The following is a 144179-nucleotide window of genomic DNA, read 5'->3' as shown; positions in this document are numbered from 1 at the left end:
CCAGCCTCCACCACGGCACCCTGTGATCTCGTCTCCCAGCGTTCACACCCTGTGTAGTCCCCTCGCACACTGTGTTAGGTTTGGTCTGTTTGACTAACAGAACGTAGTAGAAATGATGGCATGCCACTTCTGAGATTAAATCAGAATGCAATGTATATTTAAGGTAGATATTATGTTTATTGGTAGCTTCAGAATATTTGGATTATTTCCTATAATAACTGCCATTTTCCTGTTATTAACTTATTTAAAATTGATTTCCCTTGCAATTTTTCCACATAAACTACATGATAAAATTTTGAACTGGGTAGGAGAAATCATCAACCTCAAAAATCTCTCCAAAAGAGCCTTTCCTTTTGATATTTAACCAAAGTGGAGTTGTTATTTTACCAATGTGAGACAACTAAAATGGGACTTCTTGCCTGTTGCATGTAAACATGAAGTTGGTAATTTTTTCTTTCCATTTTATTCACTGCTGTATGCCCAGTGACTTGAATATTGCGGCAACTCAATAAATGAATGGACAGTTAAAAAAAAAAAAAAAAAAAGAAAGGACTTTGGCATCTGTCTTTTTCTCTCAGTCTCCCTCCTCTCTCCATTCTCTCTCCTCTCCCTCTATCTCTCTCTCTCTTCACTCACTCTGAGGCAGTGCCATACTGTGAAACATTCAAATGGTCTATGGAGAAAGCAGCTCCCTAGGTGAGGAACTGAGTTAGCCAGCTAAGAGCCAGGAGGCACTAAGCCCTGCCAACAACCATGTTCATGAGTCTGAAGGAGCTCTTCTAGCCTCAAAGAACTGCAACCCCAGTCAGCAGATTCTTTGCACTGTCATGGGAGAGCCTGAACCAGAACCACTCAGTTAAGCTTCTTTCAGATTGCTGCCCACAGAAGCTATGAGATAACACTTTTTGGGTTTCAAGCTACTAAATTTGGGATAATTTATTATGCAGCAATAGAAATACAAAGAATGAGAAAGTTAAAAATATCGTGGATTTTGGAGTTCCTGGTGGCTTAGCAGTTAAGGATCTGGCATTGTCACTGCTGTGGCTCAGGTTCAATCCCTGGCCCAGGAACTTCTACATGCCATGGGAGTGGCCAAAAAAAAAAATCATAAATTTATACTGACTAATGATCATTAGTAACTGCTAAAATCATATGTGCAAGACTAAGGGGGAACTTTTTAATAGATGGATCTCTCAGTGAAATTGATAATGCATTTGAGAAATTCTTCAAGGATGAAAACAAGAGATAGCGTGGAAGAATCAAATTGGGGCATAATCCACAACCTGCACCTATACAATCTACCTACAGTATTTTATATTGAATATAGCTCTGATTCAGGAAGCTATGGAGGTTTCAGGAGTATGGATTACTTTGTGTGAGGATTATAAAGAGGAAGGAAAATAAATGTATATTATTTTATATTTTGCATATGTTTTTAATATATTATCTTTTAACTAGGTATGACAGTGGCAGAGGAAGATGTTAGCTTAAAGGATCAAGTCTACTAAGGATAAAGTTACCGTATGACCCAGCAATCCCACTCATGAGTGCATACCTAGACAAAACTACAATTCAAAAATATGCATGTACCCCAAGGTTCATAGAAGCACTATTCAAAATAGCCAAGACATGGCAACAACCTAAATGCCCATCAACAGATGAAAGGATAAGATATACATACATGTGGTGTATACATATACATATATACACCTGTGCACACAGTGAAATACTACTCAGCCATAAAAAAGAATGCAGTAATGCCACATGCAGCAACATGGATGCAACTAGACATTATCATACTAAGTAAAGTCAGAAAGAAAAAGACAAATACAATATGATATCACTTATATGTGGAATCTAAAATATGACACAAATGAACCGATCTACAAAACAGAAACAGACTCACAGAAAAGAACAGACTTGTGGTTGCCACGGGGAAGATGGTTGGGGGAGGGATGGAGTGGAAGGTTGGGGTTAGCAGATGTAAGCTATTATACATGGAGGGGATAAACAATAAGGTCCTACTATATAGAGCAGAGAACTGTATTTAATGTCCTATGATGAATCAATGGAAAATAATACTTTTTAAAAGAGCATCTATATCTATATCTATCTGAATCACTTTGCTGTACAGCAGAAATGAACACAACATTGTAAAGCAACTATACTTCAAGTTAAAAATTAAAAAAATAAATAAAATGTTAAGTTTAAATCAGGGCTTAATTTTTTTAAAACAAGAATCTTCTCTTGCGGTGGGGGCCGGAAGTGTAGATAAGTGAGAGACGAGGGAAATGGCGCCCCATTCCTGGGCAGAGGATCTTACAGCAGAGATTGGGGGCCTGCCCAGCACCACCCATGTGTGAGAGCCCTCACTGAGTGGACAGACCTTGGAGCAGGCTGCCCTGAGATGGAGCAGCCTTGGAAACTCTCTCCACCTCATAATTTTGTGAGCAGTGTCCCGCTGTCCCCTACCTTCCCACAAGAGCAAAGCTAGAACTGTCCCTAAAGCTCTGATCATCCATGAGGGGAGGGAGGTGGGGCTTTCTTCCTTCACCAACAGAATGGAGACTGAGAAGCAGCAAATGTCATTCCCCCCACCCTGCTGTTGCCCTGATTCTCCAGGAGAGAGGAAGGAACAATAAACAGCCATTCGAAAATCCAAACCTCAGAGTTCCCATTGTGGCTCAACCCTAATGAACCCAACTAGTATCCATGAGGACACAGGTTCAATCCCTGGCCTTGCTCAGCACATTAAGGATCCAGCGTTGCTGTGGCTGTGGCGTAGGCTGGCAGCTGTAGCTGTGATTCAGCCCTAGCCTGGGAACTTCCATATGCCTCGGATGCGGCCCTAAAAAGCAAAAAGTAATAATAATAAAAAAGAAAACCAAACCTCAACTTTCTTCTCCATTATTTTGAGCAAGTCTTCAGAGGGAAATTTCTGCTCTGAGAGGTGAAAAAACATATTTTGGGTTTTGAATTCTAAACCCAAAGCACCAGACGTGATGTTCCTCTGGATATTTGTTGGTATGAAGGACTCTAGATAACTCTGCTTCTCCTTTCAAGTGTACTGAATTAGAAACCTGGTCGCTTCTCCAAGACCTGCTGTTCAGCTCCTATGGCTTTTTAAATTTCCTCCTTAAACATGGGCAGGAGCTGCCAGGCAGGCCTAAGTTTCCGTCTTTAACAAGGAAATGAGACATGCATTGAATCAGCAACTTTGGCTGCTCTGTGGCCACACTTTTGCTGAGAGGTGCATCCAAAACACACATGGACCCACCTCCAAAATCTCGGAGAAGAAGACCGCTTTACTGAACGTTTTTCCAAAAGGGCCCGTGGGGGAAATCATGCCACCCACCTCGGCAATTGCTCCTGGTCCCTCCTCTTAGGAACAGGGCAAGTCGTCGTCTTCATGAAACTCCATCCAGGACTGCACTTTGAGAATCACTTCTAAAGTCCATAGTTGGGCCTCTGTGCCCTGCTCTGGCCCCTCCCCCCTCATCTCCCCTCCTCTTCCAGGCTTTCTCAGCCTGAGCAGCCTGACCTGCTCTATTTCTACCCCTTTCCTCTCCACCCCAGCTGTCCTAACTGGTCCCGGCAAGATAGTTCCTGCTCTTGAATGTCACCAGTCAAAATATGCGAGGGGGCCCACTGTCCCCACCGACAGGACGCCCATTTGAATCCCTGAGGTCCTTGGAGTTTGCATTTGTTTCCTATCGCTGCTGTGGAAACTCACCACAGACTTCGTGGCTTTGAACAGCACTGATTCACATATGGCTGTCTAGTCAGAAGTTGAAAACAGGTCTCAATGGGTTGAAATTACGGTGTCAGCTAGGTTGTGCCCTTTCTGGAAGCTCTAGAGGAGAATCTGGTTGTTGTCTTTTTCAGCTTCTGGAGGCTGCCACATTCCTAGGTTCGTGGCCCCCTGCCATCTTCAAAGCCGCAATCACATCACTCAAACTTCTGATTTCATCACCATATTTCATCTGATTCTGGCTCTTCTTCTTTTTCTTTTTCTTTTAAATTGAATTATAGTTGATGTACCATGTTGTATTAGTTTCAGGTGTACAGTAAAGTGATTCAGCGTTGTGTTAGATTCAGATGTACAATACAGTAAAAGTATATATATATATATGTAAAGAATATATATGTGAATATGTATTCTTTTTCAGATTCTTTTCCCTTATAGGTTATTGCAAATTTTTTTTTTGGTCTTTTTGTCTTTTTAGGGCCACACCCGAAGCATATGGAAGTTCCCAGGTTAGGGGTCGAATCCGAGCTACAGCTGCCAGCCTACTCCACAGCCACAGCAAGGCCAGATCCGAGCCAAGTTTGCAACCTGCACAGAGCTCATGGCAACCCACTGAGCGAGGTCAGGGATCGAACCTGCACCCCATGGATACCAGTTGGATTCGTTTCTGCTGTGCCACAATGGGAACCCCCATATTTTTAGTTTTTTAAGGAAACTTCATACTGATGTCCATAGTAGTTATACCAATTTACCTTCCAGAAACAGTGTAGGAGGGGTCCCTTTTTTCCACACCCTCTCCAGCATTTATTATTTCTGCAATTTTTGATGATGACTATTCTGACTGGTATGACGTGATACCTCATTGTAGTTTTTGCGTGCCTTTCTTTAAAAATTAGCCATTTTGAACATCTTTTCATATGCCTTTTGGCCTTCTGTATGTCTTCTTTGGAGAAACGTCTATTTAGGGCTTCTGCTCTTTTTTGATTTTTTTAAAAATATTGAGCTATATGGGCTGTTTGTCTATTTTGGAGATTAATCCCTTGGCAATTGCATTGTTTGCAACTACTTTCTCCCATTCTCTTTCTGCCTCCCTCCTCCACATGTAAGGACACTTGATTACATTACCAGCAACATTAATGCCATTTGCCAAGTGAATTCCCCTTTGCTATGTAACAACACGGTCATAGTTTCTCTGGACACTTTGGGGGAGCATTCTTCAGAGGGGGACACTGCTACAGAGTTCAGAGGCTGATATGGCTGGTGATAGGTAGTGGGGAACAGTTTCCTCCTCCTTTAGTCAAAGGCCTCAACTTGATTCCAATGAGTGGCTAAGGGCTGATCCCCATAGGATAAGTTAAAGCCTTCCTCCAAGTTGAGCCTCATGCAACCCTTCTCAGTTTCAGCTCCACCCTGGTCCTTGTCTTTACCCCCTTGTTAGGTGAGCAAGGATGGATGGTGAGTGATTCAGAAGGAACACAGATGAACAGACACTTTATCCTCAATTCCCCAGAGACATGTGCTCTCCATGGTTTCTTCCATCCTCTCCTGGCAACCCCTTACCTCACAGCACTGAACTGTCCAGATTTGGGTGGACAGCTTGGCAGTTGAATGTCTCTCCCATCTCCAGGTGAATGCCAAAATCACGCTGAATCCTTCTCATTGACCCAAGGAGGAGGGAAACATCATCTCCCTGGGGCTCTGATTTGTAGATGGGGAAATGCAGCATGGTCACTTGTTTTGATTTAGTGGTGACCATCACTCCAAAGCCCATGATTACGTGTTATAAGATAGTCTCCTAAGATGGTTGTCATTAATTCTCCATCTCCCTGATGTACATCAAGATCCAGAGTCTAATTCCCCTGCCTGGGCCGGCCTTAGTGACTTGCTGGACCAAAAGAATGTGGCGGAAGTGGTATGTTGGGCCTTTTGAGGCTAAGTCACAAGGCTTTTGCACAATCCTCCTGGGTGTTCATTCTTGGAATCCAGCTATAATTATGTGAGAGCCCTAGTCACATGGAGAGGCCAAATGTAGGCTCTCTGGTTACTAGGACCTGCTGAGCTCCCAGCTGATAGCAGTATCAGCTACTAACTTCATGAGTGAGCAGTCTTGAACAACACAGCAAGCCTTGCTGACTCCAGCCCCAGTTGCTATCTGAGTGCAACAGCATGCAGGGCCCTAAGGGAGAACCATTCCACTGAGCCCAGCCAACTCCCTGAACTGTGAGCAAGAAAAATAATTTGTTATTTTAATCTACTAAGTTTTGAGGTAGGACCGTTACAAAAGCAATAGACCTACAGGGTATACCCTTGGGGAACCCAGAAAAAGTGTGGGGAAACTACCAAAATGTGCCAGATAGAAGTAGAGGAGATATCAAATTAATAGGGACCAAGTGCTATGAAACTTTGGGGAAGGGAAATATCACTCCTGGGTAGCTGGTGCAGAAGGGCTTCTCCAGAGAAAATGAGAATTAATCTGAGACTTGAAGCCTGGGTAGGAGAGTAGGGTAGAGAGAGAACATATCTGAAAGAAGTAACCTGGACAAAAATGTCAAACTAAGGGAATAAAAAAATGTGAATAGAGTTTCTGAAAACAGGGAGTTCCCATTGTGGCTCAGCAGGTTATGAACCCAGCTAGAATCCATGAGGATTCGGGTTTGATCCCTGGCCTTGCTCAGTGGGTTATGGATCTGGCATTGCCGTGAGCTGTGGTGTAGGTCTCAGACACAGCTTGGATCCTGCGTTGCTGTGGCTGTGGTGTAGGCCATTGGCTGCAGCTCCAATTCGACCCCTAGCCTGGGGACCTCCATATGCTGCAGGTGTGGCCTTAAAAAGAAAAAAAAATCCTCCCAAAAAGACTTTGCTGAAAACACTCATCTTTTAAGATTCAGTTCAAGGCAGCCTCCTCCTCTTTCTTCCACTTTCCTATCTCCTCCCCAATCTGAACTGATGTTTCCATTTTTATCATAGCACCAGGAATACTTTGGGCTACTCGTTATTTTTAAACGTTTCTGTTATGGTTAGAGAAAAGGTACGTGTCTGTAAAAAAAGAGTTCCCAAAATATGGTGGCTGAAATTATGTAGATGTTTATTTTTCTCTGCTATGTAATAGTTATAAGACCTGCTCCTCATGATCTTTCAGGGACCCAGGTCTTTCTGAGTCATTGTTCTGCTGTCCCCTCAGGCAATGTCATTGACGGCACGCCAGAAACTTGGTCACCACCAGATCCAGGCTCCAGCCAGTCCGGAAGAGGGAAGACAGAGGAGATGAACCTGATGTCTGGGACTTGGAAAGGCACACATCATTTCCCTCATATGCCTTTGTCAAGGACTGGGTCATATGGCCTCAGCTAAGCCCAAGGGAGCTGGGGAAATGTAGCCCAGCTGGGCAGCCATGCAGAGCGGGGATTCTACTACCAGTGGAGAAGGCGTTTTGGGGTGGGCACTGGCAATCATGCACAAGTGCTCATCTTCTCTTGAGGCCGGGGGCTCCTGGAGGATAGGAGTTGTATTTTCTTTCTTTCTTTATTTTTTTTTTTTTCAGTTGGAGTATAGTTGCTTTACAATGTTGTGTTAATTTCAGGTGTATAGCAAAGCGATTTAGTTATATATACACATATTCTTTTTCAGATCCCTTTCCCATTTAGGTTATTACAGAATATTGAGTAGAGTTCTCAGTGCTATACAGTAGGTCCCTGTTGGTATGTATAGTAGTTAATCTCAAAATCCTAGTTAACCCCCCCACCCCATGTTTCCCCTTTGGTAACCATAAGTTTGTTTTCTATGACTGTGGTTCTATTTCAGTTTTGTATGTGAGTTCATTTGCATCATTTTTAAATTAGATTCCACATGTTAGTGGTATCATTTGAGCTTTGTCTTTATCTGTCTGACTTACTTCACTTAGTAAGAGCAAGAGATCTCTGGGTCCAGGAACCCCATTTTCTTCCTCTCTGGTCCCCAGCCTGCTGCCTGACCCAGAGCAGTGTTCAGCCCATGCCTGTGAGTGAATGAAGCTGTTGCAGTGACCTAGGCTGGATGTGATAAAGGTGAGAGCCGCTACAGGGGCCTGAGAGAGAGAGAGAGAAGACAGGTGTGGAAGCACTTAATAGGGCAATGCCCAGGGCTGGATGAATCTTGCCAGAACAGAGAGCTTTTAATGTTATGATCTTTCATGATTTAAGTTGACAGCTCTTTGGCACAAGTTGAAAGAATGTGAACGAAATACCTCACTTAACAGAAATTTACTGAACGCGTTCCAAAGTTAAGAAATTCCTCAATTGTTTCAAAATCTCTTTAGGACAAAACATGCCTTAAGCTTGAAGACTTTCAGAGTTCTTGTTCTACGGTTGCCTCTGCTACTCTTAGCAGGTTAGAGCACCAAGCCTCACGTTGTGGCTTTCCCCTGGCAGCCCTTCCACACCACTGACCGTACCTCCTGTCCCAACAACACCTCTCTGGAGTGCTGGTAGGATCCCAGAAGTGGATGCTCATTCACTGATGTCCAGACACCAGCTGCTTTCTAGAAACCAGGCTCTGGCTATAAACACAGTTTGGACGCATCATTTGTCAATGTCAGCTCAGGTTTTGGAATCTGCATAGACTGAGTCTGAATTCAGGCTCTACCATTTACTACTGACTCTGGTCACGTTAAAGCACGTTTGAATCCCAGCTCCCTTACCTGTAAAATGGGCATCATAATGGGGCTACGTCCCTGGGTGTATGAGGATTAAATGAGGGTCTGCGGGTAAAGCATTTGGCCCTTAGTATGTACTCAGTACAGCTCTTAAACTGTTAGGACAACTAGGTTTTCAGGCCTATGTGGCCTTTCGAGTCAAAAGATATTAATTGTGTAATGAAAATAATAGCTGGTTATGACCATTCGCAAAACTCAAGTGTGTAAAATAGAACCTTGTAATTTCTTGGGCTGGCCTTGTTTTCTGATCGTGTGGTTCTGAAGGACCAGCTGACCCCGGGGCACGCAGTCCTAGCTCTTGCAGGATGATTATCCAATCAGAGCTCAGAGCATCCTCCTCTCTTCCTCTGCACTGCTGCCTGGTCCAGCGTCATCCGAGAACTTCACCCATCAGCACAGTCACCATGTGGAGGCAGAAATGGATCCCTTTTTTGGTTTCCCAGGTTTCTGGGTCCCAGGCTGTTTTCAGCTCCTGATGTCCTATGGTCCATGGTGCTCTCTCAGAGATGTTAAGCAGCTCTTGTCAATGGCACATCCTGCCCAATCCCACAAAGCCCAGCCTCATCCTTCCCTTACTGCTAAGGATCAGGCCTGTCCCTCTACCTCCTGGGACAGGCCAAGCTCATCCAAGCCCCTATGGGTAGCTGTCCCTTCCCAAGCAAGCCAGCTTTCAATTTCCTTCAGCTAAACTGTGGCTCATTGCCAGCCCACAGAAACCCCCAAGCCACTCTTGGGCTTGCAAAACTTGGGGACCCACTCATGTCTCAATGCACTGTCACCCCTCTTGTTTCTCCTGATCAGAAGGTGAAAGACCCATCTAAGCAACTGCAGCCCTGACACTGAGCCCACAGCCTTCCCTTCCTAGAGGTGCCCCTGCCCTCCAGGGCAATGCTCCTCCCCCTGGCCTTCTTCCCACAGCAGAACTCGCACTGAGGGGAGGACTGTTCACTGCTCATCATCCTTGCTCTTCCTCTGTACTTCTGTCTCCTGTCTCTGTTTTGCTTCAGCACAAAGCTCTTTTTATGGAGGTGGAAGAAATATGCACACACACACATACACACTGCAGTGTGGAAACCAGTTCTCCAAGTTTCTGCAAACTTTCCAGACTGTTTTGCCTCCTGTCCACCAGAGAACAGAACTTCTTTGAAATGATGAGCAAGGCGCCTGCCTTTCTTGTTGCTAGCAGGCTTTTTGTGGTGGTTGAGGGGAGTGAACCTGCTATTTGCTGCCTCAGCTATTAGTCTGCTGCAAATTAAGACTTCATGTTTTATCCTGTCTCGTGAGTTACATGGGTTTTTATTAAGTTGATGTAGTTGGAATGAGGTCTACCAGGCCGCTCAATTCATGGGGTGAGCAGAATCCCTTCATCATGCTCCAACTGACCCTTCTATATTCCATTCCAATCCTTTAAATTTAATTTTTATCAAAGTTATACATCCATATAATTTTATTATTTTTTTAATTCCTTTTTTTTGTTGTTGTTGTTGTTGGTTTTTGCTTTTGGGGGCTGCACCTGCAGCATATGGTAGTTCCCAGGCTAGGGGTCTAATTAGAGCTTCAGCTGCTGGCCTACACCACAGCCACAGAAATGCTGGATCCTTTAACCCACTGAGCAAGGCCAGGGATTGAACCCGAGTCCTCATGGATGCTAGTTGGGTTTCTTGCTGCTGAGTCACAGTGGGAACTCCTCCTTTTTTCTTTTTACAGCTGCACCTGTGGCATGTGGAAGTTCCGGACTAGGGGTTGAATCAGAGCTGCAGCTGCTGGCCTACTATGCCACAGCCATAGAAATATGGGATCTGAGCTGCACCTGTGAACTAGGTTGCAGCTTGTGGAAACACTGGATCCTTAACCCACTAAGCAAGGCCAGGGATCAAATCCGAATCCTCATGGATACCATGTTGGGTTCTTAATCTGCTGAACTACAAGTGGGAACTTCAATCCAAATAATTTTAAAAGTTAAATAATTCTCTAAGACATTATAAAAACATCAGTCTTCTGATCCCCTCTTCTGCCTTCTATGCCTATTCTCACTTTACTCTTTTAACTCATTTTTTTTTTTTCTTTTTTGGCTGCCCTGCAGCATATGGAGCTCTCTGGCCAGGGATCAGATCCAAGCCACGTTTGTGACTTACACCATAGCTGTGGCAACACCGAATCCTTTTATCCCACTGTGCAGGGCTGGAGATCGAACCTCTGTCTTAGTACTGCAGGGACAATGAGATTCCATTCTGCCACAGCGGGAACTCCTCTTTTAACTCATTTAAAAAAATATTTTCCTCTATATTGCTAAAGAATACAATTATATTGCTACTTCTTCACTTTTCAGCGTTATATACTGATTTCCAAGTATGTCCAAAAAGGAGATAAAAGATTTACCTTTTAAAAAAGATTCCCACACATATTTACTTCCAGTCCTTCCATCAATATTTCTTTTTTTTTTTTTTTGCTTTTTAGGGCCACACCCAAGGCATATGGAAGTTCCCAGGCTAGAGGTCTAATCAGAGCTACAGCTGCCAGCTTACGCCAGAGCCACAGCAACGCCAGATCCGACCCGCATCTGTGACCTACACCACAGCTCTTGGAAACACCAGATCCTTAACCCACGGAGTGAGGCCAGGGATCGAACCTGTGTCCTCATGGATACTAGTCAGATTCGTTTCCACTGCACCACGATGGGAACTCCCCCATTGATATTTCTGATTTACACTGTTTTGACAATATAAATACTGGTGAGACCTACAGTGTCTTATAACTGAACAACTTTTTGTTTTCCTTAGATTTACTAATTGCCCTTTTCCTCCTTTGCTTAGTTTTCTATGGACTGATCTCTAAGAAAAGATCCTCTTCTTGGAGACTTTGCTCCCAGAGCCGTCTGTCTCACCCTCCCTTGCCCCCTTGGTTGACACATACTTTGGGCATGCATCTGTTCTTGGCTTCCCCGGCAGGGCTTGGCAGGCATGTCACAACTTCCTCTGGATTGCATGGCCACTCTGCTGGCTCTCCTTACTCTCTGGTCACGCCTCCTTTTCTGTAATCTCTTCTTTTCCTGTCCCGTATGAGGATGTGCCAGAGTTCATCTCACCTCTCTTTTCCCCTCACTCTACATAAGCTTCCCTGATTCATCCCGTACTAATCACCCCAGCCTCTCCTGCCGTCACAGATGGCTGTCTCTCGCTCAGTTTCTATGCGGAGCTCAGACCTACATTTCCATCTGCTGGTGGGACATTTCTGCCAGGATGTTCTGCAGGAACTCCAAACTCAGCGCGTCCTGGATCAAAATCACTATTTCAGGACCTAAACATGTTCAAAGTGCATGGCGTTATCTGTGAAACTTTGGGAAAGTCGCTGCATTCTCCTCTGGAAAATTGGATAATAATGCATTCCGTATAGGAGTAAATGGTCTCATATATCTTGATGTGTGTCAAGCACTCGTCAGAATGTCTCAACTGCTGTATGTGCTCCATAAACGGTCCCTATCATTAGCAGTGGAAGAATGAGGAGAGGATGCTGAGAAGGGATATCATTAGTACCACTGGTAGCCTCTATCCATCATAGTGGTACCACCATCTCCTGTTCCCAGTACAAACACTTGGGATTCATCCTTGGCTGCTGCTTCCTCCCAGCAACCTTACTCTGTCATCAAGACTACTGATCATATCCCAAAAATATCTCTCATAGCAAGTCCACCATTCTCCCTGCCATGCCCTGTTCAGCCTAATCTCCCCTACTCTGTTGGGAAGGCCCTGCTGCCTGGTTCCCCAGCCTCTGATCTTGTAGTCCATCGTCTAAATCTTCACCAAAATGATCCATCCAACTGACTGGTTTGTCACATCTCTCCTAGGCAGATTTCAGTAATCATTATAAATGTAGCAGAAAGGGTGGAAAGCTGATATTTAAAAATCATAACCGACTGCAGCTGCATCTTCCCCCCAGGCGTGCATTCCTCCTGCGCACAAGGCTCTTTGTTTGACAAAACACCTGGGTGGAGGCAGAAGGTGAAGAGTTGAGAAGAGAAAACAGAGAGATAGTTAAACTCCAATGCTGGGGAAATCAGCCAGGATGGGGGAGTTAAAAGGCATCTCGAATGGGAAGAGAGTTGAAGAAACCTTGGAGGGGAGATACCATCTCAGCAGCTCCGGGGGTGGCTGAGAGAGGTGGGCCCAGGTGGGATTAGGACTGTTAATGTACCAGATCAGAGTTCAGAAGGTCTCGAGTTTTGGGACAGTCTGTGCTGGTTCAGAACCCATCCCATTCTGCCCTCAACCCCACCCATCTTTAGTAAAATTGACTACGTAAACACTGCCCCCCATGATTCTACAAATGGAAGAGAATAAAAGGCCTTAGTTCAGTCTGGATTTGCTCAGAATAGGAAACTGAGAGCAAGGGTGGAGGGTGAAATTGGAGCCTGTGAATCCTAGGAACACAGGGTATTTTCTTTCTTTTCTTTGTTTTAAGGTTGTACCTGTGGCATATGGAAGTTCCAGTGCTGGGGTAGAATTGGAGCCACAGCTGCCAGCCTATGCCACAGCCACAGCAACGTGCAATCCAAGCCTCATCTGTGATCTACAGCATAGCCTGCAGCAATGCCAGATCCTTAACCCACTGAGCGAGGCCAGGGATCGAGCCTGCATCTCCATGGACACTAGTCAGGCTTGTTTTTTGCTGAGCCACAGTGGGAACTCCCCACAAGGGTATTTTCTGTGGGGGTGTGGAAACCTGAGTGGAAGCAAAGGTGGGGTTTCAAACCAGTTCTATTTAAATCTCCAAGAGTGTCGCAACTCTCCTTGTGTGGAGGCATAAGAGAGCAACGATTTCACAGCTAGGCTTCCTCTGGGCCAGGCAACCAGTTGGGTGATTTACATGCACAGCCTCATGTCCTCCTCTCCTCCCCCTGCTGCAGAATTGGTGTCATTTACAGCCAAGGACCTACAACACCTGGGGTCGCAGAGCGGAGGGGGTCAGAGCCCACATTTGTCCCACTGCCATTCAGTGCTCTCCCCTTAGGCTTGGATAAACATTCAGCTCCTCCCATAGGCCCCAGTTTTCTAACTGTGGTCAAATAAAAAGGCAGATTCAATTTCAGATCTGAAAACAACATCAAATCTACCCGTCTCATTTTGCAAATTGGAAGAGGTTGTTCCGAGGAAGTACAGTGACCCTGTCAAGGGGGCCCTGGGGATTAGGATAGAGTTCCTTTCATTCCAAGCCCAACACTCCTTCCTCTGCACCAGTTTCTCAAACGTGGTCTGCAGAGCTGATGATGTCAGTAGGTGCATCGTGAGGAAGTGTCTGGCAATTAAGTAAGTCTGGAAGTTACTGAGTTAAGTAAAACTTACTGGGACGTCTCACAATCTTTACTGTATTAATGTACATTTGATTCTCCAAAAGCAGGCATTGGTATGCCACGTTTCCCAAACTTGCCAGATAAAGTTTGGCAGAGCAACTGTAAACCTCCTACCAAGCTAATGCATCATGGGACAGAGTTTTGGCTCTCCCGGCAGAAAAGCACTTACTTGGAGGAAATGCACACATTGCATTAAGTGGGAGCTTGGGGTAATGCAAACTGACCGCCCATAAAGATGATACTCTCTGTAGAAAAAAAGAGAACCTCCCCCTGAATCCTGCAGGGTCTCCTGTATTTCCTGATAGAATTGGGTAGAGACAGATGCTGAAGAGAAGGGAACTTCTGAGTAAGGGAAGGAATTCCATGGGCTTTGGAGAAAGGAGAGAATCTAGCAGGAGGAATCTGAGTAAAGTGACTCCAGATATAAGAAACACGCACCAGAGTTCCCATCGTGGCGCAGTGAAAACGAATCTGACTAGCGTCCACGAGGATGCAGTTTTGATCCCTGGCCTCGCTCAGTGGGTCAAGGATCCAGTGTTGCCGTGCGCCATGGTGCAGGTCGCAGATGTGACTCAGACCCTGCATTGCTGTGGCTGTGGTGTAGGCCAGCGGCTACAGCTCCAATTTGACCCCTAGCCTGGGAAATTTCATATGCTCTGGGTGCGGCCCTAAAAAGATGAAAACAAACAAACAGAAAAACACATATCTATCAGGTAAGACTACTCCACAGTATTCAAACTGCAAGGATGACATATACCTTTATTTTTCTCCATCACACCTGACTCTGAGGCCCACTCATAATGGTCAGCAAACAGTCTTATATCATTTTTGATGACTCTTTCCTCTTCCCTCAGTTCATACCAAAAGCCCAGGCTTGTCTGGCCAGAACAGTGGGGAAAGATGACCCTCTGGTCATGGAAGACCCCTAGGAAAGTCACCAGCGTTACTCCTGCAGTGCAGATTTGGGCTTCAGCTTTGACCAGCACTGCCATTGCAGGAAGGACTCTGAAATGTCCCTCCCAGGGCCTTTATCCCAGACAGGGCTCAGTTACAGAGGCCCTTGTGTCAACCAGGGCCACCATTCATGTCCCTAGACATCCACTCTCCTCACAACACCTGAGACACTCTGCCTCCCCAGCCTCAGTGAGGTTTTCTTGGCAACTGGATATCTCCCTCACTCCCTGGAAGCCCTAACCTAGCCCCACCTCCACTCCCAACTCATCCAATTTAGTTTCTTTAATCAAGCTCCTGAGAACACAGATCTGGTAACTCTTCTGGGGCTCAGGAGAGCCAGGCTGCCCTGAGCATTTAAAGATACCATGGGCTAAAATATCCTCTTGCACAGGGAGGGAAAAAAATGTCTTTTCTTACTTTAGCTGATGAATCCATAGCAGGTACTCCTAAGAGCATCATTAAAAGAAGAAGGAGAAGGAAAAGGATGAGAAGAAGAATGGTTTCAAGAGTGCATTGTGTTGCAAATATACTGTTTGTAATGATATGTAGTAAGACGAAAAGGTTAGAGACAGCTTCAGTAAATCAATGAAGCTGAGGAAGGGAAATTCAGTCCAGTGAAATCTTAGTCCTGGTAAGAGGGACAGAGTAAAGAGACAAAGTAGGTGTTTAAATAGCAAATCCCACTAGGGGATTGTAAGTGAAGAAAAAAAAGCATAGGAGACCATTGTAAGTTAGTGATTGCTCAAGATATCAGATTACTTAGCAACAAAACCAAGCAGGATTGCTTAGCAACAAAACCATGCAACAGAAGCATGAGATAATATAAAAAAAATAAATAAAACATTTGTTGAAGAGTTCCCACTGTGGGTTAAGAATTCAATTGCAGTGGCTCTGGTTGCCGGGGAGATGCAAATTCAAGCCTGGCTCGGTGGGTTAAAGGATTCAGCGTTGCTGCAGCTGTGGCGTAGGTTGCAGCTGTGGCTCAGAATCAATCCCTAGCTCAAGAACTTCCATATGCTGCCGGCACAGCCATAAAATACACAAACAAACAAAAAAGAAATGGTAAAATGAGACCCACATCCTGCCCAGTGAGGTCAGTAAGCTAGTGATTCCTAGGACATGCTCCTCTGCATACACTAAAAACAAAAATATAGAGGAAAGGTGATATTATACTGAAACCTGAGATGATTGACTGTATTCTAGTATACGTTGCCACCTTTTTGCTCATTTCCATTAAGCCAAGACAGTCACACTTTGAACACCTAGGGACAAGAAAACTCCCCCACCCAATGTGGAGAAGGAACTGATGATAGAAGCGTGACATCTCCTCAAGAATGAGGAAAAAATTGTTCTCCCCCTCCCCGTGTTATCTTTGATTATAAAACTGTAGCCCAGGAATTCCCGTCGTGGTGCAGTGGAAACGAATCTGACTAGGAACCATGAGGTTGCGGGTTTGATCCCTAGCCTCGCTCAGTGGGTTCAGGATCCGGTGTTGCCATGAGCTGTGGTGTAGATCCCGAGTGCTGTGGCTCTGGTGTAGTACGGCAGTTGTAGCTCTGATTGGACCCCTATCCTGGGAACCTCCATATGCCGCGGGTGCAGCCCTAAAAAGCAAAATAATAATAATAATTAAAAAATAAAATAAAACTGTAGCCCACTAAGTTCTCAGGGTGGCACCCTCTTGCCTGCCCGCTCGTAAATCTTACAAGCATCCTGTGCTAATGCACTCTTTCGTTACCTGTCACTCTGCCTCTCACTGAATTCTTTCTGCACCCAGACAGAAGAACCTATGCTCTACTAAGTCCTGAAAAGCTTTCTGCGATTTCACTGGTGGAGTTTCCCTCTATGTGGGGCTGGCAGAACCACAGGGCGATTCTGACACTTGAGTAAAAACACCCTACCATCTCTGGGTGCCTGAGAACTCTGTGTAAGTAAGCACAGGCGTCAGCATGTTTCGAGCAAGTAGCTTGATCTCAATAACAATGAGTAACCCTGGAGATCCATGGGCAGCGAGGAGAACAAGAACAGGAACACTGGCTGCAACAGTTAATTTTAGATGCTAAGTTGGCTCAGTGATCGTGCCCCGCTGTTTGGTCCAACACCAGTCTAAATGCTACTGTGCGGGTATTGTTTGGATACGATTAACATTTGACTCAGCAGACTTTTAATACAGCAGATGACCTTCCATCATGTAGGTGGGCCTCAATCTGATCATTTGAAGGCCTTAAGACTCAGGTTCCCTGAAGAAGGAATTCAGCCTCCAGTCTGCAACATAGAAATTCTGCCTCCGTTTATAGCCTGCAAATTTCAGGCTCAAGGCTGTAACATCAATTCTTCCCTGAATTTCCAGCCTGCAGGCCTGCCCTACAAAGTTCAGTCTTGCCAGCTCCCACAATCACAGGACCAATTCCTTAAAATTAGCCTCTCTCTTTTTCTCTCTCATAGTCATAATACACTGGCTTATGCTATTTTGAATATGAGACTATAACACTGAAGGTTAATAATTAGAGATGAGAATGGAAACAGGTAAAGCAGGAGACAGATGGATCCCAGACTGAGCAAATGTACTCTGTTCCTGGCAGACAGATAACTTCAGGATAAAAGCTGCATCCTGCTTGAATAAAGGATAGAGACCATCTATTTCCCATTCTTGAGGTCAATGAGACCTCCAGAATGACACGCTTACAGAAAGGTTCCTCAGTGGGCAGAGAAAAGATGGGGACCAGCCCATAACACATTCTGTCAACTTCCCAGAGACCTTGCGCTAAAATCCATCCTGGCTAAAAGATATTTGCGCACACAGGGGAGAGCCCTGAATCAGGCCAAAGCCAGACAAAGCAAGATGATTGGCCAGAGGAAGCCCGGATACAAGTAAGTGATTTAAAGGATCTCCAAAGCATATGTCACTTTCTTCCTCTCTCTTCCTCTTTCTCTCTATTTGTCTCTGTCTTTCTCTCTCCCTCTCCATGCACCACCCCCACCACCCCCACCCCTCGCCTGCCTGTGCCTGTATTTTCTGCACACTTATCTTCTCTCTTTTCTCTCTTAATAAATGCTATCCTCACTATACTGTCTCTTTGCAGAATTCTCTCTCCAAAGGGATAAGTTCTAGGGGCCTACATCAAGTGGTTAGGGTTCAGGGTTCTCACCCCACAGCCACCTGAGAACACAGGTAGCAAACTAGGTGCACATATCTGCTGTCCTTACCCCTCACTGAGATCTTATAAAGTCATGAAGCAAGAGGAAGAGCAGAAGGAGAAGGAGAAGATGGGGGCGGGGAGGAGCATCCATAAGAGCGCTGGAAAAATAAGAGTCTAATCATTGAACCACATTGGTTTTTTTGTGGGGTTTTTTTGAGAATTATAAAAAAGTTGTTGAGGGAAAGGAGAATCTGTTCACCCTGTTCAAAATTCTAAAAATACCAAAGAATGTACATTAAGTTTTTCTCCCATGTTGCTCCTGTTCTTCTGCCCCAAGCAATTGTTATCAACGTGTGGTGGTGGTGGTGGTGGATGAGTGTGTGTGTGTGTGTGTGTGTGTGTGTGTGTGTAACCTCCCAAATCTATATTATGCAAGTACAAGCATGTATTTTATATTCCATTCCCCCCATTTTTTTGTGCAGATGGTAGCATGTTCTGCATATTGCTCCTACTTTTTCTTGTATACATATATAAATTGCCTTCTCATATTCCCTTACATGCACATAACAATGCAGACCCACCATAGCTTATTGGACTGCTGCTTTATTAATGAGCACATTTCCCAATCATTTGCTATCATGAAATAATGCAGTGAATAACTCTGTCCACGTATCATTGCCTGAATGTGCAGATATATCTTTAGGACAAAGTACTGGAAGTAAAACTGCAGGTCAAAGATTATGTGCATTTGTAAACTTGATAGACAACTGTCAAAATGTCTGCCTTGGAGACGTGAATAATTTTCATTCCTATCATTTTTTTTTTGGTCTTTATAGGACCGCATCCGCAGCACATGGAGGTTCCCAGGCTAGGGGTCCAATCGGAGCTGTAGCCGCCGGCCTACACCAGAGCCACAGTAACACAGGATCCGAGCTGCGTCTTCGACCTATACCACAGCTCACAGCAATGCCAGATCCTTGACGCACTGAGTGAGGCCAGGGTGGAATCTGCATCCTCATGGATACTTGAGTCGGGTTCATTAACCACTGTGCCACAACAGGAACTCCCGTTTCCATTACTTATGACAAGAGAGCCTGTTTCCCCACAATGTGGCCCAGGGCATGTTATCACACTGTTATCACACTGGTCAACCTAATAGGTTAAAATACTGTATCTCAGTGTAGCTTTACCTTGCATTTTTCTTATTTGTGACTGAGCTTTGATTTACTCTTGTGGCGCAGTGGAAATGATTCCTACTAGTATCCATGAAGATACGGGTTAGCTCCCTGGCCTCACTGAGCGGGTCAGGGATCCAGTGTTACCGTGAGCTGTGGTGTAGTTCGCAGATTGGGCTCGGATCCTGCGTTGCTGTGGCTGTGGCTAGGCCGGCGGCTGCAGCTCCAATTAGACCCCTAGCCTGGGAACATCCTTATGCCATGGGTGCGGCCCTAGGAAAAAAAAAAAGAAATGTATGACTGAGCTTAAGCATTTTAGTATATTTCCAAACTATTGGTGTTTTTCTGTGAGTTGTCCTTTTCTTTACCTGTTTTTGTTGTTGAATTTGCTTGCTGTTTATATCAACTGGCAATATAGCACAATTCTTTGGGATGAGAATTGTAGATTTTTCCTGTTTCTTTTTTTCTTTTGTTCACAGTAGTTTTGCCAGGCAGAACTATTGTTTTATTTTGAATAGATCTGAAAAATTGAGAAATCCCCTGAAAGACAGAAAGCAGATGGTATCAAATGAAGAGAAAGAAGATCAGAGAAAACCACAGTGAAAACCTAAAAAAGTCCTGCTTTGGGGAGTTCCCATCATGGCACTGTGGAAATGAATCCAACTAGGAACCATGAGGTTGCAGATTCAATTCCTGGCCTTGCTCAGTGGGTTAAGGATCTGGTGTTGCCATGAGCTGTGGTGTAGGTCACAGACACGGCTTGGATCTGGCGTGGCTGTGGCTCTGGCGTAGGCTGGCAGCTGTAGCTCTGATTAGCCCGCTAGCTTGGGAACCTCCATATGCCATGGGTGTAGCCCTAAAAAGACAAAAGACAGAAAAAAAAAAAAGTCCTGCTTTGGGAGGTAGGAGTGATTCTTCAATGGATCAAAGCTCAGAGTCAACAGACCCAAGGGATGGGAGGGTCCAGGGTCAACCATCAGGATAGTTCATCTGAAGCAACAGGGCTGGTGGAATCCTCTCTCAGCTCCTCTGGTGCTGAGCAGGGGTTGGCAGTGGTGGTGTCCCCAGGATAAATCAGTGCTTGGGCACTGGGGCCGCCAAGGCAGATGGGTGTCCATGCAGCAAGTAATCCCCAGAACAGACATGGAGACCTCATAGCAAATGATGTGCTGGCAGAAGTCCCCCACTACTCAGCAGGGGCACACTCTCTCCCCAGAACCTGCATTTCAAAGACCAACAGGGTTCACAGGTCCAAGGAGGAGAAGGCAGTTAAGAATCAGGAGATATCTGAGGAAAACTGATACCGTAAAATAGAGCAGTAAACTCAATGGGAAAAAAAGACTGATGTCTGGGGGAAAAGTGAGAGCCCAGAGAAGAGTCTAAATGCATAAGAGCAATTGCTTCAGAACGGCTAAGCCTGTGGGCTCCAGAATCAAACTACCTGAAATCAATGCCTACCTCTACCACTTTCTAGATGTGTGGAAAGCATTGGGAAAGGCACTGAATTTATGCCTCTATTTCCTATAAAATGGGGATTTAAATAATACTAATATTATAGGATTATTGTGAAAATTAAATGAGATAATCTGTGTAAAAACCCTCACTTGGTAAGGTAGCCAAACATAAGTGTTCAATACATGTTAGATATTATTTTATGATTATTATGAAAAAACACATAACTTACTGTGCCAGAAAAGCAACCACTTGAGAATTTGTAAACTTAAACCAACTTTATGGCAATTTTTTCAATGAAAAAGATGAATTAGTAGGCCTTCCCTAGTGGCTCAGTGGGTTGAAGGATCCAGGGTTGTCACTGCTGTGGCTCTGGTTACAGCTGTGGTGCAGTTCAGTCCCTGCCCTGGAAACATCCACAGACTTCAGGCAAGGCCAAAAAAAAAGGAATTAGTGACTGACATTCTGGCTACTGTACCCAAGAGGTAAACGGATGGTGTGTCAGGGGCCTAGGCTTTAACTGTCCTCTCTTCTTCTTTTCCCCTTCATGGAGACAGAGCTCCGACTGGTACCCCTGGGAGAGGAGAAGCTGTTTCTGGGGCTAAGCTTTTAGCAAGCAGGGCCAAGTGTTTGCTTATCTATGGAAGGATTGAAAAAATAAGCTTATACACCAAAGGTAATGGGAACCAAGTTTCTTCCTGTCAGAGAAGGGAGTTACAAAAAGAGGATGTGGAAGAAATGGTGTGAGAATGAAATCACTGGTATTGATGCAAAGTCATGATTTTACAGATCCCTGCATGTAGGCATGCATGTACAGGCACAGGCACATACACACACACACTCGTTTCCTTGTGTCTCTTCAGAGGGCCGAGAACCAATAATAGCCCAGGAGCAATAAGCATACCTAGCTCCCAAATCTTGGTTTCTGAATACCATTCTCCACTAAAAGGAACTGAGGTGCCTAAGAAAAATGAGGTGATTCCAGGGCTGGGACAGAAAAGTACAAGAAGAGATAAAGAGTATTTTGTTGTTTCATAAAGAAGAAAATGCTCAACCAATGCTACAGACATACCAAAGGACATAGGAACCGGCTGCAGGGGCTCCCACTAACCAAGTCTCAAATATCCTCAAGTATATTTTGAGTCTGAAAATGTGTAATGATAGTAATAGATTGTAATCCATTGACTAAAACAAGAATTCATGAATCCATACTGATCTAAATAAATTTTTTAAATAAATAGGAGAAAAGGGAAAGTTTTCCCTTATGGCTGAATGCCAACTAAATATAGAAGGAATAATAGGTACAAAGTTGTTGATTGGTGATCAAACTAGTGGATAAAATTCTGATGAAGAACCAGAGCTTTATATAACCTGAAAGTATCTCCCTCCCCAATTTTTAATTAATTACAAAGGCAAAAATAGTAACTTTACAAAAATGAAATGTATCAGACAACACATTAACTAAGCGATCAAAGTTAATATACACATATTATATAATATACACATATATATTTACTTATTTTTAATATTTATTTTCTATTTGTTCTGCTTCTCTGGAGATCCCTGGCTAATATTATTGGTTACAAAAATTAAGAATGGAATACTCAATAAACCAACATCATGTGCCTTCTCGTATGATGCACTGAGAAGAATATACTATTTTAGCGATATTCCTGCCAAAAATGTGTAACCTGAATCTAATCATGAGGAAATATCAGACAACACTAATGAGGACCATTCTATAAAATATAAGAACCTCAGGCAAAAGAAAAGTTGAGGAAATTTCAGATTAAGGAGACCAAAATGACATGACAAATGAGTGCAATGTGTGATTCTGGTTTGAATCCTGGACCAGGAAAAGAGAGTTATAAAGACTTTGTTAGACAATTGACAAAATTTGAATATGAACGATAGATTAGAAAATACTATCGTATCAATGTTAAGTTTCTGCGTTTTGAAAATTGTACTATGGTTATAAAAGACAATGTCCATTTTGGGAAATGCATAATGAGGTCTCATGATGTTTCCAATCTATTCTCAAACGGTTTATGAAAAAATTCATATCTATCTACCCATCTGGGAATGATAATGGAAATGGAGCTGAGAATTTCCTGGAGTTTTTTTTTTTTAAAGACATCAGATCCAAGAATCTCAGATTTCAAGCAAGGTAAATGGAAGATAATCACATTTATAGATATCCTAGTGAAACTGTGGGACATCACTAAAAAAGATTTCTTTCTATAAAAAAGGGCAGATAGGGGTTTCGGTCGTGGCTCAGTGGGTTAAGAACCCAACATAGGGTCTGTGAGAATGCAGATTTGATTCCTGGCCTGACTCAGTGCATAAAAGATCTTAGGTTGCAGATGTGGCTCAGAGCTGGTATTTCTGTGACCATGGTGTAGGCTGGTAGCTGCAGCTCCAGTTCAACCCCTAGCCTGGGAACTTGTATATGTGGCAGGTATGCAGGTATGGCCATAAAAAGAAAAAGAAAAAAAGGAAAGACAGATAATCTGTCAAAGTCAGAGTTACAACTGACTTTTCAAAAGCAATAATGGAAACCAGAAGACAAGTAAGGAAGAGTATGTTCAGAATATAGGAGATCACTTAGGATCCCTTGGTTTACCAGGTCCTGTGATTAGGGTCAATGGAAAACTATCACTACCCAATCCAGGCAGGATTAGCAATGGCCAGACTCTACTAGATAAAGAACCTTGACCAGCGACATGCTTGATGAAGGCAAAAGGGGTACAAAATAGGTAGTAGAAGAAGGAATTTATAAACACTAATTATAATCATGTGACCAGCTACGGAAATGAGAACTATAATTATCATGAATTTTGTTTTGTTTATTTTTTTCATAGGAGAACCACTTGCCCCAAGTACTTATTTTATTATGAAAAACAATTATTTTGTTATGAGCACTTTTGTGGGTATATACTCATATATTACATAAATATCTTTGTCTTCTTTCACTCTTAATTTATTTATCATGCAACTTAAGCCATACTGACTTTTTAATCAGTGTTATGAATTTCACATCACAGTATTTAAGTTGTAGGATATCAGGAGAAGAATAAACATCACTCAAGGATTTTTACCTCCACTTCTAGGGAAGAAAATAGTGTTTTCAGTTGTACACAAGATACTTGTATCATATTGGCAGCGATATAATCTTGTTATTGTTTTTTTGGTTTGTTTTGTTTTTTTCATTTTTGGCCACCCCGAGTCACATGGAGTTCCTGGGCCAGGGATCAGATCTGAACCACAGTCACAACCTAAGTTGCTGAGGAGACTGAATCTTTAACCCAATGTGCCAGGGATCGAACCTGCGTCCCAGGGCTCCCAAGATGCCACTGATCCGGTTGTGCCACAGCGGGAACTCCCTCATTGTTGTTTTTATTTAGAGATTAAATATAGTTTAAGGAGATGCATATGGGTGCCAGGTTTATAAGAGCTGGGCTTGCGATGGCCAATTTTTTGTGTGAACTTGGCTGGGATAAGGGATGCTCATGTAGCTGGCAACATATATTTCTGGATATGTCTGTGAAGGATTAACATTTGAATCAGTAGATTGAATAAAGAAGTCATCTTCAGCAACGAGGGTGGGTCATCACACAATCCAGCGATGGCTTGAAAAAAACAAAAATATGGAGGAAGTACGAATGCCCCTTTTGCTGGAGTTGAGATATCTATCTCCTCCTTCCTTTCTGACTTCAGCACTGTTGGTTCTCAGGCCTTAGACTGGGATTTAAGGTACACTATTCTCTACACTCCTCCCTTACCCTTTCCTGGCCTTTGGATTTAGGCTGGATAACACTGCAGGCTTTCCTGGTTCTCCAGATTGCAGACAGCAGATCCTGGGACTTCTCAGCCTCCATAATCATGTGAGCCAATTTCCATAATAAATCTCCTCTTATCCCTCCTCTTTCACTTTCTCTCCCTCTCTCTCTCTCTATACAGATGTACATATATTCACTTACTTATTTATAGTTTTGTCCTATTGGCTCTGTCTCTGGAGAACCCTACTAATAAAATTGGTTACAATGACTAAGAGTAGAATATTTGACAAATACGATAAATAGTGTTTGGAGCAAATGGCTCTCCATGTCAAAAAAATAAAATTGTGTCATATGCCATACATAAACATAAATTCCAGATGGATTTAGGAACTAATTTTTTTAAGGTATGAAAACATTAGAAAAATAAAAAGAATACTATTATTATTACTATTATTATTTTCTTTTTTGGCCACCCTGCAGCATATGGAGTTCTCAGGCCCATCAGATCCTGGTTGCAGTTGAGACCTACACCACAGCTGTGGCAACACTGGATCCTTAACCAGTGGGCTAGGGATCAACCTGGGTCCTAGCACTGCAGAGACACTGCTGATCCCATTGTGCCACAGTGGGAACTCCACAAAAATTATTAATTTTGGAGTTTTTCTTAAGCAAGACACAAAATGCAGGAGACATAATGGAATAGATTGTTAGAGCTATCAAATAAAAATCCAAAATTTAAATTAAATAAGGACCAATGGAGACCTACTAGGTAGCACAGGAAACTGCACCCAATATTCTGTGATAATCTATATGGGAAAAGAATCTGAAAAAATAATGGATGTGTGTATGTGTATAAATGAATCATTTTGTTGTATAGTAGAAATTATTACACATTGTAAATCAACTGTACTTAAATAAAATTTTAAAAAATGAAAAAAATTAAGGACATCATAAGCAAAGTTAAATGATAAGGTTACAGTACAAAAAACAAACCACCTGCTGGAAAAAAGGCAAAAACTGTAAACTGAATGCACAATAAACACCTATGAGAAGATGCTTAACCTCACTGGTAATGAGGGAAATGCAAATTAAATGAATTCTTTTCCTTTCCTTGGACTGTCAAAAGCAAAATGAAAAACACTGATATATTACTTTGTCTCTTTGATTTATGCCACTGGTAGAAGTGTACACTGTTAAAAGTCTTTTGGAGGGCAATTTAGTGGAATCCAGCATCTCTGCTTCTGAGAATCTACCCTTCTGAAACATCTATATACGGGCACAGAGATGCATGTACCAGGATGTGTGGTCCATCACCAGACCTGTGAAATCCAGCATGGTCCATCCTAGCCAAAATGCCTCTGTATGTTCTGTCATGCAAGAGCCTCAAGAGCTCAAATCCTTTTGATCAGAGAAAACAAAAATCGTGTCAACAATTACCCATTTCTGTAAAACTGAAAGAAAACCACACACACAAATAGTTGCATGTCTAAATACATTTTTTATGTAGGTAAATGTCTTGAGAAAGGGCTAAAAGAACACGCACCGAACTGGACGGTGATGGAGAGAGAAAATGTCTTGTATCAATGAGGATGCTCATATTTTCCACCGAGTACTTCGGTGCTGCTTGACTCATTCACAAAGCAAGTGGAGGGAGAAGATTTAAACGGTAAACTGCTCCATAGTGCAGAGCAGTGTTCCCAAATGCTGCTTGCAAAGGATGGGGCTCTTTTCACAACTTAGAGCCGCCCCTTTCTACATGCTGCCCCCAGCTGAGTGAGCACAGTCCGGGTTGGGGAGCTGTTCCCAGGGCTCTGTGAACCCTGTGTCTATCCATGTGCACACAAGAAAGCTGGGCTCTGAAGGGGCATCAGACTACACATGACCCAGAGGCCTCACCCCTTCCCTGCCAACCTTGGCTGGCCCAGCGCTTACACCCACCCATCCTGCTGCCTCTCAGGCCCAAGGCTGGCCATTTTTAGGAGCAGTGAAAGGAGTCCTGATGATGGTATTTTCTGGGCCTTCTGAAATCTGTCTCCCATAAAAGAATAAGGTCAACCACTGCGATAAGCAAAACCAAGAGCGGGGATAGTGGGTGGAGTAGGATGATGACTCTGGCCTTTAGCTCCTCCAGGCAAAGAAACCTCAGGAGGCTGGGGGTCAGGGCTTCCCAGCAGTTTCACACTGAGGCTTACTGGGACATTTCAAAAGCTGCCACTCACACCTTGATGGGTGAGGGAGAGGGGACTCCTTCTTCAGAGATGGCTTGGGGGTTGTGTGAGAGCAAGTACGTTGCAGAGACTGGGAACTGGTTCCTCGTCTGGGGAGTTAGAGTATTGGCAAGACACAGTTTCAGTCTTATTTAGAAATTAACATTTTTATTTTTCAGAAGTTAACATTTGAGTGTAGATGTGAAGAGATGGAAGTTCAAGACACAAGGATGTCAGAAGGAAGAGCATTCCAGGTACAGGGAACAGTGGTGCAAAGGTGCTGAGGCAGGATTATGTCGGATGTATTGGAAGTAGAGCAAGGAAGTCACCGTAGCTGCAGCTAAGTAGGGGGAGGGTAGAAGGAAAAAACAAGATCAGACGGGAAGGGAGGAAGGCAAAGAGTGAGAACTGCCTTGACATCTTGTAAGGATTTTGTCTTTTATTGTAGATGAATTAGTGAGCCATTGGCAGGCTAAGAGCCAGGAAGTGACATGATCAGGTTAAGGTTTAATGGGATGGCTCTGGCAGCTGTGTTTGAGAACAGACTAAAGAAATAAGAGGAAAGCAGAGAAGCAGTGAGGCGGCAACTGAAGTGGTCCACAAGAGAGATGGCAGAGCTGAGATTTTCTTGAAAGAGTGGCCAGCAACACCTCGAGGGCCTGTGATACCTTTGGGGGAACAGGGACTTTTTAAAACAAATGGGACTTTGACATGGCTCATGTCCCTTAGAACAAGAGGGAGTTCCCATCATGACTTAGTGGTTAACGAACCCGACTAGGACCCGTGATGATGCAGGTTTGATCCCTGGCCTCTCTCAGCGGGTTAAGGATCTGGTGTTGCCATGAACTGTGGTGTAGGTCGCAGATGCGGCTTGGATCTGGAGTTTTGGTGTCTGTGGTGCAGGGTGGTGGCTACAACCCCTAACCTGGGAACTTCCATATGCATATGCTGCCAGTGCAGCCCTTAAAAGCAAAAGAAAAAAAAAAGAAAGAAAGAAAGAACAAATGATGTACATGCCACTTGCTGTGTGTTGCTACCCTCTGAAGTTGTTACCTCTGTTAGTATGGGGTGGGGCCTAGGAATTTGCATTTCCACATGTTCCCAGGTGGTATTACTACTGATCTGGGAATCATACCTGGAAAGCCATTCACTTTTTCTTCATGGCACTGATGAAAATGTGTAACTAATGTTTATCATACCTCCTCAAGGAAGCTCCTTACTCACCTGTGTGTCCCAGTGCCAAGCATGACACCTGGCATTAATGTTTTGAGCTTGGCTCTGGGCCAGCCAAGGTGCTAATCTAAATGAAGTTCTTGACAATCCCGGCTTTGAAGGGTTTGCAGGTAGCTGATGATGAAACTTTCCAGGAAGTGGTCATTAGAGGGAAGGGATTAATTATAGAAATAATAATGGATGTGACACCCACCCCCTCCAGTGTTTGCCAAGGTATTTTACTGACATCTTCTTCAATTAAGTCCTGTAAAAGCCCTGTGATTTGACATCATCACCTCTATTTTATGAATGAGGAAACCAGAGGCTCTGAGGGTTTCTGTAATTTTCAAGGTCACACCACTAACTAGTACCAGAACCCAGCCAGGCCTGACTGCCAGACAGCCCTATGCTCTGTTTACATCACTGACTACCTCCAGAAGTCACTGATAAGAGGAGATTGCCTTGAAGACAGGAGCTTCCTTACTTGGGACTGTGAGTCATTTTCACAAATGTGGGGAACCATTCTTTAAAAAAAAGGCAAAAACACCTCCTGTCTGAATTGAGAGCCTGTTCACACAGCACATTCCCGGCCCCAAGCCCTTCTTGCCAGAGCCCCTGTTCCCTAATAGGTAGCAGTGGCTGCCCCAAAGAAAGTATTTTTGCTGATTCTAAAAGTATTTGTGTGGTTCTGTCGATCTCTGGTGGAACACTTTTCTTCAGCCCTCACCCTCTTCCTGCCTCCTTCTGTAGGGTGATGGGTACAGTATTCTGTGCTGGGGAGCTGAGGCTTGACAAATCAAGGCAGGTTTAACTCTAAATGGAATCCATCCCTCTCACTAGAAGAGGAGAAAAGCAAATGTCAGGACTTCCAGCCTCGTCAGCCCCTCTCTTCTCTTCCTCTTCAGAGAGGATAAAAATAGCCCGAGTGCTGCACTGAAGGTGGGCCTGCCAGGTCCGCAGCAGCTCTTCCCAGAGGTGGGGGCCTAGGGAGAGGCATAGGGACAGGGCAGAGACCTCTCCCCAGGTGCTAGGGACCAGGACGGGCAGAGACGCCTGAAAATCTTATGGAGAGAGGGGATGTGGAGCAGGTTTGACCAGAGACTGGGTGGTTCACTTAAATACACCGCCAGGCGCACCAGCTCGCTGGCTGCCTTTAAGAAAGACAAGGTATATCCGTGATTCTTAACCACTTTGAAGAACAGGGACTCCCTAGAACAAATGATGAGATGTACATATCACTTCTCTGTGTGTGCTCAAGCCCACACACAGAACGCAGTGAGAAACACACGTGTACCAGACTTGAGCACGCACAGAGAGAGAGACACATGTTTTGGCACACAATTTCACGGCGTGGCGGGGCGCGCGCGGGGGTGGGGGGGGGGCGGTACTGTTAAAGCCCAGCATGGACCTCGGGTTAACAATCCCAAATGCAAGTTGATTATAGAGTCACAGAATGACTTTTAAAAATAATATGTAACGTGTAAGAATAAGGTTATTAAAATCTGCTGAGCAAGATCTTCTTGGAAAATAAATGTATATAGTATATATCCATGAAAACAGATACAGAAATGTTAATGTTGACCTCCGTTGGTAGGCTAGAAGGTGATTTCTAATTTTCTCCATTTTCTCGCCAAACAAAAAGCATGTTTCTTTCTGGCAATTGCAGTTGGGCCTGCCTGCTTGGACCCTCTATCCCGCCGCTGGGGGTGTGTGGGTGTTACAGACAACAGACAGGCAAAGATGAGGATAGTGACAACACGGGGCGGGGAAGAGCTCCACTAGAGGGTGAAGAGGGAAGCCTTCGCCCGCGCAGCAACAGAAACACCGAAGAGGTCCCTGCTCTATCCTGCCTGGCCCGCATCGAGCGGGCGGTGCGTGCGTGCGCGCTCTCTGGAGCGGCGGCGGCGCGCGCGCCTCCGCGGCCCGCCCCCAGGAGCAGACGATGCGGCCGAGGAGGAGGAGGCGGCGGCGGCGCGCTCCGGCGGTCTGAAGCGGCGGCCGGCTGCAACGGGCCGGCGGCGCGATGAACTGGGTGCCCGCCCCCGGCTCGGGGCTGTGAGGGGCTCGGGGCCGGGGGTGGGGGGCGGAGGCAGCGCGGCGGGCGGCCCACGCTCCTCCTCAGCGGCGGCGGCGGCGGCGGCTATGGCCATGCGCGGGGCCGCGCGGCTGGGGCCGCCGGGCCGGGGCCGCCTCCGGGGGGCGGGCGGCCTAAGGGCTCCGTTGCCGCCGCTGCTGCTCCTGCTAGCGCTGCTGCCGCTGCTGCCCGCGCCAGGCGCCGCCGCCGCCCCGGCCCCGCGGCCCCCTGCGCTGCCGCCCGCGGCCGCGGGGCCCAGCGTGAGCCTTTACCTGAGCGAGGACGAGGTGCGCCGGCTCATCGGTGAGTGGGGCCGCCTGCGCTGGGGCGGGCACGTCGGGCCGGGCCCCGTTGCTTCCGGCCGCCGGCGGCCCAGTCCGCGCGTCGTGGACCGCGGGCAGGTCCAGTCCCAGCGCCCCGGGTTGCCTCCGGTCTCGGCCTTTGCCTGCCTTGTTGGCCGGGAGGTGTGGTCCCTGCCCGGCCCCCTCCCCGGGCCAGCCTTCCGGTCTCCCTCCCACGCGGCGAAAAGACCCGGGGATCCCTCGGCCGCCGGAGATCCACCCATTTCCATCCTCCTTAACAGCCTCTTCAGCCTGTCGCCTTTTCTCGAGGCAGACTCTTCTTCCCTACCGCTCCAAGTTTCTTTGACCCTTCCTATGCATGTTACTCTAGCGCCCTAGATTTTGGGTTACCTCGAAATCCACGTTTTATTTAGGTTAAACCTGCAAACTCTGGGATGTTGTTTTGATGCCCCAGTAGAAGTTACACAGCTGTGCTCATATTTTTCGGTTGTCATAGGTTTTTTTTTTTGAAAATAAGAGAGAGATTGGTTATAAGGGCAGTACATGTTTCTGCCAGTCTCCAAATCTTGGGATTGATAGGCTTATTTTAGAGAGAATGAATAGAGAATGAATCTCCAGGTAGCAGATCTTTTAGTTTCTTCAGTATCTTTTTGACTTCTGTCTTGAATGTGTTGGAGTTTGGACTGATCCTGTATTTCTGGGCCACTCTCCTACTTTGAATATCATGTAAGAGAAGGAGAACTTCATTTTGGATCAGTTGGTGGTTCTGTTCTAGCTCATTAGCTTTGTCATTTGGGGAATTAATTTGAAAAATCATGGTGTTCTCCTGACTTTGTGGATTCTGGAAATGACCCCTCTAGAGAAAGGTCTGATAGAAATGGCCCCAAATGGAAAGACGTTGGTAATTGCAGATAGCTAGACATTCCCCACACCGATAATTTTTTTAAAACATCGTTGTTTCATTTCAGATTTGTGGTGCATCTGAGTGTTTGATGGAAAAATATTTCTTTTAAGCATCCATTATCATTTTCTTTTATTTTTTTAGGTTGTAAAACTTGAGGTCTGTTGAGGTCGACTCAGTGTGGAAATGGAATTGCTTTTAGCAGAGTGTTTAGACATTGTTACATTGCATATATGGGTTTGTAGTCTTTAACCAAAAAAGAATGTTGGTTTTTTAAAAAAATTTCCTGCAATTCTAAATCCTCTTTTTAGTCTAGCTGAATGAGCTGGATTTAGTTTAGCTGAATTAAAACTGCCAATTGAATTAGTACTTGAAACAAGACTAAGCTAGGAAAAATAACGATTGCTTATAAATTGACTCATGTCACATTAATTTAAGAAATACTAATGTATTATGCATGGTTTTGTAAATGTTTTTTGGTTAAAAATGTGTATGTAATTTGTGACATTGTTTACATTTAAGAAACCCATGTAAGAAACCAATTAGGATGGGAGAAGGGACAACCAAATACTGACAGTGATTGAGTGCCTGCCTTATACTTGCCCCTGCATGTTTTATACATGTAATTTACTCTAATTTTTTTTGTGAGCCAGTGAGATGGATATCATTATTCTCATTTTAGAGATGAGGAAAGGGAGACTTTAAGTAGCTTGCTCCAGGTCACACATTTATAGTCTTTTTAAAGAAAATCAAAAAGTAATACTGATATAGGCCACAGATTTCATTGAAATGAAGGTATTGTTTTTATGGAAGTTGGATTATGGCATGGTGGAAAATAAGTCATTGCTAATTAATACTTGAAATGATGTACTTGTTACCCAGTCGATGAGCATCCAGTTTATGCCCAGAAATGAGTTGCTGGGAAGAGAGGAGGAAGGATTTCCTCACTGAACAACCTTGGTCCAGCTCTGGGACAGGAGGGACCTCCTGCAGAATTTTTTCTAATGCAGATAGAATTGACCTGCTACAGGGTGTCTCTTGATGCTCCATTCTGCCAAATCAAGGTCTTCTCCTTCCATCCCTTTCCATCTCCCTCATCTAATTTTAAAGTATTCCTTGGCCCCCGCCCCAAGCTGGGATGGAGCAGGTGGGTGGGGCTGAGATGTATACCAGACATACTGAGTTCTCAGAATGTAGTTTCCCATAGGATGTTTAAAACGACTTCGAGATCCTGTGTACCATGTTTTTACATAGTTATGGGTTAAATGCCTATGAAAGCTGACGTGGGAAACTAACCATCACTTTACTATGTCTAAGACAATGAATTTGGAATTCCAAGTATGGAACTTATAAATGAAGTTGGTAGTGACAACTTTATAAATTGAACTAATTGTTCCTGACACAAGAATGTTATTGTTTTAAACCAATTCATACATGCACGTAGTTTAAAAAATATCAAATAGTGCTAAAAGACGTAAATAAAAAATGATAGTCTTTCTACCTTTGACATTTTTATCTTCCAGGCCCTACTTTTCAGTGGAATCTGCTATCCCAAGCTAATTATTTTTTTCCTGTTTTTTACTTTTCATATTTTGAAATCAACATGGAATAAGCATTTGACTTCCTAGTAATCATGATTGAGTAGTTGCCTTCTTCTCATGCCCAAACCCCCCAATATAGTTAGGTCATTTTTGGTAAAGCCAGAAGTCCACATTTACATTACTGTGTATGTATTTATATTGTATATTTTTATTATACATACTGCATGTATATATACATATGCATACACACATATATAAACTCCCTTCTGAGTTAAATAGTGACCCATGGTTATTTTTTTTCCCAATACGTTTTTGTTTTTCCTGGAACAAATAAGTGACTTTTAAACTTTTTATTAGTCTATTATGTATCTGTGGCTGCATTCTCGCATATACTTCAAGAAATATGTTAATTGCCTTTTAGTATCTTTTTCCAGGTAATACGTAAAATTATCTCAGTTTCACTTGGTTTTCTCTTAAAGATTCCCTGCTTTGGAGCCTTCTGTTCTTCCAGTCTGGACAGTAGGATTGTTTATCCTGCAGATTCTGTACCCTTCTCTCTGTCTCTGAGCTGTTTCCTGGATCTCCTGTCTTCCTTTTCCTTGGTTGGCTTCGTTTTGCTAAAGTATATCCTCAGTAGCTTCCTGAGAAGGGTTTCAGGGAAGGTAAGTAATTTGAGGCCTTGCATGTCTGAAGGTGTCTATCCTATCCTCATGCTTTATAGGTGATTTGGCTGAATTCAGACTATTAGACTGAAAAAAAAGTATAGATTTTCAATTTTGATGGCATTGTTGCACAGTTTTACGCAGTGGCTTTGAGGGTTTTTGATGAAAAATCCAAAGCCATTCTGATTCCTTTTGTTTTCCTTTTTTTGACCACATCTGTGGCATATGGCAGTTCCCAGGCTAGGGGCTGAATCATAGCTGAGGCTGAGGCCTATACCACAGGCACAGCAGCATGGCAGTTGTGACTGACGCTGCAGCTTGTGGCAACACAGGATCCTTAACCCACGGAGAGAGGCCAGGGATCGAACCTGCATCCTCATGGAGTCTAAGTTGGATCCTTAACCTGCTGAGCCACAAGGGGAACTCCTCTGATGCCATTTTGTCTTTGTTTTTTAAGTTCAGGGTCTTTGTCTTTTTAAAATTCTGTAATTTTATCAGCTTTTGTCTGGGTTTTTCCATCTGTCTGTTATCCCTCTTATCTTAGTGAGCCCTTTCAGTATGGAGACTCATATCCTTCAGATTCCAAAAATGTATGTTACTTCTCATAATTTCCTACCCATCGCTTTTTGTTTTTTGTTTCTGAAATTTCTACTAGTTTGGTTATTGAATCTCCTGGCATTGATCTTTGGAAGTTCTTATGTTACCTCATATTTATATCTTTGTATTTATATCTTTGTATTTGGGGATGGGAAAAAGGGGGGAAATTTCTCAATTTTGCCTTCTAGACTCTTTCATTTTTAAAATTTTAATGACGATTTTAAATTTTATAACTCTTTTTGTTCTCTATTTCCATTTCCTTTTTTGCTTTCATTTAATTCTGATTTTATGGATGTATTATCTTATCTCTGAAGTATTTGTTTATTGTTTTTAATTTTTTCTATATGTTTAGTATTTCAAAAATATTTCTTCTGCTTCCTCCAAAGTCCCTGTTCATTTCAAGGTTCTTTTTATGTTTGTTTAGATGGCAAATATCTATTGATCCTTGGCTGTCTGTAATTAAGAGCCAGATGCTGAAAAGTTGATTAGGGGAGCATGAACATGTATGTGCACGCAGGTGGTCTAGTGGCCTCCCTTGGAATGCAGGTGAACTTCTCATTGGGAACCCCCACCTCCCCAACTCCACACCCCTGGCAGCACCTTCACATCTTGTCTGGAATTGGTCAGTGTCTGCAGTGAAGACATCTCCAGTCTGCTGCCTCTGGTGTGCTTGGTGATACACCAGCTGCCTGGGTTGGGGTTATGTATTTGGGGAGAGATGGAGGGTGCCATTGTTCAGGCTATAGACTTTGACTACTCTTTATAGCTCTCCTGCCTCTGGTTCAGAAAAAACTTTGGGTCTCCTGTTGGATCTAGGGATCCAACTGCTTTGAATATCCTCCATCAAAGACTCTCTCTTTGATAGACCTGAGCTTCAGCCCTGCCTTTGGTGGCCCTTGGTGCATCCATGGCTGAGCCTCTCCAGGGGTCCTGAGAGGCAGTGACCATTCCTTCAGCTGCTTCCCATCTTGAAAAAGTTTGTTGAAATGTATGACCCATTGTTGTCTTCTTTCCCCTCTGTCTTTGTGGTTTAATGTCTTTGTGATTTCATTACTATCATTTTAGAGGAGTCCTGGGAGGAAATGGGGATAAAGGCAAGTGGTCATTCCACAATGTGTAAATGGCAGTTAGTATTGGACCTTGACTATTGAAGATAACAATAGTTTTTTGGCAATGTCAGTATTAGGAAGAGTAGTGGTGGTATGGCTGCAGTAATGGTTGATGCTTTTTAGAGTGCTGCTGATGTGTGGCAGTCTTCTGCCTGTGTCAGATACAAAGGTAATCTCTGTTTGAGGTGTGTACTCTTGCGTTTTATAGAAGAGAGAGCAGACTTGGAGGTGGTGTGTAACCAGTTCGTTCCTTGGTAGCAGGTGTGCAGTCCTGTTGGAAGTGCGTTGGTATAGACTCTAAAGGCTTGCAGCGCTTTTAACCTTGCTCTGTCATCCCTGTGTCCCCAGACCCTGCCGAGGCTGCAGTGTAGGCATCTGTTTCCCCATTTTACTTATGAAGACTCTGATTTGGGGCCTTTAGGGTCAGCGAATAGACTCAGTCTGGAATCCTTGCTGCCTCTTTGTCAGCTCTGGAGGAGCTGTGATTAACCAGAATGCTCAAGGAGTAGACCCTGCAGGCCTGCTGCCGTATGGCGCTCACTTGTAGTCTTGACTGTTATCTGCATCCTTTCCTGTTTTCTACCTAATTGATAACTCTGATAGCTGAGTTCCCTAGAAGTCCAGAGCTGGTGAAAGTGGTCTGTGGCTGGGGCAGTGTTAGGGCTTTGGAAATAAAATGCTGCTGGGTGGGGGAATGCTATAAACTGGTCATGACAGTGGTGTTAGTGAAAGAAAATCTGTAGAAGTCAGGGGGACTTCTGAGAATAGACTCCACCTCCCACCAATTAGAAATTCACTTTCCATAAGTTGCAGCTGAGTTAAATACCCTCTAGAAGAGTGAAGCCTTGTTCACATCTTACTTAAAATCAGTTCACTACTAGTTGAGATCATTGCCCTCCCAAATCAGTCCAGTAAAAGATTTTGAAGCCCAACCAAGTACCATACACTGTGAAAGGAAATGGCAATTCAGAATTACTAAATTCCTTTTCTTGAGGAATTCAGACTTTTATAGGGGAGATTAACAGTTGTATCTACAGCTAAAATGCTGACATAAGAGTTACATTGCTGATAGTTATAAGTTTTGTGGGAGTGATTGCTTTTGACTGTAGAAGTGGGGATGGAGAGGCTTATGGGGTTTAGGGAAGGTGTTCCAGTAAAGGAGACAGTTGAGCCTCATCTTGAAGGATGATCTTGAAAGGCAGAAAAGAGGGGCATTCCATGTGTCACAGAGAAAATAGCATGAACAAAGCCATAGATGTATGGAAGCAGATGTGTGCTAAATCAAGGAGTAGGAATAATGTAATGTGGCCAAGGTGAGAAAATTTGGCAAAGCCAGGGAGTAGAATATAAAGGTGGGAAATATGTTGAAATTGGATTAGGAATTTGAATTCTATTTTATAGGGAATGAGGAACTGTTGAATTTAGGAAAGGAGAGTACACAGATCTAGGTTATAACATTGGCCCCAGTGGAGAGGGTGGTTTTGAAGACTGAAAAGCTAGATCTGGGAAATGGGACAGAGTCAGCCTTGTGCTGATAAGAGGGATCAGCTAGGGCAGTTGCAGGGGTGGGGTGGATTTGTGAGGAATTTGCAGGGAGTTGGGAGAAGACTTAGTGGAGGAGACCTAAGGGCTAAAGAAAAGGGAGGAGCCACAGAGGAATCTAGAGTTTCAGATTTGGGCAGCTGAACTGAGGATTCTTAATTTTTGGGGAATGGTTGAGGGAAAGAAAAATGAGATGAGCCATGTGTTCCTTTCCTCCCAGCACCTCTCTCCGTCATCAGCCTCAGGCCAAGTGTTTTGGTGGTGGTGGGTGGGGGGCAATGAGGGTGTCCTCTCTGCTGGCCTGCTGCATATTCTGCTGCTGCCCAGACTCTGAGGAGGTGGGTGCCAGTGGAGGTGGGTTAGCACTGTGCAGCAAACTCTTAACCCTCAGCGTTTGGGGTGGGGTTGGTGGCATTGCTGCAGCATTAATTTGAATCCATGTGTTCTTCATTGGGAGAGCAAGACTGAGACATTGTGCAATTGTGGGTTTTGAGGGTTTTTTTTTTTCCTTCTTCATGCTACACATGTGGGAGAACTCTCTCCAATTATGGCTAAACCTGTCCCCTATGAGTCATATCCTGAGTTGACTAATCAATTCTGAAGGTGCCGTCTGAAATACTGTTTGGATTTTAAGGGTCACTTTAGAAACAAACATGGGTATTTTTGTGAGCATCCTGAATTGAGAGGTTACGCAGCATTACTTTGGGGGGTTTAATACAGTTATGTCAGTGTTCTGAAAAAACTTGCCAGCTACACATACTAAAACAAAATAAAATAAAAACTTGATGTGAAATAGAGCCATTAGCTACTCTGAAATTGTATCATGCTTAAAAGTATGCTTTTTGTGTGTGTGTTACTGTTGTACATCAAGTATTTTCTTTTTTCTTCCTTTTTTTTTTGAGAGTTAAGTTTTATTTGGGGTGAAATTAGGACTTGAGCCCAGGAGACAGCATCTCAGCCCCAAGAAGCAGCTCTCCATCAAGTATTTTCTAATCACTTGTTAAAAAGTTTTCATTTATGTAGGACCTTTAAAAATGTGATGTGGTGGGAGTTCCTGTCCTGGCTCAATGGTTAACTAATCCGACAAGTATCCATGAGGACACGGGTTTGATCCCTGGCTTTGCTCAGTGGGTTGAGGATTTGGCATTTCCTGAGCATTGGTGTAGGCTGCAGACAGCTTGGATCCCCAGTTGCTGTGGCTGTGGCTGTGGCCAGCAGCTGTAGCTCTGATTCAACCCCTGGCCTGGGAACGTCCATATGCTTGGGTGCGGCCCTAAATAGACAAAAGACCAGAAAAAAAAAATGTGATGTGCCAAAAAAATGTGTGAGTATTGCTGAATTACATTATAGGTACTTACTGAATGAGTCTTTTAACTGTGCCCAGCAAATGACAGTGCTGAGTGGTAGAGTATTTCTGAAAAGTAATTTCATAGATCTCATTCTTGTTCATAAGATAAATATGTTGTGTCTTGTTCATAAATAATAGACATGTTTTTATATAAATGTGTCATCTATTTCACATATTTTCTCTTATCAACTGTTGGAAGTAGATGGCATTGGCATTTTTTTATAGATAAATCTGAGGCTCTGGGAAATTACAGAATTCGTGGGAGGTCGCAGAGATGTCTGGGGCTCTGTGACTCCCAAGTGCATGCTTTCTCTACTGTGCCTCCTCTGAAGGTTAACAGTATACTTAGTCTTTAACCAGAATCATCTGAGGGGCTTAAATAAAATATAGATTGCTAGACCTACTCTGAGCAATTTGCTTAGGAGATCTGAGCTGGGGTCCAGCTGGTGAAGTTTTTGAATGACATGTTTCATGGAGTGTAAGATGTATGGCTTTTTCACATTTGACCATCTCTGAAATGGGGACCATGTTGCAATCAATGGTGAGTCATCAGTTAATTGACAGTTTTTTTCTTTCTTAGTGGCACAGAAAATAATGGTGCAGTTTAGATTAAATGAAATATAGTGTTGTAATAAAGTGATATTGTAAGGGAGACTTAGACATAATATGCCACCTTTCCTTTTTTTGAAGGGAGTACCTGTCACAACTTTCTTTCAGAGTTGTAAAATTCACTGGTGGTATTATTATTATACTTGTGGTAATGGCTGTATAGTAATATCCTTGCAGGGGAGGCAAATGATGGCAGTGAGATATTACCATTAGGTTTAAAAACAGTTAACACCTCATTTTTCAGCTAGGAAGTTGCTGGCAAATGAAATATCAGTAGTTCTCAGCCTTATTTTGTGAACACCTTAAGGCATTTTCCTAGGTAAGGGTGTGTGGATCCCATGTATATTAGGTTTTTTGTACTGTGACAGGAATTGTTAGACTTTGAGGGCATTGCAGGGCCTCCTGATGAAAGCTTATGGGTACAACTGAATCCCATAAAAGCTAGTTCTGGAAAGAAGCGTCTGCTACATTCTGTATTTCATCCTGGGATTCCCTGACCTATATAGTCTTTTTCCTTCCAGTTTTATTGAGATATAATTGACACCAGCACTGTATAAGTTGAAGGTGTACAGCATAATGATTTGACTTACATCATGAAATGATTACCGCAATAAATTTAGTGAACATCATCATCTCATGTAGATACAGTATTAAAGAAATAGGAAGGATTTTTCCTTGTGATGAGAATTCTTAGACTTACTCTCTTAATGTTCTGTATAACATATAGCAGTGTTATTTGCATTTTTCATGTTGTGCATTACATCCTTAGTATTTACTTATCTTATAACTACAAGTTTGTACTTTTTGACTACCTTCATCCAGCTCCCCTGCCCCAAATTTTGTAAATAAAACTCCATACATTAAGGTTTACTTTGTTGAAGTTATATGGGTTTTGCAAATACTTTCACTATAGTATTACATAGAATAGTTTTACAGCCCTAAAACATCCCCTGTGAAGGGGGCATTTATATTTATTAATACTTCCCCTTGTATTTTAAAAAACTGGCTTTTAAAAATGTATTTATTGGAGTTCCTGTCGTGGCTCAGTGGAAGAAATCTGGCTAGTATCCATGAGGACTCAGGTTCCATCCCTGGCCTCACTCAGTGGGTTAAGGAGCTGGCATTTCTCTAAGCTGTGGTGTAGGTCGCAGACGTGGCTTAGATCTGGCATTGCTGTGGCTGTGGTGTAGGCCAGCAGCTGCAGCTACGATTCAGCCCCTAGCGTGGGAACCCTCATGTGCCGCAAGTGTAGCCTTAAAAAGACAAAAAAAAAAAACAAAACCAAAAAAAAAACCCAAAAACTATTATAGAAAATTTCAAACACTCAAAAAGTAGAACATTTGTGTGTCCATCATCCAGCTTCAACAGTTATCAACTCATGGCCCATTTTGTTTGGTTTATACCTCTCCACTCCCCAGTCCACTCCCTCGTCCTCACTCCTCCCATCTTCTGCTTGGATTCTTTTGAAGCAAACTTGGGCAATAAAATTTCATACAAAAATTTTTGGTATGTATTTCTAGAAGATACTCTTTAAAATTTATTATAAACATTATCACGCTTTAGAAATTAACAGTGATTGGTAAATATAAAATATATAGGCATAGAACTTCCTGATTTGTAAATGAATGTTAGTGTAGAGATTCTTGCCTGTCACATGTTTCTTCTTTTGTCCCTACTTCCCACTACACCACTGTTGAGTTTCTGTGGTGCCAAACCCTTCTCACCCTAGAGTCTGCAGTCAGTGGTTGCTCAGCCTTATGTCCTTTCCCCAGATCTTTATATAGCTGGAGCCTTCTAGATGTCTTAAATTGTTACTTCCTCAGAGAGCCTTGCCTTCCTGGGGTTGACCCCCCCAGTGCCATTATTTTCTATCACTGGGTTTTCTTTTAAGTACTTCATACTTTTGTTGAGAGCTAATTCTGTCTGAGTAGAGATCTTTTTTATTTTCTACTCTATATCCCCAGCACCTAAAACAGTTGCCTGGCATATGATAGATATTCAGTTAAAGTTCAGTGAATGAATAAATGATTACACCCCCCCCCCCACTTTTTTGGATTCACTGTCTTGTGCCTTACTGGGATCATCATTCTCTTGATTATTTCCCATTGCCCACTAAGTTATTATCCAAAAATGAATAGAGGTTTACATAAATTAATTTTAATAGCTTATTCCCTTTGAAGTTGCCTAATCTTCCCAAGTCTCTATCCCCTGCCATAAGGTGCCCCCATTTTGACTTCCATAGCTTTCTACCGCTACAAACACCTCCATATCACTATACCCAGCATATTCTATCTTTTACCTTCTGCATTAAGACTACCTCATGGTTTGGACCATAGCAGTCTCAAAGCAGACTGCTGGACCACACTACAGTTGAGGAATGTAAAGTATTCAAGAGAGAGTCAGGCAAAATAATTAAAAGCTGGAAAATAGAATTTCTGATCTTTTCTTCTGAAATGCTAAACTGCTGTTAATCCTAGGCAGTGAATTTTTTCATCTCCTACATAGTAGTTTTCATCCCTAGAAACTTCATTTGGATCTTTTCATATCTTCCATGTCTCTACCTAAATTTTTTGTGAGGTACAATTTTATTTCGGTATTTGCTAATTCTAACATCTTTGCCAGTTATGGCTTAATTTCAGTTGATTTATCTGTCTATTTATTTATTTGTTTTTATTTTTTGCATGCCTGGTAGTTTTTGACTAGATGGCAGGCATGATAATTATATCCTCCTGGATGCTAGATATTTTTGTATTCGTATAAATATTCTTCGGTTTTGTTCTGGGATGCATTTAAGTTACTTGGAAACAGTCTGATCCTTTCAGGTCTTGCTTTTAAAACTTGTTAGATAGGACAGGAGCAGTGCTCAGGGTAGGTCTCCACAATTAAGACACTTCCTGTGTGCTTTCTCCAGTGACCTATGACTCATGAGGTTTTCCAGTCTGGCTGGTGGGAATAAGTGGTAGTCCAAAACCTATGGAGTGCTATGCACTGTTAACTTTTTATTTTTTCTCTGGCCTTGTGTACCTTCCTTGTGCATGCTTTGATCAGCACTCACCTGAAGAAGGCTAGAGGAGCTCTGCAGATCTTGGAAGTTTTCTCTGTGCAGCTCTCTCCTTTCTGGTACTGTGTCCTACATATGCTAGCTTTCTCTGTCTTTCTGAACTCTCATGTATTTTGTCTGCTTTTTGGTTATTTTAGATAAGAAGGTTAATCTGGTCTTATTATTCTGTCTTGTCCAGAAGTGAAAATGGCCAAGGATTTTTTTTTTTTGTCTTTTTGTCATTTCTTGGGCTGCTCCTTCGGCACATGGAGGTTCCCAGGCTAGGGGTCGAATTGGAGCTGTAGCCGCCGGCCTACGCCAGAGCCACAGCAGTGCAGGATCCGAGCCGAGTCCGCAACCTACACCACAGCTCACAGCAACGCCAGATCCTTAACCCACTGAGCAAGGGCAGGGATCAAACCTGTAACCTCATGGTTCCTAGTCAGATTCGTTAACCACTGCGCCATCACGGGAATTCCAAGGATTATCTCTTTTGCTTGTTTACACCTCTTCTAAAGTTAGCTCCTTAGATTGTTTGCTAAAGGAGAGAATTTAGTCCAATTTCAAGAAAAAAGTTTTAAGGTTTGTGTATGTGTGCATGCACCTGTGCGCAAATGAGGGTTTATAGTAGATAACGTGGTATGGGACAGACAGTATTTGATTTGGAATCTGCATATGTGAATTTTAAATCCATCTCCTGCTTTATGAGGATAGGCAAGTAATTAATGTTTGAGTGTTGGTTTCCTCATATATGAGATGCTTTTCAATGTATAACAGGATGTCTACTATCATAGTTGCTATAATGTATATGAAAATGTTACATAATCTTCAAAATAGGACTCTCTGTGTGACTCCCAACAGAATCCTCAAAATAATTTATTTTAGTTACTGATGGGGGATTTGTATGTTTTTGAGTGAAAACCAAAATCAGAGAATGTTCGAAAGAGAGGTCACTTAGCTAGTACCTGGTTGATTGATTGCTCTGGGTAGCAACATTTATCACTTGCTGAACAAGTGTTTATTGAGTGTACACTCAGCCTTATTTTTTAGGGGTTTGGCATGTTTTGGTGAGTAAAACAAATTAAGATACCTGCCCTCAGGGAACTAACTTTTATGGAGAGCCAAGTGACTTGCCTAAGAAAAGAATTCAGGTAGCTGGAACTGGACTCCAGGTTAGCACTTGGAGTTGCTGGCAGGGAGAAGTGATATTTGTGAGTTCTCAATTGTTCCTTGAGCCTCATAACAGCCAGGGGCTCAAATGAGTTACTAATGGCCTCTGCAGCTGACTTGAGAGAGTGTGCATGTTCCTGTTAGGAGTTGGCTGTGAAAAGAGGTGGAATGGTGGTTATGTCAAATCGAGTAAATTAGTCCATCTCTGCTATAGAGCTGTACTTGAAATGCATATTCGAACTGTTAAGATCATTTTCTTCTTTAAATAGAGCGGGGGGCCAATAATAAATTAGTTTCCAGAGTACCATTTTATCCGATACTGGAACATTCTGGTACTCTGGCAGGGTATGTATGCCTCATATTTGATGTCATAGTTCTAGAGATATTTGGGTTGTAGTTTTGTTACTTACTATCCTGAGATAGGAATTGGGAAGCACCTTTAACATCTTTGCAGTTGTGGTACAAATTGTATCTCTGGGGGAGTTTTTATGGGTTTTTTAAAATGACAGCTATATTATTTGGATGTGAAATCTTGTTCCCTGATCCTGTGTTTTAGTGTCAGCTCTCTTTGTAATTTCTTATCCATCTGTTATAGTATTTTCAGATGGGGAAGGTGACAGTATTATTTGAGTCATCTACTTGAAATTAAAAGTGAAGGGGGAAAAGAAGTGAATATATGCTTCTGAGAGGATCAGGAGATTCCCTTCTATGACACTGACCCCCTAGCCACCTCTCAGGGACCAGAGGGTGGGTCCACTGCCTTTCCCTCACAGAGGCCAGTTTTAAGCAGAGAATGAGGAGGCAGCCTGTAGGAAGGAGGTAGAAGGAAGGGGCATATATTCTTTGTCTTCTCTTGTTGATCATGCATGTCTTCTTTCTCTTAAAATCTCACTTTAATTCTTTTTATACGCTGTGTGTGTGTATGTGTACTCAATTCTATCCAGGCACTTAAGGTTATGGGAGAAAAGTAGGAGGAAAATCTGAATGGGCAGAGACTACGTGAAAAATCTTATATAATCTACAAGATTATTGTTTAAACAGCTATGGGGATTGAAGATTTATGTGCTTTTTCTTTTTTTAATTATGAAACAAAGATGCCCCTTTCTTACCATCTAACATTTGTAAATTCCCTGTCTTATGATGTGGTTAAATATTAGGTCTCAGCTAAATTTCTAGGTATTATTTGACTATAGCTAGATCTGTAAGCTTCTGATGGACAAATTGTTTCTTTATTGTATCTATTTCAGTTTGTTAGTTTCCATAAACTAGGGAAATTTGAAATAAGAGTTCCATATTTATTTAATTTCAGCATTGTTTAAAATATGGACTATTTAGTGGTTTCATACATAGTAAGTGATTTTGGCTTTTTTCTTCTGGCTTGTATACCACACCATCCTCAGAACCAAGAAAATTAACTTGACTAAATTTTTAACTTAAGTTTTGGCTGACATTTGGAAACCATGGATGATATCATAGAATAATAGAAATTTGTGGCTGAGGAGAGACTTTTAACTTTGTCTGATTTAACTTTTTTGTTGTATAGTTGAGAAAATTGATACCTAGAGAAGGTGATTAAAAACATCGATTGCCAAAGGTTACTCATCTATTTATTAACAAAAATTCTGCTTTAGTTCTGTTTCTACAATATCACTTTGGTTTTTCTGCCGTAACTGATGTTCTCTTTAAAATATGATTTCCCCGGAGTTCCCATTGTGGCTCAGCAGTAATGAACCCACATAGGATCCATGAAGATAGGGGTTTGATCCCTAGCCCGCTCAGTGGGTTAAGGATCTGGCATTGCAGTGAGCTGCGGTTTGGGTCCATATGCGACTTGGATCTGGAGTTGCTGTGGCTGTGGTGTAGGCCAGCAGCAACAGCTCTGATTCGACCGCCCCCTAGCCTGGTAAGTTCCATATGCCCTGGGTGCCCCCTCCCCCCAAAAAAATAATTTCCCTGAAAATCCTTCTTTGGTATAGTTGACTTTTATCAATAGTCAGCCATTCATGCATCTGACGTTTTTAAGACTCCAGCCTTGCTCGTGATGTGTGCAAGGTAGCGGGGAAGACAGATGTGTGAACAGCTCCCTGGAATATATTTTGTTACGTGCAGTAAAGGTGGCTCTTTTTTAAAGGGAGGTGGTTTGGCCATTGGCACTAATCCACCATTGTTATGCCCTTAGGAAACCAATAGTTAACTTTTAAAATTGTTTGGAAAAAGTTTTGAACTATTAAATTATTTGAACTTGAGCTACACAGGCCAGGTCATGTAGATATAGGTCGTATTAAGTTTGACCTTAATACTGTCTAGGGGAAAATGAATTTTCCTTGATGGATGTTGAGAGTTTTGCAGAAATAACTTTGGAATTTGGGCTGTTTAAAAATAACTTATGAACAAATGTCATATTTTCTAACAAGAGAGCAACATTCCTGTTTTACTGGCATTGGCAGTGAGAAACTTAGATAGTTGTTACAGATGAACAACTAAAATGTTTTTCATCTTGGGTTAGAGTAGAAAAATTCTATGCATTCTAACAACAAAATGCTATATCTTCAATCCATGGCTGTCCACCCTTGTTCCTGTCACCTTCCAGCAGAGCCCCTTTCCACCCTCTATCCACTCTAGATTGCCCACCCTGTTCTCTCTTTACTGGCCCTTTCACTTTTATCTTGTGGAGCTCTAGTTTTGTTTTGAAGTTTCCTCTGACTCTTTCATGGTGCTGCTTTATCTCTTCAGCTTTCATGGTGCTCCCCTTCTGAGTGAAAGTTTCCTTATAATCCTTTCCAGCCACTGGAAGCCAATTTTAGTACACTCCCTCCCCATTTATGGGGCAGGAGCCAGCTTCTCTTTTTTAATTAATTTTTTTTATTAAAAGGATAGTTGATTTGTAATGTACCATTTTTTTCTTTTCTTTTTTAAAAATAATAATTTTTTGAGGTGAAATTCACGTGACATAAAATTAACCGGTGTAAAGTAGACAAATAATTCAGTGACATTTAGTTGCATATACCATGTTGTACAACCGCTAACCCTGTCTAGTTTCAAAACATTTCCATTGCTCCAAAATAATGTTCCTCACCCATTAAGGAGTTTTTTTTTTCTCATCTCCCTGTTCCTCAGCCCCTTGCAACCACCAATTTGTGTTCTGTTACTGTGGATGTATCTATCCTTCCTGGACATTTTATGTGAATGGACTAATAAAACATGGGACCTTTTCCATCTGGCTGCTGCTGCTTTTTTTTAAATGGCCACACCCAAGGCATATGGACATTCCCAGGTCAGGGATTGAATTCCAGCCGTAGCTGCAATGTATGCCACAGCAGTGGCAATGCCAGATCCTTAGCCTGCTCCACCACAGTGGGAACTCCTTGGCCTGCTTCTTATTCTCCTGAAAACTATAGCTTTGTCACCTTCCCTATCATCCTCAGAATTTCCCATGTTATCCTCATGCAGACAATGAGCGTGGGTAGTCCAAGAATTTTCTTCCCATTTCAGCCCCATTGCCAGTGTGGCATGAGGAAATTCTTTCTGATCTTTGATCTCCTTTTTTCAGTTCATAGCGCTCTACCAAATTTTACCTTTTGTCTGGGTATTTTATGGGAAAGTTGAAGGAGGGTAGTAATAATTTAGTCATTAATAATTTATTATTGCTAGTGCTAATCTTGATATAGTAAAGGTATTATCTTTACTAATGTGATTTTTCTTATTGAATTTTGTTGTTTGAGGGCTTTCTCTCTACCTCTCACTGGACTTAATGGATTATTTTAGGCCATAATTGGGTTTTTGTTTAGTGAATTGCTACAGCTGTATGCATATTTCTTTAAACAAGTTTTGAAAACTAATTTTTATTTTTCCCACTTTAACTTTCATAGAAAATTTAAGAAAAGAAAAAGAATAAAAGTATGCAATAAAAAATAAACCCATAATCCACCATTTATAATCAGCCACTGTTCATCTTTTTTGAGAAATGCAACAGACACATTGTGCATATACATGTACATTTTTTTTGAAAGGCAGATTCTCTGTTCTTTTGTTTTAAACCTTTTTAAAAAATTGAAGTATAGTTAATTTACAGTGCGCATTAGTTTTCAGGTATACAGCAAAGTGATTGGGCTTATATATATTGCTTTTCAGATTCTTTTCCATTATAGGTTATTACAAGATAGTAAATGCAGTTCCTTGTGCTATACAGTAGGTCCTTGTTGTTTATGTCATATATAGTTAACATGTATGTGTTAACCCCAAAGTCCTAACTAACACAGTCCCCCGTCACCTTTGGTAACCATGAGTTTGTTTTCTATGTCTGTGAGTCTGTTTCTGTTTTGTAAATAAGTTCATTTGTACCTTTTTTTTTTTTTTTTTAAGATTCCACATAGAAGTGATAAATGGTATTTGTCTTTCTCTTTCTGACTTACTTCACTTAGTATGATAATCTGTGGGCTCATCCATGTTGTGGCAAGTGGCATTATTTTATTCTTTGTTATGGCTAATGTTCCACTGTATGTATATACCACATCTTCTTTATCCATTCTTTTTTTTTTTTTTGTCTTTTTGCCATTTCTAGGGCCGCTCCTGCGGAATTTGGAGGTTCCCAGACTAGGGGTTGAATGCGGAGCTGTAGCTGCCGGCCTACTCCATAGCCACAGCAATGCAGGATCCGAGCCATGTCTGCGACCTACACCACAGCTCACAGCAATGCCGGATCCTTAACCCACTGAGCAAGGCCAGGGATCGAACCCGCAACGTCATGGTTCCTAGTCGGATTTGTTAACCATTGAGCCACTACAGGAACTCCTTCTTTATCCATTCTTATGTCACTGGACATTTAGGTTGTTTCCATGTCTTGGCTATTGTAAGTAGTGCTGCTATGAATATTGGGGGTGCATATACATGTACATTTAACTTTAATTCATTGGACACTTACTGAACACACGGGAACTATTATAACATGCATGGGAACTATTCTAGATGCCAGAAATTGCTAAAAATTTGCTGTTTGTAGTTTGTATCTTGCCTATTCTTTTTTTTTTTTTTTTTGGTCTTTTTTCCTTTTTCTAGGGCTACTCTCATGGCTTATGAAGGCTGCCAGGCTAGGGGTCCAATCTGAGCTGTAGCCACCGGCCTATGCCAGGGCCACAGCAATGCCAGGTCTGAGCCATGTCTGCGACCTACATCACAGCCCACGGCAACGCCGGATCCTTAACCCACTGAGCGAGGCCAGGGATCGAACCTGCAACCTCATGGTTCCTAGTCAGATTCCTTAACCACTGAGCCACAACAGGAACTCCCTGCTGAGCCACAATGGGAACTCCACCTATTCTTATTTAATGTTACTCTCTAAGCAAACTCAATTCATTAAAATTTATTTGTAAGAGTCCTATTCATGGCTTCATAGTCTGTTTCAGTGTTTTTTAGTCATTAAAATCTGTCTTCAAAGGGAAGCTCAATATGTCACCTAGATGAACAGGAAGGGATTGACTGAAAGGATGTAATGACTTGGGGTACCACTTTTCTTCTCCCACTTCTTTTCTTCTCCAAAGGAAAAGAAACTATGAAAACCCGTTATCTGTTATGGATGTATAAGTCACTGCCCTATTATAGCTGGTCATTTATATTGTTAATTCTCTTTAATTTTAAATATTAGGTTGACTAATATCTTTATGCATAAACATTTGTATCTATATTTGGTTTCTTTATGATGAATTTTTAGAAGTGGATTTACTGGGTCAGAATATAAATATAAAGCCTGTATGTTCACAAATTACTTGCTTGCCACACCCTGCCTAACATTCAGTGTTATATTTAAAGAATATAAGCATTTCTGTTGCAACACCAAATATATTCCTTAAAAAATCCTTCAACATTCCCAAGTCACTGAAAATAACAGGACTTACAGGAAAAATACGGTTAAAGACAAACCATTCAAGATTGCTGCAATTTTCAAACCAAGTACTAACAAAAGCATGATTGATAATTTATAAGATAACTTGGACAGCCCAGTCAAACCACTTAGGGTGGCTGAGGCTGCTTCAGAGGAGAGTTAAAGATGTTCAAACTTAATAGGGTGGAAAGTCACTGGCTTGCATGATCTTGAGATAGTGCAGTTGAAAGCAGCTTACTGAGTCTAGGAAACATGCAGAGATTGGTGGTTCTCCTCTGAGGAGGGAGCCCTTGGGTGCAGATACTTGTAGTTTTATTAAAATAGGGCTGAGAGGGTTCCAGCTGGCAGTAGCTGAGCTGTGTGAGGGTCTTTCCTTTTCCACTGAAAGTTAACACTTTTTTTTTTTTTTGCTTTTTAGAGCTGCACCTGTGCCATGTGGAAGTTTCCAGGCCAGGGGTCCAGTTGGAGCTGCAGATGCTGGCCTACGCCACAGCAATGCCAGATCCGAGCCACATGTGCAACCTATACCACAGCTCATGGCAACACTGGATCCTTAACCTACTGAGCAAGGCCAGGGATGGAACCCGAATCCTTGTGGATACTAGTTGCATTCATTTCTGCTGCACCACAACGGAACTCCCTGAAAGTTGAAATTCTTTACCTGCTATTCCAATTCCCCTTGCCTGGGAAAATTCAGCACAGTGTAAAGCAACACAGTTTTTATGTTGTGTTGGTGTTATTTATTAACCACTTATAAGCTAATAGGAACCTGTCTTAAGACAGAACAGACTATATTTATGAAAATTTGAATCTCATTTTAATGGTTTCTTTGAAGAAATTCAAACTTTTTCAAATTAGAAGTAACTACCCTAGTTAATAAAAAATGGCTATTTCAAAACAAATGCTTTCAAAATCTAGCTGTGAAGTAGTAGCTCTGTTTAATGATTATATTTGAGTTTCAATACCTCAGTCTAGGGTAGTGAATTTCAAATTTTCAATTTATTTTGGCCATTAAATGTTTATAGATAGGGATCACAGGGCTCCAAACTCTCAGTCAGCAGCTTATGAATATTACTTTGTTTGTTGAGCATAGAAGTCATGGTTTTATAGTGACTATCATTTGTGGGAATGACTTCATCCAGGATTATGCAGCATTCACTTACAGCACCAGAGAAGACAAGGCGTAGGAGAGTCAAGCTAGTTCAGGATGGGGTGTTTTCAGAGTGGGTTATGTATGCCTTGATGCAGGTTGTGGGAGAAAGTTGAGGGTGTGGTAAGAAAGTAATTGTAGTAGTTAAGATTGAGGTCAGTTTAAGAAGAAAGTAAGGAAATGATTGCTATAATTTTAATTGAATGGAAGAAACAAGAGGATTATAGACACTGGAGATACTATGCCCAGAAGATAGCTGTTGTAACAATAAGGGAGCTGAAGAGCTACTAACTACTGAGATATTGCAGTTCAAGATTTTGGAGGTAGAGCAGTTTTGTGTATGGCCACTGTCCACAGAAATGGGGTGCTTTAGTATGGATGAAGGTTGTTGGAGTTGAGGAATAAAAGAAACATTGAAGGACAGATTGAGAGTAGATTGGTCTCAAGTACATTGGGAGTCTGCCATAATAAGTCATAGGAGAAGGATGTTAGAAATTTTATAAACTGGTTCCAGAATCCTCAGTGAATGAGGTAGCAAAGCTACTGGGAAGGAGCTTTATGTGGAGTTGAATTTACAGAATGCCCAGATGTTCTTGACACTTTGAACTATGTTTGGAAAACTTAAATATTTACACATCATTGTTATTATCCCCAGTAATAACATTATAACTTATTTATTAGGAACAAAATTCTTTATTTTCCTGTGAATGATGTTTGAAGTTTAAATTTGGAAGTTTTTGATTGCTTAAGATTATTTTTTTCTAAAACTTTTTATGTTGGCGCTAGTAACATTCTTTGGTATGCAGGCTTTTCGAGATTAGGAAAGAGAGGTAAAAACTGCAGTTGACTTTTTTTTCTGCCCTCTTTAAAAATGTAGGTAAACCTCACATATAATGAGATATGCAGAGCTTAAATGTACAGTTGGTTGAGTTTTAAAAAATGTGTACCCCTGTGTAACCACCACCCCAATTAGATGCAGAACATTTCCATCACCCCAGGAAATTCCCTTTGCAGTCAGTTCACCAACCTCCCTCCCGACTCCCTTCCTAAGCAACCGCAGTGATCTGATTTCTATCACCACAAATTAGTTTTGCCTGCCCTAGAAGCTTATATAAATAGAATTATATAGAGTCTACTCTGTGTATAGCTTCTTTCATTCATATAGTCTGTGAGATTTATCCCTTTTGTTACGAAGTCTCAACAGTTAATTTTCACTGTTGAATACCATTCCGTTGTATGAATATACCACAATTGGTTATTCATTCATCTGCTGATGGACATTTGTGTTGTTTCCAGTTTGGGCTATTCTGAATAAAAGTGCTATCAACGTTCACATGTGAGTTTTGTTGTTGTTGTTGTAGTACTCTTTTGTGGAATCGTATGTTTTCATTTCTTTGGATAATTACCTGGGAGTGGAGTTACTGGGTCACAGAGTAAGTGTATACTCAACTGCCAGTTTTCGAAAGTAGTTGAACATTTTTACATTCCTGGCAATGTAGGAGAGTTGCAGTTGCTCCAGATCCTTACAGCATCTCATTGTGGTTTTAATATATATTTCATTGATGACTAATGATGTTTAGCACTGTTTCATATGTTTATTTTCCATTTGCATGTCTTTTATTACAGAATATATCTTCACATCTTTTGCCCATTTTATTTGTGTTGTCTTTTTATTTTTGGTTTGTAAGAGATCTTTATATATTCTCGAAAAAAGCGCCTTTAGATAGGTGTGAATATTTTCTCCCAGTAGCGACTTGAATTTTATTTTCTTAATGTCTTTTAAGGAGCAGAAGTTTAAAAATTTTTCTTTTTTGGCTGCACTTGCAGCATGCAGAACTTCAGGCATTGAACCCACATCACAGCAGTGACCCGAGCCACGACAGTGACAACACTGGCTCTTTAACCTTCTGAGCCTACAGGGAACTCCAGAAGTTTTAAATTTAAATGATGACCAATTTATCAGTTTTTTCTCTTTGGGTTCCTGGTTATAGTGTGGCCAGTCCAAGAAGTCTTTGCTTAACCCAGACTGTGAAGATATTAACTTATATTTTCTTCTAGAAGCTTTAAGTGTTTAGCTTTTACTTTTAGGTCTATAATACATTTCAAATCAGTTTTTGTGTGATATGTAAGGAGGGCTCAAGATTTTCCCCTATCTATACCTTTATCCCTTTGGTTTAGCATCACTTTGATTGAACTGACATTGTGCCTTTGTTGAAATTCCTTTGGCCTCACACTTGTGGGTTTATTTTTGGATTCTGCTCTGTTCCGCTGATACATCTACCCTTACACCAGTGCCACACTGTCCTGATTACTCTGGCTCTTTACATTATGTTGTAAATCAGGTAATATGAGTCTTCCAACATTGTCTTTTTATTTTCCAAGGTTGTTTTGGCATTTAAATTTCATTTCATTTATGTATTTATTTTCTTGGTCACGCTGGAGGTATGTGGAATTTCCCCAGCCAGGGATTGAACCTGCACTGCAGCAGTGACCTGAGCTGCTGCAGTGACAATCCAGGATCCTTAACCTGCTGCACCACATTTCATTTTAGAATTAATTTGTTTCTTTGAAAAAGTCTGTAAAGATTTTGGTTAGGATTACTTTAAATCTATAGATCAATTCAAGATCCTTGACATCTTAACAATGTTGAGGTTCATCTAAGAGAATGGTATCTCTCTACTTCCTTAGGTCATTTCTGATTTTTCTTAGCCATGTTATGTAGTTTTCAAGTATAGAGGGCTTACTTATCTTTAGTTAGAATTATTTCTTGGTAGATACTGTTGTTTTTTAATGTTATGGTACTGATTTTTAAATTTTATTTTCCAAGTGTTGCTTAATATAGAGAAACGTAATTGAGGTTTTAATATTGGCCTTGCATTCAGACTTTGCTAGGTCCATGAATTGGTTTTAGTAGTATTTTAGTAGATTTTCTAGTGTTTTCTCTGCATACATAATCCTATCATCTATGAGCTGTAGTTCATCCTCTCTAACCTTTATACTTTTTGTCTTATCTTAAACATTGGCTGTGACCTCCACTGCACTGGCTGTGACCTCCACTGCAAGGTTGAATAGAAGTGTTGGAAATGGACATCCTTGGCTTGTTTCTGATCTTAGAAATAAGAGTTTAAATTCACCATTGAGTATAATGTTAGCTAGTGTTTTTGTAGATGCTCTTTACCAAACTGAGAAAGTTTATTTCTCTTCCTAGTTTGCCCATAGTTTTTTTGTTTGTTTTTTAAATCACTATTAGGCTTTGGATTTCACCAAATGCATTTTCACATCTATTGACACAGTCTGCGTTATTTTTTATTCTTTAAACTGTGTTTAATTATATTGATTTTTAAAGGATTACCTTTAATAAACACTTGGTCATGGTGTATTATCCTTTTTCTGTGTTGCTGGACTCAAGTTTGCTAATGTTTTGTAGAGGATGTTTGTGTCTGTGTTTGTGAGGGAGGTCAGTCTGTAATTTTTTTTTTTTTTACAATATTTTCATCAGATCAGTCTAATTTTTTTTTTTTACAATATTTTCACCTGGTTTTGATATCAGCGTAACTCATGAAATGAGTTAGGAAGTTCTTTCTTTGACTTTTTTCTGAAAGAGTTTATGCAAGGTTAGTGTTAATATCTTTTTAAAATGTTTGATAAAATCTGTCTGGACCTAGAGCTTTAGGGGAAGTTTTTTAATTATTTGGAGGATTTGTTTGTTTGTTTGTTTTGCTTTTTTAGGATGGCACTCAAAGCATATAGAGGTTCCCAGGCTGGGGTCTAATTGCAGCTACAGCTGCTGGCCTATGCCACAACCACAGCCACACAGGATCTGAGCGTCTGCAACCCATACCACAGCTCACAGCAACACCAGATCCTTAACCCACTGAGCGAGGCCAGGGATGGAACCTGCATCCTCTTGGATACTAGTCAGATTCGTTTCTGCTGAGCCACGACGGGAACTCCTAATTATTTGGAGTTTTAATTTCTTCTTGTCAGTTTTGGTAAATTCAAGGATTTTTCTCTTATTTGAATTACTGAACTTAATTGTCTTTAAATTGTTCATAATACTCTTTTTTTTTTAACATCTATAAGATTTGTAGTACCTTTCCCTTTTCATTCCTTAACATTGGTAATTTGTTTTTTCTTTTTCTTTTTTTTTAATCAGTCTTGCAAAGGGTTTAACCATTTTATTTTTACAAATACTCATCTTTCGGCTTTATCCTTTTAGTTAATTTCCTTATTGTGGAATTTGATGACAGAAGGTAGCCTGCATTATTTCAAGTTAGAAACCTTTTTTTTTTTGGTCTTTTTAGGGCTGCACCCAGGGCATATCAAAGTTCCCAGGCTACACCACAATTGGGATTGAATTGGAGCTGCAGCTGCCAGGCTACACCATAGCCGTCTGGGACCTACACCGCAGCTCATGGCAACGCCGGATCCTTAACCCCCTGAGAGAGGCCAGGGATCAAACTTGCATCCTCATAGATGCTGGTTGGGTTCATTACCACTGAACCACTATGGGAACTCCAGAAGCTATTTTTTAAAATGTGTATGGTTTAATTCATGATGAACCTTCCTTGTGTCATGTCCCATAGTCATATTGTTCAAATTGTATGTCTGCACTAAGTTTTTATCTGTTTTGAACTTTACTGTTTTCTTAAGTTTGTTAGTTTCCAACTGTGATTATGGATTTGTTTATATCTTCTTAATTTTTTTCCCTTTTGGTTTTTGCTTTCTGTATTCGAAGCTTGTTTGCTCGTTGTACTACTATTGTTTTAGGAAGGGACCTCTTTCAGGTCCCAAGAATCGGCTCTAGTCTAACACTCAGAAATGAATTGACGAAAAGCAAAAGATGTTATTGGGAAGGGGCACATGGGCAGAGAGCAGCAGGATAAGGGGACCCAAGAGAGCTGCTCTGCCCTGTGGCTCGCAGTCTCAGGTTTTATGGGAATGGGGTTAATTTCTAAGTTCTCTCTGGCTAATTGTCTTGCTCAGCCCATTTTTGGTTTGACTCAGGGTCCTTCCTGGTGGCCTGTGCATCTCTCAGACAAGGTGGATTCCAGTGACAAGGATTCTGGGAGGTTGGTCATCTCTTCCCTCTGACTGGGCCCTCCCAAATTCTTCTGGTTTTCGGAGAGCACCATGTTCTTTATCAAGGCTGCCTGTTGTGAGACAATTCGTACAAGCAGTTATTATTTTGCCTGGCCATGGTGGGTGGTTTCAGTCAATGGTTCCCCAACACTGTATCTTATATTTTTATGAATACAAACTTTTTCTTACTCATAAATTTCATATTAATTAATGAAGTTATTAATATAAAATCTTTTTACCTTGAGTTCTAGTTTGTCTCATGCCAATACTACCATGTTTCCTTTTTTTTTTTTCAATCTTGGCTGCACTCGTGGCATCTGGAAGTTCCCAGGCCTGGGGCCAGGGGTTGAATCCAAGTTGTAGCTGTGTCATAGGTTGATCTGTGCCACAGCTGCAGCAGCTCCAGATCCTTAACCCACTATGTCACAGCAGGAACTCCTATTTTTTTTTTTTTTTAATCTGGCATATATTTAAAAAAATTTTTCTCAGTGTCTCTTGTGAACAGCATCAATCTAGACTAGAGTAAGACTCAGATGTTTTTAAAAACAGGCAAAATTTAAATTGTTTACAATTGTGTTTGCTGATGCTTTCTTCATACCCAGCTTTCTTTCCTTTTTTTTTTTTTGTTTGCATTTTAGGGCCCTACCTAGGACATATGGAAGTTCCCAGGCTAGGGGTCGAATCAGAGCTACAGCTGCCACCCTATGCCACAGCCACAACAACACGGGAGCCGAGCCATGTCTGCAACCTATACCTTAGTTTATAGCAGTGCTGAGCAGGGCCAGGGATTGAAACCACATCCTCATGGATACTAGTTGGGTTTGTTTCTGCTGCTCCAAAGTGGGAACTGCCTGCACCCAGCTTTCTTGTTGCATTTTCCTTCTTACTTTTCTCTCACCTTCTTACCTTCTCCCCCCCCACCCCCTTTCTCCAGCCCCACCAGTCCTTCCTTCCAGATGTTTGCTAGCACATCCTGTCCTTTTGCAGAAGGCTCTAACTTTCTCTCATTGCATTTGATATCCTCTATAGGATAAATACAGCAGTGCTACCCAGCCAGTGCAGCAGCTTTCCCCTATGTAAGTCTTAAATCTCATTTCTGGATTAATGATTGTGTTCAGTTTAGTTCAGAAATGAGAAAACTAATTTTACAGAAGTGCCTGTAGCAGAGTTGTTTCTATATATGTATCTGAGGAGGCGTGAGCTCCCTATTTTGGCCTCTTTGCATGCCATCAGGTGTTTCAGACTCTTGGTATAAGGCTCAGTAAATATGAAATTTACATATCAGTTGGCTTCTCCGTACCTTTTTCCCTCCAATGTGTGGAATATGTGTCATGCGTTATTGGGAGGGACACCTGGACACAACTTTAAATAACTGTAGATCAGCTGAGAGAATTCACCCCTGCTTTTATTTCAGTTTTTTTGGATTATCATGGAGAAAACCTTTGAATCTTTACCTCTCTCAAACGCTTGCTATTATCCTCTTCCTCTCTCTTTGTAAATAATGAGCTGGGCTCAGGCTCACTGCCTTCTTGTGGGCAATAGTACTTAGCCAGCATTTAGTAATATTGTTTTGTTCTCTTTTTAATTGATTTTTTTGGTTACCTCATATTTTTTCACAATAATTACTGATTTTTCACTCGAGATAGTGATTAAATTTTGCCTTTAAAATTTTGAATTAATTTTAAAGAAAATACTTAATACAGGTAGGATGAAGGGGTATCACAAAATTGAGAAACATGATAGGTGTTGGAGGTTGGCCAAGAAAGTGGTATGAGAAGGAGTGAAATTTGAAATCTTTTAAGCATTGTTTCCTAGGCATTGTGGTTCTCTTTTATCTGCAGTACTAACTTGTCTAACAAATGACTACTGAGCATCTGCTTTGTGCAGAGAACTGTCTTGAGAATACAAGAAGTATGGTGTTCTCCACCTTGTTGTCTAGCTAGGGAAGCGGCCATGTGTCTGTGCGGCAGGTGGTGTGACTGGACCCCTTATCAGAGTGGCAGGCACGTTGTGCTGTCAGAAGCCGAGATCATCTCTGACTATATAGTCTTAAAGCCTTGGCTCACGCAAATTGTTTTCATCCAGGTAACTCTCTTCCTAAATCCTCATAGTTTTGCAAGGTGAAGGGGCTTTTGTTTGTAGATGTGTCTCTGAGAAGGTCTGTGTCCAGAAGGAAGGGTGTCCCTTAGTTCTTGGAATACAGTGTGGCTACTAGAGTTCTGGGTCCAGCCTCCCTAAGCTTAGCTGGAGAGCCCCTTACTTGTTCTGAGGCTGGGTTTCTTCATCTTTGCTGGCAATGATGAAACCCAGTGTCCTTTCTGCTTCATAAGGCAGCACATGTGAGATAACGTTTGTGATGTACATTTGTACATCAGTGTTATTTTTACTCTATTATTATTATCAGTGTTTGAAATACTGATGGTTAGTGCTTTTGAGGTTATTTTAAGCATTTAATTTTTTTTTCTTTTTTCTTTCCTAGGTCTTGATGCAGAACTTTATTATGTGAGAAATGACCTTATTAGTCACTACGCCCTATCCTTTAACCTGTTAGTACCCAGCGAAACAAATTTCCTGCACTTCACTTGGCATGCAAAGTCCAAGGTAAGAGAGTGGTTAACCAAAGATGCCAAGACAGGACCACTCAGGCCCAGGGACTGAGATAAGGGCTGTATCTAAGGGGTAGGCTGCCAGTGCGCAAGAGGATCAGTGGGTGGTGGGCTGTACTGGGTCTTTGCAGGTTTATATTTTAAATCTTGAGCCTGTTCCTCTAGACTTTCTCAAATCCTTGAAAGTGAAAGTAGCCATCATTTACGTGACTAGCATATGCTAGAACACAAATCTTTTCAGGCTTTTCAAATAGCTTTAGCTTGAAGAGGGGACAACAGCACCTGCTAATGATGGTTCTGTTTTGATGAAGTGACATAAGTGGGGGCTAGGGGAATTGATAAGATAAGTATTTTAGACATGTTTGAGGTGATGAATATAGTTCTGTTTATGGAGAAATTAAGGAACAGCAGATGCAGACACCCATGTGTGCTGTGGCTAAGCTTTAACTGTAAGGAACCTCTTTCCTGGTTTAGTTCTTGCTGAATTCTTCACATTTCCTCCAAGAGTCTGGGCTCTAATATTAACAAGTTTTCTCTTAAGTGAAAGAGTGAGAGCCCACCTCCCCAAGTCAACCTCACTTTCTTTTATCAGCATTATATATAAGCTTCTGAGTAGGATTTTATTTGGAAAATAAAAAGTTTTTTGCTACTAAAAGCAAATAAGAATACTTATTATAGAGTTTAGAGTTTATTTTATAAATTATTATAAAGTGGTATCTGTCCTGATATTTGTTATGGTGTTTGTTTTTGTTTGTTTTGTTCTTTTTTTTTTTAAGGGCCATACCTGCAACCTATGAAAGTTCTCAGGCTAGGGGCTGAATTGGAGCTGCAGCTGCTGGCCTACGTCACAGCCATGGCAACGCCAGATCTGAGCTGAGTCTGTGACCTACACCACAGCTCACGGCAATGCTGGATTAACCCACTAAGCAGGGCCAGGGATCGAATCTGCGTCCTCAGGGATACTGGTCAGATTTGTTACCACTGAGCCGCAACAGGAACTCTATGTTACAGGTCATTTAAATTTGACCACTTTATTTATTTATTTATTTATTTATGTTTGTCTTTTTTTTTAGGACCACATCTGAGGCATATGGAGGTTCCCAGGCTTGGGATAGAATCGGATCTGTAGCCGCTGGCCTATGCCAACAGCCACAGCAACTCGGGACCCGAGCCATGTCTGCAACCTACACCACAGTTCACAGCAATGCCAGATCCTTTAACCCACTGAGCGAGGCCAGGGATTGAACCTGCATCTGAATCTTCATGGATACTAGTTGGATTTGTTTCTGCTGCACCACAAAGGGAACTCCCTCAACCACTAGTTTTTTGCATCTGTGTTTGGGTTTCACTTTTAGCCTCTTCCTCTCACTGAAAGAGGTCAGCTCTGCCCTGGGTAACTATTTGGTGGAAGTTTTGTGGAAGGAATTTATTTGTGGAGTGGTGATGTTGAATTTTAAGTTCCCTTGCAACTCTGATATCCATTGTTTCTATGAACATCTTTGCGGCAGAGAAGCTTTTTATATTCTCCAGAAAATTGACAATTAGTCCTTTGTTACTTTTCCTGCCTTTAATATTCATGAATATAAAACCAAATACTGCATGTATTTTAAAATAGGAAAAAATCTAATGAAATAGTAGAGATTCATTTCTGGGTACACTACTGACCTGGAATAGAATTTGATTATTTCTGGGCCCACTTGAGAGAAAAGAATGCTGATAATACCATGAGAATGTTTCCTGGGCAAGTGTATGGGTAGGAACTTAGGAATAAAAAGGCATTGTGGGGTGTAGCAGTTAGAATTGAAGAGAATTAAGCATATTCATTCATATACTGTTGTTGTTTTTTTTTTTTTTTTTTAATTTGGAGGGAGTGAATCTCAGGGATCTGACTCATAGTGGGTGCCTAAGGAGTCTTAGGAGCCTGTAACAAGGAGCAGATTGGAGTGGAGGAGAGTGGAGAGAAGAAGGGGCTCAGGTGAATATATATGTTTAAATGAGAAGCAGTGTTGGCCTGGGTACCGGTTGGGTCAGGAGAAGCCTTAGTATATCTCTGTTGTGTTCCATATTCTCCACATTATCTTGTAGAGCATGATTTCTAAACTATTTCTGTGGTGCACATTTGGGCTGCTCTTGCTGGTGTGATAGGCCTTGTAAGGCAGCAATACCCTGACTTGTTGGAGGGTATCACCAGTTGTTTACACGTTGAGGCCAGAAGCCTAGAAGGGATCTCAGACTCCTCCTTCACTTCCAAGTCCAATTGACTCTCTGTCGTAATTACACCTTAAATTCGTATCTCCTGTCTCTCTCAAGACCTAATGCCTCATCCTTAGTTTGGGTTTTCATAATTTCTTTTTTTTTTCTTTTTTCAATTTTTTTTTATTACTCAAATGAATTTATCACATCTGTAGTTGTATAATGATCATCACAGTCCAGTTTCACAGGATTTCCATCCTACAACCCAAGCACATCCCCCCACCCCCCAAACTGTCTCCTCCAGAGACCATAAGTTTTTCAATGTCTGTGAGTCAGCATCTATTCTGCAAAGAAGTTCAGTCTGTCCTTTTTTCAGATTCCACATGTCAGTGAAAGCATTTGGATGTTGGTGTCTCATTGTATGGCTGACTTCACTTAGCATGATAATTTCTAGGTCCATCCATGTTGCTAAAATGCTGGTATTTCATTCATTTTAATGGCTGAGTGATATTCCATTGTGTATATGTACCACATAATTTCTTAAAGAGATAGGGAAATAGTCTGGTTTCCTTGCCTCTGGACTGACCTCTTGTAGCACCCCCCACAAAGCTGCTCTAGGGCTGTCAGTTGCCACTGCAATAAAGTTATGATTTCTTAGGAAGCCTTCGTGATCTTGTCCCAGTCTTTCTTTTCTGCCTGCCCTCCAGATAATTGTTTGGTGCTTTTTTTTTTGTCTGGCAGTTTCTCTAATGTGTTATGCTCTGTGACATTGCTGCTGTTTGGTCTGCCAGAAATGCCCTTTCCTCATTCTTTTTTTTTTTTTTTCCCTTTTTAGTGCTGCCCTTGCAGCATATGGAAGTTCCCAGGCCAGAGGTCTAATTGGAGCTGTGGCAGCCACAGCAATGCCAGACCTGAGCCATGTCTATGACCTGAGCCATGTCTATGACCTACACCACAGTTCATGGCAATGCCAGATCCTTAACCTACTGAGTGAGGCCAGAGATGGAACCCACATTTTCATGGATACTAGTCCAGTTCTTAATTCGCTGAGCCACAAAGGGAACTCCCCTTTCCTCATTCTTTACCTCATTAATTCCTGTGTATCTCATAAAACTCAGACCCGCTGTCACCTCTTTTTTATCTGTATTTTCTGTACTCCCAGTGACTTCTCTTTCCTCCCTTGTAGCTCTCATCATACTCTAAGAATATTTCAATAGTTTAGTGTTTTAGTAATCTTTTCTGTCTCCTTCCAAGATGCTGAGCACATTAAGGGTAGGAACCTCTTTGCGTCTTTCTCTGTGTCCTCTATGCCTGGTATGTCACCTGGTACTTAGTTGCAGGCACTCCTTAACTGGTTACATAAGATACACAGGTAGGAAGCCACAGGGCACAGCTAACACACACGGAACTTCTGAGCAGTTAGAACTTTTCAGAGTTAGAATGTGCTGTTTTAGGCATGGTGGATTTCCTGTATCTCGAATCGTGAAAACATAGGTTAGGTACACTTGACAAACTAGTTGACGAACCAGTTTCACATGTGGGATTTTTCAGACATTGTGCTCTGAATAAAGTTGTAAATTTGGAAAAATGAATAGAATTCATAGTTTGAAAGTATAGCTAAATTTATTTCACAGTTCATCTGTAGCAGGTATAAGAATTCAGAGGAAAATACTAATCATGTTATATCTTAAAATGTTTTACCGTAAGAAAAACTAAGGAATTATGTGTATGTTAATCTAATTTAAGGTTTGGCCTCCATTGCAGCTCCTAATCCCAGTTTTAGGTCTTAATTTCTGGTGATTTTAACACAGTTGATTAATTGAGGTCTGTCTGTTTTAAAAATTAATCTTTTGAGTATTTCATATATGCGTATGGTACAAAATTCAAAAGGCACATGGCTATACAGTGAAAAATAAATAAACCCCCTACACCTTCCCAGTACCATCCTCAAGCAGTCTAGCCACAGTTCCCCTCCACTGACAGCCACTGTTTCCTGATTCTGGTCTCCTCTCCTGAAGATAGTCAGTGCGTGCATAACCATCTGTATGTGTGTGTGCGTATGTATGTGTATATATCTATACATATTTTGAAATGGGGAAGTCCTTCAAGGGGGCAGGAGGGACATGGTGAAGAGTTCTTCACTTGGTTATGTCAGCTTTGGGATGCAGTCAGGAACTTTCAGGAGGGCCATGGCTCCCAGGCGTTAACCTTTGCAGCTCTTGCTTTTTAAGAATTGCCAGAAAATGAGCTATTTTCTCCCCAATTTCCAGGCATCTTGGTATGTCACTTCACATTGAAGATAATTTAAGGTTAGTTTTTAACACATCAAAGCTTTTGATAATAGTGTTGTTCTCCAGTGTTTACGTGACTGTATTTCGTCTTGCTAAACAGATTGTGGTCTTCTCAGGGGCAGGAGCTGTGTCTTATTCTTGACATGTGTGTCACACTGCCTTAGTGAGTGGTTGGTAAATACATTGGGTTAATTGCATTTCCAGATGGGATGAGAACTCTGGTATTGCTTCTCTTTCACAAGGCCACACACTCAAAAAACCAAACCAAAACAAAAGCCAAACAAAAAAAGACTACTGGTGGTTTTAACAATTAATTAGTTTCTTCTATGTTCCAGATCATTCTCCAGTATTGAGAAAAAAACCTACAACTGCATCTGTTAAGTGTCAGTGGATATTTTAGCTTGCTGAAAGGCAAAAATATACCAACATGTAGCAGAATACTCTCCCTACTCACTCCCATCCCCTAGCTGGTCTCTGGTTTCAGGAATTCATCATTGTCGGGAGGGTCTGCAGGGAACTTGTGCAGAGTTTCACAATGGCTCCAGGGGCCAGCCTGCTGTATTCCCTGCCGAGTGGAGTTTCTGTGAGAAAGACAGCACTTTCGGTAATTTCAGAGAAATTAAAAGGCTGTTTGGCTGTAGGCAAGCATGTTCACTTCCTAGCTGTACCATCTTCCAAAAGGAAGTGGCTTTACTCATCAGCTGCCTATTTGCAATTGCCATTTGTTTCCAAGTAAGGGAAGATTACCAAAAATGTTTATTTCTTAGCTTATTCAAATATTTATATTTTCTCTAGGTTCTTTTCTGAAGTATTTTTGGCTCACTCTTTTTTTCTGATAAACAACTGCTGTTCAAATTTCCTTTGTTCCAAGTAGATTATAAATGTTAGCTTTAGAGGAGGTCTGTTTCTTCGAAGGGTCATTGGCAAATGAGATTCCATTAGATCGATACATGTGGAAGTAGAGAAAATTGGACCTTAATAATTGTCAGTTTCTTCTCTAACCCTAGAAACTGCAATTTAAAATTTTATGTTCTAAAGATTCCAGAGGGAGAAGAATGCCTTACATGTTTAGGCACGTCCTCAAAAAGAGAGGAAACAAAGCACAGGCACTAAGCACACATCTTAGTGTTCCAGGGTGCTCTTGTCGAAGGATGGGGCTTCTCAGAAATGGTACTCAGTCCCTTCACCACCTCTCCCCATGCCCCTGGCTCTACCCATCTCCACTCAGAAGCCCATTTCCCTCCCTTTTGCTCTTCTTTCCCCCTTGCTGTCCCCCACCCTCAGCAGTGCATTAGGGCCTTTGACCCCATTTGCTGCTCACTCTCTGCTGCCCCAGGGGTTCTGGTCCCTGGCTAGCTGTGCCTCTGCTTGTAGTAACTAAGACCTAGAATAAAGGAGACAACATGTATGGGGAAGCATAATCTTTGGATTTGAATCTGTTACACTTGAGAACTTTGAGATTATTAGGTGGATATGTCTAATAGGTAATTGCACATATGGAAGAGAATGAAGACACAGGAGAGTGAGAGAGATGCGTTGATGGTACAAGATCCCATCGATGGTGATGTAGTCTAGAACCTAGTGTACTAGGAGAGAAAGTTTTACCATTTGGAGAGGATAATAAATCTGCTCTTGGGATTGGAGTGCAGAGGTTGAGTGCTCTAACAGATCTGCCTGGTGCTGAAGAGAAATTCAGAAAGGGCATTCCTGTGTCCCAGTCAAAAGGCACAAGAGCATTGTCCAAGGGTAGGGGAGTGGGGAGGGCAGCCGGTGGTGGGACTGTAGATCCTGAGAGCTTTGGAGTGAGAAGACCAGGGAGAGAGGCATGAGTGAGGAAGGGATTGCTGAGCCTGGGGCTCATCTTTGTGTAAGAGCATCTTTTGCATTTGGGATGTGATTTCCCTCAGCAGTGCTGGGCAGCAGGAGTAGAGTCAGAGGTGGTCAGGGTCTGGATGGCAATACGACTGTGTCAGTAACATAGTCTTCTTTGGGGACAGGCTAGGCTGGAGAGGATGGAAATAGCTTTACTGGCCATTGCATCCCAACTATAAGCATAAGCCCTTGGCTTCTAAATGTGCTTCTCTGTTGGTTGAATCAGAGTGTTGAAGACAACTGATTTTGTAGGAATTGGAGGTAATGGGATCTTTGATACAGTAGAATTTTTGCATTTGTTTTGGTTATGGAACAATTCTTCAGTACAAGGAATACTGATTACTTAATACTGAAGCCACTAGGAAGATGGCAGGAGGCAAAGTGACCCTCTGCAAAGTCCTGTGTGTCATTGATGATGATGGCAAGACAAATAGCCATACTCATGCCATCATCATAATCAATAGTTATGAGTAGAAATTGTGAACTTCAGAGAGTAGGGGATTTTGCCTGAGGAAGGGATGTGTAGAAAGGATCTAATGATCCTCAAAGAATGCTGATCCTATTTTCTAGGCCTTGAGGTTTAAGAGTTGTAGGAACTGAATGATGGGAAAGCCACGCTGGGGAGAAAGTAAGGAAGACTCTTGTGAATGGGCTGAGAGTGTGGAAGGCTGTTCAGAATAATGGGGTTCCCAAGATGGGGGATAAAACAGAAGGGCTGCAGCATTGTTCTTGGCAGGGCATAGCTAGGCTTGTGCTAGAATCTCTGGGGTCAGGAGTAGGCTGGTGCTTATGGGGAAGTGCAGTAAGGCCTAGGGTGGCTACTCTGGAATGACTGCTGATGCCACTGGGGTCTATATTTATCAGATGGGATCAGTGCCAGACTGACAGGTGTGTTGTATTAACTATCCTATTTGATCTTCATATCCTGGTTGTATTAGCCTCATTTTATAAAAACTAGAATTTAGAAAAATAAGTAAGTTACCTGATGGTTGCACAGTCTCGTTTCCAACCCAATTCGTGCTGACTGTGCTTAATTTCTTGCATAAATTACCTCTTCATGCATTGTCCTGTTTAGAGATAGCCTGAATATAGGGATATTATAGTCAATGCATTCTCTTAAAGTTAGCTGTCAATGAGAATTGCTGGAAAGCCTGCTTCTTCTTGGCCCAAACTTGCTAGGCTGTAGCTCTCTCGCACCCCCTGGTGGCAGTGATGGTATTGTGGCAGCTAAGGTGAGAGCCAGGGTACCACTAACTCACTGATGTGCAGCAGCAAGAACATTCCCTTTGTTGTGAACTTGGCACTTACCAGATACAGCCTTTAATAATTGTTTGTATACCTATCTTAGCTGTAAAGCAATAATTTAATATTTGCGTACCCTTGCAGTGTTCAGGGAATTTTTGAAAAAGTGAAAAGAGGCCCAGAGAGGGAGTTAAATTCAGCCCTTCTTCTTCTTTTTTTTTTTAATTATTTATTTATTTATTTTTTATCTTTTGTCTTTCGAGGGCCACACCTGCAGCATATGGGGGTTCCCAGGCCAGGGGTCAAATCGGAGCTGCATCCACCAGCCTTTACCACAGCCACAGTAACATGGGATCTGAGCCGCGTCTGCACCCACACCACAGTTCACTGCAAGGCCGGATCCTTAAACCCACTGAGTGAGGCCAGGGACCGATCCCAAAACCCCATGGCCACTAGTCGGGTTCGTTAACCACTGAGCCATGACGGGAACTCCTGGATTAAGCCCTTCTTATCCATGGGTTAAAACACCTCCTGACGCAGTCAGTGCCCAGGTGTCCATGCTTGCTTTTGCAATCTGGGAGATCACTCTTTCCCTATTTTCTGTCATCTTTGTCACGTCCCATTTGGTGGTTCTTTTCATTAGCATACAGAAACATTTGAGTATCTCCCATTGACAAAAGAAGAAAGCAAGATTTTGAAATCTACCTCCCCCACCTCCACCCTGCCCCCCACCACTACCTGAGTCCATTCTTTCTAGTTAAGTTTCTTAAAGAATGGTTTCTTGAACCCCTTTCCTACTACTCTTTTGCTAGCCCACTGCCTTTTGGCTTCTGCCAAGCCCAGGCTTCACCAAAAAGCCCTTGTTGAATTGAATGAGAGAGGGGGGCCATTCTTTTTGAAACTCCAGAGCAGGACAAAGAATAACATGAAATATAAGTCCTTGTTGAAAGTCTTGAAGGTGGCAGCTGTTTGGAATTTCAGCCATTGCTTTGCAGTTTGAGCTGTTTCTTTCATGAACATCTCTAGCAACAGGGCTGTATTTCTTGAGTGATGCTGATTGGTTCTTTTAAGCCACCTATGTAGGCCTGGTTATTGATAGAGAATATTGGCATTTCAGGGATGTCTTCCTAGTCATCTCTCTTCCTTTCTGGATTCTGAATCACATGAGAGATAGACCGAGAGGTCAGATGGGCATCCAAACATAAACTTTCAAAACAGTGAAAACTGGACTAGAGAATGTGACTTAGATATTCTATGAGAAATTTGTGCCTTGGAATCTGCTTGTGAAGTGAATGGGTCTGCAACTGACCTCATCCATCAGTCCCATGCAGGCCCTTAGCTTGGCTTTCATCAACTACAGAAGCCGTTGGTTACTAGTCATTGTCTGTAAATTACACATCTCAACTCCTTGATTCTTGTATCTGTCTACCTCTCCGACAAGGGCTGTGGTCCTCAGTAGGACTTCTGAATCCTAGATGGCAGATCGTACAGGAGAGTGGTGGTACTGTTTTGGGCATCACATGGAGGATGATGGATTATTGGATTGAAATTTTACCCAATTGAAAATTCCTTCGAACAGATGAACAAACATGACAAAACAGAAATAGAGTCGAGTACAGAGAACAAAACAGGTGAGGGGCTGGGGAGAAGAAAGAAATAGGTGAGGGAGATAAAGATACAAACTTCCAGTTGTAAAATAAATGAGTCAGAGGTATGAAATTTACCGTGTGGGGAGTACAGTCAATAACTACATAATATCTTTGTGGTGACATATCATAACTAGACTTACTGTGATCATTTTGAAATGAATAGGAACAAACCACTATGTTGTATGACAGAAACTAACATAATGTTGTAGGTCAGTTATACTTCAAAAACCAATGAATGTACAGACGAACCCATAGAAAAAGAGACCAGATTTGTAGTTATCAGAGGAAGGGGTTGAAGGGAATTGGATGAAGGCAGTGAAAAGGTACTACAAACATTATAAGATAAATAAGTGCTAGGGATGGAATGTATGACATGATAATATAATCAACACTGCTGTATGTTATGTATGAGCTTTCTGTTTTTTGGTTTGTTTTTTTTTTTAACTGGTACGTGACAATTCTTCATGCTGTATTTTTTATTTTTTATTTTTTTTTGGTCATGCCTGTGCCATGCAGAAATTCTCCAGGCCAGGGATGGAACCCTCATCACAGCAATGACAACACCAGATCTCTAGCTGCTAGGCCACCAGGGAACTCCAGATATGAATATTTTAAGAGAGCAAATCCTAAGAGTTACCACAAAATTTATTTTCTATTTCTCTAATTTTGCATTGGTATGAGATCAGGAATGTTTACTAAGTTTATCATGATGAGCATTTCATCATATGAATCAAATCATTATGCTATAACCACTTTAAACTTATACAGTCAATTATATTTCAGTAAAACTGGAAGAAAAAGAAAAAACATACCCTCAAGACAGTAATCTAATAGGTCATATAAGAGGCAACACTGGTGGGGAAAAGTCTCAGAATCAGACTCAATAGAGTAGAATCAGTGGCTTCTACTTTGGCAACTTTGTGTATATTAAACTCTCCTGGCTTGGTTCCTTTAACTGTTTAAAAAACAACAACAACAACAAACATTCCTAGGACTTTTCCTGACAAATTTGAACTTTTGAAAAAATTTATTATTATCATTATTATTATTTCCTGAACCTTTTTTTTTCTTTTTATTGCTGCACCTGTGACATATGGAGCAGGCTAGGGGTCAAACTGAAACCGAAGCTGCTGGCCTGCGCCACAGCCACAGCAGTGCTGGATCTGTGCCCTACACTGCGGCTTGCCTCAATGCTGGATCCTTCATCCACTGAGCAAGGCCAGGGATGGAACTTGCATCCTCACAGAGACTATGTTGGGTTCTTAATCCATTGAGCTACAGTGGGAACTCTTGAACTTTTTTTTTAAAGCCAGCTTATTGGTATTTATGAAAGACTTATGCATTCATTAATTAATGATCTAATCAGTGAGGTCAAGCTGTTAGTGCCCTTTCTGTTACCATAGATCTAATTTGTTTATTTCTCCATTTTACAGGTTGAATATAAGCTGGGATTCCAAGTAGACAATTTTGTGGCTATGGACATGCCCCAGGTCAACATTTCTGCTCAGGGGGAAGTTCCACGCACTTTATCAGGTGAATCTCAATGACAGTTAAGAACATATTGATCTTAACTGTGTCCCCTATAGGATATACTATACCCTCAGAGGTTCCCTATACCCTTTGAGTTAAATTCAAAGAACAGTTTAACTACTGAGTTGTAGTGTTCTACACACACACATAGGTCTAAAATGTATAATTTTTGTAAATAGTGATTATTTGGACTATTTAAAACATTCCCTCTTCTCCATCCCCTCCAGAACTGTCTGCCCTCAGCTGTTTTTATCTCCTTCTCTGCATCGCTGGCCCCCACCTGGGTCCCTTTGTCTGTTTTTCTTTGATTAGTTCCTGTACTGCAGCCCAGATGGTCCTTTAACACTCGCTTCTGACCATGTGAGATGAAGCTCCTTAGTGCCCCCAGTCCCATCACCTGAATACATTCCAGACTCTCCAGCCAGTGTAGTGTGTTTACCATCTGCCCCTGGCTGCCTGTCCAGCTTCTTTGCAGCGTTTGCGCCAGTGTCCCAGCAGTGCCACACTACACGAATTCTGATAGCCAGGCCTTTGCATATGCTGGTCCCTGTGTTTGGAACAATCTTTTCATCTTTCTTGCTTGTGAATTTCTGTTCATACTAAATATTCTACAAGACTCAAAATCTCTACTCTCCTTTTCCTGACTCCTCTCTTTCTAATAACTATTCTGTTCTTCTTGCCCTATCGGATCTTATATTTAAATGTTTTGAACAGATCACATTAACTTGTAATTCTTTATCTCTCTCTGCTAGCCTGTTGCCACCCTGAGGGCAGGAGCTGTCTTTTTCAGCTGTCTACCCTTGGTGCCTAGCATAGCATCTGGAGCAGGATGGACACTCAGAACATGTCTAAGTAAATGATTGAAGTGTCATATTTACACCAGTTGAACTACATTTGAACCAGCCTTTTGAGAAAGGCTCCTAAAGATGTGATTTTAAGAAAATGAACAATTTAAAAGTTGAAAGCATAAGCCCCAATGTTGTGGAACTTTTTCTAGCAATCTTACTCACTGTTAACAAGTGACATAAATTAAACTTTTAAGAGAACATGGGAAGACTGGTTAATTTTTATGCGTCATTAAAGAAATTCAGAAATGCTCATATTGCTTGTATGCTAATATAGATGGTAGAACGATATATTCTCAATTTGTAGAAAAATGATCTTAAACTGAAAGATTGAAAAAAAAGTGTGCACCAAAGTCTTTTATCCCATTGCTACAATAATTGATTAAAGACAGTTTCTGCTAGAAAGTTTTTTTTTAATTCATAGTTGAAAAAAAATTTATGAGTTTGATTAATAGGTTTATATTTAACCTCTTCATTAAGAACAATATATAAATGTATTTTGGCAGTGAATTTTTTCCTTTTTAGGAAGTAATTTTTGTTGTTAACTGTTGCTGATTGTGACCAGTGAGGTAGCGGAGTTTGCTGCTTTCTAGTAATAAGAGGACTTATGAGACAAAGTGATATCTTAAAAATCATAAGCAAAAGTTGAAGATAATTTTCGTCCTTTATGTCTTGGTTTTTTTGCCTTTTTTTTTTGGTCTTTGTACCTTTTTCTAGGGCTGCTCCCGTGGCATATGGAGTTCCCAGGCTAGGGGTCTAATCAGAGCTGTAGCCACCAGTCTACACCAGAGCCACAACAATGCAGGATCTGAGCCGCGTCTGCATCCCACACCACAGCTCACCACAACACCAGATCGTTAACCCACTGAGCAAGGCCAGGGATCAAACCCACAACCTCACGGTTCCCAGTCGGATTCGTTAATCACTGCGCCACAACGGGAACTCCTCTTGGTTTGTTTTTTAATGCTGAATTTTATATCTGTAATGAATGAAATAATATCTAAAGCCATGCAGTCTAAAGATAAGTTCTCTGAAAGTTTCTGCTTAGTATTTTATGTGAATGCGTTATCTTTAGTTTTATTGCAACAAAAATACATTCTAAATTATTTAATAGGCATTAATGTTGATTTTCAGAAAATTAAAATATTTTTTCTTATTTTTCTTTTAAACAGTGTTTCGGGTCGAGCTTTCCTGTACTGGCAAAGTAGATTCTGAGGTTATGATACTAATGCAGCTCAACTTGACAGTAAATTCTTCAAAAAACTTTACAGTCTTAAATTTTAAACGAAGGAAAATGTGCTACAAAAGTAAGAAATTTATTTACCAAAATATGCATTTTATATAGATATGAAGTCAGAAATAGATTTTTTCATTTTTTTTTCTTTTTACAGATTTATGATCAAATCTTGGGTATAGTTGCAAATGAGAAAAGAGAGAGCGCTAACTGATGAAATTCTGAGATAATCACCAGGTAGTTTATAACAGGAATCTCATTCAGGCCACACTCAGTCCCTGCTCTCTCAAAATCTTTTATCAGAACTGCTAAGAATGTTTTCCTTTGGGAATGTGAAATAGCACTAAAGTGGCTGAAGAGGTAAAAAAGTCAGGTACTTTTGATAGGAGCCCCTGAGTAATGGAGTATTAATTATTTCCTTTATACATTACTGTTATGTAGAAGCATTTCCCTGGGCCAGAAAGACCCGTCTTAGAGTTATATCTCTGCTCTTGGCAGGATATTGGAACAGGTTTCTTCACCTAAGTCTCTGTTTTTTTCATCTGTAAAATGGCATAAAAACCTGTTTCAGGAGGTTGGTTGGTTGGTTGGTTTATTTTAGATTAATTGAATCTGCTGTCCTGAAGCTTAGAATGCCATATGTGAATAATAAATGTGGGGATTTGGGTGTTGAATAATCTGTTAACTCAAGAAATTATTGTGGCTATAAAAGAGCTCCAGCCAAAGTATTTTAGAATTCTCCTTCAAGGTTATCTAGTACAACCTACTCACTTTAAGTTTCAGAGAGGTTAAAGCAATCTGAATTTATAAAGTCACATAGATAGAGCTGGTTAGGATCTAAGATAGAAAAAAAAAAAAAAAGCTAAAAACTCCTCTGAACTCTGGGTGCCTACTGTGTTCCAAGTGCTTTACACACATGAGACCTATTTAATGCTTACAGCATCCTTAGGCAGTAGGTTCTCTCATTGTCTCCATTTTCTGAGGAGGAGGCTGAGGCTCAGAGAATCCCACCAGCTCGCCAAAGCCAGATAGCTGAGTGGTGTAGCTGGGTTGCAAATCCATGCTCTTGCTTCGTTGTCAACACATTTCCTAGTTGAAGTTACTGCTGAGTGTTACCTGGGACCAGAACACATGTTATAATGGTTAATGTCCAGCTACATACCAGTGAAAAAGCTGTACTGCATTAGAATGGGCATTTTTTTTAAAGCTTTAATCTTTTAATTAGAATAAATATAAACAATTATTCTATATATTTTCCCAGTTTTATTGAGATATAATTGACATACATGACTCTTTAAGGTGTGCAGCGTAATAGCTTTGATTTACATACACTGAGACACGATTATCACAGTAAATTTACTAAGCACTCATCATTTCTTTCTTTTTTTTTCTTTTTTTTTTTTTTGGCTTTTTGGCTTTTTGCCATTTCTTGGGCCGCTCCCATGGCATATGGAGGTTCCCAGGCTAGGGGTCCAATCGGAGCTGTAGCTGCCAGCCTACGCCAGAGCCACAGCAACGCAGGATCCGAGCCAAGTCGGCAACCTACACCACAGCTCATGGCAATGCCAGATCATTAACCCCCTGAGCAAGGCCAGGGATCAGATCCGAAACCTCATGGTTCCCAGTCGGATTCGTTAACCACTGCGCCACGACGGGAACTCCAGCACTCATCATTTCATATGTACAATAGGTAAGGCAAAAAAAGAAAAAAATTTTTTCCTTGTGATGAGAACTCTTAGTAGTTCCTCTCTTAATAATTACTTTCACATGTATCATACAGTTAACATACAACATTAACTCTAGTCACCATGCTATGCATTATATTCCCCGTATTTATAACTGCAAGTTTCTACTTTTTGAATACCTTCCTCCAATTCCTCCTCCTTCCTCACCCCCTGTCTCTGATAATAGTAAATCTGATCCTTTTTTTTTAATGTTTGGTTTTTTTTAATTTTTAATTTTTTAGATTCTATAAACATATAAGTGAGATCATAGAGTATCTCATAGTCTTTCTCTGTCTGACTTACTTCACTTAGTATAAGGCCCCTGTCCTTGTTGCAAATGGTAGGCTTTCCTTATTTTTTATGGCTGAATAGTATTCCTCTGTGTGTGTGTGTGTAAGTACACATATTCACAGTTTCTTTATCCAGCATGAGGATTATTTAAATGAAAAGTTAGCTTCTTTTTAGTTTTGGTGTTTTGATACATTTGTCAGTTCTTATGTATCTAGTTATGTACTTAGTTTCATGTAATTTTAGAGCCAAAGTGGACTTTAGAGACTCTTGATTGTATCTAGTCATTATAAGGTTGTTATGAGGAGACTACAACCTGGAGTGGCCATCTAAGCTTACACAGCCAGTCAGTGAGAAGGGCAGGACGCCTGGATCCTGGTCCCTAGAGAGGTGGTGGTGCCCGTACCATGGTGCTTCATCTGTTGTGCTTAAAGGCAGAATGATGGCCAAGTGCAATGGGATCTGTGGAGCCCACCAGTGCTAGTATCCACTAAGGTTAATGATTTGTTGATATTCGAATGATCCCATACCTTCTCAATTTTCTTTAATATGTACATGAAAATTAACAGTTGATATAATTTTTTATTCTGTTTTAGACTTAAATTTAATATAGCACTGCCTTTTTATTTGGTGGTCATACTTCTGGCCAACCTAATCATCCAGTTCACATTCATGACTCTTTATATGATCGTAATATATTGATTTCTGTGGTTTTCCAGCTTACTACATTTTGAAAACTGTCTGCAACAGAAAGCATACCTTTCCTGTATTGAATGTTAATGGTTGTTACTGGAAAGAAAAGTATCCTTTATCATATGAAGGTGGAAATTATTGGATCAGACAAATTTTGTTACTCTGAAACTCCTTAGTGCCTTTATTCTCTGCTAATGTGCACACCTCCACAAAGGTTATAATGTGCAGCTTTTCCCAGACTGCTTGACCACAGAAACCCCTTTTCATTGAGCATTTGTAAGTAATACCTATTGGATAATACAAGTTGTAGACTGTTGACTGATGAGTATAGTGATAATTATCAGAATAGTAATATAGTATTTTTTATCTTGCAGCAAATACCTTATTACTTAGTTTAGGCAATGTTGTGTTAGAACACAGCACTATGTTAGAGAAAATTCAGAAAATAGACTATTTAAGGATTTTAATGGAAAAGAAAGAATTTCTAAAGCATCTTTTATCTCCTTTTAAATTCAGAACTTGAAGAAGTAAAAACTTCAGCCTTGGACAAAAACAGTAGCAGAACTATTTGTAAGTGTTACTGTATTATCTTTTTTCCATCATTAAGGGATGAAAAATGGTTGATTGCAAATGAACATGATTTCATGAAGCTTGGAGGCTTTGTGGCTTCCATTTTGTCAGAAGATTAATTGATGCCATGCTGTTTTATTTCATGGATGTTCTGTTAAAGTATGAACATGAAATATGTATAAGATCTGTATCTATTAGCAGAAGATTAAGAAACCTAAATTGTGGCCTGAATGTAACTCTCAGTTAATTCCATCCAGGTGAAAATACAAGCTTAAAGATATCATGTTGTTTAAACCTATGGAACAGAAACTCAAAGTAGCTTTTTATTTTTTGGTAATGGTTGTGTAAGATAATATTACATAGACTTCTTTTTCCTTTTCTGATATGACCATCACCTTAACTTCTATAAAATTCAACATTTGCCAATCCTGTACCATTGCTTCCCTTCTCTTTCAAATGGTTGGTAATTGGGGAGGGATAGAGTATTTTAAAGTACATCCTAGGCATCAATATCATTTCACCCATAAGTGTTTCAGTATGAATAACTTTTATTTATTTATTTATTATTATTATTATTATTATTGTCTTTTTGCCTTTCTAGGGCCGCTTCCCACGGCACATGGAAGTTCCCAGGCTAGGGGTTCAGTTGGAGCCGTAGCCCCAGCCTACACCACAGCCACAGCAACATGGGATCTGAGGCATGTCTGCGACCTACACCACAGCTCACAGCAACGCCAGATCCTTAACCCACTGAGCAAGGTCAGGGATCGAACCCACAACCTCATGATTCCTAGTCAGATTCGTTAACCACTGTGCCACGACGGGAACTCCTGGATAACTTTTTAAAAAGCCATTAAAAAACAACCCACAGTCGCCCAACACCCATTCACTTGCATTTGATTTATCAATAGCTAGCCCGTGTTCAAATTAAATTGTTTCAAAACTGTCTTAGTACAGTTTCATCCCTGAATCAGGATCCAAATGAAGTCTACACACATTGTATTAAATTGACATGTATTTTATATCAATCAGAAACTATTCCCTTCCCTTTTATGTCACTTACTTGTTGAAGAAAATGAGTCATTTGAGTCATGCAGTTTCCCACATCTGCATTTTTATGGTGTCATTTAATATATTTTTTTCTCTTCTAAACTGATATTTAGATTTTATACCTAGTTAGATTGAGGATCAACTCTTTTGGCAAGAATGGTTCATAGATGGTAGCATGTGCTTCCTGTTTTATCTTTTTCATCACTTCAGGAGGCACAAAGCATTGGGACATCTCAAAGCAGACCATTTTTGAGGTAAAATGATACGAGATTTGTCTGCCTTTGAAGAATATTTCATTTGTCTTTGAGAAGGAAATAAAACTCTTAAAAAATATCACTGCTCCCCAAATTATTTTTAAAAATTTGGTGATTTTACCAATTTCTTTTATGCTAGGAAGATTTATTTCTTTTAAGGAGAATACGGTATTTCATATCCTTGGTCTCTCTCTGTTTCTCCCTTGCTCCCTCTCATCTCCCCTCCCTTTCTTTGTATCCATCCATCTAACATTTACTGAGAGGCTATGGTATGCCGGGTGGTATGATTGAAGCAGAGGATTAATGTGTGCACAAAACAGACTCTCAGCCCCCAAGGGCTTCTAATGTAACAGAGGAAGTGGACAAGGCAGTAGGCGGTGGGTGATACCGTATCATGTGGAAGCTATGATGAGGCAAGCACAGGTGCTTGGGAACCCTGAAGAGAGGAGTATGTAATTTCTTTTGAGGGAGTGAAGGTCAGAGAAAAGTGATTTCTTAGCTGAGACCCGAAGGGTGATCAGGTGGTGGAGGTGAAATGTCACAGTGAAGGAACAGGAACCTTGCATATACAATCCTGGAATTTGGAGGTAATCAAGCAAGGTGCATTTGGGAGCTCTGCCCAGCAGAGCGGTGTCCTCTCCTCTGCCCTAGATTGTGCTGAGAAAGGTGCTACCAACAAGAGTCTTTGGGACCTGCCTACCCTCCAAGATAGAATAGCCTGTGGCATTCTTAAGGAAAGTCATGCCTTGGGGTTCCCATCGTGGCTCAGTGGTTAACGAATCCGACTAGGAACCATGAGGTTGCGGGTTTGATCCTGGCCCTGCTCAGTGGGTTAAGGATCTGGCGTTGCTGTGAGCTGTGGTGTAGGTTGTAGACGAGGCTGAGATCCTGCCTTGCTGTGGCTGTGGCGTAGGCTGGCAGCTACAGCTCCGATTAGACCCTTAGCCTGGGAACCTCCATATGCCATGGAGCAGCCCTAGAAAAGGCAAAAAGACAGAAAAAAAAAAAAGAAAAAAAAAAGGGAAGTCATGCCTTTGTTCAGGCTGCAGTCAGGTCTAGCTGCCCTTGAAGCCATTTGCATTTGTTCTCTGCAGTGATTTGTTCTGGTTTATCATTTGTTGTTTCAGAGTTTAAATTTTAGAAAGCAATCTTATTTCTAAGTTTTTGAAAGCTTTAACTTTAATCCTGACCTAGTTTCAGAACTCCAAACTTGTCCGCCAACTTGACATCACCATGTAGATATGTACTAGGTGCTCTTGATTCTCTCTTTCCTCAACCTGCTTGCTTTTTCTTTGTGAAGGTACCTTATCTACCTAATTTTTTAAGCCAAAGCTTTGATTCCTCTTTTTCTTTCCTCCCTGTTGTAATCCATTAGTGAGCTATTCTTGTTGCTTCCCAGTCCATGAACTTCTCATCTTGTCCATAACACTCTTGTCCAAGCCACTGCTGTCTCTTTCTTGGGCTGCTGTAGTAACCTGATTTGTTCTCTGCACCTGCTCTTGCTCCTCCCCAGAGTATTCTTTGTATGGCATGCAGTTACCTTTTTTTTTTTCCAAGTATGATGATATGATTGTGTGTTTGTCATTCCTTTGCTTGAAGACCTGCAGTGACTTTCCATCTCATTTAGGATAAAACGTAAATTCCTCAGTAGAATTCTGGTGTGAGTAGTCATCAAAATGTACCCGAATCTTCGGTTACACCAGTTCTGTTTCTCTGTCATCCATTTTGCTTGCTTTTATAGGTGGATCTTTGTGTGTCTCTTTCTCACTTGCCCCTGTGTGTGTGTGTCTGTGTCTTTGAATTATCTCCCCTATTGCTAAGGCTTTCTTTCTCTTTTTTTTTTTTTGAATACTATAAAGTTGAATATTATTTTATTTCATGAGTAGAGTCTTGTTTTTCTGCTTTTATCTTTAAAAGCAGATAAGCAAAATAATTTCTGTTAGTCTCAAAAGAGAAAAAAATTAAAGTTTGTTTGTTTGTTTTAGCTTGTGGGTCGCTCTGCTGTATATTCCTTCCCACATGAGTTAGTGGTCATTGGTAATAAAAATGCTGATCTCTCCACCCCAGGCGTCAGGGTTGAGGAAATGTGGAGGGTCTGTAGATCCCACTGTCCGATATGATAACTGCTGGCCACGTGTGGCTATTTAACTTTAATTAAAATGAAATTAGAACTTCGGTTCCTCAGTTGTACAAGCTACATTTCAAGTGATTGATAACCACAGGTGCCCAGTGGCCACTCCGTTGGATACACTCTAGACCATTTCCCTATCAGGACCCTATTGAGAAGCACTGCTATGGATGGCTTATTACATGTATACCACTTGTGAATTTTACGAGCCAAAAGTTCTGTTTAAAACCCTTTTTAAACACCACAACAGAGACATTTTAAAAAATTGTGTGAATTTACATGAGCACGCTGTTGGTAGCTGATCTTATCAAAGAATGGACAGATGAAAGGAAGATCTTTTTTACAAAGAACAGGGTCACGTTGTGTATGTTGGGTCACAAAGCAATTGATGGTATTTGTTTAAAAAACTTAATGTGCTGTTCATTTTTATTTCAGATGATCCCGTACATGCAGCTCCAACCACTTCTACGCGTGTGTTTTATATCAGCGTAGGGGTTTGCTGTGCAGTAATATTCCTTGTAGCAATAATATTAGCTGTTTTGCACCTTCATAGTATGAAAAGGATTGAACTGGATGACAGGTATTGTATATACTTTTTGGGAAAGGAAAAAGATTAAAAGCAGTTCTTTGCATTTCTGTGGGAGCCCACACGTTCCCATGCACACTGGTGCACAGTGGTCCAGGGAAGAAAGGAGGATGGCTAAGCCCGCCCCAGAGGAAAAATTACTGTCTTTGTTTTTTCTCTGTTTTTATTTTTTAAAATTTGTGAATTCAGAAATTACAGTTTATTAGGTGGTGGGAAGAAGTAGAGGTCAGTTTCTTTCCTTCCCTCTTTGACACGACTCTATTCTAGATTCCTAGTACCTTTTTAATGATAGCCTCGTTTCTTCCTCCTAGTTCAGCCATCCAGCCATCCTTCCAGTTTATTAGTATTTATTGAGAACCTCCTGTGATTTAAACCATTAGTTCTCAACTTAGTTGCACATTAGAGTCATCGGTAAGCTTTTAAAATATATCGGTGCTTGGACCCACCCTCCAGAGGTTCTCATGTCATTGGTCTAGGGTGGTGTTTAGGCATCAGTATTTCTACTAAAGCTTCCTGAATGATACTAATGTTTAGCCTTTGAGATGAACTGGGTTAGATACTATGCTAAGTGCTGCGAATAAAAAAATAATGACATATTTTATGGCTTCAAGTATTTAATCTTTGACATTAACCTGTAATTATAAAAGTTTGTACATTTGATGATCATGATATGTTTATTATAGTGTGAGAATACAAAAGGTGCATGTCCTGGCCTGGGTGAGTCAGGATGAGCAGGAGGACATTATAGCCAGGATAGGGTGAAAGGTAAAGATGGGACAATAGACAGGTTTATTTTCCCAGTACACAGTTCTCCTTCCCCTCCTCAGTGATTCCCAGCTGCTGACTGAAGACAGTCTCAGCTTTATGACTTGGCTTTCAAAGCACCCTCCTTTATGTGGAGATGGGCCTCCCATGCTCTTTGAATGAGTCTCTCATCCTTACTTCATGCTCTAGTCAAATGATTACTCGTTCCTCACTTTTGCCCTCCAGGACTTTTGTTCATGCTGTCCTTTGCCCACAGGCCTCCCTGCATTTTTGACTGGTCCAAACCCTGTCTGTTCTTCGTATTTGAACTTCATTGCCATTTCTTGCATGAAGTGTCTTTCATGCCTCTCAACCATCAATTTCTCCCTCCTCTCTGTCTCTCTCCCTCCGTCTCTGCTTCTCTGTATCTCTTTCTTTTTGGTAACAATTATTGTACTTTTTCCTTCTAAAATCATTTTTTGTAAGCTTTTTCCAGGTAGGGAAGCAGCGTATCTTACTATTGACTCCTTAGTCCTGCATGGTGTCATAAGTCGAGTGGATAAGCCTATGTGTGGCATAAACAAAGACACAAGGGACAGCGAGCCTTGGTTGGATTAATCCCTGCCCCTAAGTATTCTCTGTCCCTACTGTTATACTTTCTGCATCTGAGTAGAGGAAGGAGTTCAGAATAAGAGGAGAAATACACAGCTGGTGTGTTCTAGAATATGTTTTTTATATATTCGGTGGTATTGAAATTAGATCTAAGTTTGTAGAGAGAGAAAGGAGGGGAAAGTGAGGTAATAGGAACATTTTGATTGGTCTTTGAGAGAGGATATAGCATACTTACAGGTACTGAAGGGCATGGTTTTGAGGGGTTTTGATACTTGCATTCTCCTTGAATGCTTGCTTGTGTGCAGGGGCTCTGAACCCAGAGAGACCGGAGTTGTGCGAGAACTTCAGATTCCATGGGGCATACCTTTGCTGCTGAAGTAATTCCTTACTACCCTGAAATGGTGTTCCAGTCCTCTTTAGTTTTCAGGCAAAGGTTTGCAGACATTGCCTGAATAGAAGCAGCTTTCATCATCACTTGTTTTCAGAACACAGCTTGGTGGTTCAGAGCATGGACTGGAGCCAGAGCATCTCTGAATTCTGGATGTGCTACTTACTAGCTTTATGGCCGAGATAGAGTAAGTTATATAGCCTCTTTATGTCTCAGTTTTCCTCATCTCTAAAGCAGAGATGATCATGGCATATACTTAGTAGGATTATGTGAAGTTTTAGTGAAATAAAACTGTAGGCTCTTAGAACAAGCCCTGCATGTATTAAGTGCCATTATTATGATTTTTCTTTTCAGAAAGTTGAAGTATGCAGATAGTGATGGACTAATTTCTTCTTTAGCTCTTATCCTGTTGTTCTAGCTTTTGTTACCTGCCAGATGAGCTAATAGTGGTGACTAGAGAGTTCTCATCCAGTAATCTAATAGCATTTAAGAGACATTTGCTTCTTCTCTCTGCATTGGGACCACTGAGATAATGATGGCTGCCATTTTATTGAGTGCTGGTTACCAGTAATGTACCGAGAACTTTACATTTATTATCTTATTTGATACTTATAGCCACCTATGGCTGAAATACAGTCCTTGTTTTAGAGATGAAGAAATAGACTTAAAGAGATTAAATAACTTTTTTTGGAGTTGCACTGCCTAGGACCAGGGCAGATCAACAGGAGGGGCTTGTTATTGTTGTAATAGCTGTATTGTGATATCTCAGTACTGTAATTGTGGAATGCGCTTGTTATATGCCAGGCACTATTCCAGGCTTTACATCCATTCATTCACTTAAACCTAACAGCAGCCCTATGAAGTTTGAGAACCCATGGCTCTGTGGAATTCCTTGCACAGGGATGGTAGAGAGTTCTTCCTTTCTTGGTGCTCAGGAGCCAGAGTCCTGTTATACACAGAACTTACTTAGAGGCAGAGAATAAAACTACCTGAGGTGTGCTCACGCCAGGGGCAGGTGGAGCCCATGTGTGCATCTGGAGTTGTAGAGCTTCAGTAAAGTCCTTCCATAGAAGGATTGGTCTGCACCCTGTCTGCACTGCAGTCTTTCCCCGTTCGCTTGTGACTATATGAGAATTCACTCTTTTGTGAGATACTTGAACTTGTTATTTGGCAATATCTTCATTTTCATTATCTCTACCCCACCACCCTTGCTATTACTGGTGACAAGGTCCCTTTTATTTCCCCTTATTTGTTTCTGTATCCAGTGTCTGCTGGGTATCCCTTGAATGAATGTTGCAGGAAGAATTCTCAGTGAGTAGAAAGAGTCAGGAAACCATTCAGTTATAGCAATAACTCTGCCTCTTTAAGAATATGTCAACAACTCATATCAGAAGCAGCCATTCTCTCTGGTTTATTACAGCTTTCTATGCCAAGAAAGTGTGTTTTTCTGTTTTGTTTTGTTTTGTTTTGGATTTAGGAAGTATTAATTGAGCTCTCACTGAGGTTTCATTTGGGCCAACTTGAGGCTTCTCGTGCCAGGCACTGGTTTAGGTGCTGGGGGCGATGGGGTGGCAGGAGGAGCGAACATAGTTCATAGTTTGCTTGGGCAAGGCAGACATTAAACCAGGAATCCCTGCTAGGATGCAGGGTTCATGAGGGCAGGGATCTTTGTCTATTATGTTCACTGCTGTATCCCCAGCATGGTATCTGGCAGCTAGTAGACACTTAGTAATAGTTGCTCAATGAATAAATAGATCAAATACACAGAAAAAATAGAAAAATATAAATTACAATAAGTACTCTGAAGGAAAATGATCTTTGCCCTAAGTTGTAACTTCAGCTCTAAAGCAGGGTTAATATCTTCATAACTGATCTTACTTGCTTGTGAAAGTCAAATGAGATAATTTATTTAGACTGGTTTTAAACTATTAAGTGCTAGCAGATGTACATTTTTATCTCATTTTTACTTCATGTTACCTAGCTATGTAGATAATTGACTTTAATAGGTATCAGGGGTCAATCCCCAACTGTTTCCTGCATCTCTCATAACACTAGCTCTGGTATTTCAAAGGTTTGTTCTGACCACTTAACATAGTGCTGTGCTCATTGTAGGGACCACTGATTTGGATGTGCTCCTATTATCTCAGCATGCCCAGGCTTTCCAGGAATTCTGAGGTGGTATGACAGTGCCACCTACTGTTGAGTTACTGAAAGGAAACACCAGTAAAACTAGTAGCTTGGAGCCAGTGCATATTTCATATTTATTCAGTCAAACCAACCTGTGTGTTGGTTGCAGGTAATATTAAATAGTACTTTCAGAATTGAGCCTTGCAAAAATCCTGGGAGATAGGTTTTCTTAATCCCATTTTATGGGTAAGTAAATTGCATTCCATTATTTCCCCTCTCTTTGGGGATGGTGATGCTTTTTTTCCCTCCCCATTAATTGAATCCTGGACTTTGATTTCCTGTATGATCTTTGAGTACTACTCAGAACTCCAGGAACAGATGCCCTGTGGTTCTGAGGATTGGGAATGCATATTATTGGTAATAATAACCATAACTAGTAATAATTTTTTAATGTATGTTCAAGGACAAGGCACTAAATGCTTTACTTTCTTGTAATTGTTCTAACAAACTTTTTTCAGGAGGTAGTATTATGTTCATTCTCTCCATGAAGAATTTGAGGCTCCAGAAGCATAAGTTTACTCAAAGTCATATAGCCAGTAAACAAACTCCAGTGCTGGAGTTCCCATTGTTGCTTAGCGGATTACAAACTTGATTAGTATCCATGAGGATGCGTGTTTGATCCCTGGCCTCATTCGGTGGGTTAAGGATATGGCGTTGCCATGAGCCGTGGTGTAGGTCGCAGACACGGCTCGGATCTGGCGTCACTGTGGCTGTGACGCAGACCTATAGCTGCAGCTCTGATTTAACTCCTAGCCTCAGAACTTCCATATGCCATAGTTGTAGCCCTAAAAGGCAAAAAATAAAATAAAATGGATGTAGTGCTGGCAGTTTTGATTTCAAGGTTATGGTCTTTGTCTCTTCGCTGTACTGTCCCCTACAGACTATATCTGTAGACCTGTGCAACTCAGTTCTTGAATAGCAGCTTTTTGTCATTATATATTTGTTTTAATCATCAGGTTTTAAAAATATAGAACTATTGTGTGAGACGGCAGTTAAAAGGTTTTGCATATTTAGGAAAGTTAGGTGCCTCTGATCCTATAGCTAAGCAAGGCGTGGAAGGTCTATCCTGCCTTTGATCTCACTCTTCATGCTGAATTTCTCTGCTTTACTTCTCCACCGCTGCAAAATTGTAAGGGCTGAGGCAGTGAAATTGGAATGTGCTTAAGGGTGTCCTGGGATAAGGCTGTTGTTGACCACTGACAAGACAAGAGGACATTAATTTGTAGTAATCTTGAGTATGGTATTCACAGTTATTTGAGCCTACCATTTTCTGGGGTCCTGATTATTTACTTAAAGAATATGGTATTAATGGAGTGCTTCAAGTGCTAGAGATTTCTAGTAAGTTCCATAAATTCTAAAAAGGTGGGACTGGGAAAGTAGAAGAAGCAAAATGTGTGTGATTAAATAGATTCCACCAGGTAGGATATCCCTTCCCAAGCTAAGAGGCCTGTTTTTCTATTCTTTTCTTAAGAACAGTCTAACTCAGTGGCATGAACTGTTTTCCTAAGAAATCATCTGTAGTTCCCTAACATATTATTATTGTGTGAGGTTCAGGACTGCTGTCTTTGGTGTCTGAGAACCACATTTGTGAATGACTTTGATATGATGAACCTGCCTGATGATTGTGGAGATAGAAAGGAAAGAAAAAAATAGAACTCTGAATTATGAAGTAGATACAGTTTCACTATGGAGCATTTGTGATGGAGATCCAGGCATCGTTGTGATCCCCATTAGAATTTTAAGCTGCTTATAAGGGCTACATGCATTTTGTATGTATGGAAAAAGGAGATTTCTCATTGAAGCTGACTTGCCAAGTATTTCTCTCTTAAAAATTGTTTGCAGCATCAGTGCCAGCAGTAGTTCCCAAGGGCTGTCTCAGCCATCTACCCAGACGACTCAATATCTGAGAGCCGACACACCCAACAATGCAACTCCTATCACCAGTAAGAGTTAATTTAATTCTAAAGATGATTTACTAAAGTTGTCTATGGTCTGTCTGTCCTTGGTCCTGTGTGCCTAGTTACTTGTGGGACGTGTACCATGCTATGTATATAATATCTAACATGCACACAATTAGGCTTTAACTTTTGCTTTCTAGAGGATTGAATGAAACATCAAAAATTGGAGTATTAAAATTTTAAGCTTAATTGCTAGGTTAGTTTTGCAGAGGTCTCTGTAGATGGTATTAAAAGGGCTACTGAATCGTCTATATAAATTTAGAAGGAAGGTTTTCAGAAAGTTATAGAAGAAGCCACTGAGCTGCATGGACACAGAGACTTGGATTCTAATGAATTATTTGATGACCTCATGGGCTGTGGTAAGGACTTTACATTGTTTTATGTTCATGATGGGAAACTAGCTGCCATTAGAGCTGAGAGCATGGATCTGATCTCTTTTTTTGAGCAGGATTTTGATGAAAGCTTTTATGACATGTAGGTGTTTGCAGGAAGATAATAATTCTTAGAGTATAATTTAGACATAATGAGGACTCAGTCACCATACAATAAGAAACAACACAATCATCAGCATAGACAGTGGACCACAAGTCAGGGCTCAACTCAGTGGTGCTATTGATTAATTAGGTTCTTGTAGACAGTTTACTATTTCCTTCCTTGGGCTAGCATTTACTCTTTAGTAAACTGAAATTAAGAATAATGTTCTTGGAGTTCCCGTTGTGTTGTAGTGGCTTAAGAATCTGATTGCAGCAGCTCAGGTCACTGTGGAGGTGAAGGTTGGATCCCCAGCCCAGCCAAGTGGGTTAAGGATTTGGTATTGCTGCAGCTCTAGCGTGGGCTGCAGCTGCAGCTCAGTTTCAGTCCTTGGCCTGGGAATTTCCATATGCCCCATGTGTGGCCAAAAATAAATATCTTTTCTTCACTCAGTGTCCTCTTGTGGTTTTTCAAAACTAATTCCCATTAAGAAGAACCAGATTTCTTTGGAGAAACAGATGATTCCAGGACTCAGTTAGGAATGGGTTTGCTGAGCCAAAAATCAGGGAGGCTGCTAAAGACAAGAGTTCTCTAAAATGGGACCATTGAGCATTAAAAAGAAAAAAATGACTGCAGTGGATTGAAACTGTGTAACTGTGAAATGTAAAAATGTATAAAAATCCACGTTTATAATGATACTTTTTTAGAAAATGATTATTATGAGAGTTAACTAAGCCCCAATAATACCTTACTCTGACAATAGCTACATGAGCTGTATTTCACTGTAACCAGATGGGTGATGGTTTGAAGGAATTTTTTTTTTTTAACAAAAGAATCCCAGCTAATAAATGTGACAGAATTAGAAAGTCATACTTGCATCCCCTAATAAAATATTTGATTCAGGAAAAGATCAATGTTTTAAACCCTATAAACAAAGGGAAATAGGGAACTTTACCATTTGAGGGCTCTATCACTGCCTGAATCTACTGCTGAAACTTGGCATCATTAAAAGTAGGACAACTAGGTATTTTTTACCCCTAGTTGGAGTATTCTTATCTCCCTCCAAGAGTTAACTTGGATCTAACTAAGACTGCAGAATTGCGGTTTACAAGGGGTATACCCAGAGGATCGGGGTGCTCTTCCTTGCATAAAGAAAACATCACATAAGTGACCAACACTGAAGGCACTGCTGGGATTTGAACCCAGGATCTCCTCTGCAGTTTACAAGGAATACAGGGATAGAGGAACAAGTTAGATGACACTAGAAGAGGCAGATGCTGGACATTCTTCAGAATGATTGACTCAGTTTCTTTAATAAGATGTGACACAAAAAAAAGAAAGGGGAGCGGGGGCATTCTAGTTTAAAAGAAATCTAAATGAAATCAAAGGAGACAGTTTGGGGGATCAGGGTATGCGCTGGCGTTGTGGGATGGAAATCTTATAAAATTGGATTGTGATGATCATTGTACAACTATAAATGTAATAAACTCATTGAGTAACAACAACAAAAAAGAAATCTAAGCAAAATCATAACATCAATTAACATCTCTTCCAAGGAAAGAAAGACACATGCTCTTCAGGAAATATGATGTGAGAGTAGTTCAGACTATTCCTAAGAAACATATCATTGCTTTTTTTTTTTTTTCCTTTCTTTTTTCTTTTTATGGCTGTACCTGCAGCAAATGGAAGTTTCTGGAGCTAGGGGTCAAATCAGAGCTGCAGCTGCCAGCCTACACCACAGTCACAGCAACTCCAAGTCCGAGCCACATCTACAGTCACAGCTCATGGCAATGCCAGGTCCATAAGCCACTGAGCGAGGTCAGGGATCAAACCTGCATCCTCATGGATGCTAGTTGGGTTCTTAACCTGCTGAGCCACAACAGAAACTCCAACACATCATTGTTTTTAATGTTTAGATGTCTATCTTTGCTTTGTAGAGTCAATTCTTGATTGTGGAATAACGTTAAGGAGGTAGATAAGTAAATTATTATTATATATGGTAAAAGCAAAATACTCTTTGTAAAAAGCCAGTTTTTTATTAGTTGACAAATTCTTTTGGTTGCCACTGGTAAGATGTTTGTTTTTGTAGACAGTATCTTAAGGAAGATAGATAATTCATTTCTTATAGATGATAAAAACAAAAATGCTTACAAAAAACCCAATGGAAATATATTAGCTTATAAATAAAAAAAGGAAGGCACAGAAAAACATTCAAAGACAAAATGGCCAAGAATTTTCCAGAAAAGCAAAACACAGTAGACCACAGATGCAAGAAAGAGAATTCCAGGCAGAATTAAACACACATAAAAACATATGCGCACACACCTAGACATAACCATGGTCAAATTCAAGTTTGTCAGCCTAATCCATCCATTATAAAATTTTCTAAAGCCTTTAATGTAGATCTTCTAGCAGCCATCGATGATCATTGTCTAGGTCCACACATTTTTTAGGGATTTTTCTTCCTCCAAATGCCATTCTTCCCCAAATACCATTCCAATTTCTGCTTACTAACACTGGGTCTTCCTTTTCTTCTAACCTGTTTTCTTGGGATGAAAATTATAATTTGTGGCCAGAAATTTTGTTTTACTATCATCATATTAAGAATTAATGGAAATTAAGGGGACTGAAAAACAAATGTGAATCTCACAATGGTGTGACTAAGCTGTATGAATGCCAGATGATTAAATCAATTGTATGTTTTTGTTAGAAAAGATATTTTTACAAACATCTCTTCATTTGAAAAGTTTTTCTGTTAGAAGTTTATATTAGAAAATCTTTGGGAAGAAAAGCAGTCCATGTGAGGGATTAAATTAAATTCCATGAGCCAAAGCTTGTTTCATTTGGCTGAAAGGCAAATGGTGGTAATATAATATTAGTTTGTGTTTCTTGTTTTGATTCTGCATTTTAAGATTTTGGTGTAAGTAGGAAAGTATTTTTTTTCTAATTTAGTATGGTCTTCGTAAGTAATTCTCCCTCTTCTTGTGTGTGTGCCTTTTTCCTTTTATGATTCTTATATTCATTCATTCCTATTACTTGAGTCCTGAGGTTCTTACTGAACTAGTTGGCTCTGATGCCATAATAAGGGTATTTATATTTCTTGGTTTGGCTTTGTTGGCTCCTCAGGTTATCCTACCTTGCGGATAGAGAAGAATGACCTGAAAAGTGTCACTCTTTTGGAGGCCAAAGCTAAGGTGAAGGATATTGCAATATCCAGGGAGAGGATAACTCTAAAAGATGTACTCCAAGAAGGTATTTATTATCTCAAAATCAGGTTTTCAAGGAAGATTTAATGTTAGTAGTATAAATTTTGGTGTTTCAAATTTTAAGAATTTCATCTCATTTTGTGTCTAAGGATAGAAAGTGTGCACAGTTTATTTCCTCTATAAAGCTGATTTTTATTTTCCCTTTTTTAAAGATCTTTAATTTGCCCTAATATTACTTTGGTGCAGTTCTTGGTTTTCAAGTATATGAAAGCATGGTTATTTAATAGTAAACACTATTTGTCACCTCAAAGTATATTTTCTGTTTAGTTCTTATCTAAAGATGATCACTACCTGGTAGGCCTCTTTGGAGTATTCTAAGTAATTTTCTCTGTGATGGAAAGTGTGAGAGTTCTAGCAGAAGGGCTACACATGGGTTTTGGAGTTGTGCTCAAGTTCCAAAATCAGTCCCACAATTTATTACCTATGTGACTTTGGAGAAATCATTTACTATCTTCCATGTCCAGTTTCTTCCTTTTTTGTAAGTTTGGACAATGTTGTCTACTCTTAGACCAATTAAGAAGAGTAGATGAAGTGATGTTAGTTAAATGAACTAACACGTGACTGCTGTTTGATAGATAGTACCCTTCCCTTCCCCACTTGCTGGTCCTTGCTTTCTTATTTGAGTTTCAGGGTTATTGATTAGGGAGGAGGCTAAAAGAAGAGGACAGGAATTAATAATAAAATACTTTATTGTGCTCTTCAGGTTGTTGGAAAATTAGTTTTCCCCCTTCCATAACTCAGTTTGGAATGTTTTAGATACATATGAGTCATTCTGAATTCATGTGTGTGATTGGGATGCTTGTACATCAGTCACAGCAAGAGGTGGACTTGAACTCTCCCAAGTTGCAAACAGTAATTAACGGAAGCAGATTTTTTTGAGGGTCTGTTTTTGAATTATATGTGAAGAGTCCATTTTTCTCCTTTGTATTGCTGTGAAGCTGAGCCTAAAAACTCAAAAATGCTTCTTGAATACCATGTTAATACCATGAGTGCCAGTGTTCCTGGCTATATTATTACTTTATTTAGGATAGTTTAGGAAAAAATTCTCATATACTTAAATAATTTAAATATGGTATATGTGTAGTTACAAAGAACTTGTAGTAGTCCTTAAAAAAACCCAAAGATTTGAGTCTTTTTACACTAGGGCTGGAGTAATATTGATCATATATGCCCTTGTGATGTTTAAGCTATGTTACACCAGAAAGTTTTTATGGACATTATCATATGATCTCAATAATTATTATTTTTCCTTTTAGGTACTTTTGGTCGTATTTTCCATGGGGTTTTAGTAGATGAAAAAGATCCAAGTAAAGAAAAACAAGCATTTGTAAAAACAGTTAAAGGTAGGATTTTATTTCCTATGCTCTTTCCATAATACTTTCCTAAGGTGGTTTATGCCAGCAAAATTCTGTTTCAGACTCTCAGTGTGTGCTCGATCTTTAAATCAATCCATGTTAATTTAGCTCATGTACTTTTTTTTTTTTTTGTCTTTTTGCCTTTTCTTGAGCCACTCCCACAGCATATAGAGGTTCCCAGGCTAGGAGTCTAATCGGAGCTGTAGCCACAGGCCTACGCCACAGCCACAGCAATGCAGGATCTGAGCTGCGTCTGTGACTTACACCACAGCTCACGTCAACGCCAGATCCATAACCCACTGAGCAAGGCCAGGGAACGAACTCTCAACCTCATGGTTCCTAGTCGGATTCATTAACCACTGCGCCACAACGGGAACTCCATAGCTCATGTGCTTTTTAGATGTGTTATTATTCTCATTAAGGTATAGAAAATAGAAGCTAATAAATTAAGACATTATACATTTGTTAGATGTTATTCAGTTAAACTGACTTCATTTTTGCTCTATTTTATTATTTTATTTTATTTTATTATTATTATTATTAATTATTTTTGTCTTTTCTAGAGCCACACCTGTGGGATATAGAGGTTCCCAGGCTAGGGATCTAATCGGAGCTATAGCCACCGGCCTGCACCACAGCCACAGCAATGTGGGATCTGAGGCAACGCTGGATCCTTAACCCGCTGAGCGAGGCCAGGGATCAAACCTGCAACCTCATGGTTCCTAGTTGGATTCATTAACCACTGAGCCACGATGGGAACTCCATTTTATTATTTTATTTATTTATTTATTTACTTTTTGCGTTTTTGCTCTATTATGTTTTTCCTAGGTTAAACTTCTTTGATTTTTCCCCTCAAAGAACATTTTTAGTAGCTTTCCCTCTGTCTCAGTACCACTCCCACTTCCCCATACTTAGTACTGTAAAGAAAAAAGTGACTCCCATACCTTATGTGAATAGCTGCTATTTGCCTTCCTCTCATTCCCTCTCCCCCACTTTTTTGCTGTTATGTATAATCTGCAGAAAATCTGTGCATGTATGTGTGTGCATGAGTGCATGTGTGTGTGTGTGTATTTATATCTTGCACAGTTTTGCACCTATAACCATAGTTGGAATTGCTGCCCTATGAGGTGTTTACATTTAAAATTTTGATAGATGTTGCCAGATTGTTTTCTAAAAGATAGCACTAGTTTGTATTTTCATGACCAGAATGCCTATTTTCACATATTCTCCTTTTGGGAAAATATGATGCTTAATTTTTCACTTATTAATTTATATAAATTTTTCAGTTAGAGATTCCTTATCAAAATATACTGGAATATTTTTTATATGGCTTGTTGCCTAATACTGGTAAACTAGCAAGACTTTTTAAAATACTAGAATTGTAATGATTTATAATTGATATTTGTAAAACTTGAATAATTCTTAGTTAAGCCTATTTGCTTATTTTAAGAGAAATAAAAATGTGGTAATTTAAAGAATGCTTAATGTCTGGCAGTGTCTGATGTAAATTGAGATAACCAGATTATTAATTTTGGAAAAACAAATTTAGCATTTCATATGAAGTTATTGAGGGCAGAATTATATTCAGTTTTATGAGTAGGAGGTGACAATTTTATGAAGTTTACAAAGTTAATTTATAAGAACTTATGTTTCTAAGTGTACTTAAAGGAGTTCTTGGAAAGTCCCAAGGGTTTGTTCTTATTTTTAAAAGTTGGGCTGTACTAATCTAACCAAAAAATCTTTGGAATTTGATTTTTTTTAATATCACAGAATTGCTTGTTTAAGGATCTACAAATGCAAACACATGCTTACACCTTTTATCTTTTCTAAACTAATGGTTTAACCTGCTATATTGTTCAGTATTTATTTTATTCATTCACTTCTAACCCTACAACACTTTTAAAGATTGACATTTAGGTTCAGTCTCACTAGATTTTCTGATTAGTTTTGAAGGATATTTTGCATTATTACTGTTATAAATGTCAGATTTGAGCCCTAAGTTAATAACTTCTGCCTTTTGTTATACTTTCTCCATTTTTTTTAAAGGAAACATTTCCCCTTAATTCTAATACTTCTTCTAGGATTTGTAAATATTCTGTGGATAATTTAGAACTGGGCTGTTTTCAGTTTGTTCTGAATGAATCTTGAATGAACAGAAAAGGTTTCTGTCCGTACAGAATTGGGTCGATTTAGGATTGGAAGGGGAAAAAAAGGAAATAATAGTGATAAGAGAACACAATGCAGATACTGGGGCTGTTGCACAAGATAAGATTTCTCTTTCCGTACACATTTGAATTGTACTCGCTTGTTTCTGTGTCTTACCACTGTAGTTATAATGTTCTCTCTGAGCTAGATGGAAACAAGAGAAAGCACAGTGAGTCCTTAGTGAAGATATAGTCATAGTTTGCATGAGAAACACAGAGGAAGTGCGCTGACCACAGTATTTGCTTCAGAATTGTTAGATAACTCCATCTGATTGAGTAATTCTGAGATACATTCTTTTGGAATGTTGTTTTTATTTTTTTTTATTTATTTATTTATTTTTGGCCGTGCCTACAGCACTTGGAAGTTCCAGCCCAGGGATCAAACTTGCACTATACACACACACACGCGCACACACATACACACACACATATATATGTATATACACACACTCATTTTCTCACATTATCCTCCATCATGTTCCATCACAAGTGGAACATATAGTTCACTGTGCTATATATATATAGCAGGATCTCATTGCTTATCGACTCCAAATGCAATAATACTCTCCATCTACTAACCCCAAACTTCCAGTTCATCCCATTCTTTCCCCCTCCCCTTGGCAACCAAAAATTGTTCTCCAAGTCCAAGAGTTTGTTTTTTTCTGTAGATAGGTTCATTTGTACCATATATTAGATTCCAGATGTAAGTGTATTATATGGTATTTGTCTTTCTCTTTCTGACTTCCTTCACTTAGTATGAGACTTTCTACAAATGGCAAATGGCATTATTTTGTTCTTTTTTATGGCTGAGTAGTATTGCTGCAAATGGCATTATTTTGTTCTTTTTTATGGCTGAATAGTATTCCATTGTGTGCATCTACCACATCTTCTTAATCCATTCATCTGTCAACGGACATTGAGGTTGTTTCCATGTCTTGGCTATTGTGAATAGTGCTGTTGTGAACATAGGGGTGCGTGTATCTTTTTGAATGAAAGTTTTGTCCAGATATAAGCCTGGAAGTGAGATTGCTGGGTCACATGGTAGTTATAGATTTAATTTTCTGAGCTACCTCCACTGTTTTCCATAGCGGTTATACCAACTTATATTCCCACCAACAGTGTAGGAAGGTACCCTTTTCTCTTTGTTGACTTGTATAATGATGGCCATTCTGACTGGTGTGAGGTAGTACCTCATTGTAGTTTTGATTTGCATTTCTCTAATAATTAGTGATATTGAGCATTTTTTCATATACCTGTTGGCCATCTGTATATCTTCCTTGGAGAAATATCTATTCAGGTCTTATGCCCATTTTTCAGTTGGGTTGTTGGCTTTTTTGCTGTTGAGTTGTATAAGTTGTATATTTTAGAGATTAAGCCCTTGTTGGTTGTATCACATGCAACTATTTTCTCCCATTCTGTAGATTGTCTTTATTTTCTTTTTATGGTTTCCTTTGCTGTGTAAAAGCTTGTGAGTTTGATTAGATTCCATTTCTTTTTATTTCTGTTGGCTTGACTGACCTAAGAAAACATTTGTGTGGTTGATGTCAGAGAATGTTTTTGTGTTTAGTTTCATTTATTTACATACAGCTGTCTAGTTTTCCCAGTACCACTTGCTGAAGAAACTGTCTTCCCCATTTTATATTCTTGCCTCCTTTGTCAAAGATAAATTGACTGTAGGTATTAGGTTTATTTCTAGGTTCTTGATTCTGTTCCATTGGTCTATATGTCTGTTTTTGTTCTAGTACCACACTGTCTTAATTACTGTAGCTTTATTATATTGTCTGAAGTCTGGGAGAGTTATGCCTCCTGCTTGTTTGTTGTTTTTTTTTTTTCCCCCTCAGGATTGCTTTGGCAGTTCTGGGTATTTTATAGTTTCATATAAGTTTTGGTTTGTTTGTTGTAGTTCTGTGAAAAATGTCGTGGGTAATTTGATAGGGATTGCATTGAACCTGTAGATTGCTTTCGGTAGTATGGCCATTTTTATGATATTAATTCTTCCAACCCAGGAGCATGGAATATCTTTCCATTTCTTTGAATCTTCTTTAATTTCCTTGATTAATGTTTTATAGTTCTCAGCATATAAAATCTTTCACATCCTTAGGTTGATTCCTAGGTATTTAATTTTGGGGGGTGCAATTTTAAAAAGTATTTTTATCTTCATTTTCTAATATTTCGTTGTTAATATACAGAAATGCAACCGATTTCTTAATCTTGCATCCTTCTACTTTGCTGAATTCGTCAATCAGTTGCAGTAGTTTTTATGTGGAGTCCTTAAGGTTTTCTATATATAGTATAATGTCATCTACATAGAGTGATAATTTTACCTCTTCTCTTCCAATTTGGATACCTTTTATTTCTTTTATTTGTCAGATTGCTGTGGCTAGGACTTCCAATACTTGTTGAATAAAAGTGGTGAGAGTGGGCATCCTTATCTTGTCCCAGATTTTAGTGGGAAGGCTTTCAGCTTTTTTCTGTTGAGTATTAAATTGGCTGTGAGTTTGTTGTAAATGGCTTTTATTATGTTAAGGTATGATCCCTCCATCCATTATGAATGGATGTTGAATTTTGTCAAATGCTTTTTCTGTATCTATTGAGATGATCATGTGGTTTTTGCCTTTTCTTTTGTTAATGTGGTGTATGAAATTGATTGATTTGCATACATTGAACCATCCTTGTGAACTTGGGATGAATCCCACTTGGTCATGGTGTATGATCTTCTATATATATTGTGGGATTTGGTTGGCTAAAATTTTGCTGAGACTTTTTGTGCCTATATTCATCAAAAATATTGACCTATAATTTTCTTTTTTGGTAGTATCTTTGGTTTTGGTATTAGGGTCATGGTGGTTTCATAGAATGTCTTTGGGAGTGTTCCTTCTTCAATCTTTTGGAAAAGTTTAAGAAGAATGGGGATAAGTTCCTCTTTGTATGTTTGGTAGAATTTGTCTGTGAAGCCATCTGGTCCTGGACTTTTGTCTGTAGGGAGTGTTTTTATTACATATTCAATTTCATTTCTAGTGATTGGTCTGTTCAATTGATCTGTTTCTTCTTAATTCCATTTTGGCAGGCTGTATGTCTCTAGAAAGCTGTCCATTTCTATTAGGTTGTCAAATTTGTTGGCATATATTTGTTCATAGTATTCTCTTATGGCTTTGTTTGTTTGTTTGTTGTATTTCTGCAGTATCTGTTGAGATTTCTCCTTTTTCATTTCTTATTTTGTTCATTTGAGTTCTTTCTCTCCTCTTGGTGAGTCTGGCCAGAGGTTTGTCAGTTTTGTTTAACCTTTCAGCAAACCAGCTCTTGGTTTTATTGATTTTTTTTCTATTGTTTTTTGAATCTCTATTTTATTGATTTCCTCTCTGATCTTTATGATTTCCTTCCTTCTGCTGACTTTAGGTTTTGTTTGTTCTTCTTTTACTAATTCTTTTAGGTGGTAGGTTAAGTTGTTGATTTGAGATTTTTTTTCCTTTTCTGAGGAAGGCCTGTATTGCTATGAACTCCCCTCCAAGAACTGCTTTGCAGCATCCCATAGATTTTTGAATGGTTGTGTTTCCATTATCATTTGTTTGAGGTATTTTTTAATTTCCCTTTTGATTTCCTTGTTGACCCATTGTTTTTTTAGTAGCATGTTGTATAGTCTCCGTGTAGACAATTTTTCTCATTTATTTTCCTGTGATTGATTTCTAGTTTAATGCCATTGTGGTCAGAGAAGATAGTTGAAATAATTTCTATACTCTTAAGTTTGTTGAGGTTATTTTGTGTCTCAGTATGTTATGTGCCCCAAGTATGTCAATCCTTGAGAATGTTCCATGTGCACTTGAAAAGAATGTATATTCTCGTTTTTTTGGATGCAGTGTCCTGAAAATGTCAATTAAGTCTATCTTTTCTATTGTGTCATTTAGGATCTCTGTTGCCTTATTAATTTTCTGTCTAGAGAATCTCTCCATTGGTGTGAGTGGCTTGTTAAAGTCTCCTGCTGTTACTGTATTCCCATCAGTTTCTCCTTTTATGTCTGTTAATACTTGTTGTGTGTATTTGGGTGCTTCTATATTAGGGGCATATGTTTTGATGATTGTAATGTCCTCTTCTTGAATGGATCCTTTTATCATTAAATATTGTCCTTTGTCTTTCTTTATGGCCTTTGTTTTAAAGTCTATTTGGTCTGATGTGAGTATTGCAACTGCTGCTTTCCTGTCTTTCTGTTTGCATGAAATATCTTTTTCCATCCCCTCACTTTCAGTTTATATGTGTCCTTTGCCCTAAGGTGAGTCTCTTGTAAACAGCATATTGTAGACTTTTTTTTTTTTAATCCAATCTGCCACTCTTTGTCCTTTGATTGGAGCATTCATTCCATTGATATTTAAGATAATTATTGATAAATGTGTACTTATTGCCATTTTAAACCTTTTTTTCCAGTTGATTCTATGTTTCTCCTTTGTTCCTTTCTTTGTTTTATTGGATGATCTCCTTTTATTTTATGCTCGTGTCCTCTTCTTTTTAGTTTTTGTGAATGCTTGGTTTTGATTTGTGGTAGCCCTGTTTTTCAAGTATGTTAACCCTTTCCTATATCTGCTTGCTTTAGCCTGATCGTGTAGGCTCAGACATCTTCTAAAAAAATAAAAATAAAAAAGTAGATTTTCTTACTTTCCTTCCCCACATTTTATGATTTTGAAGTCCTTTTTTTAACATTTTCATGTTTGTCCTTTTGCTGTTCCTTTTGTTTATTGTCACTTTTACAATAGTTTTTTTTTTTTTCCTTTTAGATCTGGATTCCTTTTACAGATCTAATTAGATATATTTCCTTTTACATCTGTATTCTGGCTTACTTAAGTGATTGCTTTCCAATTGTGATTTCCTCCATCCTATTTCTTCTTACTTCTTTTTTATTTAGAGGAACCCTTTCAGTATTTCTTTTAGAATGGGTTTGGAGTTCCCATCATGGCTCAGTGGTCAACGAATCCGACTAGGAACCATGGGGTTGTGGGTTCGATCCCGGGCCTCACTCATTGTGTTAAGGATCTGGCGTTGCCGTGAGCAGTGGTATGGGTCGCAGATGCGGCTTGGATCCCACATTGCTGTGGCTCTGGTGTAGGCCAGCAGCTACAGCTCCAATTAGACCCCTAGCCTGGGAACCTCCATATGCCATGGGTGGGTTTAGTATTGCTGCACTCTTAGTTTTTATTTGTTGGAAAAATTCTTTATTCCTCCTGTATTTTAAATGATATACTTGCTAGGTAGAATATTCTAGGCTGCAATTTTTTTACCTTTTAGAACTTTGAATAAATTTTGCCACTCTCTTCTGGCCTATAGTGTTTCTCTAGAGAAATCGCCTTATAGCCTTATGGGGTTTCACTTATCTTGCTGCCTTTAGAATCCTCCCTCTAACTTTTGCCATTTTTATTATAATATGTCTTGGTGTGGACCTGTTTGGGTTCAACTTGTTTGGGGCCCTCTATGACCTTCCTGTATCTTAATATCTGTTTCTTTTAGATTTGGAAAGTTTTCAGCTGTAATTTCTTCAAATATATTTTTTATCCCCTTTTCTTTTTCTTCTCCTTCTGGAATCCCTATTATGCATATATATTATATTATCCCATAGATCTCTTGTATTGCTTTCATGTTTTTGTTTTTGTCTTTTTGCCTTTTCTAGGGCCACTCCTGCGGCATATGGAAATTCCCATGCTAGGGGTCTAATCGGAGCTGTAGCCACCAGCCTACGCCAGAGCCACAGCAATGCAGGATCCGAGCCGCGTCTGCAACCTACACCACAGCTCACGGCAACACCGGAACCTTAAGCCACAGAGTGAGGCCAGGGATCGAACCTGCAACCTCATGGTTCCTAGTTGGATTCATTAACCATTGAGCCATGACAGGAACTCCATTGTCATGTTTTTTCATTTGGATTTTCTGTCTGCTGGCCTGATTGGGGCTGCTCCACTTTTAAACAGTGAATATGTAACCATGGTGCCTGAGTTTAGTGGTCAGGATTTTATTGTTGGTTCAGCATTTTACTAGGTAGGGCTGGGATGTGGGTCTTGGCTTTTTGCACATCTTTCTATCAGATGACTTAATAAATTATTACTTTTTTTTTTTTAACTCTTGACATACAAATTTATTATTGGTTTCTTTGAAAGTACTTTAAAGGATCTGCTCTTAATTTTGTTTTTGATATCTAAAAACCTTTTTTTTTTTTTAAATGTCCAGGAAGTTCCTGGGCCAGGAATTGAATCCAAGCCATAGCTGCGAACTCCACTACAGCTGCAGCAACACCAAATCCTTTCACTGGGCCAGGGATTGAACCCACACTTCTGCAATGACTCGAGCTGGTACATTTGGATTCTTAACCCCCTGTGCCACAGTGGGAATTCCTAAAAACCATTTTTTTTTTTAAATTAAAACTCATTTTCAAATTTTAATGTAAATTCTCTACTCACTTAATGAAACATTCTTTTCAAACTGGGAGAAAATCCTTTATACTGTTAGGATAGTGGTCCCTATAAAATGGGGAATCCTTATATATTTGTGCACATATTTGATGGCTTTAGATTCTTTTGAAGATGCAGACTAAAGATATTGGTAAATTGCTTAATCATGTTTTATTTCAAAAACATTGAACTAAAAGTCAATTTTAGTTGTTTTGTTTTGTTACCTAGGCCAAAACCATGAGTTCTGAAGCTGAAAACAAAATGGAATATCCTCACTAATTTTGGCTATTAAATTAAACTAAATGTTTTTCTATGAATATAAATTCTTTTTGTTTGTTTTTAACTACATAGAGGTAAGAAAAAGAAAACAGTAAAATATACCATCATCTCCAGTCAGAACACCTGTGTTCATTTTTTTCTAGCTGTATGTTTGTAAGGTTAGAAAGTATAAACAGGACAGAAAGGCGTAAGAAGTAAATTCTCCCATCTCTAAAAGTAATAACCATAAACAATTTCTTATGACTCCATGAGTAAGGAAAAAAATGCACTCAGATATATCTGATTTTTCACATAGGTTCATTTTTGAAATATAACTGATCACACATAGTTTTTCACCTTTTTTTTTGTTGTTGTCTTTTTGCCATTTCTTGGGCTGCTCCCACGGCATATGGAGGTTCCCGGGCTAGGGGTCTAATCGGAGCTGTAGCTGCCAGCCTACACCACAGCTCACAGCAACGCTGGATCCTTAACCCACTGAGCAAGGGCAGGGATCGAACCCGCAACCTCATGGTTCCTAGTCGGATTCGTTAACCACTGTGCCATGATGGGAACTCCAGTTTTTCACCTTTTAAATTTTAATATACCTTGCAGATCATCTTCCTCTGTCACTAACATACAGTTCTGATTTTTTTTTTAATGTAACTGCATTGTATTCTTTTTTTTTAAATGAATGCCTTTTATTTTTCCATTATTTTTATGCCTTTTATTTTTTCCTGTTGGTTTACAGTGTTCTGTCAATTTTCTGCTGTACAGCAAAGTGACCCAGTCACACATACATATATACATTCTTTTTCTCGCATTATCCTCCATCATGCTCAATCATAAGTGACTAGATATAGTTCCCAGTGCTATACAGCAGGATCTTACTGCTTATCCATTCCAAAGGCAATAGTTTGTATCTATTAACCCCAGATTCCCAGTCCATCCCACCCCTCTCCCTCCTGGCAACCACAAGTCTGTTCTCCAAGTCCATGAATTTCTTTTCTGTGAAAAAGGTTTACTTGTGCCATATATTGGATTCCAGATATAAGTTATATGATATGGTATTTGTCTTTCTCTTACTTTCTAATTTAACTAGCTCTCTGTTGATGGGCATTTTGGTTGTTCTTTGTTTTTTTGCTGTTAAAATTGAGCAGTATTCTTGGTGTATTTTATATATAGATAAATATATGTGAACTTTTGTGAGTAGACTTTTAGTAATAGGATTGATTATGGTAAAAGGTATATGCATTTTAAAATTTTATTAGATGTTGCTTCCCCCAAGATGGTATTGATGAGCCTGTTTCCTCACTTGTCCAATCTGGCAGGTAGCTGATTTTTTTTTTTTTTCCTCTTTCAGTTTGGTGAGGAAAATGCTATCTCCTAGTTTAATTTGGATTTCTTTACTTAGAAGTGATGTGGAAATTTATTGTTTAATTTGCTGGTTATTTGTGTTTTTTTTTTTTTTTAGTAAACTATATGTTTATATACTTTGCCTCTTTTTCAATTTTTTTTCTTATTGTATGAGTTCTTTTTTTAAGAAATTTATTAGAGTTGATTTACAGTGTTCTGTCATGTTCTACTGTACAGCATTATGAGTTCTTTAAAGAAGGGGGAAAAATGAAATTCGCCCTTTATATGCTTTATGTGTTGCAGATATTTTTCCAACTTATTAATTACTTTCTCTGCTTTGTTTCTGGAACCTTACTTGATTTCTGATTTTTATGTAGTCAAATTTATCCTTAATGGCTTTTGTAAATATTGACTTCGCCAGCGAGACTCTACCTTCTACAAATAGACCTATAACTTTTAGTAAAAATAACTTTTAGTAAAAATTTACCATATAGTCTGATTTAGTTACATACTAATACCAGAAAATATTGATGTCATATATATATTATCATACTATTTATGACAATGTCTTTTTCTTTATATAGATCAAGCTTCTGAAATTCAGGTGACAATGATGCTCACTGAAAGCTGTAAGCTACGAGGTCTTCATCACAGGTAAGAGGAGAAACCTACCCAGCATTTAAGTATTAAGCGTGGTATCATTGTATACTATATTTTAAAGAATGTTGTGATGTGTTCTGATTTGAAGGCATTTTTGGAATAGCTTAATTTTTTTTTCTTGAATATAAAAGTGAAATGCATGTTCACTGCACAAAATTTAAAAACATTATAAAATGCAAAGAGGAGTATGTAAGCCCACATCTGGATAATTGCAGCTGAGCTTTCAGGAAAGAGTTTATATTTATATTTAAAAAGTAGGATAATGATATACATATGCTAAAAATATTTATTATGAAATTTAGGACGTACCAAAGACAAGAACAATAAACATAAGTAAGCCCACTTCCTAAATTCATTGATATGTTAACAGTTTGCCATTTTTGTTGTGCATGTGTATGTATCTGTCACCTATTTAGGTAAATATAGATATATAGAAATTTTTGAATGTGAATATATTTTAAAGTTGAATATTTCAACAATTTCACGCATTTCCAGCATGAATTTTCCAAAAAACTGAGGATGTTTTCCTATACAGTCACAATACCATTATCTTTAGCAAAGTTAATATGCTTCTTCATTTAGCAAAATATTGTATCTCACTTTTCATGTTACTATAAATTTATATCCACATTTAAAAGACTGCATAATTATTCCCTAAATGGATACACTATATTCTATTTAACCAGTCTCTTTCTTTGGTTTGCAGTATGAATTTTTAAAAATAGTTATATTTCTATGTGAAGAACTTTTTTTAAAAAGCTTAATATCAATCCTCTTTACAGAGCTATAATAAAAGATTCTGTCTTCTAAGCCAAAAAAGGCTTAACTGTAGTATCACAATGTGCAGTAGTATCAATGTTTTGGCGAGGTTTTGTTGTTGTTTTTAAAGCACTGTGTAGAGTCAGCTTAATTTGTGTGCCTACTGAAAATTTGGCTACAATTTTGGTAAGTAAATAGACATAATTTATTATGTTTAAAACTGTAATAGTGACTGGACTTCTGGAAGGAAAAAAAAGTGATGTGTGCAAAAGGCATTATGCATGGTAATTTCTATGTACTTTGAGCAGTTGAGTTCTGCCAAAATATGACTACACAGAGTTTTATTTTTGAATTTTATTTATTCTTTGGTTCATACTCAACAGAATTTGAGAACCTAAAAAGAAGCCAGTTATAGTAAGATCAATAAAATGGTAGTAAAAATGAAAGTTTTTTTGGCATTGTGGTGGTGGAAAAGAACACAAATAAGCCAACAGTAAGGAAACAATTATTTCACTGTGATTGAACATAAAACAACACTAAGCTTCTGGGCAAGCAATGCTGAAGTCAGATAAATCTTAGTATTAGAAGGAGAAGAAAAAAAAAAGAAGGAGAAGAAACATACATGTGTCTTGGGGGAGAAACCTTTTTCTGATTTCAGATTCTGAGGCAGATGTCTCATTAGGGTTGTCATATACTTGGAATGTTGATTAAGATAGTGAATAGATATACTTTTTTAGTTTCATTGAAAATCGGATAGCCAGAGACCTTTGAAAAAAATTGACCATACAGTAATGAGGGACTAAAGATGTCCTTTTGAAGAGTTGAAGTCACATGGTTTAAGAATTGTTACTTTCCATTGGCCTGATTTGCTGGTTCAGTCCAAGAATAAACTCATTTGCAGAGGAATGGATAGATACCTTGTCCCTTAGACTGTGTTTTCTAAAACACACATTTTGTTTCCTCTGAGTTACAAAACAAGACCTGGATAATGGTCAGTTGTCCTTTTCATCCTTTTGTCAACAATATTAACAATGTTGGGAGCACTTGACTTATCATGATGACCCTAGGGGGAAGAACCAAAGTATTTAATACTATTATATAATGTTAACCTAGTACTTAGGTGCTTAACTGGTATTTTTACCCTGATGGAAATTCTGTACTACTTCAGCACAGAAGTGGGTGGCAGGGATAAATATAGACAAAGACAAGATTTTCTCAAGAAGCAATTTTATATCCGCTGTAGCCCAAAGGTGCTTTGGCTCAGTAATGTTCAGAGCAAGCATTTGCAGCATTTTATCAGGCAGCTTTAAGCTTGTAGGGTTTTCCAGCATCCACCCAGGATGAATTAGTAGCCCCAGGGTACCCTGAGATGGTGGAATGGGATGGCTTACTGAATTAGGGTTATTTGTTACTGCACTTTCAATGATTAGGGAAAGTTTTCTAAAGACAAGTTATGGTTTGTTCCTGGTTAATTGTTCTGCCTGGCCATAAAGTGATACCAGGACTTCTTGTCTTTAATGAGCAAAACAGTGTCGATATATAGAAAGTATGTGGTTCTTTCTATCCACTGTAGCAGTTTATTTCATTTTTTAAGGGGACTAGGGCCTACCGCACATTTCTATTTGACCTCTTTTTGATGTCTAGGCTATTCCTGGCTGTGTGTATGTATGTGTTTATTCATTCCTTTGTTTTCATTCAGTAAGTGTCCATTTTGTACTTGCAACTCTGCTAGGCATGAGGGTAAGAATGAAATAATGATTTTCATTGATTATATTATAGAATTTAGTAAGCAAACTAAATATACTCAACAAAAAGTGACACCTGGTTTCAGATTTTATCTTTTTTTTAAAACTAGTTTTTTTAAAACTAGTTATTATGTTTTACTTCATGTTTCAACATTCTGTGATTAAGAGATAAAAAGTGTTGCAATATTTTAAAGCATTTTGAAATTCTTCTCACTCCTTTTTCCATTAGAATTTGTGAGGATAATTTTTTGACTCTCCACTGGCCCAGCAGTGCCTGATGGCAAGCTCTTTGCTGAATGTTCACTGCTCTTACACTGCAGGCAGCTCAGCAAGACTGAGAATCGCACATAGTTCTTGCCTCAGCTCCCCTGCCTTTCCTCTGTAGCACCTGCTTCTGCCCTTATCCACTCTTCTTATAGATCCCAGACCTTCCTCTTTACCTTCCTTATCTTTATAAAAAAGGCAGAATGAAGAAGTCATTTGTACTTTGAAACATTTTCATGCAGCTTGTTAAAACTTTTCCTAGAGTACTTTTAATCCTCTGGTGATAGAATAAGTGATTTCTTCTTATGCAGCAGACTTACTGTGCTTGGGTCAAATTCCTTTCACTCTGCTCAGTGAATTTCAGTCATGAGGAGAGGAGCAGAGAAATAATTTTTGGGAGTTAAAAAGACTGGGCAGCTATTTATGTTACCCCTGAAATCATGGTATATTCAGTTAAATCTGAGTGCACGCCTACTGTAGTCATTTTTTCCCACTTTAATTAAGGAAGAATTGACATGCTTTATAAATATAAAGCATTCAGCATGATGGTTTGATTACATATATTGTGAAGTAACCATAGGTTCAGCTAATATCCATCTTCTCTTACAGCTACAATAAAAGGAAAAGAAAAAAAAATTTCTCCTTGTGATGAGAGATCCTAGAATTTACTCTCTTCACATCTTTCCTATATATCATACAGCAGTGTTAGCTATAGTCGTTAGCTTGTACATTACATTCCTAGTACTTATTTATCTTATAACTGGAAATTTGTACCTTTTGACCTTCCTCCAGTTCTCCCTCCTTCCACCTTCCTATTGTGAAGTCATTTTAGTATGTGTGGGACTTGGTGTGAAAAGAGGCTCTGTCATGTCCCCTGTACTCACCTCGCTACACTGGGAGGGAATGTCCAGTAACCCAAGGGAAAGCACAAGCGTTTTAGAATCAGATGAAGACGTGAACTTGTTCTTCTGTATGCTTGCTCTCTGTCCTCGGCAGATTAGTACACCCTTTTCCCCCTCCGTGGGTTCCCTCACTTATAAAGTAGGACCAGTCATCACTGCCACTCAGGCTGCAGTGTAAGCAGAAGCCTTACCTCAGAGAGGTTACCTCATACAGGTTCACTGATCTCTTGAGTCCTCATTTTCCCAGCTCTTCAGGCTCAGTGCTTTCCCTGGTAGTAACTCCTGCACAGCACAAGGGGGCCCACAACTTCCACATGTGCAATGTTAGGCCAGAATTGTGTGACTGTGTTTTTAAAAGAGATACATACTCAATTAAGACCATTCAAGAAAGAGAGAAGAGCAAGGTGGAAATGATCTTAAGTCCCACAACTCAAAGACAACTACCCCTGTATATTTCTGTGCAGAGTTTTATTATTTTTACTCTGTATTTATAATTATCCTGCAAACAAATATGAATTTTATATATTCCCTTCCTATAAAATAAGCTCTTACTCATATTCTCTTAACATGTCTTTGTGATTGTTATACACTGTCCTATTATTTGGCCGTATTTCCTTACTTTTGGACATTCATATTGTTTCCAACTCTTTACTAGTAGTTATTGCATTAACTATCCTTGTTCATGTAGCTTTCTTATGTTTGATAATTTCCTCATTAATATCCTTAGAAGTAGAGTTTTCTAAGTTAAGGAGGAAGAAAATTTTTAAGACTGTTTTTTCATGTTACTTGTCAAATGTTTATTAAATGCTTATTTCTGTGGCGCAGAATACAAAGCATTGGGTGTAAAAAAAAGGAGTTTATTTTTTACCATCTAAGAGTTTTTAGCTTAGTGGGGGAAATGAGATAATTATGTAAAAAGTTACATAATCTTGGGAAAAAATTGTTATTTTCGGGTACAGTTGGAAGAGATGTCATTAGGCAATAGGATGAAAGTATTTGTGTGAGCCATGGAAATTTTAACAGGACAAGTTTTTTTGTTGTTGTTGTTTTTGTTTTTTTAACTGCATCTTTGCCTTTATGTGCACATCACACCAACATTGTATAGTTGGTGAGATCCCCATGTTAGAGGTTTGGAAACTAAGGCCAAGAGAGATGGTCACATAGATAATAAATGGTAAATTTAGGATTGAGAAATCTCATTCTAAATCCCATGTGACCTGCTAAGAACTTCTTGGCTTCGTGTGACAATTTCAAGCTATTCATTGTTATATTCTTTTCTGCAGACTGCATTGGAACCTTTTTTTTTTTTTTCTCTTAAGTGTGATGATGAACCAAGTGTGATGTTATCATATGCTCATAGTTAAGTCATTTTTTAGGTCTCTCTGATTACCAAGTAAAGATTTAGTGTGACTGGAGTATTGTCTTAAGAGAATCTAGTCCAAAGGAAACAATTTTGAGTTTATAATTTTCTCTCTCTCAAGAAAATACATATGTGGGAAACAAAGTCTAGTCTAAAAGAGCATTTATAATGTTGCACTTTTATGGTAATATGTTTTTAAGTATGTTTGAAATTTTCTTGTTATGTTTTAGGTTATCTTTATTTTATTGCTTTTTATTAAAAATAACCCCCTGAGTTTTATGTTTCACTTGTCTTCCTCCTGACTTATTATTTTATAGAAATCTTCTCCCTATTACCCATGTGTGTATAGAAGAAGGAGAAAAGCCCATGGTGATATTGCCTTACATGAATTGGGGGAATCTTAAATTGTTTTTACGCCAGTGCAAATTAGTAGAAGCCAATAATCCGCAGGTGAGAAAATTTGCCCAAATACCAGTTACACCAGTAGCTTCTAATAATATCTTTGAAAGTAGATGTTAATATTCTTTAATATAAAATGTTCAGAGGCCTGCAAGAAGAAATTCAGAATGGACCAGAAGATATTTATCACTGTTGATTTAGAGGATAATAGTTTGTGATTCATGTCTTGATGCTTACACTTTTTTGATGCTGAACTTTCCCCTGTAGAACCATTGTATATTATTTGTAATCATCTCAAACCCTCTGTAACACCATCTCAATCAGTTTCCTGATAACTTTTTGAAGGTACTTATACTAGATCCCCCTTCTAGGAATGGAAATAGACTTTAAAGAACCATTTGGTCCACATTATACAAAAAAAAAAAAAAATGCTAGTGATGACTAGAAATGCAGGCTGTGGAGGATAATTCAAGATATTTTTAATATGCTTGGCTGTAAGATGTCAGTCATCTTAGAGTTTTTCTTCACTACTTGTGCTCATAGCTGTGAAGCATGTGGTCAGATTCCAGACCCATTCTGTAGTGGTAGGTAGTAGTAAAGTCTAATGAGTGTCTTGCTGTCTACGTATCTTGTAGCCTCATTTAGGTGGTTTTAGGATTTCTAATAATGTACTTGTTACAGTTGCCAGGAGAAAGTAGATTCAAAGGCTTCATTGCATATTTGGCTTAATATGTATGATACGCTTGGTAAATTGACAGATTAAAGCCAGGGTTTCCAGCAGGTAGTTGGAAGCCGTGGCCCATAGCATCACCTGGGGAAGAATTTCATTCCTCACCCTGTGTGTGGTATTGACACACTGGCCCTGGAGGGGCACATCAATCAAGAGCTGTAATAGACTTGTATTAGTTTGAAAATGGTCCCCAGGGGATAATCTCCTAATAAAAACTTACTGTGAAAGAAAGGAACAAGTTGAATAATGAGTATTTGCAATAGTACCTTGATTATTCAGCATTTATTGGACAGATACTTATTGAGAAGCTACTGTATCTGCTGGATGTTAGGAGGATCAGCCTAACAGATGAGAGAGAGTATGAAATAAATGATAAATTACATTACAGAATGATAAGGACTATAGTAGATAAAAGTGTAGGGAGCTATGGGACTATATTCTTGGTCAAGAAGTAGCTTTTTAAAACAGTGTGTAGGTGTAAAGATGTATTTTGGGATGGAGCAAAATAAGCAACTATCATAATTTTTGTCTTAACTGCCAACATTGTCATTTTCTGTTACCACAGGCAATTTCTCAACAAGACCTGGTCCACATGGCTATTCAGATTGCCTGTGGAATGAGCTATCTGGCCAGAAGGGAAGTCATCCACAAAGACCTGGCTGCTAGGAACTGTGTGTAGGTGCTCTGAGCTTGTTGTTGTTGTTTGGTGTTTAGTACTCCCTGGATTTGGGGTTTTTTCCAGGAGTCACGCTGTTATATTTAAGAGTGACCATGGGTCCATATTTTGTAAATACTCTGATCGTATTCGATACGATATTCATGTCTTTACTTTTCAGCATTGATGACACACTTCAAGTTAAGATCACAGACAATGCCCTCTCCAGAGACTTGTTCCCCATGGACTATCATTGTCTGGGGGACAATGAAAACAGGCCGGTTCGGTGGATGGCTCTTGAAAGTCTGGTTAATAATGAGTTCTCCAGTGCTAGTGATGTGGTAAGTGCTGGGCTCTATATCAATAGAATGGAGAAGAGGCTCCAAATGTTTTTAAAATGCTTTTCAGTGTTTTAATCTAATAACTGTTCCCCAAAATTTTTTATTCAGAAAGCAAATATAGTTAGCTCTTAGTCAGCTAGTTTGTGGAGATAAGCTATGACCCAGACTGTGCCAAACCATGGACCATCACTATGCAATCACATTTCTTCCTCGCAGTAAGCTTTGAAGAGGCTTTTAGCACTGTGAGATAGGTAGACACTATACCAGTTTTAAAAGTGATGCTAAGTTAAAGCAGTTGATTATTTCTGTTATTTAACTTTCCAGATGACTAAATTGTTGTCAGATAATAAAGATTCAGTCTTTTCTTTTTTCAAATGACCTCTTCCATGTATTATGGACTGTATAATTTGTGGTCCTTTGTCAGTTTCTGGGTGGTTCTGCCCATTCAAGCATATCATATATTGAGATCCTTTATACTTAATGATGTATAGTTTCAGAAGCCATGTTTACTTGTGTGTATTTTGCAAGTATTTTGTTTTTAACTTGTCACTTTTAAGTCTGACTTGGGAAGGTTATTTTTCTCTGTCTTGCTTTCTGTACTTCATTATCGTTGCTGAATATTTAGATATTAGTTAAAAACTTCTGCCTGTGAAGTCCACCTCTATCACTCAGTGATATCTGTGGGGTGCCACATGTGAAATCCTAGAGTAATTTGCTTCAGTTTCAACTGTAAAAATTTGGCTTACTATAGCTATATTACGCAAGATATATTTTATCTTGTGTCTTATTGATATCATTTATTTATAATATAGGGTTAACCTTTTACTAAGTTTGTATGGTTTAAGGACTACTCTTTTAATACACGCTTTTCCCCAGTATATTAGTTTCCTGTGGCTGCTACAGCAAATTGCTACAACCTTGGTGGTAAAACAACAGAGATTTATTCTCTCACAATTGAATTCTGGAGTCCCGATGTTTGAAGTCAGGGTATAGACAGGACCATGCTCCCTCTGTAGACCCTAAGGGAGAATTCTTACTTGCCTTCCAGCTTCTGGTGGTTGTTAGCATTCCTTGACTTGAGGTTGCAGCTCTTTCCTCTGTGTTCTTGTATCATCTTTTCCTCCATGTGTCTGTCTTTCAGAACTTCCTCTGCCTCTGTTTTACTCTGATACATATGATTGTATTTAGGACTTACCTCATAATCCAGGATAAGTTTCTACTGTCAGGGGTCCTTAACTGAATCACATCTTTTGTCATATGAGGTGATATTTATGGGTTTGGAGATTGGAATATGGACATATCTTTGGGGCTACCATTCAAACCACTATGCTCAGTAATTGAAATTATCTGAGACTTCTTTATTGAAAAACTGTTATTCCAATTTAAAATTCTTGAAATGAGAATGATTTGTTGAGAACCTACTCTTGTTATTATAATCTTTTGACTTAAAATTTTTTCTTTTTCTGGAGTTCCCGTCGTGGCGCAGTGGAAACGAATCCAACGGTGAACCATGAGGTTGTGGGTTCGATCCCTGGCCTTGCTCAGTGGGTTAAGGATCTGGCATTGCCATGAGCTGTGGTGTAGGTTGTAGACATGGCTTGTATCTGGCGTTGCTGTGAGTGTGGTGTAGGCTGGCATCCGTAGCTCTGATTAGACCTGTAGCCTGGGAACCGTGTGTGCAGCCCTAAAGAAAAAGACAAAAAAATTTTTTTTTTCTTTTTCAAAAGCTAGGTTAGCTATTTGGTATATTGTGCTTTTCTGCATACCAGATGTCTTGATAAAATGTGGTCACTTGATGTGAATGAACAGTTTACATATGTATTTAAAAAATTTTTTTTTCTGTAAAAGAAGGTCTTCCATTATGCATGTCTTTAAAATACTTTGTCTCTGAAATACAAACAGTGTATCTGACATTTGTCAGATGAGCAGAGTAAATATGAATGACAATAAGAAGGACATTTTTTGCAGAGTTCCTGTCATGGCTCAGTGGCTAATGAAGCTGACTGGTATCCATGAGGTTGTGGGTTTGATCCCTGGCCTTCCTCAGTGAGTTAAAGATGCGGTGTTGCCGTGAGTGTGGTGTAAGTCACAGACATGGTTTGGATCCTGCATGGCTGTGGCATAGGCCGGCAGCTATAGCTCCAATTCGACCCCTAGCCTGGGAACCTCCATATGCCTCGGGTGCGGCCCTAAAAAGACAAAAAAAAAAGAAGGATGTTTTGCTTCATGGAGCAGCTGTAGAGGTTAATAGTGGATGTAAACGTGCTTCATGTTGCCACCCTTTCCCAGCCAGAGATGAGGGTCTGTAGGGTGAGTGAATGGAGGTGGGAGGAATAAATCCTGACTCTTACTTAGGTATGAGCCCTGAGGGTTCAGTTTGTATAGCAGTGAGAAACTAGACCTAGTCTATTCTTTCAGAACTGTGATAATAAAATAAAGCTTCTCTCTCTAACATTAATGTCAAGAAGTTAAAATTCCAAGTAAAGCAATACAGATAGGCAAAGCAGCCCACACAGCTCTCACAGTTATAAATAAGAGAACCTGGACTTATTTCAGGGGAAAGAAGTGGGGGTTTTTGTGTGTTTGTTTTATTTTTGATGTTATTTTTCATAAATGATATAAAAAAAGGAAAGCAGAGTTTGATTGAGGCTAGCACACAGCTGCTCTATTGAATGACAGTAAGGACCAGTTGTATCCTCTTTGATAAGGTGCTTATTTTTAGGGTTGCCAACTCTATTCAGAAGTTCTAAATTATGGCTGGAATTCTCTTCCAGTTTCTACATTAGGCAAAGCTGCTTTCATGGCTAAAAATTGATTTTAACTTTGGTTTTAGAACGTGGTTCTAAAACACAGTATCAGTCAAATTAGAGCTGTATAGCTTTTAAATTTACCTCTTTAGTAGAAAAGCCTGTATCTGAACATTTTTGAATGCAGAAAAGTAAAGGAAACTGTCTTCACATTTTCTATGAAAATCTCATTCCATAGTTAATTTAAAAGATTAATTCACTCATCCCTAGGAGTTCCCTTGGTGGCGCAGTGGTTAACGAATCTGACTGGGAACCATGAGGTTGCGGGTTCAATCCCTGGCCTTGCTCAGTGGGTTGAGGATCTGGCATTGCCATGAGCTGTGGTCTAATTTGTTTGCAGACACAGCTCAGATCCTGCATTGCTCTGACTCTGGCGTAGGCCAGCGGCTACAGCTCCAATTCGACCCCTAGCCTGGGAACCTCCATGTGCCACAGGAGCGGTCCTAGAAAAGGCAAAAAGACAAAAATAAATAAATAAATAAATAAATAAATAAATAAATAAATAAGAGATTAATTCACTCATCTCTTTGGGTTATTAATATTCTTTGGAACTATTGTTTTTTTGTTTTTTTGGGCTGAACCTGTAGCATGTGGAAGTTCCCAGGCTAGGGGTCAAATTAGAGCTACAACCGCCAGCCTACACCACAGGCACAGCAATGCTGGATCCCAACCACATCTGTGACCTACACCACAGCTCACAGAAATGCTGGATCCTTAATCCACTGAGCAAGGTCAGGAATTGGACCCATGTCCTCATGGATACTAGTTGGATTTATTTCCACTGCACCACAACAGGAACTTCCAACTGTTGATTTTTAAATTTTATGATTTTATTACTCATTGAAACATAGCATAGTTGCCTTAGCAGAAATGAGGGGGCAGTCGTGGTGAACCCAAAACTGATCTAATGGGCAGGATATTCCTTACTTAGATGACAATCCGTGAGGATGCTGTATAACTTCAAGAGATTGGGAATTGATTATTCTCTTAGCAAAAGGAGCATTGGTGGTTAATATTTCAGAGGGGTGTGCAAGATGGCCAGTAGTACTGTTTGCTTGCATAGTGGACGCCCCCCAAATACACACTGCTTAATGTATTTTTTTATTTCTGTGCAAGTATTCCATTGTATATTTAAGCAGTAGTAGGAATTTTTTGGGATTTTTTTTATAGCATTTATGGTTACATATTTCACAGGAACTCTGCAGGGAAATTAGATGATACATTTCAACGAATGAGACTATAGTCGATAACACATCTCTAAGCAATGTGATCTTCATCTCTTCAGCCCTGCGATAGCTGGTAAAGTCCGTGTAGAGGACACATGGCTTAGTTAAGCAGACGTAGCAATATCATACTTAGAATTATTTATTTTTATGGTTTTGATATTTTATAAATTTTGCAAGAGTTCATACATAATTTATATAAGAACTTGCTTTCTGTCACAGTCATACCAGATACCTTGTTGCTACTTGATCACTTGATAGCTTTATTTTTAAAAATCACCACAAACTGAATGGTAGGAATTAACAGGAGAATTACTTTTACATCATCATTACCTTTAGCATGTCTGGGCATAAACTTACTTGAAATGTCTGTGTGACCCAGGTTGTTCCGTGCTGTACTTATTAGAATGTGATGGTGAGAATACCTGTTGATTTATAGTTAATATGTTCAGATCCAAAAATGTTCAGATTTTTCTTCTTTAGATTATTGTAAATTATGTATATATATATATTTCCCCCTCAATATCTTTTGCCTTGGATAAGTAAGATTGAAAGGAATGGGAACACTGTTCTGTTTCCTTTGACTACTGTGTGACTCTTTAGTATAAAAACCCTGCCTTTCATTTTTGTGGAATTGAATATTTTTTTGAATTCTTACATTAAAGCACACACGTTAAAGTTGCTTTTTAACATTTATATTGAAAATGTGTACAGATAATCATTATGCTCTATTCCCACTTTTCCTTCATGGATGGAGTTAGAGGTTTAAAGGCTACATTTAATATTTTGCTCTTGGGAGAAGCTCCCATTGTGGCTCAGTGGTAGCAAACCCGGCTAGTATCCATGAGGATGCAGGTTTGGTCCCTGGCCTCGCTCAGTAGGTTAAAGATCTGACGTTGATGTAAGCTGTGGTGTAGGTTGCAGACATGGCTCAGATCCTGTGTTGTTGTGGCTGTGGTGTAGGCCACAGCTGTAGCTCCGATTCGACCCCTAGCCTCGAACTTGCATATGCCGCGTGCATGGCCCTAAAAAGACCAAAAAAAAACTTCTACTTTTGAGCTATAAAACTTAATTCAGAGTCAAATGCAAAATAAATACTGTAACCCCACTGCCATTGGAATATCTGCTCATATAAAATAACATATTTTAGCTATTTATGTAGCATCTGACAAATGATATTACTGCCCTGGAGGGGACATTTTCTCTGCCCTTTAAAAGACCCTTAATGGAGTTCCCATTTTTGCTTGGCCAAAACCTGACTGGTATGCATGAGGACTCGGGTTTGATCCCTGGCTTCGCTCAGTGGGTTAAGGGTCTGGCGTTCCCATGAGCTGTGTGGTGTAGGTCACAGACACAGCTTGGATCTGGTGTTGCTGTGGCTGTGGTGTAGACCAGTGACTACAGCTCTGATTCAGCCCCTAGTCTGGGACCTTCCATATGCTGCAGGTGTGGCCCTAAGAAGACAAAAAAAAAGACCTTAACATTTTTGCATGTCTTGATAGTTACAAATTCTATTTGATTTATTTGGAAATACGTTAATGTTTTCCATCTTAAAAATAATACATTGTATATGTAGGTTGTGTTTTCACAGTTTTTATTGGAAGATTGAATATTTTACGATGTCAAGATGCTTATAATGTTAGTGTCAGCTTATAACTATTGAGCTTGGGGAATAGGCACAGCTAGATATGACTAGTTTTAAATCCCTAATATTATTCCAAGATATGACATCATCATAGGCATTCTTAAGAATTTCTGGATATTGTTTTTATTCTGTTTTCATCAGATATGGTTCTGCCATGGATTTTTTTTTTTTTGGTGACTTTTCCTTTATTTGAAAATAGATTTCTTGATTTATGTCTTCTCTGAATTATTTCACTAATTACCGTAGCTGACATAATTCTGCTGTTAAGAGGTTACCTTCTATTCAGTGACTAAATGCAATTAGGAATACACAATTAAGAGTTTCTTTCTTGGTTTTCTTGTATTTACAGTATTACATTGTGTTTAGAAAGCATTTTCTTGAGAAAAACAAGTCAAGGAAATGATTTGCATGCTAATCTTATCAGTATAGTTTATGGCAATAAAGAGGTCCGTTAAAGTATTTTATTTTATTTTTAGTTTTTATTTTTTGCTTTTTGAGCTGAACAGGCTAGGGGTCAAATTGGAGCCATGGCTGCCAGCCTACTACCACAGCCACAGCAACACCAGATCCAAGCCACGTCTGTGACCTACACCACAGCTCACAGCAATGCCGGACGGATGCTTAACCCACTGAGTAAGGCCAGGTGTCGAACCTGCATCTTCACAGATACTAGTTGAATTTGTTTCCTCTGAGCCACAACAGGAATCCCTAAAGTATTTGAATAGTTTTTAGGGTGCAGAGCATATGAAGATATCTTCCTTGACATAATTTCTTCTGTGAACATTAGAGAATATCTCTAGAAGGAGGAAAATGTGTAAAGTTGCCCAGATACTCTGTAGCAGAGTGCTTCTTACTACTTCTGTTTGCACAGTGCCATGAAGGTCACCGCCACAACCCTAAACAGACTTGAGTAGGAGAAACTCACATTCATAATATGCCAATGAAGAGTAGTCTTCTGAACTACTGTGGTATCAAAGGGAGAACTACAGTTTTCAGAGAATTCTTACTATTTTTAAAAGGACAGAAAACTTTCTATTTTAATATTTCTTCATTATTAATTTTAGAACAGTGCTTAAGATTCCCAATATATATTTTGTTTCCATTATGGTTGCAGATTTTATACATCAGCAATCTTAGATTTATTACTTAAATATTAAATTCATATTAAGAAGAATCGATTACAAGATGTTAGGAAAAAGCTGGAGAAGTGGAAAGTTAATTCAGACATTAGTTTAGGAAATAAAGATTTAAAGTTTAATATCATTAACATTAAGAAAATATTATTTAGTCTTATGAAATAGTTTTAATATTTCCTGGGAATGAGGAATAAATCGATTTATAACAGTTAATATGTTTTCAGAGTGACTAGTTGCTGTCTTGTGATGAAATAGTTACTACCCTCGATGTATTTTCTGTATTTGGCTTTCCTTCTTAAAAATAGATATTTTCCTCAAGAGATATGGAAACATCTCTCTCTTTTCCTTTCTTGCCTTATCGTTATCATTCTGTTTAATTTCACCTTCAAATAGCCCCAGTGTCCTGATGGAGCAGTGTCCTTAAGCATCTGGTACAGTGGGAGGAAAGTACCACATATAGCAGATATGTGTGATGGCCTGGTAAGCATCCAATGTTAGATCCTAGGACAGATTCATAGCAGAATTGGTCTCATTGTAGTCATTTATAACACTCAGTGCCTAAAGATGGCTTGTTTTTGAAGATGAGTTAGCTGCATGTGCTAAATCTATACCCGATGCACTCATTGCATTTTATATATAGTATACCTAGGTGCATTAGTCTATTTCTTTATTTTTTTAGGGCCACCTGTGTGGCATACCAACATTCCCAGGCTAGGGGTCAAATCAGAGCTGCCAGCTGCCAGCTGCCAGCCTAGGCCACAGCCAAAGCATTGTAGGATCAGGGCCATGTCCGTGACCTACACCACAGCTCATGTCAATGCCGGACCCTTAACCCATTGAGTGAGGCCAGGGATGGAACCCTCATCCTCATGGTTAGTAGTCGGGATCATTACTGCTAAGTCACAACGGGAGCTTATGGGTGTGTTAGTTTAGCTGGAATAGAGAAATATTTGCCCCAGTGATAGAGAGGATTATTAAGATTTTGAGGTAATAGTTTACATTGAAGAATTGCTAAAAAGACCCCTTTAAAAAGGTCACTTGTATAAATTTATTTAATTAGATAATTATTGCTTTTTCGGGCATATGGAGGTTCCCAGGCCAGGGGTCAAATCAGAGCTGTAACCGCCAGTCTATACCACAGCTCACAGCAACGGCGGTCCTGAACCCACTGAGCGAGGCCAAGGATCGAACCTGCGTCCTCACGGATACTAGTCAAATTCACTTCCACTGAGCCACGAGGGGAACTCCTAAATTTATTAATTAGATCCTGGCCCCCACCTCCACTCTATGTGTGGGGGCCTGGCCCACCACCACATATCCAACAATACTTTTTTAAAGTAGCATAATTCTATAGATAGATATATATTTCAGCTGTGGTTATTGGAAAGTCCTGGAAAATGTATGTCTGGAAAATTAAAATCATAGAATACTGAAGCTTCAGAAATCGGGTATTTAGGAAGGAGTATATAGTAATAAAACCTGTACCTGTGTACAGCTTGGCATCAGTTTTGGAAAGTTGTGAAAATTGTTTAATGTTAGTGAAAATTAAGTGAATGCATGCTTCCAGTGCTAGGAATGTTCTTCCATGATATTTTGATCTTCAGAGTGAACTGTTAATTAAAGGAGTTGGTAAGGAGAGATCCAAACTCCTTCCCCTTGATTTTCATAGCTTTCTGTTCTTTACCTTATCTTCCCTTTTTGTCATCATTTATCATATTTTCTACTGTACATTTCCTTATGTTTTGCATTTCACCTAATCTGGAATTCCTGCTCAGTCCATGCTCACCAGGTACTTAATGCCATTTGATTTGATCTTCTTTGCATCCTCAGAGAATTTTGTATCTACTTAATGGCACCTATCACATGCTGCCTTATATCTTCATGCACAAGTCATTATCCCTAGAATGCACAATGGGGACCTCTGCCTTAATTATTTTCCTTTAGCAGGTGTTCTATAGTTAATAGAATTTAAGTTGGTTTGTGTGTGTGTGTGTGTGTGCATGCACACATACCTTCTAGGTATTTTAAGATTATTCACAGTCAGCAGTGTTAAATCTTATCCTTCGAAAGCTGTGTACTTGACTGTGTGAAAGAATCCTGAATAGTCTTATACTGTGCTCTTCTTCTATTTCCATGCTGAATCTTCACATTTTTCCTTGTCTCAATCCCATAGACTTAATTCAGAGATCTCATCTGTTCTCTTGACTATAAGTTATTTATGAGTAAATGATTTATTTGACCTTTGTGGCCTGAGGTCTCCCTCTTAACTATTAGATATATTGCATAGATATCAACTGCTTTTCTACCCAGGGCCCATGTTTCTGAAGAATTAAGTGCAGTCTTTGCACTGTGAAAATGTAGCACGATTGAGGACAACAGGTGGAATATCTGGTTTGGGGAGAAACCGTGATTGATTCAACTTGGAGCATGTTGAGTTCAAGATACTGATGGGTAGAATGTAGATGATTGGGGATTCTAGAAAAACATAGACTAGAAACGGGATATTAGAAATTGGACATCACCTTCATAAAAGTGGTGATTGAATAAGCAAGAGAGTTTGTTGATCCCAGAGGTAGTCAATATAAAGAGAGAAAAAAGCCAAGAGAAGAATATAGGGAATATTAATTTTTCATCAGTGAAAAAGGAAAGATGAACAATGAAAAGAAAAAGGTAAGAGGAGAATTCAGAGAAGCTATCTCTTAGAAACCAAGAAAGGAAATAGTTTTAAGGAGATTCTAGTCTATAAACATAACTGTAGTGGTCAGAAAGGAGGAAGAAATCATTGGGGCCTTTTCACAACAAGGAGGTTTAGTAAATCATTAAAGATGGATGCACTTGAGGGCTCTATGGGAGGTGAGAAAGTGGAGACAATAGGTAAGTTACACTTTGGAGAAGTTAAGCTATGAGAAGGAGTGAAAAGATTGTAGTTTGATTAGATGGCAGGATCAAGAGAAGTTTGTGCTATTTTTGTGTTTTATTTTATTGGATTTGTTTGTTTGGGCTTTTAGACCAGGGAAGCAATAGGGAGAAAGAGATTTGACATGTGATTGTTGGAGGAGAAGTCAAAGAGATGATGGGTGAATGGGCTCAGAAGCCCAAGTAAAGGTATAGTCTTGTCTGAGATGGGAGTAAGGCATGAGATAGGACAGAGAAGGTACAGAAAACTCTTGAAGAAAGATCTCTTAATGACCTGTGGGGCAACCTCAGGTTGCTGAATACAATGTATAATTGGGGCCCCCAAAGGTGTGGTGTTGAGGCTGGGAGCAGGGTGGTTAGAGTGGGACAGAAGACTAATGAAGAAATAACAACCGAAATGTTTCCAGATTTGGTTAAAACTGTAAACCCATGGATCTAAGAACTCAACAAACCCCAAACACAAGAAGCATGAAGAAACTAATGCATAACACATTATAATATAGTCAAATTGCTCAAAACTAGTGATAGAAACAACCAGAAAAAAATGTTAACATAAGAAGAACCAAGAAATTTTCTCATTGAAAGCAATGAAAGGGAAAAGACAATAAAGCAACGTATTTACTGTAAGGAAAAACTTATGTAGAATTTTATACCCAGCTAAAATATCTTTCAGAAAATAAAGAGGAAATAAAGGCTTTTTGAGAAATACAAAAGCTGAAAGAATTCATCACCAGCAGACACACACTATAAGAAATGTTAAAGGAAGTCCTTTAGAAACCATTAATGCCATGGATCTATACAAAGGAACAAAGTGTACCAGAAAAAATGGTAACTGCATGGGTAAATATATACAGTTTTTTTCTTATCACTCAAATCCTTTAAAAAGATAATTGAACATATTTCAGTGTCCCTTTCATAGTAATTGATATAGAAAATCAGTAAGGCTATATAGATTTGAATGACAGTATCAACCAACTTGATTTAATTAACAGTTGTGGAACACTGCATCTAACAACAGCAGAAATGTATATTTTCAGGTTCACATGGAATATTTACTAAAATAGACCATATTTTGGGGCATGATCAAATTGCTAAATAAAAAGTATTTAATTCATACAAAATAGGGTTTGTGAACACAGTGGAATTAAATTAGAAATCAAAAATAGGAATCTAGAAAATCCTCAAATATTTATAAACTAAATAATACACTTTCAAATAACCCATGTGTCCAGGAAGTAATCAAAAGAGAAATTACAAAATGCTTAGAATTGAATGGAAATAAAAACATTTCAAAATTTGGGGAATGCTGTTCAGGGGAACAGCATTAATATTAAACATTAATATTAAAAAAGAAGGAAAGTCTCAAGTTAGTGTCTTAGTTTTCACCTTCAGGGACTAGAACAAGAGCAAATTAAATCCCAAGCAAGTAGATGAAATAATAAAGATTAGATGGAAGTCAACGAAATAAGATACACAAAAAAAAATAGAGATCAAAAGTCAGTGAAACCAGTGCTAAACTCTGAGAGTATCATTAATGATAAATCTTTTGCCAGACTAATCAGGAGAAAGGAACTCAGAAATTAACAGTATAATGAATGACCAAAATGATATTAAAGATTCTTACAGGTATTAAACACCAAGAGAATATTATTAACAACTTTTCCCCAGTAAATTCAGACCCTTAGGTGAAGTGGACACTGTGGAGGATAAGAATTTTCAAAGCTCATCCAAGAAGTACATAATCTGAATAGTCCTATATGTATTTAAAAATCAGCCCCAAAAGAAAACTGTATCTACAGCGAACCCTAGAGAACTGGTTTGAATACCTTCAAACATTTAAGGAAGAAATAATACAAATTATATTACAATCTCTCAGAAACTTGGGAGAGAATATTTTCTAACACATTCAATGAGGACAGCATTACCTTAAACCACCACCTGACAAAACTGCAGATACACGGAGTTCCCGTCGTGGCACAGTGGTTAACGAATCCGACTAGGAACCATGAGGTTGCGGGTTCGGTCCCTGCCCTTGCTCAGTGGGTTAACGATCCGGCGTTGCCGTGAGCTGTGGTGTAGGTCGCAGACGTGGCTCGGATCCCGCGTTGCTGTGGCTCTGGCATAGGCTGGCAGCTATAGCTCCGATTCGACCCCTAGCCGGGAACCTCCATATGTCGCGAGAGCGGCCCACGAGATAGCAAAAAGACCAAAAAAAAAAAAAAAAAAAACTGCAGATACAGAAATTCTAAACAAGTTTATAATCCCCATATCTGGGGATTATAAATATATCTACTTAAAAATAATATTATGACCACATAGTCTTTAGAATATAAGAATTCAAGCTTCTTTTATCATTTGAAAGTCAAGCACCACAATTTACTAACATACTAAAAAAGAAAAACTGTATGATCATCTCAGTAGGTGGAGTGGAAAAAAGTCCAAAATTCATTTCTTTCCATTTCTTTTTTTCTTTTTAGGGCCACACCTGCTGCATATGACAGTTCCAAGGCTAGGGATTGAATCAGAGCTGCAGTTGCTGGCCTAAGCCACAGCCACAGCAATGCCAGATCCAAGCTGCATCTGTGACCTACACTGCAGCTTGTGGCAGTGCTGGATCCTCAACCCACTGAGAAAGACCAGGGATTGAACCTGCATCCTCATGGACACTGTCAGGTTCTTAACCCTCTGAGCCACAATGAGAACTCCCAAAATTCATTTCTAATAAAAATTCCCAACAGTCTAGGAATAGACAAGAACCATCTCAATCTGATAAAGGGCATCTACCAAAAACAAAAAACCCAAAAAAAGAAAAAAATACCCTATAGCTAATATCATACTTAATACTGAAAGGCTGAATTCTTTTACTCAATAACAGTAATAAGACTAGGACATCCACTCTCATCAGTATTGTTCTCAAGGTTCTAGCCAGTACACTAAAGGCAAGAAAAGTAAATAAAAGGCAAGAAAATATTGGGTAAGAAAAAGTTAACTGTTGGTGTTCCTGTTATGGCTCAGTGGTAACGAACCTGACTAGTATCCATGAGGATGCAGGTTTGATCTCTGGCCTCACTCAGTGAGTTAAGGATTCAACATTGCTGTGAGCTGTGGTGTGGGTCACAGACACAGCTCAGATTCCATGTTGCTGTGGCTGTGGTGTAGGCCGGCAGCTATAGTTCTAATCCAACCCCTAGCCTAGGGACTTCCATAAGGCCCCTAAAAGAGAAGAAAAAAAAGTTAACTGTTTGTGGATGACAGGACCATCTATGAAGAAAATCCAGTGTTATATACAAAATGGTTACTAGAACTAATAAACGAATTTAGAAAGATTGCAGGATACAAGATCAGTGTATAATAATCAGTTGTATTTCTATGCTAAATACTATAGTATTTCTATACTAATAAAAATCAAATTAAAGTTCTTTAAAAACATAAAAGCATGATAAAATAGGAAATTCGTAGAAATAAATATGACCAGAATGTGAAAGACCTACATGATGAAGACTATGAAATATTGTTGAGAAAAACTAAAGACCTTGTTGGAGTGGTATACCTTGTTGGTTGGTCAATATTAAGAACTTAGTTCTTTCCAAGTTGATTTATACATTCACCACATTCCCAAAGAACATCTTTGCAGGCATTTTATTTTATTTTATTTTATTTTATTTTTGTAGAAGTTGAAGGGTTGATAATTGATATGGAAATGCAGAGAACCTAGAAGAGCCAAAATACCTTTGAAAAAAGAAAGTTAGAGGTCTGATTTCAAATTACAGTAATCCAGACAGTAGTGTTGGCACTGAGGTAGATCATTGGAGCAGAATAGAGTATCTAAAACTTGACCCACATGTGGATGGACAGCTAATTTGCAACAAAAATGCAAAGGCAAGTCAGTGGAAGAAAGGATTATCTTTTAAATAAACAGTCCTGGAGCAACTGGATTTCCAGCTACAAAAAAATGAACTTTAATTCATACCTTGCTCCATATACAAAAATTAACTCAATGTAAGTCACAGACCTAAATGCACAACCTAAGACTATAAAACTTCTAGAAGAGAACAATAGAACAATTAGGGCTTTATGTTAAGCAAATATTTCTTAGATAAGACACCAAATCACGATCTGTGAAAGAACAAACTAGAACTTGTGCTCTTTGAAATGGTGTTAAGAGAATGAGAAGACAAAGCACACTCAGAAATTATATTTGCAAGTCATATATCTGATAAAGGATATATTTGTGGAATATATAAAGCACTCTCAAAATTCAGTATAGGTATTCTCCACTTTTCAAAAGTCCTCTTTATATCACTTTGCTTTTATAAAAGACTTATGTTAGTACCTGTTTTCACTAACCAAGAGAAATCCAAAGAGGATTTTTGGTTTTACAAAAAAAAAGGTAAAAATAGTGTTCAAGCATTTGCTTTACAGCAGCCATTATAGAGGCGTCTCTCACCCTGAGCAGCAGCATTGGTCCTGCCATGCTCCTTCCCTGGATGCCACACTCAGCATCTTGAATCAAGCTGCCATAGCTTTTGAACTGTTTGTTAGCATCTGTGATTTATTTTAGTTTATTTTGTGCATATGTTACTAAGTTGTATCCTAAAGTAATTGTTGCTTCGCTTTACAACATTTCAGTTTACAAAAGGTTTCCTGGGAATGTTCTACTTTCAGATAGCAAGGGAAACCTGTAATAAAAAAAGTAACCCAGTATAAAAATGGGCCAAATACTTGAACATACGTTTCACCAGTAAAGATATATAGATAGCGAACAAGTACATGAAAATATGATTAACATCATTAGTTGTTGGAAAATGCAGACTAAAACCACAGTGAGACCATTATACACCCATTTCTATGGCTGAAATTGAAAACTGAAGTGTTTGCAAAGATAAGAAGGAATGTTAGCTCTTATACTGCTGATGGGAATGTAATATGGTACATTGACTTTGGAAAACAGTTTGGCAGTTTCTTAAAAAGTAGTCTAAATGGCCGTCCACAGGGAAATGGATAAACTACTATATTCATACAAAGGACTACTTCTCAGTAGGGAAAAGGGGTGAACTGTCAACACATGCTATGTCATGGAGGACTCTCAGAATCTTATTCTGAATGAGAGAAGCTTGAATAATTCCATTTATATAAAATTCTAGAAAATGTGAACTAATGTCAGTGACAGAAAGCAGATTAATGGTTATTTGGGGATAAAGTAGGAGTGGTGGTGGGAGGACTGGGAGGAAAGTGTTAGAGCTGTAAGGCTATTTTGGAAGCGATGGATATGTTCATTATCTTGATTGTGGCCTTTGTTTCAGAGGTGTATACATATATGAGAACAGATCGCATAGTTTATTGTATGCCAGCTGTACTAAATAAAAATAAAAACTGTCTTTGCTCTCTGACCACTTGTGCTACACATCTAAGACTAGTTCCTATATTTACTGGATCTTAAGACCCAACTAGGACACTTATTAAAAATACTGAGTTCCAAGCCTCAGAATTACTAGGATGGGGCTGAGGAATCTGTACTTTTAACAAACACCCCAGATGATTTTTTCTTATTACTCAAGCTTGAAAAGCTTGTTCCAGATTAGATTAATTGCACTTTGGCCACCTGAACCCATTTCTGTATATAAGAAAGGGATGTTAGGTTCCTAATACTAACAGAAAGGCCTAGCTGTAGAATGCTTGATTATGCTTTTACTGTGGCCAGATGAGATCATTTAGAGTAGGGCAGGGTTTTTTTCCTTATTGTATATAATATATTGAGGTCAGCCTTACATTATAAATTCCTGAAGTGACAGAATGGAAATCTCTAAATAGTCCCAACATTAGTGAACATTGCATTAAAGAATAAAGAAGAATTTTATTTATATCCTTTTTCATATCTGTATATGTTGTTAGTGGAAAAACAATTTATATCCCAGCTATTAAGAAGCTATAAAATAACGCAAGTTGGGAAAAGAGGAATAAGATGAATAGGAGAACATTGTTATTCTCTGCATGTTCTTTAAATGGATGTAACAAGAGTCTTTCATAAAACTCTGGAAAAAACACCCTGACCTTCTATTTGCCCCCTTTCCAACGACGTCAAATGAGAGGAAATTATAGAATAAGTCTGTCTAAATTTTAAATGGTTCCGTTATCAGAAGACTTTAGAGAACAAGTTTTCCACAAATCATCTTAGTGCTACTTGGTCTTGATTTTTTTTAAAGAGTGGGTGAGCCAACATATAATTAATCACTTTTTTGTTGTTGGCTTCTAAGGAAATGAAACTGCAATGTTCCCTTTGGCTTTATTGTTCTTTTTTGGTGTGTATTAGTGCCGCAGTATGTAATATGAGAACCTTAGGTGGCTCCTTAGGGGACAACACCACATGAAAGAAGGGGTTTTTAAAAGTCAGCTCATGTATGTCATACTATTATGGTACCCGTGAACACCCTGGATCTCAGATTCCACCAGCATTACTGTAAAAGTCTTTTATGGTCAGAAGTTGTTAGAATATCACTTGTTGGTGGATGGGGTTACTCATCAAATGCCAATATCCACTTGTTACCAATGTTCATTGTTTGCTCCTCCAAAATCTAGTTTGAAGTGAATATTCTTTCTCCACAGCTGCTGCCACTATCAGTGAATAAGAACAGACCCATCTCTTCTTATAAAGATGGGGTGGGAACACCTGTCCAACTAGTTTCAGTTCTTTTTTTTTTTCTTTTTTCTTCCCTGTGGAAATTGGATAGTATTTAAAAAATTAAGCATTACATTGACTAATAGCCATCATTATTAAAAGTTCACATAAAGTATGGAGTTCCCGCTATGGCACAAGGGGATCAGTGGCATCTTGGGAGTGCTGGGACATAGGTTCGATCCCAGACCTGGCTCAGTAGGTTAATGTTGCTGCAGCTGCAGCTTAGGTCACGACCAAAAAAGATTTTTTAGAAAGTTCATATAAAGTTTAAAGGTGAGCAATACTCATATGTAAGCAGGCACCTTCCTTTAACTTTAATTAATTTGAAATTTTTGTTCCATTTTTAGGCAGAATAGAATCTTTTGGTTTAAGGGAAATTCCAATAGACTCTTGTCTCTATGGAAATTAAAAAAAAAAAAAATCCATCTCCATCTGATCCCTGTCTCTTCTCTCCTCCCAAAGCACAGACCTAAAGAATGAGCATTGTTCTACCTTAATGGTAACTATTAATGAAAAAGATACTAAGTTCTAAAAAGCTTAGTATTTCTTTGGTTTTAGTATGGGAATAATGCTGGCCTAAAAACAAGTTGAGAAATGTACCTTCCCTGTTTTTTTAGTGAGTTTGTGTAGGATTGTACTGAGGTTTGAAATGTTTTCCCCTAAAAGATAGGTTGAAGTCCTGACCCTCATACCTCAAATGTGACCTTATTTGGAAACAGGGTCATTACAGATAAAATGTTAAGATGAAGTCATAATCATTTAAGGTAGACCTTAATCTAATGTGACTAATTTCACTCTAAGAAGAGACACTGGCATGCAAGGGGAGAGTGTTGTGTGGAAACAGAGGCCAAGATTGACGTGGTACAGCTGCAAACCAAGGAACACCGGGGATTGTTGGCAAAACACCAGCAGCTCAGCAGATGCAAAGAAGGAGGGAGTGTGGCCCTGCGACACCTTCTTTTCAGACGTCGAGTCTCCAGATCCATGAGACAAATACCATTAAGTCACCTAGTTTGTGGTAGTTTATTATGGCAGTTTGTTATTAGGAAGCTAATATGGATTTGTATTAATTTTTTGTTTTAAGTTTACTAGAATTCACCCAGTGAAATGATATGGATGCAGAGTTTTCTATGTGGAAAAAAATTTTTATAATGATTTTTATTTTTTCCGTTATAGCTGGTTTACAGTGTATTGTCAATTTTCTACTGTACAGCCAGATGACCCAGTTACACATACATGTATACATTGTTTATTCTCACATTATCATGCTCCATCATAAATGACTAGATATAGTTCCCAGTGCTATACAGCATATCTCATTGCTTATCCATTCCAAAGGCAATAGTTTGCATCCATTAACCCCAAATTCTCAATACATCCCACTCCTCTCCCTCCCTCTTGGCAGCCACAACTCTCTTCTCCAAGTCCATGATTTTCTTTTCTGAGGAGATGTTCATTTGTGCTGGATATTAGATTCCAGTTATAAGTGATATCATATGGTATTTGTCTTTGTCTTTCTGGCTCATTTCACTCAGTATGAGATTCTCTAGCTCCATCCATGTTGCTGCAAATGGCATTATGTCATTCTTTTTTATGGCTGAGTAGTATTCCATTGTGTATATATACCACGTCTTCTTAATCCATTCACCTGTCAATGGACATTGAGGTTGTTTCCATGTCTTGGCTATTGTGAATAGTGCTGCAGTGAACATGCAGGTGCATGTGTCTTTTTTAAGGAAAGTTTTGCCTGGATATATGGCCAAGAGTGTGTTTACTGGGTCATATGGTAGTTCTATGTATAGTTTTCTAAGGTACCTCCATACTGTTTTCTATAGTGGTTGTACCAGTTTACATTCCCACCAACAGTGCAGAGGGTTCCCTTTTCTCCAGCTTTGTTATTTGTGTACTTATTAATAATGACCTTTCTGACTGCTATGAGATGATACCTCATAGTGGTTTTGATTTGCGTTTCTCTAATAATCAGTGATGTTGAGCATTTTTTCAAGTGCTTGTTGACCATCTGTGTATCTTCTTTGGAGAAATGTCCATTCTGGTCTTTTGCCCATTTTTCCATTGGGTTGGCTTTTTTGCTGTTGAGTTGTATATCTTGTTTGTATATTTTAGAGATTAAGCCCTTGTCAGTTGCATCATTTGAAACTATATTTTCCCAATCTCTAAGTTGTCTTTTTGGTTTTTTATGGTTTCCTTTGCTGAGCAAAAGCTTGTCAGTTTGATTAGGTCCCATTGGTTTATTTTTGCTTTTATTTCTGTTGCTTTGGGAGACTGACCTGAGAAAACATTTGTAAGGTTGATATCAGAGAATGTTTTGCCTATGTTCTCTTCTAGGAGTTTGGTGTCTTGTCTTACATTTAAGTCTTTAAGCCATTTTGAGTTTATTTTTGTGCATAGTGTGAGAGTGTGTTCCAGTTTCATCAGTTTACATGTGGCTGTCTGGTTTTTGTGTAGAAAGATTTTTATTATGAATTCAAGGATACGTTCATCTGTTAAATTATTTGAATATAGTAAAAGTCTATGATATTATGTTTTATATAATTTACATTTTCCATTTCTCAACTGTGCAGACTAGCTATAGTATTTAAAGTAACACATTTTCATATTAGGAAAATTTTAGACATAATTAACAATTTTGGGTGGTGGAGTTTGTAATCAACAATAAAAATAATTCTTTCCAACAGCTATAATTATCTTAGAATGTAAAATAATAATATAATATTCACATTCAAGGATGCATTCATTAAAATGTTCTTTTCTGTCCAAGCAAAAGACTCTAACTGGGTATTTTTGTAAATATCTTTTTGCTTTTAAGAGTTGGTTGATCTGTTATTTTTCGGTCCATAGCTTATCACAGGCGGCAGCTCTCTGAAAACTGTTTTAAATATCCCCTCATGGTGTTGCTATGCTTCTTCTCAGTGGGCCTTCGGAGTGACACTGTGGGAGCTCATGACTCTAGGCCAAACACCCTACGTGGACATCGACCCGTTTGAGATGGCCGCGTACCTGAAAGATGGTTACCGAATAGCCCAGCCAATCAACTGTCCTGATGAACTGTAAGTTTTTCTGGGTTCGAAGACATGGGTTTCATTTCATCTACAATGTTTGGGTAAAAGAAAAAGCAGGGGTGTCCACACTCATCCAGAAGTTTCCCTTTTGAGAGTAATGCCTCTGTGGGCTTGAATTATACTCTTGTAGAGAAACCACAAAGTCAGGCAGACTCATTCACCCTTTAGTGCATTTGACAGTAGAACTTTTGCATTTCATGTTTGTAGTGGTTAATTTAATCCAAGAGACTAATATACAAATATGCAGAGTGAGAAAACACTGGTTACTCTGTGAGTGAGATCTGACTTATTTATACAGCCGTAAGGACATCTTTAGTTATAAAGAGCCTTTCTCACTGCCATCTTGCCTAGCCGGCTGCTGTCAATTGCTGTATATGTAAGGAAGATGTTCTCGTCTAGTGTGTGAGCTAGTTCTTTTCCTGCTTTCATCACATAGGTTGTCTTCCCACATAATGAGACTGGAGTGGACAGGAGGCTGTTCAGGGGTGATCGAGTGCATAGATGAGTGTGGTCTCAGTTCCAGAATCCCTTAAGTTTTATTCTGTGGTGAGCTTTCACACAGATTTTATTATGGATCCAGGGTTCTTACATCTTAGATAAAGCTTCCTCTTTCTCCAGGTTCTTTCTCTCAGAACTTACATTCAGTTGACCTCTGAACAATGCGGCTTTGGACTGTGTGGGTTTTTTCAGTGGTAAATGCTACAGTACTACAAGGTCCATGGCTGGTTAAATCTGCAGATGTGGGAGAACTGGGGATACAGAAGGCTGACTATAAGTTATATGCAGATTTTCAACTATGAAGAGGTCAGTGCCTCTAACCCTTGCATTGTTCAAGAGGTAACTGTATGGATAACAGATTATTACTTTGTGTTTTAGAGTTACAAAAAAAAAATCTCTATTTGCTGATATATTTTGACATGTTCTCACAAATAATTGAAATCCACACATAACATCCAGATAACTCATTTTAGCTTCTCATTTTAGAACTGCCAACAGATAGTAATATTGATTGAATTTTACTATGTCATCCTTTCCATACTGACGTTTAGGCAGAAAACATAAATGGTATCAAATTGACTAAAAGGTACCAAAAAGTACTGTATCAACACTAGCCAGATTTTCTCTTTTGTCACTCTCCAGATTTGCGGTGATGGCTTGTTGCTGGGCCTTAGATCCAGAGGAGCGACCCAAGTTCCAGCAGCTGGTACAGTGTCTCACAGAGTTCCATGCCGCCCTGGGGGCCTATGTCTGACTCTACACTCACAGCCCCGCAGCATCAGGAGGAAGGTGCCTGTCACGGATGCTTCATACACCATGCAGCACCAACGGAAGCACATTTGTCTTCCAGAACACCGTGCCTTAGGAACGCTTTTAGAATCTGAACTTTTTAAGACAGACCTAATGATGTGGAATATTTTATAGATATCACTTTTATTAGTTAAGCTGAAAAGGTTTTTGTAAATTTTTTGGCCAAAAATTTTTTAAACATAGTTAACTTTGGACTAGGGGTACATTCTTACAGAATAAATAAACAGTTTTTAAAATTGTTTAAACTCAGATATTTGGAATAGCTTATCTTAGTGCCATCTGCTTTTTATTTTTTGACTTCATCAAGGTAATGTAGGTGACTCACCTTTAAAGTTTTAAAAATATTTATCACTAGTCTTGGGAATGGTTTGTCTTCAAGATGTAGTACTTTTTCTTAGGAAAAGAAAAATAGAAAAAGATGTCAGTTTGCCTTGAACAGGAAAAGGCAGTATTGGAGGAAGAAAACTTAAAGAAAAGCTAGAGGGAGAAAGAGAAAAATACTTGCTAGAAACCGAAACTATGCTTTTGTGGAAAATTGTGTGGTTTTTTGTTTTTTTTTGTTTTTGTTTTTAATGAAAAGGTGTTCTACTTTCCTATTTGGGGGGAAGTAGGGACTGAGTTCTTTGAGGTATCCTAAATTTGGCAGAAACTGGCATTTCTGTGAGCCGCAAGTGATTTGGGGCAGGTCAATAGTAAACAATGGTAGTTTTATTTATTTTTACTCTCTGGAAAAGGAGATAACAGAATTCCAGAAAGTGAAATCCTGTTTCTACGACTAAGAATCGCTTTTATTGCACCTAGAATAGTGCTATGCACAGAATGGGTGCTTGAGTTGTTGTGAGTAAAAAATGTAAACTGGTCAATTTTGTGCTATCTTCAAGGCTGGCTTAAGTATAAAATTGTTTTTTTTTAAACACTTGAAAAATTAAAGAATTTGTTTTATATTATTACAGTATTGAAAATATTGCTCATAATGAATGATTGATTGTGACTGATAAGTCTTTGAACACTCAACAGCTAGACATCCCTGTTTCACTTCATAGGTGTCTCACTCAGGCTCCCAAGCCCTAACCCAGATACAGCTGACTCTGCTCAGCCTCCAGGTTTTAATAAAAAGTTGAAATTATTATTACACAGAAGTATTACAGCAATGAAACTTTTATCCAGAGCCATTAGATTCAGGGTGTGTATACATTTCTCCTTGGCTACAGTCGGCCTAAGGCAGTGTTGAATGGGCCTCTTAAATAGCTAAGCCTATAGCTCCCATCCTTACAGGTTCGGAGGAGAGAATGTGTAGCAGCTGGAGGCTTTTGCTGTTCTTATAGGAGCTTTATGGATCAGTAGCACATCTGGAAAAATAGCTCACACAGTTCATGCTCTGCCACAAGCAGGCCAAGAACATGATCTTTCTGTGTGCCATTTATTAACACTGGTTCTTTGTTAAATACTCGGCCCCCTGAGGGGCTGGCTCTTTTTAAAGCTCTTTGAACTGTGTGAGTTACAGATGTTTTTGTCCACAACCTACAGTCTCAGAAGGCATTCAGTCAGTAAATATTTACTTAGTGTTTATTATGTATTGAATGCACATGGGGTGAGTGGTTCAACTCTAGCATCCCTTCCAACATTCAGTGCATTTTTTTATGTGTTCAGGTTAGTGCATTTAGATACCAGAGTTCTGTGTACAAGATCAGTTCAAAGAAAAAAATGCTGTCGGCTTCTATCCCAAATTAGCACGTAGTGAAAGGTGCTCTCAGTTTGCTTGGATATGTGGTGCTTTTAACCATATCTCTTTGTTTGTAAGCTGTTTTATTTTATGTATGTATATTTGTTTGGAAAGTGGTTTAAGACTCTAAATAGATTTTTCTTGCGAAACTACTTGGGAGTCATTGACTTCGATGAAAAGAGCAGTTACAAGATTACCATGGCTGAGAATATGTATGGAGTTTGTTGGAGTAAAATGTCTGTGAGATTTGGGAATGGAGTAGATGCTGATGCTGGAGTGGGATGGGAATGGCAAAGAGAGGAAAGAAGTGCTTTAGAGAAGAATGGAAGGTAGTCCTATAGTTTCTGGAGCAAGGGTAGGCTGGGAAAGCCTTTGACTCAGTTGAGAAACATAATAAAAGGAAAACACTGTGGATCAAAAAAAAAGATTACCATGGCTGGTCTGGTTCCAGTGGTTTGTAAATATTACTGAACAGATTTTGTGGAAAATGTAATTTTTATCGGAAGGAAGCAAATTAACAAAGCACTGATGTGATGTAAGCTGACTCTGGTGACCAAGAGCTCTATTATGTTCAGTCCTCTCATGTAACACCTCCATTGTAAGTGAGGAGGATTGGGTTATTCACTCAATCTCTATTTGTTTTTTTTGTTTGTTTGTTTTTGTCTTTTTGCCGATCAGTCTCTATTTGCTGAGTGCCCAGGTATGTCTGACTCTCAAGATATGCAGGGAACAAGACAGATGATGTTCCTCCCTTTCTGGGTCTTATATACTGTTGTTGTTGTTGTTGTTGTTGTTGTTGTTGTTTTAATTTTTTGCCCTTTAGGGCTGCACCCTAAAGGGCACATGGAGGTTCCCAGGCTAGGGGTCACATCGGAGCTACAGCCGCCAGCCTATGCCATAATCACAGTAATGCCAGATCTGAGCCGCCTCCATGACCTATACCACAGCTTATGGTAGTGCTGGATCACCAACCCACTGAGCGAGGCCAGGGATTGAACCCACATCCTCATAGATACTAGTCGAGTTTGTTACCACTGAGCCGCGGTGGGAACTCTGTGGGTCTTACATTGTTGTTAGGAGAAGAGATAATGAACATAAGCAAGATTTTGGTAAGTGCTATTGAAAAAATAGAGTGGTATTGGAGAGAATGGATGTCTTGTTTAGTAGGTTTTCTCTGGGCAGGTGACATTTGAGCTAGGGTCTGAATGACAAAAAGCCACCTATGAGAAGATCCAAGCAGGAGGGACATACCGCAGCTGTAGAAGCCTTAAAACAGGAAGAGCTGGCCCTCCCTGTTCATTCTTCAGCTGCTGCTACTGAAAAGCCGTTGTGGCTAGAACGTTGTTAGGGAAGAGGTCTGGGAGATGCAGGAACAGACGGAGGGCCTTGTTAGCCGTGGGACACATTTATATTTTATTCTAAATACAATGGAATTTTGTTCAAGGAGTTTTAAATAAGGGAGTGACATGATCTGATTTGTCGTTGTAAAAAAATTATGCCAACTTTTTTGTGAAGGTTAGATTGTAGAGAGGCAAAGGTGAAAGTAATGAGACTATAAGAAACTAGTGCCTAGTTTAGGAAAGAAAACAGCAGTTTTGGACCAATTTGAGTTGTGCATGAGATTAGAAGGGGCAGATTGGACCTGGATCCATTGGCTATTGGAGGGTGGGCTGAAGAAGGAAAGAGAGTGGTCAGGAATGACTAGTTGGTTTGGGGCTTGGGCATCTTGGCCAAATTATGTACTGAAATGGAAAAACTCTAGGAGGAACAGGTTTTTGCTTTGGCAGGGGAATGAGTAATTTGTCATAAGCCATGTTTGAGATGCCAGATGGTCATCAAAATGGAAATTTTGAGTAGATAGCTGAGAATCTACAGCTCAGGGAGGAGGTCTAATTGAACATATAAAGGTAGGCGTGTAACATATAGACTGTATTTAAAGTCATGGTGTTGGATCAGCTTGCTTCAGGATAGAGTGTAGATGGACAGAAGGTCCTGGGACTGAGTCCTAGCACCCCAACTTTTAATGGTCTAGTGAAGGAAGAAGAAATAACAAAGACCAATGAGAAACCACTGTAGTTAGAAAGAGCACTAACAAAGACAGGAAAACGATGTGTCACGGAAGCCCAGGGAAGAAGATGTTTCAAAATGAAGAAAGAAGCCTGTGTGGGGTTTGGCATTATGGAATTATTGATGGAAGCAGTAGGAACTGGGGCAAGTTGACATGTAAAAAGTAGGTGGGAAAGTGGAGAGCCCTGCTGCAGCCAGCACTCTTGAAAGTTTTGCCATGCAGGGAAGGGGAGCAGTAATTAGACAAGATCAAAGAAGTATTGGGCGGGACACAGGGCATATTTGTTTTCCAGAGGAAGATACAGTACCAGGAAATGTTTCACAGGTGATGGGAACGGTTGAGCTGAGGGAGAAAAGTCACTTTGGGTGTGGAACACTCTTCCTTCTTGTCCTTTGGTCCATGAGCATGAAGCCCTCTCCAGTCTAGGCGCCAGTCTCTGGTTGTGGTAAAAGTCATGTTTTTACTGCGAGAACATGCAAGGGTGAAGGGAAGTGGTGCACAGTACTTGAAGCATTTTCATTATGTGCAAAGCTGCCTGTAGTGAGTTCACTTCCTTAGGACTTTAAAGCCGTCATGGTCTAGTTGCCATCATCATCTTTTGCCCCACTGCCCTGCAACTGCTTGACTGGCCTTGGTCCTTACCCACCCATCCAGCCTCTGCCAGAGTGATCTTTCCTAAACTGAGCTGCTATCCCTGCTTAAAACCCTTCAACCACTTCCCAGAGCCTTCAGGGTAGAATTCAGAACTCCTAGAGGTACAAAGCCTCACTCACCTCTACTGTTTGCCCTCCTGGTTCTTCAACCAGCTCACCGTTTTCCTGCCTGAGCACATGGTATTATTTCACAGGTCCTTTACTTTACTTGTGCCATCTCCCCTGCAGATTACCCAGCCACTCAGGAGACTCCCCGGACACCTCACCCTGCTCCTCCAGGCTCCACAGTTGCTCTTCAACATTGTTCCCTAGGTTTGCATTCTGACAAAGCTAAGAATGGGGCTTATTTTTACCACTTGGCTGTATGCATTCCTCGAGGATAAAAACTTTTGTCTTGCTCAGGTCTGAATCTCTGTTGCTTAATTAGTGCTTGACACATGGCAGCACTGAATAGTTAATGAATTGGTAAGTAAAAATACCTAAATTTGCAAATGAGAGCAGTTAGTCTTTAAAAAAAAAAAATACTGGGATTTCCCTAGTGGCTCAGTGGGTTAAGGATCTGTTGTTGCTGCAGGGGCTCAGGTCACTGCTATGGTGCAGGTTTGATCCCTGACCTGGGAACTTCCACATACCATGAGCACACCAAAAATAATTTTAAAAAATTTAAAATGCTAATTCTGTCTAATTCATTGTCTCATATTTAAAATACCTTGTTTTATTACAATGTGATATTTATATTCAAATTTGAAAGCTTTAAGTTTTATGCAATATAAACCAGTAAAGCATAAAATAGACAAATTGGTAGGGAAAACCATATACCACTCCAGTGCCAGCTTAAGCACATCCCCATCACCACCCTACCACCACGTTTTTACTTCGTTTTTCCTCCTTTTTTTTGCGGGGTATGGGGGATCTTTTTAGAGCCGCACCCAGGGCATAGGGAAGTTCCCAGGCTAGGGGTCGAATTGGAGCTTCGGCTACTGGCCTGCACCACAGCCACAGCAGTGCCAGGTCCGAGCCTCATCTGTGACTTATACCACAGCTCACAGCAATGCTGGATCCTTAACCCAGGGATCAAACCCATGTCCTCATGGGTACTTGTCAGGTTTGTTGCTGCTGAGCCATAATGGAAACTCCCATTTTCCCTTCTATTTCTTTGGTCACAGGAACAATTAGCCTGGTTGCAAATTCTGTTTCAAATAAAGTCAACTTTACTTGGAGTTGTGCATGAATATAATTATTTCAAATGAAGCAATTCACTGACTTGAATGGAAGATAGTTTTCCAGGTGTTACTCTCCCATTTAATGAAATAGCATATGAATTTATTGGACTGTATTTTATATGCTTTTATTTAGATTATTTGCATTCATGTAAGGTTTGCTAATTTTGAATTGAAGCTGTTTGGTTACAGCATTACTTCATATTACATCTGAAGAACACCTTGGAAGTCGGGCATCTTGGAAAATTAGGTTTTGTCAGATTTTCTTCAACAGCTTTATTGAGATATAATTCACATACCACCCATTTAAAGTATATAACTGATTTTCAGTGTATTCATAGAGTTGTGCAACCATCACCACACTTGAATTTATTTTTACTATCACAAAAAGAAAGAAACCCTGTGGTTTCTCCTAATTCCATTCCCACTCCTGCCCTCTGCAACCACAAGTTCATTTTCTACTTCCCTAGAATTGTCTATTCTAGACTTTTCATATAAATGATATCATACAATTTGTGGCTTTTTACTTAGCCTAACATTTTTGAAGTTCATTCATGTGGCATGAATCAGTAGTATTTCATTCCTTTTTATTGCCAAATTTTCCTTTGTAATGGGTATATATGTCCATTATTTACACATACACACACACACACACTTACAATTCGTTCATTAGTTTATACACATTTGAGAGGACTTTTTAGTTGACATTCTTACCTTGAATAAAATTGGACTTCTATTGGTAAGAAAGTAGGGATGGCTATTGGTGGGCAGCTAGCCACATCTGCCCCCATGCAGAAGTGGGCTAAGAGACTGATATCTGGCCTCCTTTAGCAGCGTATTAATGTTTCAGAACTGTCAGGTATGAGGGTCACTGCAGTGGCAGTGAAGTCTTGCCAATGTAGGCAGTGCCCAGTCAGCTTGTCATCAGGTTGGTGAGCACTGCCATTATCTGAGGAGAAAGCCTGGAAGGAATTACTGTATAACATTTTAGCCTCTATGCCCAGCAAAACCACTATTCCGTCGTGATGGCTATTACTTTGACCTCTGGCTCTACTATTTTCCACCAGCTCATAATTCTGCCACCACTTTATAGTCTTGGACCTGCAAGAATATTTTTGTTCTCCTCAGCGTTTGTCCTGGAGTATCTCCCACCAGGTGCCTTTCCTCCAGCTTCATGGTCTTAACTACCTAGGGCCTTTAGAAGTAAACTAGAGATTTGCTATCTGTCTCTAAAAATTTTCATTAAAAGAGCTTAAACATGTGTTTATTCATTTGATGAAATATCACATGAATTTATTGGATTGTATTTTGTATGCCTTTGTTTAGATTATTTGCATTCATGTAAGGTTTGCTGATTTTGAATTGAAACCGTTTGATGACAGCGTTACTTAATATACATCTGAAGAACACCTTAGATGTTGTCTGCATAACTCAGAGAACAGGACATTCTGGACACTGTCGTGGACTTGAGAAGGAATTGGTCGTAGGCCCTGGCCCCAGAAAATCTCCAGAGTTCATATTCTGAATAAAGTTCCTCTAACTCTGACTTGTTCAGGCCAGAGTGGGTTTGACTTGACTATAATCTCTTTGTCAGGAAGTGCAGTGTCTTGATAAACCTGTGTTTAAGTTTTGTGTTGGAATCTCTAGGCAGTGTCCCTCTGGCCTTTGCTCTTTTTTTCCCCCTTAGAAAGAGCCACAGATGACCTGACTGAAAGGAGGGCAGCTTTACTTGACCTGACAGACATTCTTGGTCAGCTAGGCAGACTCTTGTCTCGTGGTAAGTACTCCCTAGAGCCCTTCTTGCCTCTTCTGGGAAGGCAGGAAGAGGAAAAGACAGGAGGCTGCAGCCAGGGGCTGCCGGGCTTTGTGGAAACCTGGGACCAGCTCTGCCCTGAGGCCTTCCTCTGGCTCCACTGCCCTTGCTGGCCACCTTGGACGTTTCCTACTCCTGGGCGTCCCTTTGTTGCCAGCCTCACCATCTGCCTCATGTATTATATGTCCCTCTGAAAGGAACCTCCTTCCTTTTCCATGGGATGCAGCATTTCAAGTGCCTTTGAACAATAGAGTAAGATTTAAAAGTAGATATAAAGATTGCCGTTGGAGTTCCCATTGTGGCGCAGTGGTTAACAAATCCAACTAGGAACCATGAGGTTGCGGGTTTGATCCCTGCCCTTGCTCAGTGGGTTAATGATCCGGTGTTGCTGTGAACTGTGGTGTAGGTCACAGACGAGGCTCGGATCCCGCGTTGCTGTGGCTCTGGCCTAGGCTGGCAGCTACAGCTCCGATTAGACCCCTAGCCTGGGAACTTCCATATGCCACGGGAGCGGCCCAAGAAATAGCAAAAAAAGACAAAAAAAAAAAAGATTGCCGTTTGCCCCGCGGCCATCATAGCATAGCATCGCACTTGAGATCTGAAAGAAGGGTAACCTAATTCTTATTTTAGGAAACTGAATTCAGTATCACTTCCCAGACGCAAGGTGAAAAATAGGCTTTTTTTTTTTTTTCATGATGATTTTTAGGGAGGTGGGTGTTTTCGAGGAAAGAGAATTTATTGGAGTAGTCACTAATACTCCAAAGTGGGCATTTTCATATGTATTTGCCTAATTATTGAATATTCATTTTTTTAGATCTGTGGTATTATTAATGGCCAACACTTTGTTATTATTGGAATATAGCATTGAGGGCAGAAGTAGCAAGAGGGAGGAGTCCAGGTGTAATGGCAGATGTGTCATGAAAGGCCCAAAGTATGGAGTGGTTTGACTCTGTTCTATAGGTGATGGAGACTCAGTGAAGAGCCTCCATCAGGTAGTCATGTGGTCACACTGTCTCGGTGATGTTAGTGGCAGGTGGGGATCGCTAACCATGCACCAGGCATTGTGCTTGTTGCTCTTCACACATTATCTCATTTAATATGCACAGTCTTGTTAAGTAGTAGTGTCTCCATTTTACAGATGAGGAAAGAAAGGCCGAGGAGGGCTATACGGGTAGTATGTAGTGGAGCTGTGAATTTAATCCAGGGAGTCTGATCAGAGCTCAGGGAAAAGGACCAACCATAGGGATAAGAGGAGAGGATTGCAGGCTTGCAGAGGACCTGGTGGAAGACCCTGCATGGCAGTCTTAACATTTGTAGTGCAGTAAGAGACAGGATTGCTGTTGGAGAGCGAGAGGTTGGCCACAGGCCTGGTGAATGTGAGAGGTGGAAGCTTTACCAGGAGAAATTCACAAGGGAGTTGGTCAGGCTCAAGTGAAGGTGGATCTCAGCTGAGGCTGGAGACGAGAGGTTGTGGTGGTGATGCCCTGGTCATTCCAACGTTGTTCTCCCCTCATTTGACTGTAGTAGAATCTGCTGTGATGAGGAATAGGTTAAATGAGATCAGTTTTTATCTCTCACATCAAAGTCCAAAGGGAAGAGGGCTCATTTTCTAGAACCACACAAGGTCCTTGGTCCCTTCTGTCTTGTTCCACCAGTCTATAGGCTGTGCTAATGTGGCTGCATGGTCATAGCTGGGTCTCTGCTCCATCAGTGTTCCAGCTCCTAATAGGGAGTAAGAGCAGAAGTGGAAAGCAAACAGTTTCCTTTTAGATTAGAGAGAAGGTATATACATCACTTCTGCCTACATTCCATCTGTGGGAACTTAGACATGAAAATCTGCAAGGAAATCTGGGAAATGGATCTAACTGGGCAGACCCATTTAAACTTTTATTGTGGAAGAAGAATGGGGGGACAGCTAGGAGTCTGCCATACAAGAGAAGGCTGACTGTGGGGTTGAGGAGGAGTGTGGGTTTTCTGGACAGGTGTGGGGAGAGCAGGGCAGGAGTGCTTATGGTGCTGGTAAGCTCTAGTTTGGGCAGTCAGCTGTGAGCACCAGCCAGGCAAGGGAGTGAGGCCAGGATATTGAGGGCCTGGTCTGAAGGGCTGCAGAGTAGATGTGAGACAAAAGGAGTAAGTGGTTGGAACAGGACTTTGTGGTTTGTGGGTAGAGTGGGATCTGGCATTGGCTGTAGCTGTGGCATAGTTCTGGGAGGTGACAAGGCCTATGGTGGAGCATGGTCTGGGAGGGTGACGTGGTGAGATGGAGGTTATCAGAGTTGAGCTGTCCCAGAGCATATTCGAGGTTCCCTGCGCAGTGCACTCCCCCATCTAGTCCCTGCTCCCTCCCCACACACACCTTCTCCTCTCCTCTCGTGCACTAAACCACCAGTTGTTACACACACACCCTTTCTGTAACTGCCACACCATACCCCCACTTGCCGTCCATCCAGGCGACTCCTCATGTGCAAAATCCACTGCTCGTGTCATCTCCAAGAGATGTCCTTTCAAAAATCTTTCTTCAGCTTATTGAGGTAAAATTGACCAAAATTGTATATATGTAAGCTGTACAATGTGATGGTTTCATACAAATATACATTATGAAATGATCACTGCAGTCAAGCTCATTAACATTCATTACTTCACAGAGTTACCTTTTTTTTTTTTTTACCACCTCCAGCCTCCTCCTCTGGCAACCACCTGTCTGTTCTATCTGTAGTCTGTTTCTATTTTGTTTGTTCTTTTGTTTTTTTTAGATTCCACATATAGGTGAAATCATAGTGTTCATCTTTCTCTGACTTAATTCACTCAGTATGATCCATGCAGTTGAAAATGGCAAGATTCGATAATTTTTTGTGTGTGGTTTAATATCCGTCTATGTGTTTGTGTGTGTCTGTATACCACATCTTTATTCATCTATGGATAGACACTTCAGTCGCTTCCATATATTTGCTATTGTGAATAACAGTGCAGTGAACACGGGGGTGCATAAATGTTTTCAAATTCATGTTTTTGTTTTCTTTGGGAAAAATACCCAGGAGTAAATATAGTTCTATATTTACGTTTTTGAGGAACATCCATACTCTTTTTCATAGTGGCTGCTGCACCAATTTACATTCCCACCAGTGGTGCATGAGGGTTCCCTTTTCTCCACATCCTCGCCAACTCTTGTTGTGGTCTTTTTGGTAGTAGCCATTCTGACTGGTGTGAGGTGCTACCTCATTCAGGTTTGATGTGTATTTCCCTGACAGTGAGTGATGTGGAGCCTCTTTCCATGTGTCTGTTGGCCATCTTCATGTCTTTGGGAAAATGTCTCTTCAGGCTCTCTGCCCGTTTTATAATTGGGTTGTTTGTTTGACATTGAGTTGTATGGGTTCTTTATGTATTTTGGATATTAACTCCTTAGAGTATGGTTGGTCTGCACATATCCTCTCCCATTCATAGGCTGCCTTTTCATTTTGTTAATAGTTTCCTTTGCTGTGCAAAAGCTTTTTAATTTGACATAGTCCCTCTTGTTTAGTTGTGCTTTTGTTTCTCTTGCCCAAGAGGCTGTCCTTAATCTCTAGCCTTTTAAAACCTCCCCTTGGCTTCTGTCTGGGTACCAGCTAGCTTCTTCCTCTGCTTATTTATAGTTTGTAACTGTAGCTAACATGTGGCCAGTTTGGCCTTTCTCACTGTCTGTGTACACACTACATATCTGCTACTAACTGGCCATTTCTTTGTTTATTTTCATATCAAATTTCCGAGACAGACCATCTGATTGGCTCAGCTCTTCTGATCTTTTCATACCAGAGCATAGCTAACCTGTGTATTAGCTACCATCCATCAGTCCGTCATGTGCAGGAGGATAGAATGAGCTGCTTCCCAGGCCGGGCTTGGTGCTGAGGCTATGACCTGTGGATGCAAGGCATGGGGAGTACAACCCCATCTTCACTGTTTGCGGGAGGGAAGGATGGTTAGGGAGATAAAAGTTGGCTGTGTGTCCTCACCACTCAGAAATGATAAGTTTATATTGTGCCAGGGAATTTGATCAGCTGCTTGAGTACTTGGTCATTAGTCTGTTTATCCAACTAGAGCACTAAGAAGCTCTGCCAGACCCTGGGAATGGAGAAGGCTAGGAAGCCTTCCTGTTCTCACAGTCTGGTGGTGGCAAGGGAGAACAAAAGAGGGGTCTGAGGGTATATAACCAGCTGGTTATGGTGCCATGTGTATGGAGGAAAGGCTCTGGGCTGTGGACATCCCAGGGTTCCAGCCCCAGAGAGCCTTCTTCAAGGGCCTAATAAAACCTGCGCAGCCTGGACACCTGGGGAGGGCATCTCCAGCATCTTCAGAGATGTGGCGTGGTCCCGATGGGGGTGGGGTGGACAGTGGCCTCCTGTTCTAATAGGAATGCTGCCTGGGTTAGGGTGTGGATTGCCTGGACACACACGGCCAGTGTTCATCTGAGTTCATCACTTCTGCCCTTGAGTTTGGTTTTCTAATTGGTATGAAGAGAACCTGTGTCTATCAACTTCTATTGCCCACCCCCCGCCCCTGTAAACCCAGTGGCACTTTGGTCCTGGGGTATGGCTGCAGCTTTGCACACACCCTGAGGTCAAGCCTCATCTTGACAGTAAGGGAACCATTTGTGGCATCGACTGGAAACAGTCTGGCTGCCTCTCCGCCCCATGTCCTGTTTTTATTAAAACTTTAATTTGCAAATCCAGTTCTATCTATCCAAGAATCTGTTTGTGGAAAAACAAATATTCCGTTTCCCAGAGGTAAAAACCCAAAATGCTCATCTTGTGGAAAGCTGCATCACATTAGGTCAAGGGGGATTTTTCTTCTCAGGATGATGAGGCGTCTGGCCTGGCCTCCCTTCTGACACCACCACGGTTGCTCCCAGGGCAGAAGCTGGGAGAAGTTGGGGGTCAGGCCTGAGGTAATCCCATGAGGCTAGACCTCCCCCCAGCCTCCCCAGAACTGGCCCAATGACTTTGATTCTGAATCTTTCAGGGAAGTCCCTGCAGAGGCTGGGCAGGAGAAGTGGCCCTTCTTGAGCTCCCATCCAGTCAGTCTCCCAGAGGCCCTGCCCAACCTCTGTCCTTCCCAGGAAAGCAGACATCTGCTGTCCTGGCTGCGGTTGCCCAGTCTTAGAGAAAACCCTGAACTGTCACACACTTACTGAGTACACTTACTAGGAATCTCGCTCTTCAGATGACTGTGTTCAGTGCCTCTTGGTCTGAGAGACCAGCCTTGTTTCCTCTCTGTCTCCCCACCTCACTCGATTCCCCCACTTGTCTTCACTGTATCACCCCACCCCCCAGGTCTGGGCCTCCACCACTGCTGCCTGGACAACCGTGACCCCTTCCTAACGAAGCTGCCTTCCAGCTTCCCCCACTCTAGTCTGTTCTCCTCACAGCTGCCTGAGCCATCCTGTGACCAGGATCCTCCCGACCAAAGGCCCGGCTGGATCATCACAGTGGACAAGTGTGGCACAGCTTGATTCTCCAGAACGGTGGATCCCAGAAGCTTGGGCAGGAATTCCAGAAGAAATTTCACAGGAAGCATCGCCTCCCTCCTCTGGAAGCTGTGGGTGAAGGGAGGAAACCTCAGGAAACGAGCAAGGCCGGGGTGGTTTGGATAAAGGGACTTCTTGGGCTGAGGAGTGTTCCCAGAAGAGAAGCCACCATTGGCTGGTTGGTCACCTCGAGGCCTGGAGGCCAGGAGAGAGGATGCCTGACCTGCCATCACCTCCAGCTCCTTTCTTAAGCCACAGGCCAGGCCAGGAGCCCTCTCAGAATCCGAGCTGTTCTTTGCTTGTCCCGAGTCACCTTGTGCTATGGTCTGTCCAGTTGGCTTCCCACACACTGTCCACACTGTCCTCCCCTCACTTGGCCTGCCTGTCCCCCTTGTCCTCATCTTCACCCTCTCCCTCCCCTGCCTCAGCCCCAGTCACCAGCGCCCCTTCTTTCTCGAGAAAGCATCTCCTGTTCCTGGGACACCTCTCCCCTCTTTCAGAAGAGCTTTCTCATCTCCCCTTTTTGCCAACACAGTGGTGCCCCGCCCTGCCCCCGGGTCCCTTCCCAGGGTGGTCTTCCTCTCCTGTGATTTTACTGGTTTGGGTAGCCCCTCCTATGCCCACGATGTCCCTCCCCTCTCCATTCGCGGTCTCCACTGCCTACCATTTCACTGCCCAGAAGAGACGGGCTCAGCCACCCTGGGCCATCTCTTGGCTCGCTCGGAGGTCAGTACCCCTGACCTGGGCCTAGTGTCCTTACTCTCCGAGAGCCTCCCTCTGCAGGTCCTGTGACTCCCAAGGCTGTCAGATTCAGTGTTCTCAGTCCTTCTCCTGACCCTACCAACCACGTCTCCCTGCTGGAAACCCTGTCTTCCCTCAGTGCTTCTCTCCTGGGCCTTGCCTTTTCTTCTTCTTGCCTTCTACACAGGCTTCTTTCTCTCCCATTCCCCACAATATGGGGGGTTCCTGAGGTTCCTGTCCCTGTCTTCACTCTCTATCTTCTCCCTCAGTGGTCCCATCTGTGCTCAGATAATTGCTCTGTGCCCAGCACCCTCACACCTGGGGTCCAGGCCTTTTGTTGTTTGTTTTTTTGTTTTTGTTTTTTAGGGCCACAAGTGCAGCACATGAAAGTTCCCAGGCTAGGGGTTGAATGGGAACTGCAGCTGCCAGCACACACCACAGCCACAGCAACACAAGATCTGAGCTGCATCTGTGACCTACATTGCAGCTCATGGCAACACCGGATCCTTAACCCACTAAGCAAGGCCAGGGATCGAACCCATGTCCTCATGGATACTAGTTGAATTCGTTACTGCTAAGCCACAATGGGAATTCCATGGTCCAGGCCTTTTTGAATATCTCTTCCTGGACACCCCCACCTGGATGTCATACAGCTCTACCTCAAACCCAGCACAGACAGCACAAAACTCTTCCTCTCCCTTTTTGGTCCTCCATCAGTTCTTCTCCAGGGAGCTACCTTCATACACTCCTTCTGTGTGCTTCTCACAGAGTCATCCAGGGACAGAATTTCGGGGCTCTCTGACAAGCCCTCTCCAGCCCCACCCCTAGTCCTCCCAAGAGTGGCTTGTCTGTGGGCTAACCTCTCCTATCCCCTCTGCTCCCTCCCCCAGTCTTTGGCAATAACAACTTGTTTGGGCCTCCTGCCCCCATTTTCTACCCAGTGCTACCCTGGCTGCCAGAGTTACCCCCCCCCTTTTTGAAAATCACTCAAGCATTTATTTCAAACATTCAAAAATTGGCGTGAGAAAAACGTCTTCCTTCAATAAGTTTGGATGCATAGCATCCTGTGAATGTCAAGGACATGTATTTGGGTGTCTTACATTGGAAGCTCGCTAGGCAATGAAGGATCACTCCACCCTCTCCTCTGCACCTTCAAGCACTTAGGTTTTATTAAATGTAGTGATTTCTTGGAGCAAAGAGTAACTTTACTGACCCACCGAGAAAAATATACATACGGAATTCATTCATTACTGCAAGATTTCCTACTGGCAGGGGAAAAAAAAAAATCTAAATGTATTCAAAAGCCTTGGAGAAAGGTATGCCAGAGACAAAGTTGGTGCCTAAGACACACACTCTTGAAAGAAACAGAGAGAGAAGGATGGACTTATCCTTAATATTAATCTACAGGGTGAGATGGTCATGTGTAGAAAGTTTTTACATGAGACCCACTGATGGGGTGCCTTTCCCACGGCTGTGTCCACATGACATTGCATAGCACTGGCTCATGTGTTCATGCATTCACTCCACCTATATTTAAGCAGGTACACGCTCCAGCTAGAGTCCCTGCAGTTGCTTTTCTAGTAGTAGTAACAACTTTAGCCCAATGGCCCTGATCTTTGGACCCAGACCTGAGACCACAAGGCGCCTACTGGGGTTGGGCTTCTGCCTGTGGCTGTGAGCCACTAAGGAAATGACCTGTGACCTAGACATCATCAACTCCCTGCTCTAATTCACCAGCACAAACATCACTTAGAACGTCATTTTGAAGAGTTGACACTGTTGGCTGACCTACCATGGAAGGGAGGCACCAGCAACTGCCACGGCGACTTCATGACAAATGCCTTCACTCGCTCTTTGCCTCAGGAATTAGGTTCCTTTATTTATTTATTTATTTTAAATTTATGCAGCAAAAATAAAAAGTGCGTAGTACTTTGTTACAAATATACTTTCTCATCTAGTCACAAGATACCAGGAAACAACCTTGAAATCATTTTTGAAGATCTAAGGGAAAAATACTTTTTTGTGCAAGTATCCTTGCCACAGTAAGCATTAGATTAACTTTCTGTTATCTGTGAGGAAATGCCAAGTTGTAGATACAGGACTAGATTATAGAGTTGGGTAAACTAATCCCTAACCATAAGAAGGAGAAAAAATATTTTTGAAGGCTAATATTGCCTCTTCCTAGTCTATTTTCCATGTCTCTTAACCTCTCTTTAATATGTTTCTTCACTATAATTTTCTGTACTGCCTTCTGGGTAACTTTCTGTAACCTACCTTCTGATTCACTAATTCTTTTTGTCATTTGTGGCTCTTGTGCTGTTTAAAGGAATTTGGGTTTTAAAGCTCAATGTCTGCATTTTTCATTTCTAAAAGCTCTCTCTTTTCTTGTAAAAATATGCCTCTTTTTGCCTAAATAGCTATTTATATTATTCATTGCATTTTTGTTTCTTTAATCATTACGCACATTACCTTTTAATAATCTGGATCTATTAATTCCATTTCTTGAAGTTCTCAGAAGTCTCAAGCTGCTTGTGCTTTTTTGCTCACTTTCAGCCGTAGTGGCTTCTTTTCTCATGTAGTCCATAAGTTTGAATTGTGACCTCATGTTCTGCCTGGACTTATTTGTCAAAATTTCATCTGAGACATGAATAAGACATGACTATGGGGGGAGTGCAGAGAGGATGACAAAAATAGTAATTATTTCCAGGTGATTTCATTGTGTATCTAGAAAATGCAGGAGATTCAACTGACAATTAGAACTAATAAAGCTATTAGACAAGCTATTAGAAATAATAAAAAAGCAAAAACAACCAAAAAAACAAGAGTCATAATAAAGAATAACTTACTAAAACCACCAGCATTCCAAATAGCCAACAATAAACAATCAGGGTAACTTATTTTTTGAAGGACTTTTTAAAAGTAGCTTTAAAAGCAACAATTATGGGAATAATATACTTGAAATAAACAAGTTGAAATGTGAAAGACTTATATGACAGCCTATCAAACATTGTTGAAGTTATTGAACTCATTAAAAAGTAACCATGAATAAATGGAGATGTCAAACATGTTCCTGGCTACAGAGATGCAAAATTATAGACATGTCAGTTCTTCCCAAAGTAACTAATAGGTTCAAAGAAGTTGTAATTGAGGGCTTTTAAAATGAACTTGGTGGG

General features: G+C 40.1%; 1 protein-coding gene across 2 annotated transcripts; it reads left to right on the top strand.

Annotated features, from left to right (window-relative positions):
• The first annotated feature begins 29629 nt into the window (after positions 1-29629).
• Positions 29630-128425, top strand: RYK (receptor like tyrosine kinase). Of its 2 annotated transcripts, none has more exons than XM_047782849.1 (15): positions 29630-30081; positions 57189-57310; positions 67996-68095; positions 70110-70244; positions 73393-73446; positions 77314-77458; positions 83238-83338; positions 86951-87076; positions 88347-88433; positions 99270-99339; positions 104693-104825; positions 106070-106179; positions 106341-106500; positions 125835-125971; positions 127124-128425. In XM_047782849.1, exons 1-15 carry the CDS (start codon positions 29847-29849, stop codon positions 127233-127235), a joined length of 1827 nt encoding a protein of 608 aa, XP_047638805.1. In that variant the 5' UTR covers positions 29630-29846; the 3' UTR covers positions 127236-128425. The 2 variants fall into 2 exon arrangements, with proteins under 2 accessions (XP_047638805.1, XP_047638802.1); XM_047782846.1 differs by having other exon boundaries at positions 29838-30081; positions 86942-87076.
• The last annotated feature ends 15754 nt before the right edge of the window (positions 128426-144179 follow it).

The sequence above is a fragment of the Phacochoerus africanus genome, chromosome 1, assembly GCF_016906955.1.
Source record: "Phacochoerus africanus isolate WHEZ1 chromosome 1, ROS_Pafr_v1, whole genome shotgun sequence".
In the NCBI taxonomy this organism is placed as follows: domain Eukaryota; kingdom Metazoa; phylum Chordata; class Mammalia; order Artiodactyla; family Suidae; genus Phacochoerus; species Phacochoerus africanus.
The sequence above is the reverse complement of the archived record's forward strand: the minus strand, read 5'-3'. Positions and strand labels throughout refer to the sequence as shown.

Coding starts and splice junctions, on each gene's coding strand:
- RYK (XM_047782846.1), top strand. CDS start 29,847: ATGGCCATGCGCGGGGCCGCGCGGCTGGGGCCGCCGGGCCGGGGCCGC. Junction 70,245..73,392: donor AAGGAAAATGTGCTACAAAA/GTAAGAAATTTA, acceptor TTTTAAATTCAG/AACTTGAAGAAGTAAAAACT. Junction 83,339..86,941: donor CAATGCAACTCCTATCACCA/GTAAGAGTTAAT, acceptor TTGGCTTTGTTG/GCTCCTCAGGTTATCCTACC.